General features: G+C 41.8%; 4 protein-coding genes and 1 long non-coding RNA gene across 6 annotated transcripts in view; 2 read left to right on the top strand and 3 right to left on the bottom strand.

Moving 5' to 3' along the window:
* The window catches only part of ube2o (ubiquitin-conjugating enzyme E2O), a 30,247-nt gene extending 27,400 nt beyond the window's left edge, over positions 1 to 2,847 (top strand). Inside the window, exon 23 of the mRNA XM_084006014.1 lies at positions 335 to 2,847. Within this exon, the coding sequence (XP_083862140.1) occupies positions 335 to 362 (28 nt within the window). The 3' untranslated portion in view covers positions 363 to 2,847. The remainder of the gene's footprint in view (positions 1 to 334) is intronic.
* A 608-nt stretch (positions 2,848 to 3,455) lies between these two features.
* LOC311011599 (sphingosine kinase 1-like) lies at positions 3,456 to 36,194 on the bottom strand. Of its 2 annotated transcripts, XR_014596908.1 has the most exons (6): positions 35,693 to 36,194; positions 22,068 to 22,217; positions 14,624 to 14,718; positions 13,418 to 13,533; positions 6,122 to 7,626; positions 3,456 to 6,061 (listed from the first exon to the last, which is right to left on the bottom strand). XR_014596908.1 is itself a non-coding variant. In XM_084006636.1 (5 exons), the coding sequence occupies exons 1-5, from the start codon at positions 36,111 to 36,113 to the stop codon at positions 6,762 to 6,764; spliced, it is 1,647 nt and encodes a 548-aa protein (XP_083862762.1). In that variant the 5' UTR covers positions 36,114 to 36,194; the 3' UTR covers positions 3,456 to 6,761. The 2 variants fall into 2 exon arrangements, 1 of the variants encoding a protein (XP_083862762.1); XM_084006636.1 differs by having other exon boundaries at positions 3,456 to 7,626.
* Positions 36,195 to 47,042: 10,848 nt separating this feature from the next.
* On the bottom strand, positions 47,043 to 54,693 carry LOC311011232. Its single transcript, XR_014596877.1, has 4 exons — positions 54,501 to 54,693; positions 50,787 to 50,885; positions 47,763 to 47,813; positions 47,043 to 47,602 (listed from the first exon to the last, which is right to left on the bottom strand). It is a non-coding gene; the product is annotated as an uncharacterized lncRNA (long non-coding RNA).
* Positions 54,694 to 62,268: 7,575 nt separating this feature from the next.
* Positions 62,269 to 76,567, bottom strand: cygb2 (cytoglobin 2). The gene is made up of 3 exons (XM_084005294.1): positions 76,312 to 76,567; positions 66,301 to 66,532; positions 62,269 to 63,469 (listed from the first exon to the last, which is right to left on the bottom strand). Exons 1-3 carry the CDS (start codon positions 76,503 to 76,505, stop codon positions 63,305 to 63,307), a joined length of 591 nt encoding a protein of 196 aa, XP_083861420.1. The 5' UTR covers positions 76,506 to 76,567; the 3' UTR covers positions 62,269 to 63,304.
* An 8,507-nt stretch (positions 76,568 to 85,074) lies between these two features.
* On the top strand, positions 85,075 to 141,776 carry myh10 (myosin, heavy chain 10, non-muscle). The gene is made up of 46 exons (XM_084006049.1): positions 85,075 to 85,202; positions 88,056 to 88,431; positions 98,454 to 98,610; positions 109,591 to 109,618; positions 110,957 to 111,059; positions 111,421 to 111,450; positions 111,685 to 111,699; positions 112,129 to 112,146; positions 116,760 to 116,852; positions 117,554 to 117,617; positions 118,133 to 118,231; positions 118,364 to 118,507; positions 118,927 to 119,022; positions 119,855 to 119,973; positions 120,825 to 120,977; positions 121,112 to 121,285; positions 121,500 to 121,673; positions 123,374 to 123,488; positions 123,693 to 123,755; positions 125,877 to 126,070; positions 126,290 to 126,411; positions 126,499 to 126,568; positions 127,078 to 127,238; positions 127,663 to 127,771; positions 128,662 to 128,793; positions 128,984 to 129,190; positions 129,479 to 129,616; positions 129,782 to 129,905; positions 130,368 to 130,539; positions 132,385 to 132,597; positions 133,086 to 133,230; positions 133,358 to 133,564; positions 133,741 to 133,845; positions 133,976 to 134,128; positions 134,341 to 134,589; positions 135,059 to 135,271; positions 135,437 to 135,649; positions 135,849 to 136,010; positions 136,993 to 137,121; positions 137,285 to 137,373; positions 138,207 to 138,330; positions 138,514 to 138,603; positions 138,775 to 138,893; positions 139,711 to 139,819; positions 139,908 to 140,080; positions 140,258 to 141,776. The coding sequence occupies exons 2-46, from the start codon at positions 88,087 to 88,089 to the stop codon at positions 140,403 to 140,405; spliced, it is 6,060 nt and encodes a 2,019-aa protein (XP_083862175.1). The 5' UTR covers positions 85,075 to 85,202; positions 88,056 to 88,086; the 3' UTR covers positions 140,406 to 141,776.
* Positions 141,777 to 144,179: the final 2,403 nt, after the last annotated feature.

Below are 144,179 nucleotides of genomic sequence, written 5' to 3'. Positions count from 1 at the left end.
TGCCTCCTCGCCGTTTCCCGACGCACCTCTGCTCTGTTCCCTGCTCTTTCCTGCTTATCTTCTACCTTTCCATCCGCCTCAAGCTGTAGAGGAGGATCCATTACATGTTATCTCCAGGAGGGGGCTACGATTTTCAATCTTCTGTACCCCCTCTTCTTCTTCGTCTGTACTGCTCCTGCCGCCCCAAACTTCATGATGTTCTGCCGATCCCCCTCCCCCCCCCATAATCCCTCCAGATGAAACCACGACTGCAGGAGAACAGCACCTTTTGATCAGGGGAGTGAGGAGGTTCAGGTTTGAATTACAACTTGATAACGTCTTTGTTCTCCTTCAGTGTCTCTGCAGATGAGTGTGATGGATAAAGAGGGGGGCGGACCTCACATGCGCTCGCCCCCATTTGCACAAACCTACGGGAGCTAGCCCATCACACAGGAACCCTCATCTGCTCATGGACGCAGGTAAACACAGAGCTTTTACTGGACGCCGTCAAAGTCTCTCTTTTTGGCCTCTGACTTTGACTTCGGTGGAGGTGGTGTGGATGCAAAAAGGACTGAATGAGATGATAAATCAGTGCCATGAACCCTCTTCCACCCTCCTCATCCACCCGGCCTCCAGCAGCGTTCACCACACAGGTGGGGATCTGCGGGATAAAACCACTCTGCCGACTCAAACAGCCTGAGAAATGTCGAGCGGACTTGCGACCGTCGCTGCATTTTGAACGGCCAAAGATGGCTGATGAACTGCAACGCCCAGCTCTCCTGGCTGTTGGATCAGCTGCGGCAACCTGTAGCACTACTGATATTATCGCTGTACCATCCTGCACTACAATAAACGAATGGACAATTTGGTCTGGGAGAGGTGACGCCGTATTAATACGCCGACCAGGAGGATTCTTTTTAAATGGAAATCATTGGTTGTACGCTTTCTGCCAAATTCTCTCTGTCCACAAAACACACACAAAATATTCAAGTAGAACGTACTGAATGTTAGTAAAACTGCCAAACACAACAGCTTCACCACTTCCGCCACTATACTGTACTTGCTGGTATTTTCCTTCGCCAATCGCTCGCACTGAACCACTCCGCAAACACCGAGTGAAAAAGTTTACATACCAACCTCTGGAAGTCAGACTGCTTTAGCTGATCTGTGTGTAGAGGAGCCAGCCAGGTGCAGGACGACGCTAGGTGGCGCTATATGAAGGTGTGTGTGTGCGCTCCTTTCATAGCTTAACACAGCTGTCGCCTCTACATACAAAAGTTCCATTCACTTTCCGTAGTTTAGCGAAATTGTTCGATCACCAAAATGGAACTTGTGCTTTGGTGTTTTGATGCATTTGAAGTTGTTTTTCCTCACAAGAGGCTGAAGTGTCGGTTATTCAGAGTGGAGCTTTACCCACAATGCTCCACTTCTCGGTGACGGAGATGTGCTCACATTACATGCAAGCGACGCAGTTTAAAGATGAAATGGGGAAAGAAAACCATACAGCATCCATTCCGTCATCTCATGTCAACATGTTGCCTTACTTGAATTGTTCTTAATGATCTCAGACCATCGTGTTCAGAGCTGCTTGTGTCACGTGTTCGACATTAACCTCCACAGGCATAGACACACTAGAAACCACTAAAACCCCTTTTCCAGTGTTTTCCTCTAATAGTGCAAATCTCTCCTTGCATCAACACTGCAGCCGTGTTCTGATTTTTTTTTTTTTTTCTCCCCTAATTGCACGTGCAGAGTTTAATACCCGGAATAGGAACGACCGTATGTGATGCTGAAAGTTTGTTGATAAGATTATTTTAGCTTGATTATTATTTTCGGTTATTCCCTGCCTTGAGCGTGTTATCCTATGAAGGCGACTGCTGAACCCACTGACGAGGAAAAAAAAATCACACACATTACAGCACACAGACGAAACGTAACCGGGCATCACTTGCCTGTGATCTACTTTTTTTATATTTAATCTGGATGAATGAAATCCGTGCTTTCTTCACCAAGTTCCCATGAAGCTCTTATTAGCTGCAGTTAACCGACAGAAAGTGAAACTCAACTTTGGGTCCAATCGTGCTTCCTGGGAAAATCAGAGCAGTCTTTGTTTACATCGTTTTAAATAACTGCATCCCACCTTTAACATAATGCTCTTCTTTGTGCTTGCTATAATCTGTGAAATAAGCTGGAGAGCGCTGGCTGTCTGGTGTTTTACTTGAACTAAGAGCCTTGATGCTGAAGAGTGTTTGTGAGTGAGAGAGCATGTTGTGAACCTACGAGTGATGCGAGAGGACAAAACCACGAGCCAAGAGTTGCTGTGCTTTAATGAGACTTGAGAAAATAAAGGTCATGAATGAGGGTATTTTTTGTTTTTGCTTCGTCTTCCACTAAGCCCCGCCCACCGACCCCCCCCCCCCCCCACGCCACAACTATCGCTGCTTTGTAAAATGTCACCTCTGCACCTCTATGTGGAAGTCTGGTCTGCGAGCGTGGACCAGGGTCTCCAGGTTGAGAGGTGACATTACGGCTCCATCTCGTTCGTTCCTCATCGGTCGCAGAAACAGAAAATGGGAAGCTGTCTCGGTAGATATCGAAGCAACAATCTGGCAGGATATCAAGCACATGATGTACAATTTTCTGTGTATGTGTGTGTGTATATTATTCAAATTAAACCATTGTTATTATTATTGCTATAATTATTATTCTTGCGAGAAGTTTGTTTTACAGCCAAAGCATGTAACATGTTGCTTTAAGCCTTTTGAACGGGCTACACAAGACTTGACTGTACGATGTCTACATTTCCACAGTGGCCTGTTATTGATATACTTAAAAAATGAACTAATAAAGTTATGATTTGTAGCCTGATTCCCTCTGTACAGATGTCATGACTATATTGAAATATATAAATACATACAGTATATATTTAACACAAACCTAAGTTCTGACAAGTCACATGAATGCTTGGGGCATATGTACAAAATGCTGAATATTGTACTTATGATTTCATTTTTTAATGGTTTACTTTTGTTGCGTTAAGACGACTGTATAGTGATGTATTAAAATTTGCAAGCAGTACCATAGTAACATTGTGGCTTATATTTATTTGGATCCCCGTTAGCTGTTGTATTGACATTGATAATCCTAATTCTTAATAAGACAAAACGTAGAAACCAACAATGCATTGATCCTGTTAACGAGTAGTTCCTACGCAGCCACCAACAGGTTATTTTGAGTCATTACCACATTGGTCCTGCCGGTACAAAATACTCATTAGTGCACCGAATGTGTATTAATCCACAGCTGAAAATAGTCCCCAATAAATACACTATTTCCTCCTGTTTGAGTAACATTGAGTAACGTTGAGGTGAAGTGTCAAATACACACATGGCCATCAACTGTTCTACCAACTGAAAATAAACAAGATTCACAAAATCAGATGCAGTCAGTGTTTCACAAACCAAACCACAGGCAGGTTGATGTTTATCATTTATTTGTATCCACTCCCCCTTCAATCAAATACACTCCAGCAGAATGTTTGATTCAATAATAGAAAAATTACAGACATTTGTCTCATGGAAAAATAGAGCTCTCTGTGAATCAAGAATTACTCATTCAATCTTCAGTGTGCCAGAAAAAAAAAGACCATTTTCCCTTCACCATAAACAATAAAACACACAACGGTTAAGAAGCAGCAGGTAAAGACGTAAACGGCAAATAAACAGTCAGGCGAAGTGAGTTTCTTTGTCTTTAAATAGCTGTGAAACGAACATCTTCATTTAAATCATTTTAATTTTTCACACAGACCTACAGAGAGATTCAGGCTGAATGCAGGCGTTCACTTCATTTTCTTCTTCTCAGTGAAAAGCTGAAGATTTCAGGGATTCCCAGGGAGTAATTGATGAAGGCGGCACCATGGCAACAATATTAACAGTCACGATGACACTAATAGCAGATGTTTTTCTGTCTTCACTTTGTCCAATGTGTCTCTTCTCCCAAACATAGCAGTTTGTTTTTCTTAATAATGGTGAAGAGAAATCAAAGAGTTGATTTTCAGATGAGAAATTGGTGAATGCACCACCATGTCCAAACCACCAGGAGGCAGCACAGTCAAGGCACATCAAACAGTTAAAAGGACCACCGCATCACTCATAAGAAACCTGACTTTGCATAGAAAATAAAATGTATGAAATTGGTCTGGGGTCAGTAGCACTGTGGTGTATAAAAAGATCAATGTTCATTTAGTAGATCTGTGGTTCCCAACCAAGAAAAAAATAGATTTATTTTACATTTTGTTTTGTATCATTATTTACTGGATATTTGTATATCTTAAGGCCCCTTAAATTTTCAAATTAAATAATTCCTTTTAGTTGACCATGAAGTAAACATACTAGCTTAGTTTTTCGGGATCAGGTTGGGAACCACTGTGTTTTAACAGTCAGGATCCTGACCCCGGGTCTGGTGGAAGTGGAACAACGCTCGTCTTCAAGTTCTGTTTCCATCGGATGATGATGTGCTCGTAGCGCGTCAGTTGAGTGAGTGAACAGAACTTAAAACGACTAAATGACAGAAAATCGACCCCAATGTGCCACGAAGGCTTCAGAACCGCGTTAGCATTAATGTGCAAAAACATGAGAAAATAATATATTTCTAGAATAAATACAGTTTGCTCTTTCACCAGTCATCTCCTCACAGTGTCGAACGTAGATGTGACACGCTGATACAACAAACATGAAACTCATATTCATGTTTACAATGACAACAGCGGTCAAATGGTTTGATTTCTGTCATTGTGTGTGTGTGTGTGTGTGTGTGTGTGTGTGTTCACTGCCATCCTCCTCTCTTTCTCTCAGCGCCAGGACAGTTTGCTAATGTTCCCCGATGATTTCTCGTGGTGAGGAGGAAGAATAAGGGCGCTCTGTCAGGAACACAACGCCGCCTGCCTCATGCAGCATTTAACGAGTCGATATCTCCCCCTCGCTCCTCCTCCTCCTCTCCTCCTCCTCTCCTCCTCTCCTCCCTACTCTCACCAATGTGCCGTTTTAACCAGCTTAAACCCTGAAGCTTTATCAGAGTCATTTCACTTTGACTCGGACAAAGACATTTCTTTGCTTATACATCAGATTTTGGTCAAATGAGTGAAACGTCCATCTGAAGAGATTTGGATCACAATTAAATACACATCAAAACAATCTGAGCTCATCATTCACTCTGTGTGACTTAAAGCTAAGTGGTAAGGACACATCGGTGATGATGATGAATAAATCTCCCACAGGAACTGTGTGTGTGTGTGTGTGTGAAGAGGAGTATGATGGGATGGAGGAAGCACACAGCAGCACTCATCACCCGTCCTCCACACTCATTTAGCCAGCTGTTCACATGAACGGGAGAAATTAGCACCAAACATATCGTACTGTAGGTGAATTAAAGAGTCACTTCACTCACACTGTAAAACAAAACATGGAAATATCATCATCATCATTATTATTATTCCCTCTGCAACGAGGGTCATTCTATCGGTCGTGTGTGTGTGTGTGTGTGTGTGCTCTCACGTGTGCGTCTGTGAGTGATTGTGCACCTCTGTGTCTGTCCACGGCTAGTTTTGCATTCTGCTGCAGCAAACTGCATCATATTTTGGGAGCCCAGTTAAGGCTGCAAGCTCAAGGACCTCTCGTGGTTGCAGTGACCACCTTTAATTACCCGGTTTATACTGGCTGCCTTCTGACCCCTCACTAAACACTGTGATCCGGCCCCTGGCTAGTAGGGCCGCTGACAGTGGGGGAAACGGTTCACGGTAACTACCGGTATCCAAATGGATGAGTTGAATTTTGTTTTTGGCAAAAATATATGAAGTGTATTATCGACTTTGAACCGATTGGCTGCTTTGAACTGGATTAGCCAACTGTGGACTTGATTCATTCAATCACATAAACAGGAGTGTTGCTGAGGACACGCCTGATCTCCACTCTGCTGAGTTCACCTTTCTAGCTGACTTTTGTTACTGTTATCATTTAATAATGGGAATCTACTCTCTCTTCAAATTAATATATTCATATGTGGCCTTAATTGAGTGTTTGTGGCCCTCTGTTTCAACACATGTTGAAACAGCAGCACTGACAGCACCATGACGACATCCCCTCACATGTGCTGCATCACAAACACGTGTGGTCTCCAACGTACTGCAGAGGAGCCATGAAGGCATAAATCAAACCGTTTGCTGTTGCAGAAGATGCTGTAATTCAGGGTTGAGAATAAATCCTGCCCATGCAGCGATAAACAAGAGGAGATACTGGAGGCTACAGATGGTGATGGATGGTTTGTGTTTGACCTGTGAAGGGATGCTGACATGACGACAGTAAACCCAACCGTGGCTACGGAGTCCCAAAGTGTTCAATACTGAATAAACAGAGGCAAGAATACGTGTATGACACTCATATGTGATCGACTGTCCCCTTAAACAGACATGCAGCAACAAACATGGGAAACATTTTTAAAAAATCTTATCATTTCCTGTTTATATTGTTGATCTTATCTGCATTTATTTATATGAGCATTCATTTCAGAATGTCTTACCAATTAATATTGAACACTTTGGGCTTCCATACTCGACCCTTGTTTGCCGTAATGTTGCATACTTGTTTTCTTTGTACCGATGAGAGGCTAACATTGCAGATGAGTCCATCATCCCCTGCTTTGCTCGTGTACCTGGGTATTTCTGATTCAAAATGCCAGCATGTGTTTACTGAGCCTTTAACAGCAGAGATGGAAGCTGGTGGTGATGTTCATCCCGTGATTAGTCTCCCCAGGCTTCTGTGCACCTCCGCTTGCACCGGCCCGTATTCCACCACTTCTCCATCTACTGTTATTATCCCTTTGGGTGAATATGGCTCCAGCCTGAGCGCTCGCACCTTCGCGTGCACCAAATGCTGACAGTTAGTCGCCATATGTGCGCCCTTCTCCATAGCTAGGAACAGCTTTAGCAACGCAGCGCGTGATATCCCCGCCCTGACGTAGAAAAGATGGATGACGCCGTCATCCGAGGTGGCGTCCGGTGCTGCCAGCAGGTCCTCCGCCAGGTGGGACTGATACATGGCAAGCATGAGGACAAAGTCTTCCTCCTGCACCACCACCCAGTCGCTGGGCAGCGGCTGGTCCAGAGGCGGCAGCAGGGAGTCGGGCGGGCCGGCGAGGGCTTTGGAGGAGCTTCGAGGAGGCGTGTTCTCCGTCCTCCTCACTTTGAGGGAGTTGTTGGAATGGCAGGAGTTGTGGAAGGTGTTCTGGCAGGGAGAGTCTTTGGATGGTCGAGAGGCCGGAGCCAGGGAGGGAGCTTGTTTCATGTCATTGCCTAAACCCTCTTCCTTGCTGTAGTCCTCGGTGGCGGGCAGGTAAGCCAGCTTGCCCTTGTAGACACGGAGAGAAGCCAGCCTCACCAGCGTGCCAAGAGTGAACCGGGCGGCTCCCACGTGGCGGTACTTCTCACTCTCGATGTCAACGTCGGCCACGAAGCCCCAAGCCAGCGAGAGGAAGGAGAAGAGACGAGGGCCGTTGGAGAGGTGGATGGAAACCAGGTCCATGCGGGCCACGAGTCCTTGACAGAGCAGGAAAGCACAGCTGACCAGGAGCTCCTCACTGAACGCCGGCGAGGCTCTGTGGGAGACAACAGTTCATCACAACAGACTTCCTGGAATCATCCCCCTGGATTTACCCACAGTTCATAGCCACAAGACGGCAAAGCCCAAAGGAAAAAGGTAAACAAAGAGGACGGCGCATGTGTGGAATATTACATTTACACAGAAACTTTTAAAGATAAACCACTTGAAATTATAGGAATGTCATCATAGGCTACACACCTGGTTTATTCATCAACCATTTATTTGAATTAAGCTTATTGAAGCCTTTTGAACTAAAACAAGTAAATAAATGAGATGATGATAATATCCTGGAAGACGTTCAGAGGAGGCTGTAAAACACTTTTAGATAACATATGTTGTGTCATCAAAGTAAAGTGACATGCGACTGCTGTCCCATTTCTATTGACCATTTCAGACCCTCACAGCCTCTCACACTCAGCCATGCACCAGGCCAGTTAAATCACTGAGGGTTCAGGGTTTAGACTTTAGGGGGGACATTGGGATTGAGCCCAAATCTATGCAACGGACCCGCGGCGCGCATGCGCAAGCACGAGACGGAAGTGGCGGTTTTAATTAGTCAGATTTGGGCGAAAATGCACGTGTTTGGGAAGTAGCGAGCAAAGGACTGGATGAAGGAGACTTTCATTATTACTGCAGGAGCCGTGAGAGTTTCTACACAGCTTTGCTGTTGTTAAACCTCCGTTTACTCCGGATCACCAAGGATTCACAAGGCCAGCCTGGAAACTGACCCGCGGTGAGTCGTTTATATGAAATGCTGATTTTGTTTGTGAAGTATTCCTTGTAAGACACGGGAGGGCGCAAACGACATGTCTGTCCCTTCAGTCAGGCTGTTCAATCATGAGAGCTGTTCTGCTTTCATAACGCGTTTCCCTCAGACTAGTGGGAAATATTTAATATTGTATCTGCGTCTGTAGAGTTCTCCTGAAGTCACCAAAAGTTAGTGTTAAATAATGCCTCATTTGCATATTTAATTGCAACATTTCAGAGAACTTTTAGTTTGTTTTTATACCCAATCTACCTGTAGTTATACTCTATAAAATGGCATTCTGGAGGTTTGTTCACATCATCCATTGCCTCGTAGATAGAACATTTAATCCTAAGAACATGTACAATGTTGTTATATAGTGTTATGGCTGTAAATACTGTGAAAACACTTGTTCCAGTGTTCAACAAAGTTTCATGGCAATATCTATTAGTTATTTTATTTATTTTTTTACCCTCATCTCATCTCGGCCCTCGGCTAAACTGTAAAAGGCATTGTTTATTCCTGGTCCGGACCCGTTGAACCTACAGGTGTAAACGCAACCTGTCTGCAGCAACAGTGACCTGTGTGTCTGTTAGCAGAGCAGCTGCAGCAACAACACTTAATGTGCACGTGTTTCGGGTCGACTGTATTTTTACGAGTGCACGGTTTCCCTGCCCTGGACGTATAGAAAGAACCGCCCCAATACGAAGACTAAAGAAGACGTTTAACAAACCTGCGTGACTGGATGGTTCAGCTCTGCAGTTTTTTTTAAGCTAATTGTTTTCACCCAACAAAACTCTCACGATTATCTTCACTCCTAGTTGAGCGAAGCATTTGGAGACTTCTGAGCCTAGTATATCATAAAATAGTAAATAGTATAGTAAAAAAAAAAAAAAACGTTAAGAATGTCATATAAAATGTCATTAAGGCTCTACCCATTTAGTGGGTAGAGATCCATCACCAGAGTGAAGCTTCAATCAGTGATCATTTGAGCTTTCAGTTCATGAAAATGTCATAAAATAGTGATAAATGGTCATCATTACTCCCCATAGCCAAAGGTCACGTGTTTAGATAACTCATTTTGTAACCCGTTTACTTCACAAGGACACACAACAGACAAAAGCAGTGAATTCTCACAGTTTTGAGGATTGTTTGCCCTTAATAAACATGGATGTCAAATCCAGCAGTCCTCTAGAAGGACACAGTTACAAATCTAGCTTCAAAAATAAGATGCAGATGCCAAAAATACAAAAATAAAAAAGTGGAAAGTGCACTTAATATTTTGGGGTTGGTGAGTTGGTCTCAGGGAGTGAGCTATATCAGGAGTGTTATTCAATAGTGGAGTAACTGTGACCTCATCGTGTAATCGTAAAAACAGAGAGGAGGATGAGGAGGGTGGACGCCCATGGAGATATGAAGGGAGTGGGGTGAGGGGGGGGGAGTCAGGGGGGGGGGGGGGGCCTCAGCGACAAATCTCAGAGGTGGGACAGAATCAGCTTATGGGCCTTCAGACATGACAGGCCAGTCAGACAACAAAGACAACCCCATCTGGGAGGATGGAGACGGGGTGGAAGGCCATGATAACACCCCTAACACACACACACGCACACGCACACGCACACACACACACACACACACACACACACACACACACACACACACACACACACACACACGCCTGCTGTTACCCCCCATAGCCAATTACAGTGCAGACTGGATGTCTCGGTGGAGTTCCCTGGCAGCGGCCCTGCAGATATCTCCATATTCAGCTTCCTGAATCCATGCACCCGTCTGACTATCCAAACGGTCTCATCTACATTTCCACCGCTCCGTTTGCTCTCGGCGTTGTCTGGTTAAAAAGGTCAAGAAATAACAAGGTTTACGACTCGCCTGCTGCACTTGAGACTCAGTGGCGGAAAGTAACCATGTACAGTTTCTCGAGTACTAGATGTTGAGGTACTTGTACACTAGCGTTTCCATTTTGCGCTAATTCGCTGTTTGACAGCTGTAGATGTTACCTTTCAGATCAAGACTGACATTAACATTGTGATGCTGAGCAGAGGGCTGTTTCACAAAATGTAGCCTCGACTCAGTTTCATGAAAGCAGTGGCATGTTAGTTAGGATGGAGATTTATTCTGTGCAGTTAGCCTGGTCTGGAGCAGGCTAACAGCCAGGCTTGATTAGTCCTGGTCTATCTGTTCAGTCAGCAGTCGTGTTTTTTACAGCTATTCCATGTTCTAATCGATGTATTTTGCCTTATTTTTAATGGAACTGCATTCAAACACCACAGTTAGGCTACATATGATATGAATGGTACAATAATGACAGTTTCAGTTAAGATCCATGGTTAGTAAATGTAGATTTTTAGTAGTCGGTCCGCGATAATTTCCTGCCTTGTTCTTTTTTCCAGCCGTATTTCCTTTTTTGCATATTATATGCTTTATTTCCTTTTACATTTCCTTCAGAAGCTGCAGCTGATTTGGTGAAAAGTATGCGGCTGCTCGCATCTTTTCTTTTCCATCCTCTTACAAAAAACTCAGTAAAGCTAAACTAAACCTAAAGCAAGTCTAGTTGCCTCAGATGAAGCTTTCAAAGACTGATGTCTAGTTCCTCCAAAGAGTTATTTCCCTTTTTATCTTCTTAGATCACAACAATACAAATCTGTGTATCCTGATTTATTTCTTTGGTTCTCATTAGTACCCCATCAATCCTCTCACGACCCCTCAGATTTATCTCGTGACCTGAGCCTTAGGTTGGGAACCACTGCACTAAATGGATTGTGAATAAAGTATAAAATGGTAATTGTGTCTTACAAACAATATATTAGTCACAGGAGCCTCTTTTGACATGACCTTTTTACTTTTTACATTAAGATCATGAAGGTTGGATTTACTGCAGGACCGTTGTGTTATACTGCATTTGTTTCAGCCGCTTAAGGTGGCAACTGAGTTTAAATAATCGTATATTTCCAGACCCCATCCTTGTATTTAAGCGGTTGGTGAAGTGTCGGCGACCCACCAGAGGAGGGAGACTCTCCCATATCAAAGTGTCACATTTGCCTCTTCAGAAAGCGCCAGCGTTCAGACCAGGTTCCACCTCGTGCTCGCTGTGTTTGTTTACAGGAACACATTAAACTCACTCAGCGAACCCGTTCACTGAATTGCATAATACCAGATACGTTCTAGCTGTCACAGGTTTGATCCTCGTAGCCTCTGTGAACCCTACATTCAGCGGGGAATAATACCGAATACTCTCTGGCCAGGGCCGCTGCAGGACAGCCAGCGGCGGCCAGACAGACCCAGAGAGAGAGAGAGAGAGATTCTGGATGCCCCGGGAGTGTGAGAGGAGGGTAAACAATACAGAGTCTGGTCCCTTCCTCCCATTGTTGCTGCCGCTCTGGCTGGAAGACCATTGTTTGATGAGAAGCTGATTGGCAGATGAGGGGATGAATGAATGTGGCTCTTTTAGGTGAAGACAGACCCATCCGAGTACGGCGTTCTGTTTAATCACATTTTATTGTAACTTTTGGTTAATTTTCCCTTTTTATTTAGCCAGGAATCCCAATGAGGATAAAAGCACAAAACTGCAGCACAAAGCCTTACATAAAGGTTGCTACCTAGCAGCAACAACAAGATACACGGAGATACAAAATGACAACAGTAAAAGGGCAAGAAGAAGCCCAATGTGACCTACAAACAGTTGGCGCAGCTGAAAGTGCCTCAAAGCATTTAATGAGGTTTTTAAATTCTGCATGTGAGGTGACTTCAGAGGAGAACAGGGCAGAGTATTTAAAACAAGCAACAGAAGAACATTTATGTTGCAGCAGGACAAGAAGCAATGTCTCCATGATTACACCAACTATACAATAAGCCATGATGCACTGCAGACTCGGCACAGAACAAATCCTGCACCACAAACTGAAATAAAGTTTTTTTGTCTTGCAAAAATAATTCTTATTGTAGTGGCGTCTCTTTAAAGATGATGCTTCTCACTTGATTTATTACCTCAGACACTTTAGCGGTTAGTTGCGTTTATGTAGCACCTTTCTAGTCCTGCAACCACTGGAAGTGCTTTACACTACATGCCAACAATCACTTAGATATGTCATATGTGTGTCCCGTCAGGATACGTATTTACTGCTCACTGCAGACTAAACTAGTCAATAAGGGAACAAAGACGTGAAGTTTCTCCTCCTCTGAATCTGATCTGGTACTCTTTGCTTCATTCTCTCTGTCCTTCAGCTTCTCCTATATGTTCTTTGTTCTGGCTGAATGAACTCCAAGCAATCACTCCAATGAGTAAAGTATTAATAATTAATAAATGAGATGAGTGCTTTTTACACTGAAGAGCAGCAGGAGGCCTACAGTGTGTCTGAAGCTGAAGGATATAGTGGGATTCATACAGTAGTATGTATGTCTGGACAAAAAAATACCTGTCATTTTATATATATATATATATATATATATATATAAAATGACATATATATGAATGATATATAAATGACTCCAGGGGATTATGGCCATTATAACAGCATGAGAGCGACACAAGACAAGACGTATTGTTTGTTCTGAAACTTGTATAATCAGATTAAAACCTGATTTCTCTTCATGTAGTAACGCCTGCTATGCTTATGCATGCAAATGAAACTCGGCACCACGCCTGGAATGATTCTGCCCGCATGTTACTGTACTGGTTAGACTGGTTTCTGTGGAGCTCTTATTTGTGGGGGAAGTCATAATAGAGTCAGAATAAGTTTACAACAATGTGGCAACTTCCCAAAAGCTTTTAATGTTCTTATCCACAGTGTAGAGCTGCAGCTGGTTATTGTTTTCTTTATTGATTAATCTACCATTTATTTTCTTGATTTATTGATGAATCATGTAGTCTATAAAATGTCAAATATTTATCTTTAATCAAACAGTCCAGAATATTCAGGTTTACTACCATATATGACAGAAATAATCCCACATTTCAGGAAGCTCAAATGTTTGGCATATCTGCTTAAAAATGACTTAATAATAATAATAATAAAATGCTCACCCCGAGTAGTGATGTATGGATGCAGCCAAGGCGTTTCCTGATCCACATGGAAGGATACCCAGCGGGGTCCGGATGGCCTCCTCCCAGTCTGGTCTCTCCAGCAGAGCATTTATCACCTGACAGACACAGAAAATACATCTCTGATCAGGTGGATCAAGTTTCACTTCTGAAAGATAAGTATTGAGATGAAGTAGTATTAAAATTCAAATAATAACAACAGGGATGTATTCCAGAAAAGCAGGCTCAACCAACTCTGAACCTAACCCTGAACTCTGAGTCGACCGACTCGGAGATGAACTCTTTTTTCCCGTTCCAGAACAGCTGTTCTGAGTTAGTTCAGTCAACTCTGAGGATGTAAACTGAGTTACGCGCGTGCCTGCCGACTCTATAAAGCCATCATCAATGGAACTCATATAGTAATAGTCAATTTTATATAGGTGTAATCCCACAGGCACAAAAAGAACATAGAGGCAAATAGGTTTAATCATATTTCACATTTAAACAGAATAAATATGAGTGGCTATTTCAACACAGAGGAGGTTCACAGACCTAAAGGTTAAGTTCACTCTTTCTGGAACGGAAAACTCAAGAGTATCCCAGAGTTTTAGCAAAACCCGCTTTCTGGAATACAGCCCAGGTATATCAGGGCACTCGTTTTGAATTTACTGGGTGGGGGACGACCTGTAAGCTAACTAAGTATTACTAACACTTGAGGTTTTACACATCGGTCTGTAACTTTAATCACTGATACTGCATTAACAAAAGGCTAGTTAATACATGTAAAATATATAAATCATTTTTCATTCATGTTAAATTGGGAAGAGTCACAGTTAAAAATCCCCAAAGTACGAACCAACAGACTTACTTCAGGTCTTAATGTAATATTTTCACTTCAACACAGATGGTCGCTATGCAACACTGCAAAAAGCCACTTAAACAGCTGCTTAAAAACCCGGTGAGAAATAAACCAGCAGCATAAAACGTTTTAACCGTACGGTATGCTGTACATACTCTTTAGTGTAGTATTGCATATTTTGAGCATTTCAGACTGCTTGAGGTCAGTGATGAGACACCTACTCATTCTATTGATCTCTGATGCATTTCTATGTGGAAACATTTTCTAATTGATCATTTACAACTTGACACACAACAGGAGGTTTATAACGATGACAGACTTTTAGTGTCCCATGAATATAGCGAGCATACCTCAAACAGAAGTCCATCTCCGGACATGATGACCAGAGCGTCCCACTGCGACAGGTCGGCTTCCTTCACCAGCTCTCGGGCGTGATTCTGACGCTCTGCGAACATATAAACACACGCAGAAATGTAAAGGGCTCGCCTTTCCTGTGTAAGAAATCTCAAACGTAAAAGAGAAATGTGTCCCGTCAGCTTCCTCCCTCCACAGAGAGGTCAGAGGTCAGCTCGAACAAACAGTAGGTGTGGAGACATTTGGTGTCTTGCTCGAGGACACACAGTGGCTCGACTTACAGATGATGCAAAAACGTGGGTCTTATTTAAATAATAACATCAATCATTGAGCAAGCACAGTTGAACCTCAAACGGTGCTTTGTATTAAAAGACTAAGCGCATATTTACAAGGATTCAATGTGGCACAGATGTGATAAAAGTTTTAGATCACAGTTGACAGAAGACTCCTAGTCCTAATTGCCAAATTCAAGTATCAGTGTGGGAGGGAAAGCTGATATATGGTGTTAAATGAAGCGCGTATCACGCTGCCAATTAGATTGGAACAACTGAATTACCCAGGAGCACTCTGTCAAATTAATCCTGGGCTCCGGGATGTGATGAAGTGGGGTTTAGCTACGGGGCTTCCTCTTAAGGTGGACGACACAAGAGGGACTTTTGGACAGATTGTCTGTCGTTCCACCAGTGTAACTAACGAACTCGAACATTTCCTCCACATTAATCTGGGAGTCATTACAGCAATGCTTCACTCTACGGATCTGTAATTTCCAAGAAGTTTCCTGGAAAGAACATTTTAATTTAGTATTCATTATAGAGATGATCTTTAATTAGTTCACTTGCAATTAATTAATTGCTTGTGTAACCTAGAGAGAGTCCTATATTTGGTGCTTAAAAAAACTCTCTACAGGCTTGCAATTCAGCAAACATGAGGAATGAAGAATCTAATGATCAGTGAAAGAATATTTTTCTTGGGTTTCGAGGAAAATATCACAAGCAACATGAAAAAGCTTTCTAGCTAGACAGGATTCAAAAATACATTTGATATTTATCCTTTATTTATGCATCAGAACTGATGATCATCCTATTTTAGATTATTTGATTATGTCAAATATCAATCAATATATGTGTTTCTTCACAAGATGCATAGTGATACCAGTATGTTTAAGCCACATTTTAAGCATACTTTGATGATTATTGGGATAATGTGAATGTATTTGGTCAGGATTAATGGTGATATGAGATTTCATATCATCCCATCATGCCGAGTGGAGGGATGCATCTCCCTCTCAGTCTCCCCGTCCTCCGTCTGCAGGTGAAAGGGCACAACGAGTGCTGCGAGACGTGAAGCAAAGTCAGTCAAGCTCACCGGACCGTCCCAAGAGTCACGGCCCTCTCCTCCGTTTCACCTGCTTTTTCCTTCTGTCTCTCTACTCTTTCACACCAGGCCTCTTCTTCATTTTCTTTCACTTTTAAAAACAGCCATCATCCTCAAATATGATGGGAACACGACATCCACAGAGCCTCTATGAGAATGAGAGACCACAAAGTGATTGATTGTTGTCTGTAACGCTGCTGCAAGTTGAATGTATTAATATTCCCAGAATAATAGTGACTTATCGCAGCAAAGAATACTTGTTTTGCTCGTTGTGGTAAGCAGAGCAGAAAACAGCCAGCAGAGGTGTTTTTCATGCAGTACGTATGACTTATTGGTACTCGAATCACAATCTGTTGACTGGATATTTCTGCTGCTGATATTTTTTGACTAGACTGAGGTAGAACATCAGCTTTCATACAAAGAATTTGTCAGTTTGAGCCACAAAAACTTGTAGTCAAACAGTTGTTGTGGACATTTGAGATATAGCAACACTTAATAATGTAGACCTATAAAGAAAGATGCGGTAGACCTGCCCTAAGGAAGCTATTAGCTACTAATCAATACATAGTGTAGATTAGCCATATTGGTACGATAAAATAGTCAACATGGAGACACACTGAACTGCATCCTGATGGTCTAGACGGGTCTGGAAAAATAAATGTCTCGTAGTCAAGTATAAGGTATTGTATTACTTGGTTTATTTATATGAATTACTTTTGGAAGATTCTACACTTTTAGAGGTCCACAAATCACCACGTTTTCTTCTCCAGACTGAAAATATTCGTCCTCATTTGTCTCTTTTATTTAGTGTTCTTCCCTTTAATGCTGCCCTTGTGTTGGTGTCCCAATAAAAGAACACACACACACACACACACACACACACACACACACACACACACACACACACACACACACACACACACACACACACACACACACACACACACACAGAGTCCTCTGGAGAGGGATCTGATTTCTCTGCCTCGCTGTCTCCCTTCCCTTCCCTAAATCTGCAGAATAAAAGAATCAATTCCTCCTTATCAGTCCAGTCACATCACAATTCTTTATCTTTGTAGAGGCTGTGAACTAAAAGGGATTGGAGAGCCCTCATCGGCAGCAACGCTGTACAGCAGGGACACTGCAGTGTGGAGAGCTGAGAGACGTTTTAGTATGCAACACCCCTCATCAGACAGATTGATAATGGCAAAACGACGCAGTGAGGAAAACAAATATTGAGGACGGAGATGAGCCACGCCGTGCTTGGGATGATATATGCTTCTGTTGCGGAAGTAAAAAGAGGAGAGGAGTTCCTCTCTGTGGGTGGAGGCAGTGGATTGTGACTAACTCATTACATGCAGATCTCTACTGGCCTCTGGACTAGCCTGGACACAGACTGTGGTGCACGTCTGCAAAACGTCCTCAGACAGATGCAAAGATGAGCAACCTCCTGTGGGGCTCAGTAAAAGTGCAGATCAGTGTTTTGGGCAATGGGACTTCTTTCCAACGTGTGTGAATATACAAGCATTTGCGAGCAGCGTTGTATTGTTGTACCTGGAGGATTAACCACTAGGGGGCATCCTCTCTCTCTGACCAACTTCTGAAAACTGAAACGTCTTCTGATTTTACATGAGGCAGGCTAAACTTTTTTATAAGTGGACTTAGTAACCGTGACCTCACTGTGGTCGTTGTTTTGAAGCATCGAGTTCAGCATTTTGGCTGTCGCCATTTTGGTTTTTGGCTTTAGGTCAAAGGTATGCACACCCTAAAGCATACTGTCTATTTTTACTTTAAATGGGACCATAACCTCATAAATCTGCATCATGCTGCATTGAAAAAGACTCTACACTAGTGATTTAGACTATAAATTCATGTTTACCCAGAAAATAATGTGGCAGCACAAGGTTTATGATACTGAAATATGTGTCCAGCAAGATCATCTGCACAACTAAACACCTGTTATATGATTTATTAATTAATGACGTCATTTATATATCGCAGAACATCTTGTTAACCAAAGAACTTATTTGAGACATCCAACCAAAATCCCATTAAAAAAACCCATTGACTACGAGGCAAGGGAACCGGAAGTGCTAAAATGCTGACTCATTTCCAGGTTTTAGGACTCATTCCTGCACCACGGTATATGCAGAGGAGTCGCCCCCTGCTGACTATAAGAAAGAATGCACGTTTAAGGCACTAAGAGATCTGAGTTTAAAGAACGTAACTTTGGAGGATACTAACTTAATTTCCCCCCTTTAAGGCCAAAACACACCACCACGGCATCTCAAAACAGCCGCCCTGATTGTTTTCTAGGTACAACCCGACACCTGCGGTAGCTAGACAACTCGCACCACTGTCCTCTATTTCCAGCCTCGCTGCCCCTGAGATAATGCTTTCCCCACTCCCTCCCTGCTTGTACATGCCAGCTCCCATTGTAGCTCTTCTTCTCAGCTCCATTGGCAGCTTGACTTCCCATCAAGCCCACAGGAAGAGCACCAGGCTTTGAAGCAAACTGAAGCAAAGAAACATTAGGCCCCAAAATACTTTAACCATTAGACTTATGTTGGGAAAGAGGCGTAACTGAGTGGATCATTTGAATAGTATTTAAATAATTAGGTCCTAAAAGTTGTAAAACGCACTTTTAGTTATTTTCCTTCCACCGTTGATGTGAATGTGGCTGGACTGAGGGCTGGCAGGCGGGGGTTAAATGCTAATACACTGTCACTTGATAAGTTGATCATGATGGTTTGAGTGCATGTTCGGTAATGAGAAGCTCTGTCCTCGTGCTAACCTTGTATCACCTCGCCGAGGGCAGCTCCAGGTGGTGACAGTTAAACACCAATCAGCTGTGCAAATGTTTACACTGACATATGTAATGACTTTTTCTGTGTGATGTATTCTCTGTTTGGCACCCAGATTTCCCCCGACAAGACAAGCCAAGTTTGGGAACATGTTTCCACAGCCTCGTTCCCACAACTCACAAAAGCAGCCTGTTCACTGTAACAACCCCTTCTTAAATCTCATTAAATGCACGCCACCAAATATCACCACCAAAATATATGATGTGATGAAAATATGTGATGAAATGTACATTTCTTTCCCCCCACTGTGAATTTAAACAGACATTAATAGAAACCCGCCACATCACAGATCCAGAGATGGCTACAGGCGCTGATGGACACTTCCTCAGCCCCGCCTGAACCATGATCAGCTAACAAGAGTGTAACATGGGACCACTGTGGTCTGCCAGCGGGAAAAAGTACCTAAACCGAGCGACAATCAAGATAAAGTTCAACTTTAGAAAGTGTATTTACACCAAGCAGCCGCAAGCAACCACATTAAACGAGTAAAATCCTGGAAATTATTGCGTTGGGGTCACAGAGTCGCGGTGGAACGACTCGTCTACAAAATCCACATCCACATTTACTAAAATTGGACACTGGAGCCGGGTTTTAATGTGTCCTCAGTATGAGCAAAGCACCCTACATTTCCCATGATGCAATCGGAGCATCTTTCCAGAGACCCTCCGCCTTGTGAATGCCCACAGCTTTCAACTTCCGCAGACTCGCTCTTTCCAGAGTCCACTGTGTTGTGGATTCATGGGAATTCTCACATTTCTCAAAAAGTTATGACTACCGGTTTGAGCCACCTTGGTAGTTTGTCAAGTTATATTAAATTTCTATTTTTAAGCTGCTTCTCCTTGTTTTGTAGGATCTTTTTCAAAGGTCACATCCTCCTTGTCCGTGCTGTAGTTGTGTTCACATCCTCACATGGGCCCCGCCACAGAACAGAGCTGCAGCACGCTCGGCGTTGTTAAATGGGCCGTGATATTCCTAAACAGAGCACGTGGATCGTCATCATAAAAGAGGGAAATAAAGATAGAGGAGAAAGAAAAGGAGCAGCACAGGGGAGGTTGTTCGAGGCGATATCTGTTCGTAATTTGAATCGAGCAGATGAGTTGCAGCACAAGGGGAAGATGAGCCTGTTGCTCCCTTTTAATTAATGCTGTGCGACAGACAGCTTAGGAAGCCTGAGAGGAATCCGTGTGTCGTCTTTGCTGCCACATAGTTGCATACAGATATGCAGTGGCAAGCCCACACCCCACCCACCCCCCCCCCCCCCCCCCCTCTCTCTGCATCAGATCCCCACAGCAGTGCAGTCATCCTTCATCTGCCCTCCACCCCTGGCAGTGCCCACAGCTGCTGCACAGTCAAGGATCCAGTAATGAGTCCGTCCCATTTACTCAACATCTACGAGTGACCTCCAGCCTTATAGGCAAATGATACACAAGAACAGATAGACACACTGCTTAGCAAGTGTTATGGACAAGTATGTTAGCATAAAACACGTTTTCCCCCCATTGGTTGAACTGGTTGTGTCCCAGTTATTAGCTAAAGACTTCACCCAAACAACTTGTCAAATGATAGCCTAGCAAATGAGTTACATAAGGTCCTAGTCAGACGGACTCTTTTTAACGCATTCAAAAATGAACGGCACAAAAGTGAAAATGTGAGGGGATGGGTTAAACGGTGCGTCTGTGTGCTCTAAAGTTAGCTGCTAATGTTAGCATTGCTGGCTAACTGTCTGGCTACGAGGGAAGAGAATGTGGAACTGCTGCTACACGAGCAACAACACTGAGAGGGGTCATGTGTCATATTAGGGTTGTTGAGGAATTTTTAAACTGCATGTAAAAAAAATAAAATCTTAATACTCTTCTGCTGAAGCATAATTCTGGGTCATTTAGGTGAGGTTGGAGTACGCTTTATTTTCGAAAGTCTATCCGTCAAAGAGATTGTCTATCTGTGGTCTCTAGAGTTCACTTCCAGTAGTCGTGCTTTTCCATGTAGATGTAGATTTGTGGATTAAACACGATGTATTCTCCGGGATTAACTTGTCAAAAAGTAGATCTCGGAAATCATAAAAAAAAAAGCTCAGTTTTTGTGTTTCCCCACAGCACAGTGGCAGTAAGACGATTTTTCATGCGTCTCTGTCTGTCTGCCCCCTTTTCTCTATCTGTGCACCTCCCACTGTGATGAAAGACACGACTGTCTGTCTGTTATCTGACACTGCCCTGAATTATGAACAAACCCAGACAGCGAGTGAAACTTCTGTCCCAAAACTCCAGCGAATAACTGAAACCATCGGGCCGAGAGCGTGATACATAATGGGACGTGTGAGTATGTCTAACACTGCATCATTACCACCCGTTGAGATTACAGTGGCGATTATGAATGCATCGGGATCATATGAAATCATGGCAAAAGGGGGATTTAGTGTGAATGTGTGTGTTTATGTTCATGTATTTGTCCATATGTGTGTCTGAATGTGCTTACACATATCTCTTATTACATAATAGATCTGCACGCATATGGGTCAGAGGCAGCTGATCAGCATCACGGTGGCGACGGCATGAAAACACGAAGAGGATTTAGACCGGAGGAGGGCTGCAGAGAGGCTTGGAGGGAGGTGTTGTTGTTGTTGTTGTTGTGTGGTCTTTGCTGAGCTCTGTGTACGATGGTGTGAGGGTTTGAAGATGCTGTGAGAGCTGATCGTGCGCGAGGCGGTGTTCAACAATGTGATTTGACAAGGTTTTTACCAATTATGGAGGTGATAGAATGATATGAGATTACAGTTACTCTGCTTCTTGACACAAGTGGGTGTGATGAAGTAAAAATTATTAATGTGAATTATGTTTGCCAGTCACTTAAATACTGTACACCACAAGTACAAACTGCAGGAAGATACCGCCTGCTTTGATATGATTTACATTACCAGGGTTTGTTTCGACCCCGTGCAGCGAGTCGGGATTAAATATCTTGCTTGAGGACGCTTGTGCATGCATGGCCTCTTCGGTTGGATTGACTAATCACAAGTTCATCTTGCTGCCCACTCACCCAACAAATGTAACTTAAGTTTTTGGCTCTTTTGCCAACATGTGTATAAAATAGTGTTAACAAGGTACCAAATACAAATTATTCTCTTTAAATTATTTGCATAAAACTAAATAGTTTTGGCTCCACAGTCCTGTGTATACGCTCACTCTGTTTGTTTGTGCCTCCGACTCACCGGTGATGACCAGGGTGTGTGTGACTCCCGCCTCCACGAGCATTCGTTGGATGTGGCTGTTGTAGAGAGTGAGCGCCTGTCCTTTCCCGCTCTGTGGGTTCACCAGCAGCATCACCCGTCTCGGCCGTGACAGCTCGCTCATCAACACGCCTACAGAGGACAGAGAAGGCAAGGTCACCTCTTCACAACACAATATGTTCAAATCAAGGCATGGCTTATTATATGACATTATATGAGAAGAACAGCCTCCTGTTCTACTTTGGAAACATTAACCTAAAACTTTTTTTAGGCGTTCTTTTGGATTAATATGTTAAAAAGTATGAGTAATTATGTATTTCCCTTTCATCTTGCTTCACTGCAGTGGAAGCCGTACTACTACTCTCTGTTTTTCGTTTTTCGTCTTTGTCACGCACATGAACTGTTGTAGAAACCCTTAAGGACAAAAAAAAATCAAGTTTCTCAAAGAACTGACTATATTGTTAACCTGATTCTTTTTATTATCTCATGTCTATTACAGAAACTAGCATTTCATTTACATGATATGATACAAGACACTAACCAGGAGCATTTGTTAGGTAAGTAACATGTATGTACATTTCCACAGTGAAATGCAGCAGAGGCTCATGGGAATTTGTGTACTGCGATATTTTGGAGATGAACGCACAGAAATTGCTCCCCTGTCTCAGACAGTGTTAGTTTGAGGTAGACAATGATTGTTGGTGCTGAAATGCTGAATATATTTAATAAAAGGAACCACCACAGTGTGTGACTGTCGAAGGGGAGAAGAGGTAATGATAGTAATAGGCCAATTTCCTCTTCTTTGGGGGGTTGATTTTTGCTGGCTTTTTGGGGGGGTTGATGTCATTTGTTGCACAGATTTGGTGCTAAATTTTACAAAATGTTACTCCTCAAGAATTGATTTCAAATGATTAAAAAATCCTCCAAAATCCCACATTAAGATACCAAGACCCTGACGAATATCATAGAAAAACTCATGCGGTGGTTTGGTGTCTGAAACCTTTGACATTTGGAGATTTCTGCAACAATTGCCTTTTTGGATGGTGAGGACCCATAGAACCCATTTCATTCACATAACTTGAGGTGAGAGGTCAAAGTCTTGCCAAGCTAGTATGACATTGTTGGTACTAATGCATGATTATCTAGTTTCACATGTTCCCAAAATTATCAACCAAGCTTTAAAACTACAGCGCTAGCACCTCTTTAAGCCGATAATGTCGGCATGCAATTCTGTGTTATTATCATCTACAGTATATCATTTTTGATAGTCTGTTCAACATATTTACTGATGCAATAACCCAGGTGCTGTTTCACACTGCTTTCATCTGGACGAGTAAAAGTACAACAAAACCTCTTTGGTGCACTTTTAACTGCAGGGTTGCACACGCAGATCCTAGATCTGTTCAACACACTGAAGAGTGCACAGCATGGGGCTGAAGAAGGGAGCAACTGGAAGGAAGCTGGTTTGCTTTTCTTCTTCACCCCCCGAGGATTAATTAAAGTACGGGAATACTTTATTATTATTAGATATCTAAGACGAGATGAGGAGAACTAAATAGAAAATGCTGAAGTTGGGGAGCTTGTTGTTCTGAGGGAGGTGATAAGGATCAAATGGATGTGGAAGTTTCCTTTATCTCCCTTTAAATCTGAAGTAAACTATTTTTCAACAACCCCCCCTTCCTTAAAATATGTGTTTGCTCATGTCTCAGGTGGGAGAGAAGGCAAATAAGAGGAGAGAGTCATGCTATGGTATAAATGTAGAGGTAGGTACACAGAGCCCTCTCTGTTGTAGAAACGGCACACTCCACTAAGACTGTTTTCTATGTCACGCCTTGTCAACACGCACACGACCCGAACCGCTTCAGTCAAGCAGCCTGATGAGCAGAAACCTTGCAGTGAGACTCAACTCACTTTGTTTTAAAAGATCAAAACCTTTGTAAGCGTGGAGGGAGGCGATCCATCCAAACAAGTCTGACAGCTGATAAATGAGTAACGACGGGCGGGAGCGACTCTCGTCCAAGGAAGAACACGTCTAACTGTTTCCAAGCCTAGTTGGCAGGTTTTGGTTGCATGGAAATCGTACTTCTTGTTGGCCCAGCAGAGTGATCCGACTGGAATGCTGTGAAACCAGTCACAAGAACATTCACACGTGAACACACCTTAATCGGAGTTTGGCCTGAGCTAAACTCATCAGACTTCCGGCAGGGTAGGAATATGTTACGTTTACTTTTTTTTAAAATGCAAACAACAAATTCTCTTTTCCTGCTCATGAAGGTGCAGCCACTTTCTTTGTAGGATGCATGTTTCTATGGAGTCATCCCCAAAGTCATCACGACTGGACTCCTGAGGGAAAGCCAACGGAGAGCCTTCATGAATCAGCATGAATCAGCCGGTGTATCAGCTGGCACCCACCCCCCCGACACCCACACAGACCTTGTTGGCTAAATCTAACCCCATGCCACTTCCTGTCTGCCACCCCTCCTTTCTCCAAACATTCCAGAAGGAATCTATCTGCTCATCTCTGGCCGTCCACACGGGTTTCCTCCTCTGTCATTAGCTCGGCTGCAGCAACGTTATGGCATGGGCGTGTGACGTACATACACACGTACGTGGTGAGGTGGACTCAATTCAACAGAAATATGTTTTACAACCCCATCTATATCACAATCTATACAAACTTTATCCAGCACGCTGCCCATCCTGCAGTAGACTCTAATGCTCATTATTCTTTACTGAGGATTGGTGGTTTATGACGGCAGATAATGTGCCTGGTTTGTTTATATAGAAAGTGATGATGTACGTTGCTGCTGATGAACTTAGATGGTCAGAGCCACAATTTTGTCCAATTTTGTGGTCTGGTTAGCTACGCGACCTCGACAAAACAGTTGTGGGGAGAAAAAAAAAGTAAATTGCCATCTTGGATGAAGTGATAAAGTGGATGACGCTACTGCAACCTGACTGACTCATCATCCACACAATGGGCAAACGAGACGGAAAAGATGAAAAAAAACTACAGCAACATTCTCTGCTCTGCATCTCAACTACGTTTACTTGATCTGTGATTACAGACGTCTCAAGCATGGGAACTGTCCCAGATCTTAATGGTGTAATCACTACTGAGGTATTCGCCACAGGAAACGACGGCTTAAATGAAAAGGGGAAAACCCAGGAGCCGGAAAAAACACATTTTCCGGCGAGGTTCCCCATAATAGCTATCTGGGTGCATATAGAGTCTGAGAATAGACGTCTAGCTTTCCCTGATAACTCTCATTCAGTATACATGCAGCAGGATGTCGGCTATGAAGCAGACACACAGATGAAGGTTTAACTAGATAATCGTTCACTTTTCCTCAAAGTGTTGCAAAAAAGACTCATTCTCAGCAAATACAAAATCAACATACAAAATGTTCAACTTTTATCATTAATAACGTCCAGACATCGCAAACATGTTACAATCTGGTTATGTACTGTGAATTAATGAACTCCTCCATTTGAATGCGTCATCATTGCTTGATGACCCGCGTATTGGTCAGTCAGTCAGTACCGGTGTCTCGCCTAACTTCCCTAAAATCGGCTCCCCATCAGCAGTGAAACATGACTAAGCATGAAGCGTTCTTAAGGAATGAAGTAGCAAAGTGGCTTTCATCACACTTAGCTGAGCTCACAAAACCAGCTCAGCAAGCATAAATTTGCAACTCAGATGGGACCAGTTCCCCTGCCTAGATTTAGTGTCACGGGAGATTTAAAGGGAGAGAGGAGCCTTTTTGTTTTGGAAACGCATTTCATTTGCAGGAAAAGACGATGCTCTTACAATATTCACGTCAAATTGCTCACACCATAATACGAGAACCGTTCACGTCACTCTCAAGAATGTTTGACAGCTACAGAAAGTGACCATCACTGACAATTACACCTGAATAAATCCAATCGTAATGCTAATACAATTAATATGAATATGAAAATGCCATGGAATGCAGAAAAGGCAGCAGAAAAAGCAGCTAAGGAAGGGAATGCAAGCAATGATCTTTGAGTCTATTGAAATAGTGTGATGACACTTGCATAATCTTGGAATAAAGCATGAGCACTCCCGAGTCAGAATAATTGGGTGTATTCGTACTCCTCCCATCTAAGCGGATGTTTGAAAGCAGCATCAGGACGGGACCTGCTTCATACTCACTATAAATGTAAATAATAAAAGCAGGACAAGGACATTAGATAGAAAATTAAGAGATAAAGACAATGTTCAGTTTTAAATTTCAGACCTGAAGCATGGGGACAGAGGACCCCCATCCATTGGCACCTTCACACCAACAGGTTTGTGTCCCACTGCTCGTACATTTCTGTTTCTAAACCTCATCTAAGGCTTTACAAACACCCATTAGGAGGGAATCCAGTTTCCACATTAAAGGGATTAATGGATTAACATGTATTTGACCTGGTACTGGACTTATACCCTCCCTGCCCACTGTAAAACGACAGATATGTCCAATCGCAATCTACTAAATGTTAGCTTTTGTCCCAGGCTAGCTGAGGGACATGAGCACAGAAATAATACATGTTAGCTGCCAGTCAGTGGTTAAAGCTGACTTAAACTGACAACACACAACTTAACAGAAGAAGATGGTTTTCTGTTTGCGTCCATGTTATCTTTTAACCCTGAGCAGCTGAAACCAGACAGCTGAATTTCTGAAAAACATTTTTTGCAGATATGACATTGTCATCTGATATAGCATTGCAGCGTTCAGCCTCTAAACCGAGCTCCATACTGCAGTTCTCTACATACCAACTGTAACCTCCAATTGCAATTTAGAGATACAAAACAATGCCTGGGATGTATCCATCATGGTTAGAGGTTCAGTTCGACTATGAGACGTCTCAAATATCATTCATGCTTTAAGGGAAGCCCAAAGTTTTGAATGAACTGCGAGTCCCTGTGGACTGGACCAGTGTTGCTGGTGTGATTTAATATGCCCATATTCTTATTAGTGCACGACTGTGATCAACAGAATGTGTGTAGTTTTGTATCGGTTTGTGTTTATTTATATGGCGCTATGCTATACACAGACATTTATAGGTTAAATGTCTCAGGATGCAAAATCACTTTTATTTACATCAGTGTCAGTTTTTATGGTGTTTTCCAGATCTCTGATATTGTGTGAATTTCATTTGTGGACCTTTATTAAAAAGAAGTATTGCAGTTATCATTCACAATAGTATTTCCATTTTATGCTGATTTGAACTTCTACACCACAACATTTCAGAGGAAATATTTAGCATTTCTACAAAGCTATGTAAATTATACATTTGACATTTGCTATTTACTATGCCGATTTTACATACAAAATGTATGATCACTATGACTCTTTGTTACAGATTAGACTACCCAACAAAATATAAAGTATGGTAACTGAATATGTTTCGTGCACTGTAAGCACTTTTATATCTGTTGATAACTAATACTTTTACTTTACGTATCTTTTTGAATAAAGAACTTTGGATTGTAATGGAGTACTTTTACACTGATGTATTGCTACTTTTACTAAAGTAAAATTCATCTTCCACCACTGTATATATTTTACTATAGTTGTACAGCAGCAGAAAATAAAAAGGTAACGTGATACAAAAACTACTAAGTGAGACTCCGTTCATCTCTTAGTTTCTCTTATAATGATTAATATAACTTCTTGTTCAATTTGGGATACAGTCAGTTATCGTCTATTTGATGGTGAGACTATCCTTCGTTTCATGACTGAATCAGAGACTGGACCTTTAAACCTTGTTTACCTATAACCAGCTTCACTGAAGCAACATTTAGGTGCAGTGAGGTGGCGACTCTTGTCCAAAATGCTGTCTGTAAATCAAAGAGTGCAAGCTGCCGGAGCACACAGCGGATTTTTGCCGAGCCAGAACCACAAAGGGTGTGGAAGGAGGCGGAGGAGGTGGTGGCAGTGGTTAGCTTGCTGTAGAGCTATATTAGGAAAGGCAGAGTTTACGACATTGAGGTTTTTATTAAAATCATCTTGCACTGTGACAACCACTTGTCCTATACTGTATCCTCTGTATTGTTATAATAAAGAGCTGCATGTGAGCCCCGTATGACTCTCCATTATGGGTACTTTAGGCTACAGGGTTACTGAGAGGTTAGGTTGCTGCATGAAAGCAAACTTTCCATGTTTAGTTTAAGTTTTCTTTTAATGGGAACTGGAGCTTAAATTTGTTAGTTAACATCAGCTCAGTTGGCACTATGTCCGACTGCATGTTGGCTTTCTGCAACTATTAGTTTGAAATAAAAACACAAGACATGAGAGCTAAACATGATAATACTGCAAACTAAAAAGGAAAAACAGCTAAATGCATATATGAAGTGTCTGTGCGCCAGCGTATGGAGGAAATGGACTTCCCACCATAAAAAAACCCACAACCACATGTTCTTTTACCAGGCAAAGGCAGACTTTCTCTGAGGTAAACCAGCTGCTCTGTAGGCTGAATGGTCAATTAGTGGTTGTTGTTGTTGTCGGTGTATCACAGAATGACTCGAGAGGCTGTTTCTGAGAATAGCAGACTGGGTGAGCAACGAATGCTTTTTTACACTGGTGGTATTATGGTATAGTTTGAGATGTAAATATTCTGCACCAACGGCAGGAAGAAAGTTTTGACGGAGGTTTAAGCTGCAGTGCATTCTGCAAAATTTCACCAGTATACTCCATCATTTAAATTTGCCCGTGGTAAGAGATAGAGGGCAGGACACTGTCATTACAGAGACACGGAGCTGCCCGGAGCCGGAGAAAGCTCCAGAGATGCTGAGTCAGGGGTCTCGACAGCATGTCAAGCTCCATCGTAGCATACATCCAATGAGGAGGAGTCCTCAGGAGGACTGCTGAGAAAAACACACATGGGACTGTGCTGATGTACTTATTGTGGCCAAAATGATATCAAGTCTTTTCCCTTCATTACTGCAGCAAGAGGAACAACTTATGAATGAAATGTGGTTTCTGTTGTAAGAAAATCAGGAAGTTTCATCACTCTTGTCTGTTCACGACTGATTAATCACAGGGGTGTGATTCTGCTGGTTTATCAGTTTCACACTGTGGATCCTATCCAAAGTGGATCCTATTTTCAATTTTGTCATTGACATGACCAGCACCTTATTTGGTGCTTCCTCACCGGAAAACTCAGGCTTATCACCTCCATGTACCCACAAAGACACGCGACCTCAAGCATCCATCACATACTATTTGTGAAAATATTCAATAGTGAGCATGTTCACACTCGATGTGTCTAAATGCTATAGAGAAATCAGTTCACAGTACCTCAGTATTTTCATTACAGTGTCTGTAGTATAATTTACAAGTCAGTTATTTTTATTTCCCTCTGATGTAACTACTTCTTTGTATAAATCATAGACTGTATATAAGAAAAAATAAACAGCAGGATGTATCTTTTCAGATGCGCTGAGCAGTAATTACCACATCCTGATAGCCTCCTTACCGGTTGGAGATGTGTATCCATGGTAACCCATGCCAATCTCATGAGACCAAATGATGATTCGTGACCTGAACTAATTAAAAATATATATATTAAGTCTAGCAAAGTTGAAGTTGAAGCTCCTGAGAGGGACACAATGGCAGCAGAGCCCTCATTGGAAAGCTACAGCTGTGACCGAGCGGAGGCCACCCAAGGTGAGGGTCTTGACTGCAGCGTTCATGAAATACTCGACAAAGTGCAACGTTAATCCGAGTATCATCAAACTTAAGACAAAGAATCACTGAAACTCAAAACAAGACCGCAAAAGAGTATAAGATCTTTCTAAATCTTGAATTTCTCAAAAGTCACCCTTTGCAATAAAAGTTGCATCACAACCATATGGGAGATACATTCAACTATTGAAAGAGTTAACAACAGCCCAACGTGCATAGACATAAAACAGGCGTGTCCTACCCCTGGGTTGAGTAGTTACCTTGCTGTAAATTCTGAAATTGCTGAAATTGAAAGAGGCTCATGTTGTCGTTGTTGTCATCATGTTTCTACCAATGTCTGTTATTCCAGGCAATGAACAAACCTGCGACAGCATCAACTGTGCCTGTCTAGAATCAACCAAATAATAAAAAGAACAATAATAAAAAAAGATTCTGGTTGATTCCTCCAAGAAATCATGAGGAGAATTCCACAATTTTGCATTTAAGATTTATCATCTATGTAGTAACCCTAGATTCAGTGTTGTGGCCTACAGGGAGGCAATTACAATCGGACACCTACCGAAATATGTTAACGGCATTAATCGAGCAACTTCCGGTTAAGCGGCGTAGGGTTTGTTTGTTTTGTATGATGATGATGCCGATGGGAGGTTTTATTTGATAAAGTTGCCTTAGTTTGGACATGATAACGTAATCAGCAGAGCTCCTGGTGTGCTCCTCCTAACGGCATCGTCTCCAGGTAACATTATGGGCTTTAACTTCAAGATGATGATGCGGATAAATCGCGGGAATTTTGCAAACTTGCGAGCTTGACTGGACTCTACGACCGGATGGCTCCACCTGATCAAGACGTGCATTAATGCATTGAAAACGTGAGGTAAAATGACCGTTGATTGTTATGTATGACTGGTTGCGGGATCCATTTGTGTCTGTGATATTGTTAAATGGTTTTCGGAGAGAGTGCGAGCGCTTCTCCTGCCGTTAACGTGTATGTTTAGCTAGTTGATTAGCATCGAATTAGCGGTAAGCTTGCAGGCGTCAGGCTAATATTAATATATGTTACGGCGTTACTAAACGCTACCTTTCAGCCGCCTTCGTGCCACTAACATTAAAAACAATGTTTGCTGGTTATAACGTACCTGTTAAGCTGACAGATCGATGCTAACGATAGCTAGCAATTGCAGTAATTTGTGCTGCCTTCACGTGGTATCGGAATTATGGTAAATACGAATTGCCGACTCAAATCGTGATTACGAGCGGGGAAACTGAGATAAGTTTGGGTGGCCAGAACCTTTCAACATGGCAGATTCAGTAATGGGTGTTATGTAAGACCAGACCATTAGTTTGTTAAAATTATGACGTGTTTCATTTCTTGTTGAAGAATGATGGGCTGCCCAACCAGCCATAAATGTAATGGAAAAGCATAATGGTCAGACCTGTAAAACAACTTAAGACCACAAACCACCTTCTTCTTTTTGCCATAAATCTACACAAGTTATGAGCCCGATTGAATATTTTGTAGCTCAGGAAAAATGGATCTTAAAATATCATAAATCATGCATGCATTTACAACAGGACGTCACATTTGTAATTTTGGGTTATGCAGACTCCCTTTTCAGGACAGATAGGCATCATGATCACATGATGTATCATGAACCTCTTCTTTCTGCTTGCATATGTGACTTTGTGTATAGAGCATACAAACTATTGTCCCAGCTTCAACTCCGTCTCGGCAGGAGGTAATGTATTAATAAAAGCGTTGATGCCTGAGCGAGGCCTGGATTATGCTGCTAAAAGGAGCAACAGCGTTCCATCCCCTGAGATTGTCGAATAGGGTGCTTCTGACTTCTGTCATCACTGCTGTTTCCATGGTTTCACACTTTCACTAACAGCCTAATTATGTTATAATGCATTAGCACAAGTCATGATCCCTGTGATGATAAAGTCCCCCCAGGTGCAATAAGTGCTGTTCTTCTTTTACTTAAACTCACAATCTCACTGTTAGCTAGCTATAGAATAATTTAAAAGTAATGTTAATGCTCATCATACGGCTACTGAATGAATTTGCGTATTAAACAACATTTGAAAAACACATCGGCATGGTAATGTATCTGATGTGGTAATGTCACGAGTGCCACACATTGAAAATGTTAGTGTTTGACACATACAAAACAAAGAAAAAGGTTGCTGGGGAGCCTGTATGTGCTGGGTGATTGACCCGACGTATTCTAGGTAACCCCCATGTGTTGTAATTCACTGTCACTGGACTGTGGCAGCAGTGCTTAAGCACAGATGACAACAGAGTGATTGATTTAGTCAATACTAGTAACCCCTCTGCCTGCTGCCATCACCGGACTCATTATAATGATAATGCTGTCGACAGCTGAATTTAATCAATTTATTGACAACATGGGGTTTATACTATTTAGTGGACATTCAGCAATGCATCTTAACTGCCGGTTGTGATTGTAAGGGCAGGGATGAATAACAAAGACAGATGCGTGTCACCTCGTGTCACCTCGCTTCTGTTAATTGTTGCTCACCACAAAGACGAGTGCCCACAGCTCGCTGACCGTGACAGTGCAGTATATTCTGCACTTCCTCCTTCTGTGGGGAAATAACCAGTATGTCATCCAGTAGACCGATATCATTGTAGAAAGACAAAGAGAACAAACTAGAAATCACCATATTCACGGTGATTTATCAGTTCGCTCATGATACAGATTGGCATCACTGCTGTGACATCTTCCTCTGCTTTGCACTTGAATCATCTGTGGTCTGTGACCCGTCAAAGGTGGAACAACAGATGCTTGGGGAAATGTCCTTTGTCATGCAAACTAGTATTGATGTCGTGATCACGAATCCCTTTTCCATGCCATTTGACGCTATCACCTTTTAGCGCAGAGAAGCAACACTGTGCAACCTGAGCATGAGCAAACGTAGCCCACACACAAGAATATTCATGAAAAAAAAATAGTAAAACACAAAATCTACCTGTCAGAGGTAAATTCATCTGGAGAAAATGCTCTCTTGATTATTCTGTGAGGACACCGAAAGCCAAGCTAAAGACATTTGCACCAATATTGATGGCAAGAGGCAGCACTGACCTCATTTAGACTAATGGTTTGGATGCAGAGCTCCAGAACATGATTTAGTGTGGTTCACAGGGCTGTTGGCGTAATAAGTAACTCACTATCGTCTGCTTTGAGACAGGAATCCTGTCCTACATTCCAGAGATACCAAAGACCCCTGCGGCCTGAATGAGGTTGAAAATGAATGCTACTGACCATGGAAATGCTCAGAAAAGTGACAGGTTGGCAGGTCCTGAAAAATTGCTTGGTTGTCATACTAACCAACACCAGTGATGTTGATACTATAGTTTAAGACAGAGCAGCACATCTTCACATATGAGGGTGCGGAACCAGCTAATGTTTGCTTGTTTTTTCCAGGAAAAATAGTCTCGTGCATTATCGATTGTCAGAGTTGTTATCGATTAATTTCCTCCCAAAGTTTTGTGATACCGGTTGTTATTACCGTAAATCCTCTAATATAGGCCCGGGCCTTTATTTACTGAAGCGCATCGCGGCCCAGGCCTTTATTGGAAGGACGCCAGACAGGCCTATATTTCTATTTGAGCGAAACAGACTACCAGTAGAATGAATAAAAACGAGATTTTGTGTCTATTTGAACCTATAAAATACTAGGTTCATTTATTGAAAAAGTCTCCTCTTTGGCTCCGCAGCTGCCATATTACCGTAAACGTTTACCGCTTGCCAGTATTGCACGCTTGGTGGGCTGCTACTAGGAGGATGATTGACAGGTGCTCTCCTTCATTCAATCACGCACACACTTCATGGCTGCACCTTTAGCCAAAATCTCACGCTGAACTAAGTTAAAAACTTGAGAGCCCTGCCGTAGCTATGGCTTGGATTCATTAGCAAACATTGCGCCCCTGTGGTACTTGCATGTTACTATCATAGTCATAACGTTGAGGCCTGCCCAGAAAAACGCTAGTTCTAATAAAAGCCCCAGCCTCTATTAGAGACCGGCCTATATTTACCTCCGCCGACAGCGAGACCGGCCAATGTTAGAGACCAGCATAGAATACAGGCCTATATTAGAGGATTTACAGTAATTGTGCAGCTGGCTTTGTTAGCCAAACCTATTGTTGAGCCTTCATCCTCCAAGCCATTTCTCTTGAATTAATATGCAGAAGTATAACGTATTGTTCAACAACGTGAGTCAACTAGAAACGTTAAAAAGTCAGCGACAGTTTTCAAAGAACTCATGAAGCTGATGCATCTCAGCTAGCCAGATACAGCCGATAGAATGTATGAGCGACTGTCGTCAATTTCAGCTGACAGACAAAATGAATGAGCCACACTGTAACAGTTACTGTTGTAAAGTACAAGTCATTTTGACTAACAAATCTTTGTGTCAAGAACGCAAAGATTGATCGGCGTAGCAACTGTAACTAAGCAACGGTCAGTTGTTTCCATGTTCACAGAGTAAACTAGGTTCTTACCGACAGGAAGTGGCTCTGAGATATTTGTGTTTGGTTCTCTGTCCCGGGTAGAAAACGTGTCTCAGGTTCAGCTCCAGACAGTGGACTGACGATATGTTTCAAGGAAAATAAAAAGCATCTTCTCAGTTGCTAAAACTCTGCTCTTTCCTCTTCTGGTAGAATTGCAGCAAATTTTGTCTCGTTAAAAATACATTTGTGCAATTGGGGGGATGCTATCTGGGTCACAGAGTGCCAGTGATAGCATGGTTGTGTGAGGGAAAAGTTTCATGTTTTTATTCTTCGTGGAGCTGGGACAGCTTGGTGAGGAGGACAAATAATGAGATAACTTATCTTTAGAAATCTCCAATTAGAGAATGTTTCCCACCGGAGTAATTAAACCTCTTGGCATTATATGAACTCAATAGTGGCATCAGTGACTCCCGTTTCTCAGGTGTCTTTTATGTTGGAATGTTCTGTTTGCAGTCTGGAGTTACTGTAACACGACTCTCTATACTACACGGGGCCTATTGTTTTATTCATATAAGGAGTAGGTTAAAGGTAATGATAGCCTGTGAAGGGTGAGAGTGAAGAATAGTTCTGTACAGGATATCATTGACAAGGTGTACAAACTCAGCAGCAGTATTGTCATGTTTTTCAGGTGTCTTTTGTTTGAATTCTGAAATTACACTCTGTACCAAAACCAGACAGGAAAACAGTTCTGTACAGAACATAAGCAAAGAATACTATTAGCTATATAGATAGCTGATATGTGATTTGATATGGTCAGAGTGTCTTATATTTTAATGAAATGTAACATAAAGTTAAGCTGAGTAAATATTGTAATGACATTGTAATTGACAGATGTCATAGAGATGTTATTTGTGCAATGCAATATCACTCCTATTAATATAATCACATTTACAGAGTAGCATCTGGGGCTGGGAGTCATTTAAATAATTACAATGCCAGTATTAATAACATTACCATGAAAATGCTACCGATACCATTCATTCGATGCCTGGTAATCACAGAGCCCGACCAGCGTTCACACCTGTTAATTGTTTGTTAGGATGAGCTGCTTCTCTTTGTCATTTTGTAAATTATCAGCAAATGAAACAATAATAAAAATAATAGTTATAATTCATTTTGGACTAACATCCCCTCAGCCTATATATATTGTGCTTGTATGATGCTTTAATAATGCCGTAACCACTAACTACTCACTAATCAATACAACGTACAGCGAGTTGGAGGAAAAGGGGGTCAAAGTGTAAGGCGACCACAGCTGATTGAACCAATGTTCCTTTTGCATGTCACTTCATGAACACACATCAATTACTAAGTCATGTATCATCTACCATCATCATCCGTAGATCCGTAGAGAGCGGCGTCCTCCACAGTAAACTCACCTTCTCTTAGTAGTTCCTGTTGTCGCGCAGAACGTTCTCGGACAGCGCGAGCCCACTTCTCCGCCTCCTCCAGGTTTGCGCGCGGGTCCTGGAGCGCCGCGAGCCGAAAGCACTGCTCCGCTCTCTGCCGCGACACCCCGGAACTCATCCAGCGCCGTTTGAGCGGGTAGAAGTAGGCTACCAAGTACGCTGCCGGGTCCGCGTTGTCGTCTTCCCGGTAAGCCCGACAACCGACGCAGTCCCTCAGGCTGAGCACCACCTTGTTCCGCCCGACAGGTGCCGAAGTGAGCCTCTGGACGACGAGGTCCCTCTCGGTCAAGCTCACGGCACACCTGACTTTTCTGTTACCGTTGAGCGTGAATTCCCCGTACAGCGAATTGATGCTGGAGTGGCGGTCCGGTTCAGCTCTCCTCTGATTCATCCTGAGCGGACGGCGGGGAGCGAGACGCCGGGGATGCGGGTAAAGCAGCGGTCACCCGTCTGGATGGTGCGAGCAAGTGGAGACTGCTGAATTGTGACTGACAGCCTGCTCCTCGGACCGGTGTCAACGTGAACACACCTCGAACCTACCACATCCGGTCACATTTCAAAATAAGATAGCAAGGGCTGTGTTTCACAAAGTTTTACTACAGCAAAGTCGTGTCCTCCTCAGTACTATTTTCCAAAGATTTGCGTTAATATGGTGAGTTAGAATGTGGCAATTACAACTCATAAACAATTGAATGGATAACAAATATCATATTCAAAAAAAGATAAAGCAGTCTTTTTGATGTCTTGCCACAGCCCTGATACCAAAGAAACATTATTTATGCAATCTTTATGTCAGATATTGTAATACGGTGGGGTATGTCCCCCAAAAATACAATTAAATTAGCACAAGCCAGTTGATGCACAGTAAGCCCATCTGCCTGTGTGCACCAGAGAGGTTGCCCACTTTGCCTGCTGGGTGTCATGGATAGGACTATAGGTACTTTGCATAGCAATGATGTTGTGTGTATTTTCCACTCTTAATTCCAATCAGCCTGTGATGTAGGCAACATTAGGTGAATATAGTGAATAATAATTAAGAAGGTGACAGAAAGCCAGTAGTAGCCTACTGTGAATCAGAATGCTGTAGATTGTAGCCACACGGATAATGACAACTATTTTCTTTGTATTACAAGAGAAGGTCATTTGAATTGAATTGTACATTTATAACCTGTAATTTTAACCATCACTTAGTAATAGTGAATCAATGGACTAACTGGCACTTTTATTTTGTAAGGGTCACAGCTGCCTGTTTTCTCTGAGATGTTGTGGGTGTCTGTGCGGGCTTGACTCATCTCTAACCAGCTCAACTTCGCTGTTCAGTAGATCTAACCGCAAAAGAGAGGCGGTCTGCTACCCTCTACTGGAATAATGAGGGAAATACCAGTTTACAAACGTCATATTTTAGTCTGAAATTAAAATACTTTGGTATTAATTAACTATGGTAACATAATATCAATATAAGATTGAGAAGATGCTAAGTAACTCCTAACGTGAGACGTGGAGCTGCAGTGGTCTCACTTACTCCGTTAATAACTCTCAATAAGTCACGACAGTGAGTCAGCAAGTACAAGTACCAGCACCCTGCAAACGAAGCAAATGTAATTCAGCTTTCATTCATTGTTTTATTGGCACCTGTGCACACTCTCACTCCAATGCATCAAATAATGCAGCTTGGTCAGAGCTCCAAAGCTTCAAACTAAAGCTCTATTACACGCCACTCTAGCACCACTAGAGTCGCATTGTGCTAATACACGCTCATTACATGCTTGTGAGTGATGTGTGCATTGACCGAGCTGCATTAGTTCACGCCTTTAATAATGGCAACAAATGGCCTGTGATGTTTAGAAACAGAGTGGAGCACTCTTAATTTAATTAGGTTTCCCACACACATACCAATGCATTTCAATTAGTGATTACTGAAACTGAAATTTAGTTTTGATGAGCAAATCAAAAAGGGTGATTATAAATGTACATGTCATTGTTTCCGTGTCCTTAAATACATCAGTGAATGTCTATGCACTTCCACATAAGGATGACTGCAAATGGAGGAAGTGACATTGATTAATTTGACAAATTAGGGACTCACATATCTAGTTATGGTTCAGATGATTTCAGAGATCAGTTCAACCGGTAAAGCTTTTTATGATGCCCGTGCATTATAAACATACATATAATGCATTTTAATCTGCTTATAGTGCTGTATAATCATAGTTATAATCACTCATCGGTATTCATAATGGTTCACAACAATAATCATAACACATTATAAAGCATTTTTTATTCAATAATATTCTTGAAATAATTATACCCTTTTTGTAATGCATTATAATTGGATACTCTGCTTAAAATACAAATTATTTTACAACATTGTGTGGCTTTTTTGTCTCTTAACTTAAAGCAAACCATTTAGAGCAAACATAATTAATCGTAACAGTGACTATAATGTATTACAAGATAAGATGATAATGTATTACAACTACAGGAATTAATACTTAAAGGTGAGTGGCTGCTTCGTCAACCAGTAGCTGGTGTTTGGCTCCTCTGGTGTTACTACCAACTCCTTTCTGGGACCTGCTCATGTATTGATCCATCAATGCCTGATTATGATTCCATGTTGTGCAGAGGTAGATTATTGGTCGGTGGTTGGAAGGAATATCTCCCTTCTGGAGTCCTTCATGATCAGGATTGTCCAGCCGTCGGTGAACCACTCTGGGTCGGTCCCATCCATCAGTAGCTGGTTCTTTTGTGCTGCCAGGTGGCAGTGCTCATAGCGTGCAGTTAGTTTCTTTAGCCAGTAGGTGTGGATCATATCAGGCCCTGGTGCTGTCCAGCTCTTCATACATCATGTCTGTCATGGTGATGGATACTGGGTCCTGTTCTTGGAGCTGCTCTCAGATCCACTAGCTACTGGTGTTGTGTGTGTTGCCTCCTTCTCCCATAGTTCTTCCAGTATTGTTTCAGGCTCAGCACTGGGTGGGTCTGTTCCTATGGAGGACACTGTGAATGGTTCTGTGGAGAACATCCTGTTTGTTCTCTTTACTTCTACTTCTCCCTCTTCAGGTCGGTAGCCTTCTTAGCACCGTTCTGTAGCTCTGACAGCTGACTAACTTCTCTCCGTGTCGCCTTGATCTCCACCACCAGCCTCCTTCTCCATGGGGGATGCTGCTCCGTATAGCTCATGCTGTTCATTATAGCCGAGCATCTCCAGGATCCCTGCTGCTGAACGGTATATCAGCTTGTTGGTCTCAGTTGGTAGCTGCAGTATCAAAAATCAGTTTTATTAAAATCAGTTTTATTATTCGAGTCAAAACATATTTTTCACTGCAGTGATTAAAACCATGTCTATAGGTAGTTATGTGTTCTATTTTGTTTTGTTGCGTTCTTGTTACGCCTTTTCTGCCCCCATGTACAGAATGAACTATCTAGTATGTACTGTTCAGTATGAACTAGTAACTAAGTGAACATTCACACATCCTGGACATCTGCAGGATGGCGTAGTGCCTTTGGTCAAACAACAGATGGCGGTGTTGGTTTAAAAGAGAGGCAACTGATAGTCACCATACCACAGAGAATTTAGTTTAGTTTAAATACAGTAAAAACTAAACAGAAGACTGCTCTAATGAAAAATATTTTTTATGGTATTTACACAAAGCAGAAAGTAATGAACACAATGAAGTAGTATGTTTTTAAGGCTGTTCACTTAATTACTTCTAATTAACTTCATCACATTTAAATGGGAAATATTGCACCTATCAACGCAACACATGCATGCTTTACACATAGTTGGTTTATGTACTGTATGATATAAAAATACACAAAACTGTTTTATTTAAAAAAAACAAAAATTATGAAAGCAAAATGTCATGGTTTGTTTAAAAAAGCAGCACACATTAGCTGTAGCCGATCGCCTCCAATGCCACACAGGCGCAGTGTCACATGACCCAAACACACAAATACAACTGGTGAACACTGAAGATTAATGTTGTGGTTTTAGATAATCGGGTAGATGCTGCTAGATCTTGTTCAACTCTAAAAGTCAAAACCTGACTGCATCAACTCTCTAAGCCACAGTCTGACTGTAGGGACCCCCATCTTCTTCCACTATAGAACTATATGTGGTCTGTTATTGTCTCTTAACTTTACATTATGTTTTACGATGGAAATCCTCCTCTAAGTGAAAGACTACTTTCCCAGAACTGGTATGATGGCACTGCAACCATACCTTCATGTTTTGTCATTAGTACTAATATGAAATCCATTACTGGCGACACACTCCATCTTCATCATTGCAACATTATGTATCTGAGGAGTAGATTGCTTTTGAGAAAACATAATAAAGAAGTTGTCTGACTTCTCCTTGGTCAAATGAAAGTCATTGTGGCATTCTTGTTGTGCCCCAGGCACCAGCACATCATCACCCTCCACAGAGAGGAAGGGGGGAGTGGGAGAAGTAGTAGTGGGAGGAGGAGGAGGAGGAGGAGGAGGTAAGCATATATGCAGATGGGAATTAGTGGTCCCAGTAAACACCTGGAGCCAGAGGGGAAACAACATCATCTTATTCACACGCAAGTCTCTTGCCGCACTGCTGCTAAAATGCAGTCCTTTAATCCACTGCGTACCAGGAGATAGGTAGGCATCACCTTAATTCCTGCCCCCCCACAGCCATTCAGGCTTTACTTTGAACATGAACATATTATGTAATTTGCTGCAACGAGGGAGAAAAGCGCTTCTGAAAAACGTGCGTTTCTTCAGTGTGAGATCATTATATGCTACACACTATGGGCTTCTCAACAAAAGAGTCCTTTCATATCAAACTGCAGGGTAGACGCTGATTTCCTAAGAGCTATTGATTGAAAATGGCACAGCTGAGGAGCAGTGGAGGAGCCATGAATGGAGACAGTAGATGCTCACTTCCACCGTTCTCCAGCTGTGAGCTCTATTGCTGCCTGGCCTTGAAGGGGGGGAAGAGGACCGCCCCTGCATACATGTATGGTGGGTGTTTTTTATTTTATTTAGTGAGATTTAAGACACAGTGCTGTCACTATCCCATATGTGCTTGTATCGTTTCAAGAAGGTTTCATCTCAAAAGGGCTATGAACACAACCGTGTTTTCACTTCTGCACACATGTATGCCCCAGTTGGCACTAATTGCCATCAACTGGCATTCCTCACCATCTGGTTGCATCTCCCGAACATGAAACCATTGACACAAGCTTAATAACCGATAAGCATCCATTATCTGTTGGTAGGGCCGCGCAGCGCGGATGTCAACTCGGTGCATATCAATACAGTAAATACATTAACTTAATTGTTGCTTATATAACATACATGGAGTCTGCCTCTGCCCTATCACCGGCCCACACCCTTCTCACACAGACACACACACACACACACACTGACAGATAACTGAGTGGGAGGAAAGAATGTCATATACCTCAGCATTTAGTTAGCATTGGCATCCAACATGACAGATTCCCCGTCCGGGTCGCTTAGCACTGATGGCTTGCAGAAAGGGTTGGCCTGTCTGCCTGGCTCTCCTTCACTTGCCCCTTAATTCTGCTCTGTTTCTTCAGATGCCCGCCCCTATTGTCAAGGCGCTGCCATAATTATACAAGAGTTATGCAAACCTGTCTTCGCTGGCAAACAATGAAACATTTCAAGCTCTGGAAAGACGCCGATTAAATATTCCGGGTACTTATTGTGAAATTTATCATTTAAAGCTAATCGAGTTGTGGCGGTCTGTGTGGTGGTGAATCATCATGTTTTTCATCTCATGCAAAATCATTCTCAATCCTCTAGATTAGCAACTGTCAAAACAGAACATATGACAAACTACCGTTTGTTTTACAAACACTTGCGGCGAAGTCAGGCTGAAGTCAAAAAATTCTCTAAAGCAGTCATTCCCAAAGACTGGGTCATGTGACACACAGGTGGGTGGCAGAACATTTTATTAGGGCTGCCAAATAATTTGGCTGAATTTCTTCCGTTGTTGTTTCTATCTGTGGTACACCTTTAGGCCACATGAGGGAGCCTGATGTTTGTATTGTTCTGATAATTGTAGCCTACTAATAACATTGAATCTGATATGAGACCTTCTGTTTGTAAAACTGATGGGAGAAAATTAAAAGAATGAGATAGCCTCTTAACTCCGCTGAAATGCCCTATTCGTCTCATTTATTAAGTATTTAACATATTTTTCAATGGGAGATGCATGAAGTTGTGATAGTGATTGATAAGGGAAATGGCAGTAAAAATAGTCAGGAACATTATGTCCATTATGAGTTGGGTCGCGGTGGTTTGTCGAATAAAGATCCGGAAATGCATAAAGGTTATTTTGTTTAGAATGTTTCTGTGTTTTACAACAAGCTGAAGATGTGAGATACTGTCAGCCAGTGTGTTAATTTAAAGGGGGTTAACCGTTAAAGTAAATCAGATTCTATATGGGCATTCTTCAGCTTTGTGCCTTTTCCCACGAGACTCAATAACTCACTCATTCTCGGTGTTTCGTTAAGTTGCTGCCAACATTTTCCTTGTTTATCAAGTCAGATCAGTCGATTTTAATATCACTTTCGTGTTTGTATGGTAAATTTAAAACTGGGGTCAGCAGCTGCTTAGCTTAGCTTAGCATAAAGACCGGAGGAATCGGCTGGCTCTGCCCAGTGGTAACAAAGGCTGCCTTGTAGCACCTTTAAAGCTCAGTAATTAACATGTTATATATCTCATTTGTTTGTTCAAAACCAAAATGTTTTTTACACAGAGACATTTGCATTAAATGCTTAAGGTCTCTGGTGGTTGCCTGGCAACTTCACAGTGATGTCAGGACTCTGGGAAGTTACTACCATTTTCAATTTACAAGGCATTATTGGCATGGCATTTTAAATGTGTTGCCAAAGCACAATTACAACATACAATGCATTCAACTGACACAAAAAAATACTACCGTATATCTCCGTTAAATCACCTGATGAGTTTCCTTTCTCAATAAAAAACATTTAATAAAAATTAAGATAAAAATCATCAAAATCATGAAAAAGGCCTTTATAATTTCCCAGATGCAATGCTGACACATCTTTATTGTGGTTTTGCCTGACCAACAGTAGGCTACAGAAACAAAATCAATTCAATTTACTTTAACTTTGTCTAAGAAAACATGCAAATATTCACATTCTTGGTGCTGGAACCAGTGAGTGAACGTTTGGTTCTTTGGCTTAAAAATGACTTGAATGATTTGGAGGGCTCACAAGGCCATCTTTAATTCATCTCCGCTGCCACCCGGCAGCCATGGGACATCCAAAGGGCTGAGTCACTCGCTGAACTGAAGATATGCCAAGGAGAACAGACGGGGGGAAAGCCCGGGTCTCTCCCTCTGCAGCGGGGAATCACTCCTCATTATATGTGGACGTGGTTTATTGGGTCACCTCCATCCTCGTGGCCTGCTTGTTGGAGCATGTTTGTGGGGGAGGCGGCTGGATTAGCCTGATGGTATGAGCACACTGTGTCACGCGGGCTGATGTACAGGTTTTCAAAATGACTGAACCAACTTGCCTTCCTCGATTAGAGCGAGTCCGTGTTACTCTTGAATGCGGCGTTGTTTTAGAAATGCGTTGGATATCGTGGCCAGTGGGCTTTACTGACCGATGTCCTGTGGGTGCATTCATCGAGACGCAGCCACCGTGTGCTGTACATGACGTAATCTGTTGGCAAGCAGCAGTCGAACCCCTGCATGGAACAAATCTTGTATTTATCGGCGGGATGTCATTAATCTCCAGTTAAAAATAAACACTGACAGCGTGAGCGCCCGCTGGGTCTCGTCCCTTTTGAACATCAGTTATGTATGGCGGCGACCGTGGCTCTCCATCATCTCATTTCCTCCATCACAGTGTCGAACCAGAGTCGGCGCCCATGATGCTCATACGTGACCCGACCTATCGGAAGAAGCTCCTCTGTGTGTCACCGCTGATTTCCTGAAGTGGCACCCAGATGGCGCTGAGCGAGGAGAACAAACATACCGGAGAGAGTGTAGGCGTTTTCAGCCGTGTGTGTGTGTGTGTGTGTGTGTGTGTGTGTGTGTGTGTGTGTGTGTGTGTGTGTGAGGTTAAGAGTTTGTTGAGCATTGCTGCTTTTTCCTTTTCATTAGTTTGCGAGCCTTTCTGGCAGGCCACAAATGAGAGGGAGAGATGTTGCTTGGACAGGAAAATGATATATTTTTATATTCTACAAAGTTCAACATCACACTAAAAGCACAGCATTAAAAGCATACACAGTGACAGTTTACAACAGTGGGGGGGCAGCTCTGGCTTGTTTGTATTTCTGTCAAACTCATTTTAGTTAATGGGCCAGATACAGCCCAATTTGCTATCAAGTGGGCTGGACTAGTAAAACCATTGCATAATGACCTCCTGTATGTATAACAACACCTCCACATTTTCCCTTTCTGTTACAGAATAACGGGTACATTCTGAAACACTAAATTAACAGTTTTTTTACCACGAGTCTGATAGCAGTGCAGTTATATTATATTCCTTGAGCACTGAATGGAGCTGTGAGCACATCAAGCACGCCGGCTTCCCATTTATCTAAAATAAATAAATATCAGAATTTGTCCATTTTTGTTGGAAAACGCGACATTCTGTCACCACTTCTCTCCTATTTGACAGACATTCTCCACCGGCAGCTCTAACATGAACAGAAGCAAGCAACCTTCGGGTATGATAGTGAAGCAAATGGGGAAATGCCTTAAACCTGCATTCTTTTAAATTGAGGGCGACTCCTCTGGTATACAGAAGTTTGTTTGTATAGAAGTGTATGAGAAAGAGACCCTATTGTCTCAAGTTTATCTTCTCAATCGCTAGTTATAAATCTTATGCAATACAGCAGTTTGGTAAATTATGGACTCATTTAGAATCAACTAGAAGATAAAGCAGGGTATGCTTTAAGGCGTGGCTACCTCGTGATTGACAGGTCGGACTCGCTACATTATCAGTTCATGGAAGTTAATCATAACATTTTGAACTTAGCTCCACCCTTTGGTGTGTCACGTCTAGTTCCAGGAATCCAGGATTATGTCCACTTCTCATGTGCAGGCTATGACACCCACAGTCATCCAGGGAGTCGGACTAAGTAACGCATATCTAATGCATAATTCATGTGGAATTAATTCATTCATTAATGCGGGATGTATCATTAATTTCTGGTGCTGACTATAAATCAGTGATTAAGTAACTGTGTGATTAGTTAACCCTTGGATGGATCATCGATCAGTTATGTCATACATAATTCAGATTAAATTACAGGTAACGATAGAAATATGCTGATTTTATTCATGCTAATGTCATGGTTCTAGGGATGGTAATGTCCACCTGTCAGTCACAAAGTTTTGCATGGACATTCGTGGTTCCCAGATGACGAATCCTACTGACTTGTATGGTGTGTTGGCTTTTCCTCCAGCGCCACCTTTGACATTGACATTTGTGGTTTTGTGTCAAATATATCTATACTATTTAATGAATTGCTATGCAATTTGGGCCAGATGTTCCACACAATGAATTAAGTAATAATTATGGAGACTGACTGAATTTTCTGTACGCCCGAAACCAAATACCTGGTAAAACTACAAATATCAACAACAGCTGCTCTTTGTTTTTAGCATGCTAACATGTTAAACTACGTGATGAACATGGTACAACAGTACACTTGCAGAGCATCGGCATGTTAGCATTTTCAATGTGAGCATGTTAGCATGCTGGCGTTAGCATTGAGCTGCTGCACTACAGCCTCACAGAGCTGCTAGCATGGCTGTTTAGCCTGTAGCCCTTATTCTTATTTCTACGTCAGCAACAATAACAACTCTAATCTCATATAAACATAACAATGTAGCAGGCCACAATTGATGTCAATTACATGAATTCATTCTCTACTCAACTCAACTCAAACTTTATTTACAAAGCACGTTTATACAACCAACGGTTGGCAAAAGTGCTGTACAGGACAATAAATTAAATAGTAACATAATACAATAAGATAAGAAAGATCACATAGAAATTCAGTAAAATAACATACGTTGTTCATTATCTGTATTAACTTAAGTCACTGCATTCACTTGCTAATGGGTAAACTGACACCTGCCCTCGGATACAAAACGACAAACCCTTTTAAAAATAATTGTTTTTATTCCTATACGTAAAAGAAACCAACATTTAGGTACACGTTTCCATGGTGCCTTCTTTATGAATAATGTTTGGCCCTGTGGTTGATCCTTATTTCTGACCCCTGCTCCCTATGGTATAGTTACATGTATACATGCATTAAACAAAGCCTGTAGGCTACTGTGACTCATGACAGATGTCTTCAAACAGGTCACAATAATGACTTGATGTCTGAATGCCCTGCATCCTTTTACTGCCAACAGTCCACAACACAACTATAATCAGTTCCTCAAGAGCCAATAAGTTCACTTCTGCTCCTTTGATTCCCCCCGGTCGACGCTCAGGGCTTCTTTGATATTGAATCTCAAAGTCTAGTGGAGATATGATTAAGTCAGCAGTACAAGCGTGCTGCCCCAGTAATTGGGGGGGAGAGGACTCTGTATTGGTGCAACGGTCCCGACCTCCATGTTTCTCTCTCTCTCTTTCTCTCTGAGGCCATTAGGAATCATGGCTGTCTCCCCCATCATTAGATTAACTCCTATGGTCTGCCAGAGTGTGCAGGAAGACCACGCTCATTACCCAAGCTGCTCCGCTTTACCAAGCGCACAAAAGCCCCGCTTTCACCTTGTAATTTGAGACAGACAGGCTCATCAGGGCAGGAGGTAATGGCGAGATATGGAAGTGCCGCCGCCACTATCGGCAGATAGTCGCGTCTTGATTACACAGGCGGATTCAGAGTGCACGCTTGGCAGAGTGGCGATGTTCATGGCGACGTAGGCACATTAGTTTCCCCCCATAGTGTACCACAGGGGATTTGGTACATAGTTGTCACAATGGCAAACAGAGTTCTTGATAGATTAGATGCATAGCGCTCTGCCATAACTCTGTCACAGTGGTGCTTTTGGAACATAAATTGAATGCACACTGGTACCCAGAGGACAACGAACAGGAAAAACAACCTTAATATCAACAAGGATTCAGTCATTTATGTAATCAGAGAGGAAATAACAAGATCTCATCTGTTGGCAAAGGAAATGGTCCAGCTCATAAAAAGATGAAAAAAAGATCCTGTAGATATGTAGGGTAAAATCATTATTTTAAATGAAATAAGAATAATGCTGGTAGCTTGTTTTTGCCCTGCTGACAGTGTGGGTGCGGATTTCCCTTTCAAATAAAGACACAACAGGAAGTGCACTTCACAGAAAACCTTTGTTTATTTCTGGTCTGGTCAGTAATAGTGACACAAAGTTAGCCGTCTTTCCAGGAGAACCTGGAGTTGGACACTAGTTTACACCACTAATGTGACAGTTGAGTAACGATACACTCGGATGTGAAATGACTTTCCTCTCCTGAATGTCAAACACCAGTTTAAGACAGGAGATCATTGCATGAGTGATTGAAGTGAGGTTTGCCGTGAAAACTGGGTTCAAATAAATACATTTTCTCGCTGGTGACACAAAGACACGGCGCTGTAGGCAGCCAATCTTTGGTGACATCCCTATTTTGCTGTAATAAAAGAAAAGTTCTGTAAAAGTTTAACACAATCAATAGGATTGGTTTCAAGCCTGTCTGAAATGTGGGATTTGTTCTGCCTTCATATAGTAAAGAAAATCTAACGCCGCCTCTATGGATCAGCTGGTTGACTGCAGAGAGACCTGATGTGGTTCAAAGAAGATAGACGACACTCTGGGGGGTTTCCACTTTTACAATGGGGATATTTCTCCAGAGAAGCATCCTGGGAAAAGGTAAGTTAGTTCGACACCTTGTTGGCCACAATGAGCTGTAAACAACCACATTCAGAAACACCAGTATCATTTAAAATAATCATATTTAGTATGTAGATAATTGACGTATCTGCTGCACTCAGTGCTCTTTTTAAAATGACAAAGACTCACCAGCTGTCTTGCCATGGACCTGAGGACGCCTTCCACATTGGCAACCCACAACTGTGTGGAAACGAGAGAGAGAGAGTTGGTGAAGTATTTTGAGATGATGCAAATGTCGCAAAATGAAATTGGATCAAGCGCCTTTTGATCACAGCAGACTCGCCTCCGAGCAAACCGAGTAGTTTCATATCTATTGAGCAAGCTATAGGAAGTGTTCAGCCTTACTGCACTTCTAGCAGGCAGGTTGGTGATGTGTAGTTGCCACGGACAGTCATTGAACTCTGTAGACGGAAGATGCATTTTCTTTCTTTTTGGATGGATGTTTGGAGGAACCCTTAAATATAATGAATGGAAAAGCCCTAAAACCTGTTTTCTCTGCTTCTTACCATAAGTGATGATTTTCAGCAAAAGAAGAAAAGTTTTGGTTTCTTTATGATTTCTGCATTTGTTTTAGTCTTTCTCGTGTTTTTTAAGTGGCTGGGGCAATGTTGGAAATAAGTGATGTCACGCTTTTCTTGGGACCAATTTCCATATCAGATAACACACATTTCTGTTTCTGTTTCTGTTTCTTTCATCTTTTTTGGTCACATTTCTTAGAATAAATATGAAATTACACGGGGAAAAAAACCTTGGTCTTAAAAACATCTTGGTTAACAATCACGTACATTGATTCCATTTGTATTTCTATTAAACCTCTTGAGACCATCTGAAAAGCTGTCATTTGAAACTGGGGCAGGCGCTTTCAAAAAATGCTTGGCAGTTGATTGGATGAACCATCTGTTTATCAAATTCTTGCCAAAACCAGTCCGGAGTAGAGCGAAAACCTGTTAACCATTGAGAAAAGCCTTCAGTGACGTTTTGCTCGCTGATTGGTCCGTGCTCTAGCTTGCCTGACACAAACGCATTACCAGTACCATCCGTGCCATCTTATGGTTGTCAGGAAGCTAAAAATCATGTCACTGTAGGTCGTGATTTCATCTAAATACTTAACTGTTTTGGCTTTGTTAACACACATTCCCATTCAAAGAAAATCATAACTAATTGGTCAATTTTACCAGCTAATGCCCGTATTTAAGGACAGTGCCTTTAGGGTGAGTGCAGTACCACAATTCATCCACCAGATGGAAATGGATCATATTTTCCCATGGGAGGACTTCAAACGTGACCATGCCATGCAAATGACGGCAGGAATCGAAAGTTCGATTAGTCGTTTTTTATGGTTTTGTGTAATTCTTTGTGGATAAACAATTACGTAAACAAACTGATTAACTGACAATCATATAACTGGTAGTCGACTATTCATTTCTTTGGTCGAGAATCGCTAAGTACGTGCAGTAATTTGCAGTTGGCAGGGTTGTGGTTCAAGCCCCCAGAAGTCGTTTGTTTGTCATTGAGTGCTGTCAGTCAGGCATTAGGGTGGAAATGTGTAAGTTTATTTTGGTTATTTATTTTCCAGATGAATGAAAAACTCACACACAGCTCAAAGCTGGTCTGGGCCGAAAGGCAGATTTGCCCTTCTTTCTGTTATATTTACTGTGAGCACAGCATGGTGTACGGGTGCTTCGTAATGACCGTTATGTAGCGTGTCTGAGTTAATGACTTCATTAAAAAGCTAATTAATACTTTAATTAGTACAGACTCTTATGTCAGTTTAACAACAAAACTTAACTGTATCATCAAGCATCATGGAGATGCAGTGACTGATCTTGTGTTTGTACGAAGGACTCACAAGTCACAAATGATTTTTTGTCAAACATACACACACCTACAGTAAAAGAGCTACTACAGAAGAGCTGCAGCACAGTTTAGAGATAATTACAGGTGCACTGAGTTCAGTCGGCTCACAATTAAATGTACAAGAGCTGTAAGAAACTAGAACACAAGAGAGTGGAATTGGTTGAGCAGACGATGGTCTTACTCTGTGGCTTTGTCTCTTCTCTATGCTCCAGTTGTGCACGTCCCCCCACTGCTCTGGCAAACATGCGTCCGTCGCCCGACCGTTTCCCCTCCGAGCCGTCATTTCCCCTCCAAACGCCGTGTCACAGACTGGAGCGCCGGGTCAGTGACACGGTTCCCACACAGTGTCCTACAATGTAACTTGAGTCCAGAAACGGATCCCCTCCACACTATACCTTACCGCAAGTGAGGTATAGGGTGTCAGACTAGATGGTGTTTCCACAATATGGCCCCATTATCGGTCAAATAAACGCTGATAAACACACACATATCTAAATGCTAGATCTCCTTTCACTGCACTGTTTCTGATGAATGGAAAATGTGTCAGCTGGCATTTTGTTATAGACATTAGAGAATACCGGTGTGAAGGGCACAGGCTTTGGATATGTGTGGCAGTCAGAATATGTTGAAAGTGCACCTATTGAGTGTGATCTCCCTGCTGGAGGCTGCCTAATTAACTGTGGTGAGACAAAACGCAGTCATGTTTTCGACTTAATGTGGTTTTCAGTGTTACATAAGATGGATGTTCCTCAATTACGCTGTTGTTATCAGTGTGTGGACTGGTATTTTATAAAAACGGAAACACTTTACAATGCTGTCCGAGCCCAATCCTAGTCCTTTTATTGACTAAAGAAAAACTCAATAGCAGTTGATTTACATAATAGACTGGTAGTGTAAAGACATTTTATCCACCCGTTGTGTAATATTATCGTTTTAACTGTATAGAATAATCACATCATATGGCCCAGTGTGAAATATCCAATGAAATAATAATAAGAATGACAATAGACCTTTATACAATCTAAGTTTCTGTCACTAGAAGACAAAGACGGAAGACAGCTTCCCATATTTTACATTCTTACACATACAAACTCCTTGGAAAAGAGGGAAAACCCAAATGTTAAGATGTTGAATTTAGTTTAATTCATATGCAGTAATTCAGACTGCTTGTAGTGTCAGGAAATTAATCCTGCTCACAAAGACTAAAAATTAGCCCCGGGCCGACTGTGAATCGCGGCTTGACACAAAAACAATAATTTGCTGACACAAGAAAACAGCGTATTTATCATTGTTTACCTGAGGCGGATTGCCTGGTGACACACTGAGCGTCACTTCTCCGAGTCTTTGCCGCCCCCCACACAGGGCGCCTCATTCTCCCCCGAGTCTTTTGGAAAGCTGAGAGGAGGAAGAGATGGAGGTCAGAGTGGGCCGAACCGTGTGTTTCATCCATCGACTAAGATTACAATGAATGACATGCAGGAGAGAATGATGAGCATCACAGGGACGATGGCGGGGTAACTGTAACCACTGCATGTCAGGGACAGATAGAGAGTTGTATTATACCTCACACCGTTGCAGGCAAAGAGACAGAACAGACAACTGACCAAACACTTCTGAGTCTCATTTTTATTTATCTCTTCAACAAAGCCTTTTCATGACTTGAATAGAAATGCGGTGGGAAAGTGTTCCTGTTTCGAGGCACTGTATTCTGCACCATCACTCTCTCCGGGTCACAGTCATGTTATTCCTGCAGTTTGTAAAGCGGTGCGGCGCGTTGGCACAATTACTCAGTGAGCACACACAAAACCAATTGGATTCCCTGATGTGTTTCCACCCCATTAAGAAGAGAAAACAAAAGTTATTTTTCAGTAAACATTTTCCAAATAGCGTTGCTATAATTAATGTTTTTTATATATATGTTTTTTTCTACTTCCTAAGCAACCTGTTGCAAATAAATTACTTGCAATAATATGACACTTAAAGGAATACTTCATTTTTTAATAGTCATGCATCATTCCCTAATTTCCCCCAGAGACGGGAGATCTCCTTATTTGTATTCTGAAAATGAGCCTCCGATGATGCAAAATGATATTTGTGTCATCAGAGGCTGCTTTGGTTAGAGGGGGTGAGACTACAACACTTCTTCCTCATGTTTTCAACCCGCCTATAGGGGGCAAGACCCACTGAGACTACAGACCTATTACAGATCAGTGGTGGGACTTACTTGCAGAAACTAAAAGTAACATACGCCCTCTTGCTTGGAAGCTTGCACCTGCGGAGCTGTGCATTGTGGGAGTTGTTGTCTTCCATCCACATGTGCCAAAAAGTCACTGTCACTGTCTGGCCTTTCTCGGTCAAGAAAGCACCAAATTCAAAATTTATTTCGAATCATTTCGACTACATATATGACCCACTTTCAATACATATTCATGTTTCTACCGGTGAAGTATTCCTTTAACAAAGTTAACATCTGATTTTATTTCTAATCAATGTTACATTATTGGTTAGTAATTAGATCCTGGCTGATAACTTTTAATTTGTGTTAGTCGATATGTGACAAAATTGCAGCAAAAAATATCGAAAAAATGTTGTAGGAATAGCCATAAAAATGTCATGCTCCCAAGAGGATGTATCCTCAGGACTTTGATGACTGAGGAGATTCCCATCATCCTCAGTTGTTCTTGGTGCTAATTAGCAAATTTTAGCATGCTTAAACACTAAGATAGTCAACATGATAAACATTATACCTGCTAAAGATCACATCGTGTTGCATTGTCATTACGAGCATGTTAGCACTCAAAAGTTAGCATTTAGTGCACAGCACCACCCTATGTCATAGAGGAGCTAGCATGGCTGTAGAATAAAAAGTAAGTAAAGTATGTGAAAAGATGTGATACAGTATGTCTAGATGGCATATTTCTGAGCATATATTGAGTTGTAAATAAATGTTATTGTTAGAAGAAGGTATTGTTAGTTGAGTGCTTTAATAATTAATTTAAAGACAACAGATAATTCACAACAATCATTAATACATATTTGTGATAAAAACGTTTAAAAAGTCTTCAACAAATATCAGTCTTTGCCTTTTATTAGTTCCGTAATGCTGCATTAATGATTCAACCTTTCAGCAACTGAAAATATCTATAATTATTTTTTATCTTTTCACTGATTATTATTGAATGTACCGGTGTAATTAAGTAAATAATATATGATAATTGGATCTGTGGCATTTCACAAGGAAACCTGTGTTCCTGAGGAAAGAACATGCAGTTTGTTCAATCACCTAGCTATTTTAAGTTATCAAAGTCTTGTGTTAAAGATCTCCTGGAAGGTCATATTTAATATTTAAGGCGTAGGTTGGCTCATTATTCGATCTTGGCATTTTCAATCAGTACCAGTTTCTAGTTGGCTCAGAATAGCATCCAGTTCCCGGAGATTCCCTTCAGTAACAAAACAGCCAATCTGAGGCTGACTACCGAAAACAAAAGCATTTCACGGTATTCAGCTCGTTTCCCAGCACACGGTTACCTTGAAATCCATTTAAGCCCAAAACCATGGTGTTATTCACACCCCATAATTGCTTTGTTCGTCAGAAGATGTTGAATGTCGTAATGCGCTAGAGCAGATCCGAGGGTAGACCCTGCCTGGGGGGGTTGAGCACCTGAAGGCAAGAAGGGCTCTTGGAAAATGACTCATGTAGTGATCTCTACTTCTTACATTAGACATGGACCTCCAACTGAGGCGCCGCACCTCATTACACGTAATTGTGTGGAGAGATCAATATCTGGCAACCTGATGATGACATCTAAAACAATTTATTCTCCAACATTAATACGATCCCAGCATGCCCAGAGCACTGGAGGAAAGCTAAACACTGCTTGCTGTATTTAAAGAGAAAGGAGACATATAGCTTACAACTTGAACCTCCAGTTACTGAGTGCACATGACTGTAGAAGCACAGAGAGGCTGTATGTGAAATAGGTTTGTTTTATATACTTCGTTGGGCCTGGTTTCCAAGAATTTAGTCACACCTGAAATTTTGATGGTACAGGATTAAACGAGATTAATTCCAACCACGTATTATGTTCAACCCAATTATCATATGCACACAGCACTGGCCTGAGGGTGCTCATTAATGCTGTAATGGATCATAAAATGGCCAAAACATGAAGATAATTGTGTGTGTTTTGGATGAAACCAGCTATTCTTGATGCATTTCCATATTTTTTGTTTATATATATATATATATATATATATATATATATATATATATATATATTTATAAATAAAATGACAAATGCTCTGTTGCAAATGTTTACTACAAAAAAAAGAAAGAAAAGAAAAAAGAATAAGTGTTCATACTTGAGGTGACTAGATGGGCTGAGAAGTGGACAACAGACCAACAAAAGGTGGTGATAATAACCAGGGACATATAATAATGTTATATTTTTCTGACTAAATTAGACTGGAAAATAAGTATATAAATTCAATTAATTTTCCTCCACAATTGCATACATTGCAAGACAACACAATGTAGTACGATGGAACATACAGAAAATACATTGAACATTTAGATGAATAAAGATGAGATATTCTGTGATTTATTTTAAAATACTCAATATTTTTCCGTTTGGTTAGTGTAGTTCTGCTCGGGGAATTTGGGCTTGTATTTCTAAAATTCTGGCCCGGCTAGTTCCTGTCTTCAATAGCAATCATGGATTTTCATCATAATAAAGTAGAAGCATTAATTACTGCATCTGCAAGTTTCCACTGTGAATATTTCCACCGTTGGTGGAGGCACCCATAGAAAAATACGAAAGTTACGCTTTTATTGGTTTAATGTGTTTAAAACGGCTTTTGAAGAATGTCCTGTATTTTCTGTTATAGTGTTAACTTAGACACTGACTACTGATTATGACACCGAATTAACTTTCATTATGGAATTGCCAAAAAATGGGCCAAGACCCTTCTTTGCTCAGATAAATCTTTTCAAAAACAGAAACAACTTACGTCTTCTTGTCACGGCTGATGAAATGCTGGCGCAGTACCAGAGCCAGAGTGGAGAGAAACATGATGGTGGTGCACATGGTCCCTAGAGCCCGCTGCCCTGCCGCCAAAAAGACAGCAGGGTCAACATGAACCATCCATAGTGAATCCACTCACCACGGACGAGCAGACCTTTTTGTCTCTCCCTCTCACTGCCTGGATCAGGAACGAAGGGGGATTAGTCAGTCCCAGATTAGAAAAGATGACTTGGCACATTATTGAAGCACTGCTGCACATCAAAGCTCTGTTGTGATGTGTGTGCACTTATTGTGTAACTGCAAAATCTCCAAGGAAAGGCTACTTGATACGTTTGCCTCTTTTTCTGCCTTTTCCAACATTTTCCTGGTGTAACATTTCCTGTCATACCTGGCATTCCCTCACCGGCCAGCAGTCACCTGATCATCACCTGTCCTACATCCCCTGAATCACACATCTAGTGTTATATAAACCAGTCCAACTGCAGCTCCTATTTACTACTCAGCCTTATCTTCATGTCCATATTAGTAGTTATAACAATTACCAGTCCAGCGTTTGAGTAGTAAACATCCAAGTCTAAATATAAGTGTGATTTATATTGGAAAATTGTGTTTGTTGTTTAACAACTCTTTAACTGCACCAAAGCTAGGTGCTCTTTGAGGCTGTGCTTTGAGCTAAATGCTAACGTCAGCATGCTACCATGCTCACAATGACAATGCTAACAGGACGATGTTGAGCAGGTGTAATGTTCATCATGTTCACAAGTTTAGTTTAGTATGTTAGCATGCTAACATTTGCAAATCGGCACCAAACACAAAGTACAGCTGAGGCTGATGGAAACGTGGTCAGTTTTGTAGGTATTTGGTCACAAACTAAAGTGCTGGACAAATTGTGATTTTGACCTGATGGTGGCGCTAGTTGACTCTCGAGAACACCAACGTGACCATAGTTGATCCAGAGGGGGTTTTTCATCGTTTGCTTCACAATGTGTGCTTCATTTGGTAGCAATCTATCCAACGGTTGCTTCGACATTTCATTCTAAACCACATGCTTACCTCAAGGTGGCGCTACAGGGCGTATCTCAAGATTACCAGGTCTTAGGATTCATTGTCGGGGGACCATGAATGTCTCTACTCATCTGTCTTGTTGAAATATTTCACCAAATAAGTGAAAACCATGACCTCATGGTTGCGGTGAGAAAATGTCATTTGTTTTTACGATCTGCTCGCTGACGTAGTGTTCCTGTGTTGCAAATCTGTGAATAATTGAGGATGACCTGCATTTTTCGCCACATTGAAACCTGTCTCCCGCTCGTATACGAGTGAATGATGACCACTGTTAAGGGGCGCAACAACAACCTGGCAACGTAATGAGGATGGCTCCGAGACACAGAATGGCTCTACAAAATGGACACAAATCAAATCCTGAGCCTCCCCATTTTCTGTCTCATTAAGCTGATGTTATATTTCTTGCAGACAGCAAGATGTGGATATTCTCAAGCCGGCGATGAAATTCCCAGCAGCGGCGTCTGTGACTCCGCTGTCACCGCTCTGTCATAAAACCTCTGGTGCAGGGATGGCAGACAGATGGAAGTTCACACAAGTGGCTGACAGGAATGTCAAGTTGCAGCGTTGTGGCTGTGCATCTCATCTGCAGCTTCGAGACGAGCCCATGCTGCCTAATTGGAAAATTCTCCAGGCCTCCTCTCAAGCTTTGTGTTGATGGAGAGCTGCACAGCCTCAGCAAAGCTTAAAGGTCAGGGGGATTAAGTGTCACAGAGCTGTTATTTGTGTTGAACTGCATGTGCTGGTTGGCTTAGCCATGCTCTGGGCTTGTTTGACTGAAAGAATTAGAGGATTTATTAGGGCAAATTTACAAATATTTACAATGATTAGCTACCGGGTCTCTACATTTCAGGAATTGTAATCAAATTGTTCAACATATGGATACTAGTGAACTGCTTTTAAATGATGTCGACTTTGTAGTTCCATTGGATGGGTTGACTTGAATGTTGGAAACAGACATTCATGTTCCCCTCAGGGTCGGCTCTAACATCTATGGTGATCCTCTTGAGTTTTCATCCAGCACCATTATCAGATAAAAGTTACAATTTGTCCAAAACTTTTGGATTATGATTTGATAACTGCAAAATTTGTATCACAGTTGTACTTTGTGTTGAGGACTAATTCGTAAATGTATGTAAGATGCTGAACATGGTTAACATTATACCTGCTGAGCATTAGCATTGGCACTGTTAGCAGACTGATGTTGGTGTTTAGCTCAAAGCAACCCTGTGCCTATATACACTCCCACAGTACCACAGTACAGCTGTGGACTAGACTGGTGTCAAGCCCCTAATGCTTTTATTTGTACACCCATACATATAATCTAAATTACATTTATTAATGGGACTTTATGGTGAATCATAATGCTAGTTAACAGTGACCCTGTGTAGGTGAACACTGGTGTACAAGGCCTAAACCAGACCAGCATTTGCTGCCATGCTGCTTTATGTTTTTGAAGATGTTTCTTCTCATCCAAGAGGCTTCTTCAGTTCTAACCTCCTCACCTGAGGAAGTGACCCCCTCCCCACTAGTCCAGATATATCTCCCTGACATTTTTAGCTTCTGAGGAATGGTTCCTGGTGTGCTTCTCAAACTTCATCCATTATTAGCCTTTGTGTGTTCTCAAAGTAGCGTTTGTCCAGGTGTGTTGATGAGCCCATGTTGCCAGCACTCTCAGGAAATGACAGTATCTGGCAGTGGGAAAATGTGTCGCCATGGTGACAAGTCGGTGTCCTGTCGACCACGCTTCTGCACTCTTTGGAGAATGACTCTATTTTCAGACTCTCCTGGTGTTTACCAGCATTACCTATTCCTGTTCACGCCAGGCAGCAAGGCACGGTAAAAGTGATTATCTGAATATTATAACGACACCCAACAATTACACAGTAACACAGTAAAAAAGTTGTGTAAATAAAATTACTCCGAAATACATCATGTATAAATTCAGAAAAAAAACGCTTCATATATATACAGTATATAGTTTAGGTAGAACAAAGTTGTCTTTGACGGTAAGATGTGTGCTTTGCATAAATTACTGAATGGAATTGAAAAATGACTATCTTCCTCCCTGCATGAACCTCCCGCTGGAGATAGTCTCGCCTGGAGCGTCAAGCAGCAAACGGGAAACCATTAATCATTGATTAGGAACATTTACATATCATTCCTTTTAATTATCTCTTGTTCCTGAAACAGTGGGACTGCCAAGCAGAGTATCTGCACTGACTTCCTGCAGGCAGGAGATAGGAGCTATGTTGGCTGATCTGGGTCAAGTTCATCTTCACATTTAAAAACCAGGATTAGATTCCAAAGACAGAAAATAACACATGCCGATTCGTCCTCAAAGAGCAAAATCATTTTAACAAATATAATGCATAGAAAAATAATCCATTCTCCTTAGTTTTGGCTGCCAGAGTCCTCAGTAACACAGCAAAGTGGAACGAGTCCCACCGGTTCTCAGATCTTTGCTCTGCCTTCGTGTGTCAAACAACTGCCTTTTAAAATACCGCTGGTTTACAAAGCTCTGAATGGACCGAATTACATTGTCGAAGCGCTGCTACGTTATGAACCATCCAGACCTCCCAAGGAGAAGCAGCATACCTTTTTAGAGCACCACAGATCTGCAACATTCTCACTTCTTTTTAGTACAACAGTGTTGTTCAGTGGCTCATGCTGTGTCCCATAATAATAGAATATGTACCCAATGTTTAAAAAAGCCTACAGTATAAATTATTTGTATGTTGTTCCCAGATTATTACCAACATATTTCCTAATTTCACACCTTGTTCAGTTGAACCTCCATGTACGGGCATCAGTACAGACCGTTGACAAAATTACATTTTAAATTGGGAAGAAAAAATGACTGTATATTGCAGGCCATGATCCAAAGCGTCATCTAAACCTTTCTGTTTGTCTTCTTTGAATGAAAACTTTTTCTTACAGTCAAAACAAACAAACAGTATCAAGTCAACAAAACGTTGGACTTTTACTCGGGAGTCTGCTGTTCATCTTAACCATGAACCTGATCATGGTCCCCAGACGCCTAACACTTTGACGCTGTTTCCACAAATATGCCCAAAATTAGTTTAATCCTTGTTTTGAAAAATTGAAGAGTAAGATTAGACAGAAACAGATACAATACTTGAATTGTTGAGTACCTGATTTTAGCCTGGTCTCTGTTGGTGATGGAAGAGGTGACTTTAAGCCTACTAAGCCTCGCTGCAAGATGAACATGTGAGTGAAATGTAGAAATTAAAAATATTTTATTCCAGGTGATGTAACCTGCATGTAACATTTCATGGTGAGAGTGGTGGACTAGCAGCCAACTGCCTTTGAATAGACTTATTTATGTAACTTGTGTTCTGATCATTTCACCAGTGATGTTTCTGATTCATTTTAGCCCGAACGTTGACATAATGTCACTTGTAAGCAGTGAAAACTTCACGTAACAAGACGCTTCAGTTGGACCTTCTATCTGTAAATCAAATTATCATGGATTCTGAAAAAAAAATGTCAGACACAAATGTACAAGTATATTTTTTTTTATTGATGGTCATGATTCATTTTCACCAGGTCAGCGAAGGTACGAGTCTGTGGCAGGCTGTGCAAACATGCTCAAAACACTACAAAGCCACTGCACTCGCTCCCACCCACGACGCAGTACACAATGACATATTCATATAGAGTATTCAAATACATAGAATGCTTCTCATCGATATATATTTAGAAAAATATAAAGTCCTAACTTTTCAACTGACAGAAAACGTTTCACAACAAAAACCACACAGCTCCACATATGCAGTGATGCCCTTGTTTGAGAATGAATGGGTGAAAAGAATTAATTAATTTAGTTTAGTTTTCATCTTATAATAATAAAATATATATGTTGGATTATGTGCTGTTGTAGTGCGTTTGGCATGAGGGGACATGTCCAACTCACCAATTAAATGCAAGACCGTGTGTGTGTGTGTGTATGTGTCTGTCTGTGTATGTGTGTGTGTGTGTGTGTGTCGGTGTGGTGATGGAGAAGGCGAATGAGCGTAATTGGGATGTGTCCACACATAATTGTACGTGTGTGTTTATGGTGTGAGGAGAAACGTGCTGCATATAGACGAAGATGGTCACGAAACCTGCAGCTGAGCAAGAGCACATTTCCATCACGCGTGTGTTTGCAGACAAGTTTCACACCACTCAGTGTTGAATAAACACGACGTCGGGGAAACTCTGCTTAACTTAAATACTCCTGAACCTCAAGCTGCTTGAGGTGCGACCTCAGAGAGACGCTGACGTCAGAAGTGGGGCAAAGAATAGGGCTGGCGTGTATTTTGAAACGGATGGTTTATGACCGACAACAGCTTTACTGCCTCCAGAGCTAATTTGAGTCAAAGTGGAAATAGTTTACGTTGAGGTTTGTTTGACTCCTGTGTGTATTCTTTGCCCATTTATTGGCTTACGAACCTCCAGTTCAACTCGAAAAGAAACTTGTTTTATGGGAGCTCTGAGTAAACTGGCTGGTTTCCACAGAGACCGAAGCCAAGAGTGTCTGAGGATGCAATTATTGTTTTAATCCTGTTGTCATGATCCCAAATTAAATGAACCTGTTTAGCCCGGGTTAATTATCTCCTTATCTTAAGGAAACAAAACTGTTAACATCAAGATAACATGTCAACTTGAGATAATGTGTTCATGACTTCCATACACACATGTGGATTTAACTAAAATGGCATTTCAGGAGAGATACGGGAGCTCAAACTGGAACTGCTTCTCCAATTTTCACCCAAATGGTGCCTAAAAACAAAGGTAAATGTGCATATTTTGGGCCTCCTATAAAATACAACTCCCATACAACTAAACTGTACTCTCAATAATCTTTCCTTACCTCACTAACCTCAAATCTGCTTCGTAGTGCAGAACCCAAGCTTGATGTGTCAAGTTTATTTGCAAGCCTGTTTCCACTGCACTCACATTTCCTTTGTATTAATAGACCCACTTTTCCATCTCAGCCAAGTGTAAAAATCTTTATTTTTAATTTTGAAAGTTCTTTTATCTGCAAACTGAAATTGGGCATAAAAGCAGGTGGATAGAAATCTATTGTGAAAAGAGTAAAAATAATGACACTTCAATACAATTCGACTTGCTTCTTTATAATAAAAAAAAGAAGAATTTTCATTCATTTTTCCCAGCTTCCACAGGGCAGCATGATGGGAAAAGTTTGGAAAGTACTGGCCGAATGCAAGACATAATATGTAACTAATACCTTCAGGAAGTCACTTAAAACGTTGTGTAAATATTTGAAGTGAATGAAAGGCATTTCTATAAAGCACCGTTGTGAACGGCTGACATGGTGTTGTCGGTTAAAAACCATCTGTCCGCTTATAATTGTTTTTGTTCGCAGTGACGCAGTCCTTACAGAGGTAATAGGAAGTTCCACTAGATGAATGTCCAAATGAGGAGTAGAGGAGACTCATTACTTCCTCATTAATGCCAGACACCGATGCCATGGTGGCGGAGGGGGTCATATGGGAGATACAGGACGTCACTAGCGCAGATGCAAACTGAATATTGGATCAAATGTCCATCCTAAACAGATTTGCCATGTATGTTTGGGAATTGACCAGAGAGAGAGAGAGAGACTCGCAGATGTGGACAGCGAGGAGGAGTGCAGTCCAGACACTCTGATCACTGAGGTTATGTCAGGTAAAGAAAGTTAGTTTGACATGTTTGAGGAGGGGCGGATGACCGAGTACGACGTCCGCATATGAGCATAGAGACAAAGTGTGAGGCTTCATTCCCATGGTCAAATATGAAGAAAGCATCCATTGTGTTAGAGCAAAGGCAGTACAATTGTGCACAATGCGTTTCATGCATTTGAAAATAATGTAATGTATTCGATGGGTCGGACTGATGGCACTTCTTAAGCGGACCTGTTTTCCGTAGACCTCCGGAGTGACTTTCCAAAGCTCTTAATGGAGCCTTTAATGCAGCGCGTCTCTCTGATGGGGTTTTGAAGATGTAAACTAACCGACGGTCCTGTAAATATTAGCACCGGGGAGGTCTCGAACGTGACTGAGCATGTGTATGTGCGTGTGTGTGTGTGTGCGTGTTTATGTGCGGTTGCTGATCGTGTCCACCTGCTGATGTTTTCCGTTTCTTGATGATTGCATTGTTTGTGGAATGAGAGTGACGGGCAAGTAGAAACTAGTCCAAGACTTTGAGCAAAGAAAAGAACAGCCCTCTTTAACGCGCCAACAGGCCGACGTGTCGACGAGTTGTAAACAAAGGCAGAAGAGTGTGCTCACTTGCCCACCGTACACTTATACAAACAACACCTCGGTAAAGTTAAACAGGACATTAAGAGAGAGAGAGAGAGAGAGAGAGAGAGGTCCCTTAAACATGAGGATATACTGTAGCAGGACACAAAGAGAATCTATTAACAGTCAGCAGCTCCATGGTCCCATAGCCGGGGCTTCAACAGCTTACTGCCCCCCCTCTCAGAGCATAAAAATCACTTCCTGTCCAAACATTTCTTCATCTCTTCTTTCAAAATATCATGAGGTGTATTCTTATGCACAGAAGATGCTTCTCTCGCCGCAGGTTTCCACAGAAAACAACTCTGTAAAGTAGTTTTCCGCAACATTTTCGTCTAAGTAAATGTCTGTTTTTTGCGATCCCCAGCTGACCGTCCACTAAGATTTGTCCAACAGTTAGCTTATCTATAACTACACACAGCAGACCTGTCGAGCTTTGGGTTTCTCCACATGCTAAAGCAGGGCGCATGAAGCTGTAGTGAAAGCAATAAACAGTATGATATTCAAGAGTTTAGAGTGTTATTTTTTTTCTCTCAATGAAAAACACAACACCAAAAGAGTGCAGTAGATTTAATTGTTAAGCTGCAAATGTTAGCATGTCTGGCTAACTAGATCATTACATATAACCTACCACAGCACTTTTTCATTTTTTCCCTTATAAAGTTGTACTAACACAGTCCTTTTCTTTTTTCACATTTTCCTTGATCGTATTGTACCATAATAATAGAACTACTGTATATATACTCCTCCTTTGTTACCATGTGTTGTACATGTTTCATGGTGAAAATGCTATGTTTTTACGTGTGATGTAGCGTTAACCTTTAAGCATAATATGATGTTGCTACTACGTATTAAGTTACGTGTTAAAAAGAGTTGGTAGGAACCAGCATTACCGAATAAATGACTTACTTAGCTAACATGTATTAGCTAGCTAGCGAGAGTTGACCAAGAATTGTGAGAGATTGAAAATCTGACACTGATGCCATTGTAAACTGTATCTGTCACTACATCGAAACGCCTAGCAACAGTAACCAGGGGGCAGACATAGCGAAGGTTAATGATGTGATATGCTTTTGCCAGCATCAATAGTTTGTTTGGGATAAACAATAGAAGAACTAGATGGTTAGCATCATCAGCGATAGCTTCCATGGCTGAAATCACAGACCACAGTCCCACTTCACAGTGGCTAAAATGTAATTAGAAGAGGAGTTAAATATTATCTGGCTACGTTGTTGGCGTCCGAGTTATCTCTTGGAAGTGCGATGTAGAAACGCCACAGCAATGAAGGCTTAGCACCCAAAATGTCACCAAAATAAAGTACAGAGTTGCACGGATTACCACGTAAATCTCATCCATGTTTGTGAAACCATCCTCACATAACTGCCAGTTGAACCTATTTTATCAACTCGTTACAAACTCATCTTCACACAGCTGAGCTGGAGACCTGGAGCCAGCCCACCTCGGTGTAGGCCCCCGTCACATGCCAGTACACCGCCCCCATCAGTTTGGCCCACACCATCTGCACCTCTGCCGTGAAGAATTCTGGGAAATCTTCAGCAAACACCTCCAGCATCACGCCACTCAGGATCTTGGAGAAGTAGGGTGAGAAAGAAACTTGATTAACATGGGGGGGTAAACCTATCAAAAATAATGGCAGGTGGAAAGATGAAGAAAGTAATGTAAAGTGAGAGTCGAGCCGTGGAAATAAAGAATCCAATTCAGTCGTACAGAAAAGTGGGCGAGGCAGGTGAGAATTGAAAATGATAACACTAAAGCATGAAAGCAGTGGGTGGACAGGGAATACAAAGGGAGAGAAGATGACGAAGCAGGGAGAAAGGAAATGTGGATGTAAATGTGGCAGATGAGCAGCGGCGTAGAGGCAGAACTGGGCACACGTGGTCCCCCTCAATGATGTAACTTTGGGACAAACCGAGAGAGTCAACACAATCATTTACTGACACGTGACCTTCCTTAGTGGGCGGAGTTGATCAGTTGTCATGGAGATGGTTTAGTTTATCATGTGACCTAAATATGGGATTTCTGGGGGGTGTAACCCCTTTATACCATCTGTTTTCATGTCAACAAGCATAGGTCATGTAATAAAAACTAACCGTTGAACCATCTCCATGGCAACTGAGCCCATAGGATGTGGTTAAAAGCTTCTGAAAAAATAGTTGTATTGATAATAATTTTTCGCAGACTATTATATCAAAGGAATAAATCTTTAAGCAGAAGCTGGTGCTAAGGGTGCCATTCATTATTTTCATTATTTATCAACCAGTTTATTTTTTTGGTCTATAAACTCCAGCAGATATATTCGATTTTCAAAATGATAGACAAGAAACAAAAGTTTTAGGAGTTTAAACATGCAAAATGTTCGGCATATTGTGTGATTAACCACTAGAAATAATTAATGAATAAGAAAATAATAATTCCTTGATGATGATCATGTTTTGTTTCACCCAACACATTCACCAACCTCATTATCAGCTTATTAAATGATGATCTAAGAGGTGCATTATGAGGTACATATGAGGTTAAGACTACAGGGAATACACCGTGGGACTAATCAATGGAATGATTTATTCACAAAGGGATCAATTAAATCTTAAAACCCATTCTAAAGCCAACCGGAAGCCAGTGGAGGGAAGCTTAAAAGGCAGTTATGTGTCCTTCACAGCTGCATTTATGAACCAACTGCAGTCGACATTCAAAAGACTGGAAGGGAGGAAGCATATTCCCCTCTTCAATCAAATGAAGAGGGAATCGTGTTTAATAATCGCAGAGTTTCACAGTGAAAAATATGCAACCATATGGTCTAAATTAAACACTTGGTTTTAAACATTTTTGATGATATTCTGATTCCGTCTTTTCTGGCCTTCACAGGTAATCAGCATGGTTAGCCCTGGTAATAAACTGACTTAAACATTTATTAATTTTGATAATTTTATTGACTGCTTTAATATTTCAAGTGGCTGCTATACTGGATTTTTTTCTTTCATTGTCATATGTCATGCCTTAAATTCATGATCATTGCACATCATAGTTCAGGATTTGCTACTAACCTTTCTTAAACCTTAAGAAACACTATCTTAAACCACTTAAATTAGAGTGTATATGTAGGTTGTTTTAACATGAGGAAACCCCACTTAAACAGGCAGTAAACTACTTTCCCACCGCTAAATATTCCTTCCTGATTTTTCTTTTCTGGTGTGACATAATTCTGATAATCCCCGAGGATTTTATGTATTGCGTATTCATTCACTTAAACACGCGTCATATAGCATCACACCAGGAAAGGCACGGGTGTCATGTTTCCATCACTGTTGATGGGAGCTGGAGCCGGTAAATACCCATGTTGAGTTGTTTGTCCCAGGAATGAATGTTTGTATACCACTGTATTGTTCTTTGTAGATCCTCCATGAATTAGCATTGATAAAATATGTTAAACTTGCGTATGTTTTTTTTAATACACAGTTTTAATTAATATTTCTGAACTTTTATTTACATACTTATCGAGTAACTTGCGTTAAAATCTTGTGTTTGCTGACCTCCAGTGGTTTGACTTCTCATGCTACTGCAGTGATGTAGAAGTGTACTCCAGAGTGAGTCAGTACACTGTGACATCACTTCTGCAGTGGTTACAGATGTAACAGAGGACACTTCTTACCACACCCGACCACCAACCAGCATCGTTGATGAAGTGCAAAAGAATTAACGCCCAGAAAGGGCAGCCAAACACTGCTTTTCACTTACTGTATAATTACTGTAAGTTCAATTAGGCAATTCTGAATTGTTTCTTGAATTGTCATCATGGAAACATCTGTGATAAATTTGTCCCATGAAACTCGGTATACACTTTTTGTCATGTCTGAATAAAGTATATTTCCTAGAATTGGTAAAAGCAAGACTTGTAGCTTCATAACAATTCAATGTATTTTTGCAGACTGTTGCAAACAGGTAATGGCTACATTTGAAAAATAAAAAACAAAAAGAGCAAAACAGGAACATGATTTTTTAGGGGGCCTGAGCAGAATAATCCCCTGTTGTATTAGATTGGTAATGAGAACATTTCTTTGGGGTTCTAATGGGTTGCTTTGATAATTCAAGGGGCTGCTGAAGCAAGAAAATACTTCCACAGAGCCATTAAACCAGACAATCACATTTGAGGACACACTATTCTGTTTCATGGGCACACTAATCAAGTGGCTAAAACTGTAAAGCAACACGTCTCCTAGCAGGGAAACAATACCCCTGTGGCAATTTCCCTCACAGGATTGTTCAAAGCAATTCTAGGAAATATAGAAAATGCACAATCAAAGTAAAGTAGAATGTGGCAGGCTGACACCAATGATTTCACAAAGTAATAATGTCCAGAGGTCTAACGGCATCAAACAATGAATGAATCCTTGAAGTCACCTTGAAGTACATGGGTTCCACCTTGTGTTTGATAGCGTGGGCCTTTCCCACCAGGGCCAGCACTGACGACACCTTGTCTGGGTCATGGAGGTTCTCCACCACAGTGTTGATGGCATTCATCACCCTGCGGGCATGGTGCCGAAGCTGGCTACTTCGCTCCATCTCCTCTGGATCCTCCATGTCCTGGAACTGGCTGAAGTACTGCTTGGCCGATGGGAAGTTGACAAAGAACCTGAGGAGGCAAACACACTTCAGATTGGAGAAAATAATATTTGCTTTTGTATACACGGAAGCAGTTTCTACGCAATTAATCACACCAGAGATGTTTTCATAGGTTTCTTGAAGACAAGTCATTCAGCGGCGCCAATTTTGACAAAAATCAAATGTATTGATGTCAATTTGTAGAGACATTGCTTTTTCCCAGAGGTTCCTTTTTGTCTTCTTTTGCTTTTTTCATTGCTGGTTTTTCAGTGAAGAAAGGCAGAGAAAAATTAGAGAAGGAATTTGAGATGAGCGGAGGGGAAATGCTCCTGCTCTGTCTCATTTTTCTGCTTTAGGATTGCATTTTTGAATTTTACAATTTAATAATAAAGACAACATATACAATCCTGAATACAGACTGGCGAGGGAGAGAAGCATTAAGACTGCAAGCACATTTCACAAACAAGGTAGTTGCTTAAAGTTGTTGTTGCTACTCGATACACAACAAGATAGCTATGAAATCTATTTGGCTAAACTGTGACAAATCCCATTTGAAGCACACAATAAAGCCAGTGGAAATATATGATAGTGTGTGCTATGCATGAGGGGACTTAGTTTGGCTGGCAACCGCAAGATTGCCGGTTCGATCCCCGGCTCCTCCTAGCTGAGTGCCTGGTGTCCCTGAGCAAGACACCTCACCCTAATTGCTCCTGACGAGCTGGCTGTCGCCCTGCGTGGTTGACTCCGCCGTCGGTGTGTGAATGTGTGTGTGAATGAGTGAATGTCAGTCATTAATGTAAAGCGCTTTGGAGAAAAGCGCTATATAAATGAGGCCATTTTGCCATTTTCATGCTTGAAAAATAATTATTTACTAAAGCGACAAATGACCTGAGCCTGCAAAATCACCGTCTTTCCCATTTCAAAACATGACCCTCAGTCAGTGATTGAACGATTTCAGGCCTTTAAATGCACAGCTGCCATAAACTCTCATCAATTTCTTGTGATGTTCTTCATTAGTAAGTAAATTTTTAGCTAAAGTGTCATTTTCTCTCTCTCTATCTCACACACACACACACACACACTTTTACATGCCTCTAAAGTGTGTAAACCACCTCTGCACCATCAGTGTGACAGGAAGTTTCTGGCAGAATCCTTTACAGAGCGGTAGCACTGATGAGCTCCTGATAGTTAAGATTGAGTGTAATTGGATGCAGGTGTGCTCAAGAGTGGTGTTTAATTTTCGAGCATGCCTGCTGTTGTTTATGCCAGTGGATCAAGCTTTAATCAAATCAAGCTTTAAATCAGTGATCTCTGTTGAGAGCAGCAGACGTATAAAACCCTGTTACTGCACCTTTTACCTTAATCTGATGGCATTCAATTCAGAATTACACCATGGTGGAAGTCTTGGAACTGAAATGAAATGAAGTCCGACCTAGTAAGTATGCCGCACTCATGTTTTCGTAAAACTGAATGAGGTGCTTATCTCAGACAGGCGGCAACCTCGGGTTCTAAGAAGTGAAGCCGACGCTGAAGCGCCTTAAACTTGCATTCTCTCTGCTGGCCATCAGGGGGCAACTCCTCTGATTGCCAAATGAAGTCGGAATGCATGGAAGTCTATGAGAAAATACACTTTTATTATCTCAGTAAACATTAGTAGTATACATGAGTTTATGGTCTCACTCGACCAAGTCTTCTCCAATACAACATGTTTATTTATTAAATTTATAGCATTGTTGAATCTTGTCTGTGAGTACTGCAAACTGTGGTGCAGTGTTTTCATTTCTGATAAGCATTAAATACTGTTACTCCAACTCAACTTCACGAATCATATTTCATAGTCTGACTATGAACGCAACCCCCTTTGTTGTTTAAACACTGGGCTCTTCTTGGTCTTAATCCCTGCTAACCCAACCCAGCAGCTCGGCTTTACTTAGGCACAGCAGTGCTTTCAGCTAAATGCTAACATCAGCATGCTAACATGCTTATGGTGACAATGCTAACATACTGATGTTTCGCAGGTATAATGTTTACCATGTTCACTGTTTTAATTCAGCGTGTTAGCATGCTTACATTTGCTAATTGGCAAACAAATCAAACGTAGTACAGCTCAGATGATGGGAACGTCGCCAGTTTTGCAGGTCACAAACAAAATTATTGAACAAATTTTGACATGGCGTTGGTGCTTATTTAACTCAGAGGATCACTAAAATCATTAGGATTCTTCCTCTTGGGGCCATGAATATCTGTACCACATTTTACTGCGACGATCCAATAGTTGTCGAGACATTTCAGTCTGGCCCAGAGCGGGGAACGAACCGACCAACAGGCTGAGATTGCCATCCCTACAGCTGCCCTACCAGTGTGGCTTAAAGTGAACCCTAGCACAGTATATAGTATAGATTGGTTATGAGAAAATAGGTGAAATCAAATGAAAATTGTATATTTAACCTGTCCTGACATCCTCTCACAAACCTGAGAGCTGAATGTTAACTGGTCCGTGCTAAGCTTTCCCTCAGAGCCTTTCAAAACGCAGGAAGGAATAGTGAGAGAAAATGACACTGGTCTCCGACGTGTCTGGATTGTGTTTGATGTCTGCCCAGTGTGTACAATGAGAGCTATTTTCGGTGCAGATGTAGTAAATTCCATTCTTAAACCCACCCTGGTAGATGCAAGAGGAGAGATAAACAAAGAACATGTAAATTGTCGTGTGGGATTGTCGTCGAGGAATTTGTTTTGATTCAGCGGTTTTGACAGTTTTCATCGCAGCCGGCTGTGAACTCATCACAGCAGCTATGAGAGGGAGGGAAGACCGAATGCCAAAGCATTAAGAAAGTTTCCACTAGCTTAGCTGAAGGCGTATGCGAGAAAGTTGCCGGATTAAGCAGTGTCAGTTTTCACTGACAACAATGCAGTATAATTGTAACACAGACTTTTACAGACACACAAACACTGGCTGAAAAACAGATGGATTTACATGTGAACACGCACATACACACACTTCTGCTCTGACCCACTTTAAATCTTGTCAGCGCTCCAGCCGAATAGAATTGCTCATACAGTTACTTCCCATTTGGAGTTTGGCCCTCGGCAGCCTCACTACAGTACATCCACATCCCCCAGATCCTATGTCATGCTAGACCTACAAAGGCTCAGCTTGCCTGTAGCACTCCTAGCTTGGCTCTTCCAGCTGTCACGATACGTACACAGTCTTTTCCTCGGTGAGAGGAAAATAATACTGGCTGTCTAGTAGCTCTTGTTCTGCTCACACACAGTTAACTGCAGTGCTTTAAGAAAAAGGAGCGCTGTTCTGACATGAAAAAGTAGTTCCTCCTTTCGTGCCCTTTTTCTTGAGAATGATGAATGAATGCCATGGCATGTTTTACAGTAGAAGTAAGTATATACGCAACAGGCACAGCAAACCTTTTTTTCCCTGTCCCTGCAGTCCTTTACAGTGGGCGGCTTCGGTTCAGAGCAGGCCGCCCTCTAAAGGGAAGATCAGGGGTTAGTTCCCCAGTAAGCAGGACAAAGTTTCCATGGGGAATAACCCCACATTGCCGCCTCAAGGCTGTGTCATCGCTGTGTGTATGTGCTTTAGATTAGATCCTGATGGGCAGGCAGCACCTTGCATGGTAGCCTCGGCCATCAGTGTATGAAGGAGTGGGTGAATTTTGACATGTAGTGTTAAGCGCTTTAAGTGGTCGAAATACGAGTAAGACGCAATATAAATGCAGATGAATTTATCATCATTTACCATTCCATACCCCACAGAATTAAAGATTGTAATGGTTTTAGGTTTAAAATAATATTGTGGGAAGGATGCTCGCTTAAAAGAAGATTAAAAGGATTACACTGACTCATTTGGGGTTGGCTCCTGGAATATCATGTGCCTTATTTACAACTAGTGGAGCCTTTCAGTGCCAACAGAGGAAGCAGCGTAGCCTTTAAGAAGTGAGGAGGTTGGAGCGATGGGTTTATGGATGGGTGTGTACATCAGACTTTCATGCAGGAGACCAGAAACCAAAACATCAAAGTTCCCATTTAGACCGACTCTACATTTGAAATAAATTAAAAAATCAGCCAGACCAATATTACCTTATTAGAGATGTATCTGTATCTATATGTCAGCCTGTAAGTGAAAATGAATTGCAGGAGAATGCCAAACTAAGTTTGAGCTCAGTTTGAAACAGTAACATCATTACATAGTTTGTCCACCAGAGAGCACTGACAAGTCCGTTTTTACTGCAAAATCTCCCACTTAGGTATTCTAGTAGCCCTGTGATAGACTGGTGTCCTGTCCAGGGTGTACCCTGCCTTCACCCAATGACATCTGGGATCGGCTCCAGCCCCCCCGCGACCCTGAATACAGGATAAGCGGTATGGATGGATGGATGGATGTGTTCTGGTCACAGAAAATAAAATTAAAAAAGAACAAATCTAATGATATCAACATGTTTGTTTATGTTATGATTAAAAAAAATGTATATAATTATATAACTTCCAAATATCAACACTAGTACAAGTACCTCAAAATCCAGGATTAATGGGACTATAGTTTTGTATTAACCATAACCATAACCACCTTCTTGTTTTTGTTACCTAACGCTCTGTTAAACTGACAATCTAAACTACTTTTTTCCATAGGAGGCCTTCTCACAATGTATTAATAAATCATATTAAATAATATGGTTGTTGATCTTAAAGATAAAACTAAAGTTTGGTGAGAAAAGAGAGCATACAATAATAATAATATAATAATATATATAATATTTTACCATTTAACCCTGGCCTGCCATGCCTAATTCACTAAGTCTTTATCTGTGGAGACGCTGTAAGTTCGCAGCTCATTTTTTAACTATTGACAATACCTTAATACAGCATGAAGATGCTGTATGGTTACATCAGCATGGTTACAGCTGTTAGACACAATAATAATCTCTTCTAGAAACATACTTTAACCAGAGATATAACCATATATCCTGATTTTATTGGAGTTGCCTGCTTATGTTATTGTTGTTTTAACTTATTGTTTATTATTTGAATCTTGCAGTTCATGTATTTTATCATTGACCTCAGTATTTAATTTTCTCTCTTTCACTTTTCTTGCTAAGTGCTCTATAAATGGCTTTTGTTATTAATAGTTTTGATGTGAATGCAATCATCACTTGCTGAGTACCAAAGGGCCAGGCTCCCTGCAATGGCAGGATGGGTGGTGTGCAATGTATTTTCTTAATGGAGGGAAACATGATGTGGAAAATTGGGGTGCCATCGTGACTACCTGATCTTCAACATGTCTCCGAACTGTAAAACTCCAGAGGCTTGGTGAGACACATTCAGGTCCCTGTGGGAGAGCAGTGCTGCTGTTTAGTACTTTGGAGAGCGCTGAATACATTCGTGCACCTGTCTCTGCATTTAAATGAAGCCATCGAAGCCAACGCAGAAACATTACTGGGTCTTGTTAATCACACTTTGATTGGACTGGAAGGGTTTTTAGAATTCTTTGGAGTACCATGAACAACCTTGAGCATCACTGCCGGAGCTTCAAGGACTTTTTCAGGGGTGACTCTCTGACTCCATACTGCCGGCTTAATTATTGATTAATTAACTGAAATGTCTCAATAACTAGAAGTTAGATTGCACATTCGTGTTCCTCAGACAATAATCAGACAATCTTAATATATCCTAAACTAAATCCTAATGACTTTATTCCTCTGACTTTACCACCGAGAGCTTGACATTTGTCGTTTGCGTGACATATCTTGACAAAAAGTGGATTATTGTAATTAAATTTGGTTTCGGATTTTCACGGTCCTCAGAGGATGACTTGTGATGCATGCCTTTATAGAGGGACTTTTAAATAGTCTTAAATAGATTGCTTGAATAGTATATTCAGTCATTTTTCTTCACAGATGTTGCCATATTTTAAAGCAGCTAACAATGCTAGATTGGAATGAATGTAGAATACACAAATGGGAATTTTATAACCTGGTACCTCCATCCACATTTTCTGTCACGCTTGATTCTGGGGGAGGAGGGGTTACACAAGTCCTGGTAGCATTGCAAACTATAGCTGTATACTATAACACAGGGAATTCATCAAAATTCCATATTTGCATGGAGATTTGCACCATCACAATTTCAGTGCAGTTGAGGTAGAAGTTCAATGTGGATGACCTCTTCTTGGCCTCTCAACCTGGTGGAACTAATAGCCTTGCATGTATTTTCTGTGACTGTATCACCAAGGATGAACAGATACCACAAAGCCTTTACAGAAAACCAATCCTGCTGCAGTGTTCTGTTATAAATGCCGCATTGAGTACGTCATTAATTAAGTGCGTTTATCTCCAAATTCTGTTTGATTTGACAATTAATTATCTTCTGCTCAGTGAGAATGTGCTCGCATCCCTCCATCAGTCAGAGTCGAAGTACACAGCGTCTGATTGTCTCCTCCACTAAGCTGCCATATGCACAGCTCTGCCGAAGCCTGGGGTGCTCTCCCTCTTGATGCAATTGCATTTGTACGCATTGGTGAGATCAACCGAGGCTATTGTCACCGTCTATTCTCTCCGTGCATCTCGGCACGTGGATCGACATGAGAATGCAAATCCGAGATCACACATCGTGCACTAATGTCAAGAATAAGATGTCGACCGTGCGAGACTTTGACTGGGCGTCAGCCTCGGGTCATGTTGGGTAACTGACGAACTGCCAGCCAACTGTTCAGCCAACTAATCGCAGTCTTTGTGCATCAGTGGGATCGTTTAGAAGATCGGCAGAAAAATTATTCCACAACAATTTTGTTTGAAGCATTTGAGTCTTTTACGAGGCAAAAACTTGTGCAATCTGAAGGTGTCCTTGGACTCTGACAATGATTGTTTAATTATGTTGACGTGAATTAAAAATAGCATAGCAACATACAAACATCAATGAAGAATTTCTTGAAGGAATAATAACACAAACAGAGTTTGATGAGAAGCTCGTGTCTGTTAATATGAATCTACAACCAGCAGCCTGTTAGCTTAGCACAAAGACTTTTATTCTGAGCTAAGCTAACCAGCTGCTGGCTGTGGCTTCATGTTTACTGTATAGATATGATAGTGGTATAAATGTGGCCATCTCATTGTCAGCAAGAAAGCGATTTAGCACATTTCTTTAAAATGTGACAATTTCTTTTAGGACCAATTTTTGTTTACAAAATGACCGATTCATCAAAAATTGTTTGAAATGGAGGCCGAAGCTGATGACTCTTCCCGGTATTAGTGAATGGTACATAATGAAAATGAAAATAGTCATTGGTAGTAGCTCTAGTTGTGCATATTTAGACACTGTTAACACATTGTGTGTTGCTCCGACAAGAAGCTCTAAGTTGTCAATATGTGTCAGCACCGGAGTCAGCAAAATAAATTCCTGGATATGTAACGTACTTGGCAGCTTTGACATAATCAATATTAATGCTCATCACACCCAACTGGGCTTTGACAGGAAGAAGAATGTCATCCTTTCATCAAGGGAGGAGAAAATATGGCAGAATAGGTTGGAAAAGATATATAAGACGGAGCGACAGAGGAAAAGACAGAGTGTCATGGAGACATTTAAGTGCCAAAGCTTGTTGCTGTCTTCCACAGATAAGTGCCCAAGACACACACACACACACACACACACACACACACACACACACACAGAAACAAAAGATGCTCTCTGCCTCTTCCACTCTTTCCTTTGGGATTTTCATCACTTCAAACCCAAAATCAGTTTGTTTCACTCAGGTCGGTCTCCTTGGCTGAGACTCGCTGTCCATTTTAACAAGCCCTTAAGGGCTCACATAGTGTAACACTGAGACAGCTGGAGACATTCAAACCAATCAAGTCTGTTTGCTTTGATATATTACTAAAGAAAAACATGAAAAGAAGCAGAAAAGCACAGTCAAGCGGTGTTGTAGTTGGTCTGCAACAGTGAAGCTTCACAGAGAATTACTGCCTGTTAAAGATGAGGTTGGAAAGAAAAGCTTGATTTTGTGTTTTGACAACTTAAGAAGAGGTAGCGATGGTTGAGCCAGAGCCCTGTGAGTGTTAGAGGTGCTTGTGGTGTTTCCCAAAGATGGAGATTTATGAGGCACAAACTGTCTTCTGTTTGCGACATGGAGATAAAAGTACATGAACAAGGCACAAATGTTACATCTCAAACTTGAATTGTGATACTAAGGAGAAGTGAACTCGGGAGTATTACTTCAGCATCTTAATGAGAGAGGAAAGCCATGACCATGAACGTCTCACTCTTTCTTGTGTGTGTGCCTCTATCTGCTTAATTATTGTATATTCTTCCTATCATTAAACAACATCTAAACATGTGGTAGCATGTGACAAGTTGAACAACTATAGGTCAGCAACAACAACAACAAAAAAACAGAGCTAGGGAAGGTCGTCCCCTCACCTTTTCAACGATCAAATCACATTCCTCCCAACGTTACATCCAGCCTGCCGATCCTGTTTCACTCAGAATACATCACGGTACCGACTTGAAACCCTTTCAACTCGACTTTAAGCAAGGCATGTCTTAAAGCGAATCATGGTAAGATACCATTTTCTAAGATACCACCTCATTCATTCCAATGAAAGCTGCTCATATCCTAAATTTTTTTTCTTTTCAGGTTTCAACAGGCTTCCAGGTTTTGAGCATATAGAGTATACACATTAGAGTCCAGAGCCAGTTGACTTCCTGCTTTTGGGATGTGCATGATACCCGTGTGTGAAGGTATCCTCTGTGCTCTAGTGTTGACAAGCCTGTCACAATCACACCCACACGACCATAAAACTCTCCGGCTGTAACCTGTGAAGCAGGCGAAGACGTCGGTGCATTCAGAAGCTACTGAACCGAAGAATTAAGAAACTCCATAAACCCACCAGACCGGTAACCTTAAGTCAAATTTGTCCTGCTGATTTCATTTCAGATTATATATCACACGCCAGATTTCAGCAGATGCCCTTCACACACAAAAAAAGATGATATAATTCTGTGACAAAATGTCAGCTGTAGTGGTTACAAGGATAAAACATGACAGACAGATCACATTTCTGTTGGTATTTGTTATTACATGAGATTTTTTCCCCATGCAACATGATTAAATGTCTCCCCTGAAATGCATTCATGAGGTTATCAAAATGTATAAATGTTCATGTAGGTGAAAGACAATCTGTAGAGGGAAGTTTAATAAAATGTACGCAATTCCATTTTTTGTTTAGTTTCTATCAATGCTCCAACTGCTGCCTTTGATGCACTATTGGCCTTTTTCCCACCACATCTGTGATCTCTGCATCCATCGAATACTAAGCAACAAAAGGCGGAGGATGTTGAGAAAGACTTTGCAGGATTTAGTCATTCTCATTTACAGAGATGTCAGACACCCAATCAAGTGAGCCTTTAATGTTACAGCTAAAGAAAAAAGATCAAGCAAAAAAAAAAAAAGCTTTGTTCTCACTGGTTACAAGATTAGTTTGATTATAGTGAAACCTCTTTCTCTTCATTATGTGTTTAACTCTACAGCAAAAGCATCGCCAACAACAGAGGACACATTTAGAGAGAGGTGAGGTCCAACACGTTACTTTCCAGCCACTAATTATGAAGGATGCATGAGACGGCGGCGCTATTTCAGGAGCGACTGTTAGAATAAAGCATCTCCATCCAAACAGAGCAGAGACGCGGCTCCACCGACGCAGCCCTGAACGTCTCAAAAGGATTTGGAAAGTTTACGCACGTTGAGTCGGATCCGGGAGACTTTTAAACAGCGACAATAAACCGCTTCCTGACAGGACTCACCTTATGAGCACGGACACCCCCACGTCCTCGCAGTTCTCGAAGACGCGCCCCCACGTGTCCTGGATCACCTCCCGCTCGGCGTCGGACAGCGGCTCGGCGCGCTCCGGACGGTCGTCGCGCTCCACCTCTCCTCTCCGCAGCCCCAGCAGCTGCGGCGGCGGCGAGGGCGGCGGCGGCGACTCCCTGCGAGACATCCTCCTGCGGCGCAGCAGCCCGGAGGCTCCCAGCAGCGCCCGGGGGAGGTAGGGAGCGAGGGAGGGGGGGAGGGAGATGGAGAGCTGAGACCCCACGGCGGGAGCTGGGAGAGGGGATTCGATGGGAGAAGAGGAGCGGAGAGGAGGAAGAATAGGAGGAGGGGGAGAAGGAGATGAGAGGTGGCAGGCGGCGATCACAGCCGAGAAAAGAAAAAGGGAAAATGAAGCTCCAATCCCCCCACTGCCACCCACCAAGCTCTCCCTCGCCTGTCCTCCCTCCAACTGAAAACTTATTTCTCTCACTGATATGCTCTCTCTCTCTCTCTCGCTCTCTTTTCTTTCCCCACTCTTTCCACTTGTCCTCTCCCCACCTCCTCCGTTCTCCCTCCCTTCTTCCACAGTGAGGGAGATGCTTCTCCTCTCCCTCTCTGGTCCTTTGGGCTCTGGAGGAGGAGATGAGGCGCTCGGACGCTGTGGTGAGTGTGAGGACCTGATGGAATGACAGCAGGGTGGGGAGGGAAACCGAGACAGAGAGGGGAGGAGACACCTAGAGATGGAGAGGGGAAGAGAGAGAGCATCAAGGGTCTCAACTACACATATTTTCTCTTTGCACATGTCTCACATCCAGTGTTTGTAGAGACACATATCAACATCAAAATAGATTTATAAAAAGTGAGGAACGTCTGATGAAAATAAAACATGTTTCCAAAGTCATTGTTAAAGAGGTAATGGTGCATCTATGTCCATCTGCCATTGGGCACTGAGCAGGTAAAGTGGGTTTAAGTGAGAGTGAACATAAACAGTGAAGTTGGGGGCCAGAAATGAAAAACGATCAACTGAAAATGGTACTCTGCTGGTTTGTCACTATCTCACACACACACAAAACCACACGCACACACACACACACACACACAAAACCACACGCACACACTCATTTGATTATGAAAATATTGATTCCACCCCCTGAGCTTTATTCGGTGGTGTTCTGCTGCCCAAGGTTGGCCAAAAATCAATGAATGCAGGTTTAATGCACTGCCCTTATTAACATTGAATTAGTACGTAATAATAAAGTGCTACTAAATCCATGCTATCCTTGGAAATATAAATTACAATAATATGCATTTCTCCATTTCTGAAAGTCACAGAATCTGAATATCTTGGCATTTGGTTTGATAAAAAAAAAATGTAGTGTGGAAAAACGTGTTGCTAAATGCCTGATTGATTGTACAGGAACAGAAGCAGCTTATGTTTATAATGTTTATAATGTATATGGTTGTCTTTGTCTTTGTACGCTTGATCTTTTATTTTCCTTCTTCTCTTTTCTTTCTTTTTTTAATTTATTATTATTATTTAGTTTTTTTCTGTCATTTTTCTGTTATTTGTAGTGAATACGAGATGATACATCTCAAGGGGTTTATCCTCAATAAACACATTTCAAACGAGCTATAAAAGTAAGACTGCCTATCTGAGGCCCGAAGATTTAATTTACCCCTCTGCCCTTGGGTTCATAACTGGTGATAATAATTCTCACTGCTTTTTATATGTTGAAGTTGGTCGCCCCCCTGTCGAGAGATGTAATAACCACAGGTACTAATACACATGGTCAGAAAATTGCCATCTTATGTGTCATCTTTGGTGCTCTGGCACTCCGTTTTTAACATGCTCCAGTGGTTTAATGTACCAGGAGCCCTGAACCAGAACTGGAGACCAGACTGCCTTTCATGCAGCGCTCTAGTGGAAAAAAATCAAAATCAAACTCCTATCTTGCTGTAACTTCAAGATCAAACTCGATCTGCCTGATTGCTTTCACTGAGCCAGCACCATCCGATTCCTGTTTCACTAATCAACTCTGTCTGTTCTATCTGAGTCTGAATTACAGAAGATACCCAAGATACATAAGAATCTTTTTTAATGATATCTTAACCGATCATTTTTCCCTCTAATGCAGTTTCATATTAGAATCCTCCTTGCATTCTTTCCCCACTGTTCCTCCCCATATGCATGGGTGGCATAAATCTATTTACATGCCAAAAAAAGGAAATTATAGCTACTCGTGCTGAAGAGGTGCAGCTGCAATGGTCAGAGGGCTCGCTCAGAAACTAAAGATCTGTGTGTGTGTGTGTGTGTGTGTGTGTGTGTGTGTGTGTGTGTGTGTGTGTGAGAGAGATGGTTCTGCTTCTCCACAAACTCTGTCTGAACATTGCAGCGGACAGCTTGCCACATAAAGAGGAAGTTGATGGTGACCTAGGAAATAGATGAGAATGTAATTTTAAATCAGAGGCTGTATCCTTTTAGAAATAATGACATCACGACTCCTATTAAACCCCCAAACAACCCATGAAACTGGTGTCACACAGCTATATGTTTACATTGTGTGGCTTTCTCGTGCTTTGTTTATTCAGGTTACTGTTCAATTATTTCTCTCCGACCTTTATCTTACATGAGACAACATTATGGTTTAAATGCTGAATCAACCCTGTCAAGAATATAAGAGTCTACAAACTGGAATCAGCCCATAAAATAACCAGTATGTGTAATGTAAACTGACTGAAAGACTGGTAGACATGACCTCAGTGGCCTCAATGCTAGCTGTGACCATGTGTGTCTAGTGAGTCCTTAAAGGTCTGAAAAAAATCTCAAAATGGGTTCAGATGGTTCCATTTGGTTCCAATAGACATTAGCTTGCTTTGAGAATGAAAAAGACTGTACGAAAAGGACTGAAATCAAGAGGAATGACACCTCAAGTGAGATGATTTGTTATGGGAGATGGGAGAAATCATTTCACCCCCACTGAAGCAAATACCAATTTTTAGGCCTAGATGATAGACAAAATGACTTATACAGAAAACTAGACGGTGCCAAAGGAGGTCAAACATTTATCTCAATCCAATCTGGCATTGTGGTATTGAAAACGCCACATTTGACATTCCTAATCTGTGCTTGCAAAAAAAAAGGAAGAGAAAAAGATGGAGATGTTTGATGAACTGCTGTCCAGACAATAGCTGAAGAGGGATGGTGGAGGACGATGCTGATGACAGGTCTATTATGCCACAGAGGCGACAGGAGAAGCCAACAATTGAGAGACGGCGCTGTCGCAGCATTTTTGCAAAATGCACCACACCAAAGGGTGTCACTCTTCGAGGCAAGATGAAATAACTCACTCAGACATCTTGCATCTGTCGCTCAAGCTATGCCAGTGCTCAGTATGTGACATAAGATTTAGAAAGAAATACATTCAGTCTACTTTTTAATGATAATTTGAGTGACCATAGAGGAAGAGGACAAATGGACAAACATCTGTGTCTTTTACAGACATTGACTGTTACATACAGTGTGTTTGTCATACAATATGTCTGAACAAGTGATTATTGTCTATGACACTTGTCCTGGAACCTCAACTGGATCTCTATCAAGCTGGAGGTCTGCAAAACTTTACCTTTACTGCCCTCTAGTGTCTGCTGTTCTACTGTTCCAATAACATGAGGTCTTTTGTTTTCAAATAATTTCATGTTATGGACATTTAAGGTTAAATGATGACTGCTTTTTCTTTTCTTTTTGTAAAGGTGCGCCATTTTCAATACATACTGTATATATTTCAATAAAAGGTGAAGGTGAATGGTTGTTTGTCTCTACATGTCAGCCCTGTGATAGACTGACGTCCTGTATGACAGCAGCCCCCAGGCCCCCCCCCCCCCCCCCCCCCCGCGACCCTAAATACAGGATAAGCGGTAGACAATGGATGGATGGATATCTCATTCAACAGACAACAGATGTACTGCAATTTACTGACTCTGAAAAAGTGGATTTAGTGTAAAGTTGTACTTTCGATTTAGGAGGGAAAATGTTATTATTGTTTTTTAAAGAAATGAACAACCTTGACATGCCCAATTTTTATATGTGCAGGTTTCAGTATTTATTGGAAACCGAGTCCATAGAGTGAAGTCCTAAAACCCAGAAATTAATCAATTTCCCTCATCTCAAAATCAATATTTTACAATATGTCTTAAGAAAAGGTGTAATATGTGTATTATTGTGGGATCATAAGGTGCAGTGAAAAATGTTTGGTGCAGATAAATCATGTGGTGTGCACCTAAATTAAAAAGTTAGGCGCACAAGTGCGATCAATGTAAGATGTCTGGAGCCCTGCACTCTATAACAAGTTGCCAGAAAATGTTTTTTTATGACCATAAAAAGATTTGTTCAACCTCACTTATGGAAAATATGTTACACAAGCAACTGCCTCGCGAAGCCAGACCAGATCTATCTCGACCAGGGTGCTGGTTAAGCGCTAAAGAAAGACATCGAACATGAGCATCCTGGAGTCTTTTTTTTCCACACATCTGCTCTCTGGAAATCAAGCTTTCCTCTCTCATGTTTTGTTTAGTTAAGTTGGACTTCTACTGATTCAACACCTTATTGCTGTTTTACAACTCTTCGTTATCTATCTATTCCACATGAATGCACTCATGATATTGTGAGAATCCAGGTGCCGTGCAAGCAGGCCAGCATTAGTAATGTCTGTCTTTATGCAACAGATGGCACTATTACAGCACCTTATATGTTTTGCCATTTAAAAGAGAAACCATTTAAAAATGTACCTGAAGTTGACTGAGCTTTTGCAGTTAAAGCCTCCAGACTTTTGAACACTCTTGCCAATATCAACATGTTTAACAATGTAGCATTTGTATAATACCTAATATGATTCCCGTGATGATTCTTTACCTTTCCATGCTGTGCAGTCTTCTCTTCTTTTAATTTCAGTTGTATCCTCCTGTGTCTGATCTCATGGTGTGTTGTTATATATAGTCCATAGTCCTATTTATTAGGGCCCGAGCGCCGACAAAGTCGGGCTGCGAAGCCCTATTGTTATTCGAATGTTTATTATTATTATTATTATTATTATTATTCTTACACATGTTCGAGCTGCGTTTTGGGGGTGTTCGCCTGAAAGGAAACGAACGCAAATTGGAGTGTGTATAGGGTCTGGCGAAAAATTTGAGAATTTGGCGTCTTCGCATTCACCCACGAAAAAGTTGCTCGCTAGCGCCACCTAGAGTGGAGAATCGCCAGCCCCGCCGCACCGTAACTCCGATTGACATGAAACTTTGCACACATGTGCAAACCACTGTCCTCTACAAAAAATCCTCTTGGAGTACCAAAGTCCGCCTACCGAAATTTTCCGCCATCTTGGATTTTATGAAAAACAGGACGTTGCGCAGTTCTCGGACACCGTTGGTCCGATTTGGACGAAATTCGGTACGCATACTCTTTAGACCTACCTATGGATATGGTATGAAAAGGTTTTGAAAATATGCATATAATCAGGAGATATCGGCCAATGAACATTAGAGGGTGTGGCTACCAAAATGAAATTAGCATAACTCTATAACCTTTGCCCCTAAAATTACGAAACTCCAAACCTATGTTGCCATCGCTTGAAAGAACATGCATGTCAAGTTTCATCTAAATCGAGTCATATTTGCCACTTCCAGAAAATCCCAATTATTGCAGTGTTTGGTTGATTTTGGCTGTTTTTGGCCATTCACAGGGGTCACACAAAATCAAAAAATCATTATACCGTTGATCTGATAGATACCAAAATTTGATATGTGGTTGGAAAGGCCTAAAGGAGAAAACGCAAGTTAAAGATGCTCCGAAAGTATTGGGGCGTGGACACGCCGACGTCATGACTGCGCTACTATTTTCATCCCTCGCCATTGGCATTAAAGCTGTTATAACTTCACCGTTTCTTCTCCGATCTGCTCCAAAATATTCATGCTTGTTAACAATCACGTCCTGAACACAACTGCACTGCAATTTTAACTGACAGGTAGAGCGCCACCTAATGGCAAAATGAAATGTGACCGATTTTATGCCCATCTTCTCAGCAACAGCCCCCCCTCTAGGTAAGGCGTACACGCATGAAATATTTTTTCCTAGATAGCCCCAGTGCAGCTGTACAAAAAAGCCTCTTGGACCCACCGCCTCAAGTCATGATAAAGTAGGTAAAAAAAATGTTTTAAGCCAAGTGTGTAAATCAGCCAGGTTTTCACTCAATCTTCACTCGGGGAGCATAGAGGGGAGAGACACAGGCGCACAGCGACCACCAGATGGAGTCAGAGATCTATCAGTGACACATGGAGATCTGTGAATCTCACATGCAGCTCAATCTGCCTCACACCAGATCAACAGCCATGCCACTTTTAATTCCTTTTTTTAAATTCCTCTCAGTACAGCCTGGGCACAAAGGGAGGAGGAGAGATGGCACACGTCTCCACATGCACCACACACAGCTGTCACTTGAACTCTGCCATAAACATAATAACTTCAGTGTTTCTTCTCTGATCTGCTCCAAACTTTGCACACTTGATTAGAGTTCCTTCCTGAACACATCTGCACTTTGATATTCACTCACAGTCAGAGCGCCACCTACTGGCCACAGGAAATGTCATTGATTTTGTGCATTTTTCCAAGTTAAAGCCACACCTGATTTTTTTTATAACTAATTCCTCTCATTTCAGCCTGAAAGGAGGAGACAGGGGGAGGAGGAGAGGTCACACTAGGTGGAGGAGGAGAGATGTCAGGAAGGCATGAACATGTGTGTGAGCTCAGTGACTGAAATGTAGTTTCACTTTGGATCACACCAGATCAACAGTCATGCCACTTTTAATTACTTTTTTAAAATTCCTCTCATTTCAGCCTGGACACAGAGAGGAGGAGAGATGACACACTTTACATGCATCTCACACTGCTGTCAGCTGAACTTCAGTGTTTCTTCTCTGATCTGCTCCAAACTTTGCACACTTGATTAGAGTTCCTTCCTGAACACATCTGCACTTTCACATTCACTCTGTCAGAGCGCCACCTACTGGTGACAGGAAATGTCATTGATTTAGTCACTTTTTCCAAGTTAAAGCCACACCTGATTTTTTTTATAACTAATTCCTCTCATTTCAGCCTGGACACAGAGAGGAGGAGAGATGCACATTTTACATGCATCTCATACAGCTGTCAGCTGAACTCTGTCATTAACATCCAAAACTATTATAACTTAAGTGTTTCTTCTCTGATCTGCTCCAAACTTTCCACACCTGATAAGAGTTCCTTCCTGAACACATCTTCACTCTGTCAGAGCGCCACCTACTGGTGACAGGAAATGTCATTGATTTAGTCACTTTTTCCAAGTTAAAGCCACACCTGATTTTTTTTATAACTAATTCCTCTCATTTCAGCTTGCAAGGAGGACACAGGGGGAGGAGGAGAGGTCACACTAGGTGGAGGAGGAGAGATGTCAGGAAGGCATGAACATGTGTGTGAGCTCTGTGACTGAAATGTAGTTTCACTTTGGATCACACCAGATCAACAGTCATGCCACTTTTAATTCCTTTTTTTAAATTCCTCTCATTTCAGCCTGGACACAGAGAGGAGGAGAGATGCACACTTTACATGCATCTCATACAGCTGTCAGCTGAACTCTGTCATTAACATCCAAATTATTATAGCTTCAGTGTTTGTTCTCTGATCTGCTCCAAACTTTGCACACTTGATTAGAGTTCCTTCCTGAACACATCTGCACTTTGATATTCACTCACAGTCAGAGCGCCACCTACTGGCCACAGGAAATGTCATTGATTTAGTCACTTTTTCCAAGTTAAAGCCACACCTGATTTTTTTTACAACTAATTCCTCTCATCTCACCTTGCAAGGAGGACACAGGGAGAGGAGGAGGAGAGGTCACACTAGGGGGAGGAGGAGAGATGTCAGGAAGGCATGAACATGTGTGTATGTGACAGACAGATGGCTTTAAATGTCAATCACTTGTGTCTAAACTCACGCCACGAGGAGGTGGCTGCTGCACAGGTAGGAGGCTGCCACGCGTGTGAATGCAGGCACTCCACGACCGCACGTGACAGACGGATGCCTTTCGGTGTCCATCGCTTGTGTCTCGACTTGCGCCAGGAGAGGCGGCCGCGCCAAGGGCAGCGTCCACGACACTGCCCTGTGACCGCAGGCACTCCACGACCGCATAAGAGCTCGGGCCCGTCACGATACTGCTCGCAGTTTTAATTTAATTTGCTCTGGCATTTATTTACATGTTCCCCTTTTCCCTGTAAACATTTTGCAACCTTGTTAGAAAAGTGCTATACAAATATTAATAATACAAAAGATACATATAAGAATATAATGTTATTTAAAATAAGAAAAAATAGATCAGATAAAAGTGACAAATATGAAATTAGCTATGATAATACGTTATTGATTCCCATGGGATAAACTGGATGTGGCTGCATGAGAAACACAAAGATACAATAAAGATGACTGTGACGATTTGAAAGTCATACAACCATGTAAATCCGCAGCAGCAGCATCCACAACACTGCAGGTGTTGATATGTTGGGCGGCAGTCGTCAACTATCAAAGTTTGAGGATGGAATTTATTTTGGGCCAATCGCGGTAAGGCATCGGGACTCTGAGAGCCAATCACATTCCAGGTTTGATTGTGGGTGTGTCCCCGGCGGTGCGGCGCAACCTCCCTAGCCGGCGAGAGTTCGGTTGAGAGGGTGCTGGATGGTGGGGGAGTACCACTGATGAGAGAGCGGGCGAACGGAGTATATTAGCACGCATTGGAGGACGATTGCATTCATCTGCTGGATACTGCGAAGCACCCGGGCAGGGTTTCCTCATCCGTTGTGTGCGGTAAGTTCAGCAGGAAAGCCGGGGCCGCTCACTGTGGTGGGGATGTAAGTGGTTAGCAGCGGTAACCGTTAACGTTAGCTAGCGGATTATTGTGCCGTGACTTTTCAATGATGGAGGACCATCAGTTTTTGCTAATGTTAGCCGGCGCCGCAGTGCAAACGTGCTGTTCGTGTGAGCCTGGTGCAACTTAAATTAACATTTGCGACGCAGGTATCAGTTTTAGTAGTGTACTATTTCGGGGCTACGCTGAAACGGTGCGGTCATTGTCCGCTTGCTTTTATCCCCACCCAGACAGACGTCTTTATGAGACACCCACACCCATGATGGGATTTTGGCTTATTCTTAAAAACTCTAATTTGCATAGAAATTAGAGTCTTTGGGATTCATGTTCGCCTCCTAATTGCTTCGAGTCGTAAAAGCGGCAGCGTGGACCTCCGGCTGTGTTTCGTCGGTCAGTCAGAGGCGCAGGCATCATTTGGAGCGGGTGGGATCTGAAGCGCAGCACGCCAACTTTGAGCTAATGCTAGCAAGCTAGCCTAGCCGATGCAGAGGTTTGGCCCACCCGGCGCATGTCAGTCCACAACCGGCTATTTTCACAGCCGAATGCAGCTTGTCGGCCCTCCTATGTTGAAATACCGTGATGCCCCGTGTATTCACATGGTGTGGGGCTGAATGGAGGATGGAAGTAGCGGTTTTCCAACTCTTGAGTGAAGGGCTGCAGTGACATGGCACTCAGCAGCCACACTGATCCCCCGTCCCTTGACCTGACCCACATTCGTGTCTAATCAGCGCCTGATTTAAGCATGGGACTTGATCGTAGGTTAAATATCTCTGAGCATTCATCAGCTGATGTTGTCTCAGATTATTAAGAAGCAGGCGGAGTGCTTTCAGTGACGGCCAACAATCAGACTCTTTCGTCTATCAGCTGTTGGGGGCATCAAGTGCCAGGTTTCACTTAGTTACTCCCTTCTGTCTGTTTTCAGCTAATTTTTTTGGAGGTGTAATTGGATCTCCTATTGGATGATAGAATAAGCATTACACCACTCACCAGTCTTGTTTCTATTACATGTAGGACTAATGTTATTTCCATTTGAGTGTTAAGACATAGACTCATTTGCTCTGTCAGAAACTGTGAAAAATGTCCTCACTGTTTCCTTAAGCCCAAGAAGATATCTTCAAATATCTTGAATAATTGTCAGAAAATCTTTTTTTTCAATACACCCATCGTATTTACAGTGCATTTTTATTGCACAACATAGTCCGGTTTTCTTTTGCAGAGGCTCAAATGATGGTGCTGCTGTACATGTGGGTTGGTTATGCACAGGGATGGAGGTGTAAAGGCTTGAGCGTACATGAGTGGGCCAGACAAGACCTTCTGGAAGAATTGCAAAGCCCTAAAGTAAAGAAAAGACAGTAAATTAATTCAACTAAAATAAAAAAACATGACAGCTGGTCCCTCTCATGCTCATGTTTATAAGAGGTGATGATTCAGAAGGCTCTTCTGTAAATGTTGAGGGAGACACATGTTTCTATGTATTTGATCCATCACATTTCTTTTCTTCACGTGAGAAACGTGGTGTTAAAAACACAGAGACAAACATAGCATTATCAATTTAAAGCCTAACTCGTTATTTGAGTTGTTTAATATACAACCCAAGTTTTCTTGGAGTCAGAATTTGGCAGCCATTAAGCTGCATCATCCTTAAAGCACTTAAACATCAGCATTAAGCTGTATTGATTGCAGCTTGGATGAACTGATGTCTTACCTGAAATGGTCAAAATATTAGTCAAGTCACTACCGTGGTATGACAGTAACAAAATAAATATCAACTGTCAGCGATTTAGCTACCTATTATACCATAATATTGTATTTGGCTATGGGGGGTGCCGGTCAGTGTGGGTAATCCCATCTGGTTATTAACAATTACTCTATAGTGTTCCAAGAAAATGTATTATATTGTGATAAGTATTGATAGTGTGATATAGAATGACATATAATTTAACTGGTATTTAATCATCAATGATTAAAATCAAAAGTGTAAAAGCCCTCTAGTCAAGTCTTATTTCGTGCCACACTATGTCAGTTGCTGCACGAGCCGCAGTGTGGTTGTTCACACCAAAAGTGCATTGCTCCGCTCTGGTCAACAAGCAATTCTGCTCCTCTGCTAATCTCTCTCTCTGTCTGCTTGTTGGATTCTCTGTTTGGATACAGATGACAAATAATGTGGAATAAGTATGTAAGGTAAACAGCACAATCAGAAACAGCATGTATTAGGGCTGTCCCTAATAGTCGACCAAATGTTAGTCGACGAGAAGAGTCTTAAGTCGACCAAGTTTTCATTGGTCGGTTAGTCTCAGAAGAAAAAAAAAAGAAAAAATTCCTCAGCGGAGGACATAGTCTCAGTGCTGAAGCCTAAGATCACTCTCACCAAGCTGCTCTTGCAGGATGTCAATGCATCTCTGTCTGTCACACTGCCGATGCTAATTAATGTGAAGAGACGCCACTTGCTGCTGATTATGATGCAGGTAGAAATACTAAAATAAATGATGGCTGAATTCCATTTAGCTGTTCCATTTTCAGGGTCCTGGTATTGTGCATGCTGGCTGACAGTCATGACTTACCACGACGCATTAATAAGGCTTTTACTAAAACGTGTGGTTTCCTCCTCTGACAAGTCAAAGTATCTACAGTGAAAAGGCCTATACAAAGAATATGTTACACAACAGTCTCAGTATTGATCTCCTCTGTGCTACATAAAGTGAACAGTGTGATGGTAGGCAGCTGCATGGATTTTAATTTGTAGCATTGTTTTGTTGGTTAGACGAACATTATACTTTCTCTCCCTCCTACAGGTGGCATAGTGTGTTCTGGTTTCCAGCAGAAATGTCACAGAGGAGTGGGCAGGAGGACCCGGAGCGCTACCTCTTCGTGGACCGCGCCGTGGTCTACAACCCGGCCTCACAGGCCGACTGGACGGCCAAGAGGCTAGTATGGATCCCATCAGAACGCAATGGCTTCGAGGCTGCCAGTATTCGCGAGGAACGTGGAGATGAGGTGGTGCTGGAGCTGGCAGAGAATGGGAAGAAGGCGGTGGTCAACAAGGACGACATCCAAAAGATGAACCCGCCAAAGTTCAGCAAAGTAGAGGACATGGCCGAGCTCACCTGCCTGAACGAAGCCTCGGTGCTTCACAACCTCAAAGACCGTTACTACTCTGGCCTCATCTATGTAAGTACTTGTCAGACACTCATAACAACTACTTGTAACAACTGGTACTCATCTTCTTCCACATTGAAGAAACTAAATTAAATTCTATAGTTTAAACACACACACACACACACACCTCCCCTCTGTGCTCCTTAATCCCCCCTCTGAGCTTGTATCATTCTCCCCTCGGAGCCTCCCACCTCCCTCTTATTTTACGAAAATAGTTCACCAAAATGTGTTTCCAAAAAACATTTTATGCGAGAAATAAGCTATGCAGTTGCTGAATCTGTGAACGGTCAGTTTAAAAGATTTTCGAGAGCTTGCAGGCGGCGGCGCCCCGTCTCTCGAAACTCGCCGCGGTGCGACGGCATTGCACGGCTTCTTACATAGACAATGAATGGGAACATTCCCCTCCGGGTAAAGGTATGAACTCAGGACGCCGTTTAGTTTCCCAGTATGTCCGGGACTTCCACAACATGTACAAAGCAGTAATAGTGTTTATTACGGCCATGAATGATGACACAGCATCGGTGTAAATGCAGCGGGTGCCGGTCGGATTTCTCTCTCACCCCGACTGCAGTACGTCCCCGATCCCAAACTGCTCAGCAATCGCTCGCCACAATCCTTCCCCCTCCTCCCCGCTGACGCTGCAGCCTCAGCAAAAATCTCACTCTGAACTCAGTTAAACACTTGAGAGCCCTGCTCCATACCTGAACTGCGGACCGCATGGCTACTATTGGATGAATTTTGGCTCAATTGACTTTCAAATCGTAGACCAGAGCTTTAATTGCAGTGATCTATGTTTTATCAGGCTTGATGTACATCTAGTAAGCCCAGTGTAACAACTTCCAAGTCAGTAGAAAGTGGGTTGTAATGTAGTCTACCTGTGTCGACCTGGCTTTATACATATCTTATCCATAGCATTTCATACCCAGAGTCTGTGGATTCAAGAGTCTAAGAAGGGCATTTTCTTCGATTCTTTCTAACGATCTAGCCATTATGTCCTACATAAGCTGCCGATTTCCCCTGTGATTATGACCCACTTAGTGACATGCATTCCTGGAATAGCCCAGGCACGGAGCTTGTGGGCCACCTGAGACCCGGGGAGGAGGCCGGGGTCTGAGAGGTTCACACTGCGAGACGGTCACAAAGACAGAAATGAGCTTGGCTAAATTTGAATATTTACTCGGGGCAGGTTGTAAAAAGGATGGTTTGTTTCCAAAACCTAGTATCTCGTCATATTGCTTGATTACTAAGTAGATCATTTGGATGGAGACAGTAGGATATCTCTGCAATCAGTAAGAGATTTACATTAGATATTATCTTGCCTTAATTACATGTACATAATTAAAAATATATATTTTTCTTTAGGTCAAGGGATTATTTCTCACATGCTCTGGTTACATTTGTTTTTAAGTTAAATTAGCTGCAAATTGAAAGTGCTTTTGTGGTTTTCTGCCCTTGGCCATTAAAATGGAGCTTTGGAAGCTTTATAGATGGAGTCACAACATTTTAAATGTTAATGAAGACACTATGTATTTTTTATGTTGATGAGGCATAATTACATCACTGTCATCGTCCAGTAGATCACCTGCCAGCATTATGGCATTATGTTCTTCAGTGGAATAACTGCAGGAAAGAATCCATTCACAGGTATTTTTAACTCTGTTGATTGATTCAAAAGGTCTGTGATATTCAGTTTATGGACATAACTAATTACACCATGAGTCTATTACAGATGGTGTCTTTTGTGAGCAATATCAGCCAAATGACGTGACAAATTATTTGTATAATGTATTTGTAGTTTCACAATGCACAAATATGATTTGAATCCTCCAACATGACAGTATCAAAACTCAAATATGATGCTCTCCTTTGCTGTTTTTAGATACTTGTTTCTGATGTTCTGCTGTATTGTAGCGAGGCCTAAATATACCATTTAACCACTATATAATTAATGTGGTGGAGGGATGGATGTAGGGACCAGGCAAGGTGCAGCAGTGTGAGCTCTGCTATGTAGTGTCTACTGATGGCTCCTTGCCAAGAGACTGCTTGGTCTGTTTGTATCTCCTGAGAGCAGATGTTGTTTGCCACCATGTTTGAAAATTCTTGTAAGGTCATAGTCAGAACAAGGTCATCATTGCTCTTAGGTTATTTAGTAACATAAATCATAGTTAATCTCCTTATGTGTTGATAATTGGTTGCAGATTCTTGTTCCTCTTCCTGAGCTGTAACAATACTCTATCTTCTTCCTACATGAGCTGCAGCAGTGTAGTCACCAAGTTTACTTTTTATATATCCAGTTGAAAACTCAGCCTTAGTATAAAGAACATCTTTGTATTTGTCAGTGTTTTCCTAGGGCTTAAAATGGAAAACAAAGTGACCCCAGCCCCATCTCTTAGCTCAGGGAGGTCTGTGCTGAGTCACACTGTACCCAAACTGCCTTGACAGAGTTCTTTGTGTTCACTGATAAGCAACAGCTGTCTGCTCAAATAACTGAATTTTCAGAAAAACTGATGCTTAATTAACAGCCAACCCAAGCCAGCTTTTCAGTGTTTTGCTGTCCTACAGGGTTACAGACACATCTTTCCTTTGATTAAGTTAACATGCTTAGTGGATTTTTGAACTGCAACATTTTTTAATTTCTCTTCAAAGCCAAAGTGTGAAGTGAATGAACACGGAGTTTTAAGAGATTTGATTCCGTCTCTGTTGGTCATTTGCTTTGGCATCCCTGACTTGTTTTCCTGTCCTGCCTTTATGGACTGTGGGCTTTTTAAATCAGGCTAGCATAGCACAGTGCTGACATAACCTCTTCGATTACTTCATTCCCCACAGCAGGCAGTGCACGTAAAGGTGATAATCTTGCTTAAAACTTCTTGATACTAGAACATAAAAGAAAAGAAAAAGAAGGACTTTATGGATACAAGAAATGGACGGCTATACAATCAAAACATGTTTCAGTGATTGAAATTTTGATATACAATGTCATGCCTGGCTTTGCTGATTAGCATGGTTGCACAAATAAATTCAACTTAAAAATATGGTTCATCCCAGTGACTCAGGAGAAGAGAGGACTGGCTTTAGTAATGATGTCACTGTGATGTATTATTGAAGGCAACTATATGCTCGTTCTTTGTTGCATTGCTGGTGCAGAGTGCACATCCTGACGAGGATGGTTGGCAGCTCCAGGCTGAGAGCTTTATGTAGATACTTTATCGGCAGGCCATTTCTCTGTTCATTAAGCCTGGAGACACTATCTTATTTCTCCTGAACGTCTTTAATTTAGGTAAATAAACAACAGGCCCATCCAAGATTTTTATTTTTTGTCCACATACTGACATGTTATGAGTCGTTATCTTCACATGGTTGCTTCTCTGGTCTCCGTCCAAGGTTCAGTTTATCGCCATTGTACGGTGAAGGGTGGAGGATGAATTGTGGAGTCTTACAGTCTGAGGAAAGAAGCTTCTCTGAAGTCTGGTGGTATGGCAGCTGATACTCCTGTATCTTTTGCCAGATACTGACGTCGGTGTGTAGCAAAAGAGGTCAGTGTGGTTGCAGTCAGTCTCCTCGAGTCTTTGAAGAGCTCTTGCCCGATTAGAACAGGCGGTTCTCATTGACACAGTCATGATCTCTTTCATGTTTAGCATTTTTGCATAAAGTGCTTGTTGGTGTAATAGTTAAAGAAGTCAGGAAGTGATTCCTCCTCCTTGCAATTGGCAATGAATCCATCACAACGGCCCACTCTCGCAGACGCACCGTCAGTGGTGATTGACACCAACTTACACATTGGGAGCTGGTTTTGTCAACGAAGGCCTCTTTTAACATTTGTCCATCTTGGAAGGACTGTATGACTGAACTGGAATGATGCTTCGGTGGCTGCCTTTGCTTTTGAATTCGGTTGTGTGAAAAGTGACTGCTGTCCAAGCGATGCTGGTTCGACAGATCAGGTGAATGCACTTCCTCCCATTCCGCATGGAAGTGGTACATTTTCGGTTTCTTATTTGGTCCCACTCCTGCACGCATTGTTGTATCTTTTCTTTTAAAGGAGACATATTATGCTCATTTCTGCTTGTTGACATGGGTCTTTGATGTCTAAATGGAATGATAGTAACATGCTTTGGTCGAAAAAACCCAAGGATTGAGCACAGCAGGGTTCTCAACATACCAGTTTCACAGCCCTGCTTTCAGCGGCCGGATTCAGTGACTTTCCCTCTAAATGCTAATGAGCTACTGCGTGCGCCGCCCAAACGGTCTTGGCACCGCCCACCTCTTCCTGCCGGGCGTAAGACGTGAGGACGCCATTTTGTAACCATAACAACGGTTGATTCGGGGGAGAAATGGCTGCCGGACTCGCCACCGAGAATCCTGCCCGTATACAGGCAATCGAACCGGGCCGGAATGTCGGGACCCGTGCCCTCAGACCCGGGCGAAAAGCCCTTGCAGCTCAGTCACGCTCCGGCCGGTCCAGGTCCGCGCCAAGCCACAATTACGCACCGCGAAGCCGGACTTCTGCTCCGCCGCAGACCCGTAGACCCTCGGACGCGTTGCGGGGAATCCAGACGTTAAATAGAGACCTCAACCACGCCGAACTGTCGGGACTCTCACCGTCAGAGCTTGCTGAAAAGCCCTCGGACATCGGTCAAACACCGGCCCGCCCAGCCCCACGCGAGTCCACACAGGCGGACTCTCCGTCGAACGCGAAACGCCAAGACGCGCCGCACGCAAACCAGCCGGGAGACAGACAGCTGAACACGGCCGAACTCGGGCCACTTGTGCCCACAAGGCTGTGTGAAAAGCCCATGCACCTCACCCAAGCACCGGCCGGTCCAGCTCCGCGCCGCGCCACAATGACGCACCTCGAAGCCGGACTTCTGCTCCGTCCGTAGACCCGTAAAACACTCGGACGCGTCGCGGGGATTCCCGCAGGTAAATAGACACAAGAACCCAGCCGAACTCTCGGCCCTGATGCCCCCAGACCATGGTGAAAAGCCCGCGGTCCTCACTAACACACAGGCCCGCCCAGGTCCACAAGAGTCCACACAGGCGGACTCTCCGTCGAACGCGAAACGCCAAGACGCGCCGCACGCAAACCAGCCGGGAAACAGACAGCTGAACACGGCCGAACTCGGGCCACTTGTGCCCCCAAGGCTGTGTGAAAAGCCCGTGCAGCTCACTTAAGCACCGGCCGGTCCAGCTCCGCGCCACGACACAATTACGCACAGCGAAGCCGGACTTCGGCTCCGTCCATAGACCCGTAAACCCTCGGACGCGTTGCGGGGATTCCCGCAGGTTAATAGACGCAAAAACCCAGCCGAACTCTCGGCCCTGATGCCCCCAGACCATGGTGAAAAGCCCGTGGTCCTCACTAAAACACCGGCCCGCCCAGGGCCACAAGAGTCCGCACCGGAGAACCGGGAACTCTGCCGGTAACCCCCCCGATTATAGCCTCAAAACCCCGGCCGAACTCTCGGGCCTGACGGACTCATGGCGAGCTCCAGACGACCCCGGCACCAGGCGGCCCCGTGGACCCATATGAGGACCCGTGCATCCGATGACAGAGCAGCAGTGCTTGGCTTTCGGCTTGTACATGGTGGCGGTTAGGCTGTCGAGTACAAGTGAAGCGAGTAAGAAAAAATGGCGGATCCTTGTTCAGGTAGCCGGCGTAATGTGGGCGGGGATATGCCATGAAAATGCAATGACTATGCAAGAATATGCAAAAGACCGGATTGTGACGTCACAATACGGTCAAAATCCAAACGGCTCGTTTAGAGACTAAATTCCTGACTCTGCCAGTTACTAAATATTGACTTAGTTGTCAAAACTCATGTTTAAGGGGTCGGGAGACACCCCGGATACGCAAATATACAAACTAAAGCAAGGAAAAAGTCAGTTTTGCATAATATGTCCCCTTTAATACATATTGCATTGATAATGTTAGGTTGATATTGTTGCTGGAGTTTTAAATTTTGTATTTTTGTATTTTTTTTTTAATGTTGCACGATCTGCCAGCATAGACTTTGCTATCATGTTGGGCACTATTGATCTTGACCATGCTGCTGCACAGCCATAGCATTAGAAATCACCTTTAATGGAAATTACATCCAACCCTTGCATAAATTGAGACTCATTTACCACTTGGCTCAGCTTTCTCTATCTCGTGTAGAGGTGGACTCCAACTTAATATGTCAAACTGTAATTCCTTTAGATTATTTGCTTTTGCATCTTTTTTGACTCTTACTTACTTTAGGTAAAGCCCAGTTTGCCCAATTACGTCAGAATTGAGGGAACTCCATTCTGGGGGCAATAGCAGAAGAACCCCAGAAAATGTTTCCCTTTTCCCATTGAGAGAGGCTGAGGCCCTGTTGCTAAGCACTGCTTGGTTCACAGACATTTATTTGGACATTTCCGGAGGGCTGGGAACCCTTTCAACTGTGTCAGAGTTCTCCACTGTTCACCATAGTTTCTCTGGTGATGTGTTGACCTGCTCAGACTCAACCGATGAGCTCAAAGTAACCTGCATTATGTTCTCAAAGATGCATATGTAGTGCAGCTATCAGCAGATATTGTTGATAGTAGTAGTAACTTTCCGGTGTGTAGTGGAAATTTGTGCAAACTCTACATTTTGAAAATAAAAGGTATGAACCACAGCACGCTGTCTGGCTGGTGTCTTGTTATGCCTGGCTGTGTAAGAAGGTGTCCAACCCCTTGCCCCCAGAGCCCAACTAATCCCTCAAAAAACCCCTGGGGTCCACCGTGAAGGACAGCCAGCTGAGTCATCCCTCTCCTGCACTGTGGCCCATGCTGGGTCAGAAGCGCTGATCTGTCTGCCTGGCACTGTGCCCATTATAGGCGGCTTGGGGGGGGGGGTTATTATGGCAAGGCCCCTACAGTACATCCTGAGCTGCATGATGTTTATTTTTACAGGCAATTCCAGTTAGCAAGGTGTGAGTGTTGGCCTCAGTAATCAGTAATGTGGAGCTGTTGCTGATGGTGATTCCAGAGTAACCAATCTGTGGCCAGGTTGCTGTACAGCGCTGTGTCCAAAGCATCTGTGCAGATGGAAGAGGTGGGAAGGGGGCTTTGATGGCCATCTGGTGACATTACCTCCCTCCACCCTCAATACACAGGCATGTGATCCTACAGCAACACATGACCAACACCAGGGGAACCAGTCTGTTACTCTTAGAGATACATATCTGAGAGTGTTTCAATCTGAGCCCCATTTTAGCACATTTGGGCTCCATTTCTGAGCTAGCAGCATTTGAAATGTATTTTTTTATTACTTTACTTTATTTGAAAGTCAATATAGAATCATTTAATATCATCATAACCTATTATGTTGGTATTCAGCTATATACAATACACTATAGCATTCAAGCTTTTGGGTTTTACCAGAGTATTTTTGTGTGTTTTACGATTACAAAATCCTACATTTTCTGTACATGTATCTTTACACCCACATATGTAATTATTGCCCAGCACTGACTTAGTGTTGCACTGACATGGCAATGCAATTTTAGGCTCCACTGTATCAGACTACAGATATGTGTTATGCATGTGTGACTGCAGCATAATGGAGTAAGAAGCACAAGGAAGTTGGTACAACTAATAAAAGTAAGCTGTTCATCTTAAAGTGTAAGTTTGGCGGAAATTGAAAATAAAGCTATTTTCTGAATGAAAATACATCAACTAAGCCGTGGAGGAAGTCATTTTCGCTCATCACGCAGTTCAGAGCTAGCACGGGTCGGAGCTAGAGTCCAAAATCGCAAACAGTGGGTTAGCATGGGGCCTACAGCCACACGCTTTCAAAATCGCATTTTTAAACCACTAACATTGCTCAAAACAGCGCCAAACCTCGTCAGCAGCTTGCTCTGGGTGTCTACACATAAAACGAAGCACCAACAACTCAGTTCATGAACCCGAAGTTTATAACAGAAGACAGTTAAGAACACTCACCAATTCTACCCCTGCCAGCTCCTCGCGAAGGATAGTCCGTAAGTGTCGATTACCGAACGCAGCTCTCGTGTTCCCGTGTGAGATCTCGCGTGACATGTATGTGCTTCAGATAAGGCTGCTGTCTTGAACTGATTGGAAGTGTATACAAACTATCCCGACGTTTTTACCCACCGTTATTAACTTATATTTGGCCAAACTGCCACTAATTTAAAAGTATACTCGTTTTATTCTGGGCGAAATCTTCAGTGGTCTCCCTCGTTTTGCATTGCGTTCGGTAATCGACACTTACGGACTATCCTTCGCGAGGAGCTGGCAGGGGTAGAATTGGTGAGTGTTCTTAACTGTCTTCTGTTATAAACTTCGGGTTCATGAACTGAGTTGTTGGTGCTTCGTTTTATGTGTAGACACCCAGAGCAAGCTGCTGACGAGGTTTGGCGCTGTTTTGAGCAATGTTAGTGGTTTAAAAATGCGATTTTGAAAGCGTGTGGCTGTTGGCCCCATGCTAACCCACTGTTTGCGATTTTGGACTCTAGCTCCCACCCGTGCTCGCTCTGAACTGCGTGATGAGCGAAAATGACTTCCTCCACGGCTTAGTTGATGTATTTTCATTCAGAAAATAGCTTTATTTTCAATTTCCGCCAAACTTACACTTTAATTCATGATCCTGAAGATGGTTGGCTGCAATTTATCCACCAAAAAATGATCACGGTCATTGATGTGTGATTTAAGCCATAATCTAGCATTACTGTAAAATGTGAACCTTGTGCAATTTTAAATGAATGGAGTGCTCCAACAGCAGACATGTCAGGAATTAACCCTGTCCAGCCTGACTGCATATCTCCTGCATTACACAGCTGAGAGACATATATACTGTTGTGGATTAAAATCATCACCCCTTACATCTGATTTCTGCATTCAGTCAAATAACGTAAAATTGCCATCAGTTTAATGCGGAGAAAAGGGAGACGGAGAATCCCAGATAATTAGTGAGTTGAACAAGAATTTTGAATGCTGTAGGATACGTGGCAGTGTGCCAGCAAGTTTTCTGGCATGATCTATGAATTAATATTCTGCACAACATAAGGGGCCTCATGGAAAGTAACACTGGTACCGATTTGTTTATTAAGTGGCATGTAGATTGTCTTAAGCTTTTGTACTGAGATTTCCCCAGTAGATTGGATATTTGAGCTTTGTACTGTTACAAGAAGGATTTAAATTGAATACTTCACATTTGATTGGACTGCTAGAAAGTGGGCGGGCGTATGCTTTGTTCACACTACAAGCACCACAGCAACAGGCTGCAAGTCATATTTTAAATGGAAGCCGCTGACATGCAGCGACAGAATGGTGCCCGACACTTGGTGTTGCTGTGTGACCGATGTGACACGCTACAAATCAAAGTTGAGCTGGTCTCAAATGTTCAGCACTCCATTGATGCCTTTAGTCAGTGCTATTTAACTACATAACTGCGTCAACAAGCAACAGGCAATGCTTGGCCGTTTTTGTTGCTTTTGTGGCTCGTAGTGCAAACACAGCATTAGAGATTACAGGATGAAAAGATGATTAGATAATAATGATTAATAATGTGAAGAAATGTAATTTAGTTTTTGCATATATTGTCAAAAAGTTGAACACTATAACCATGGGTTTGTCTAAATCATTGTTTCATTCACCAATGTTCCTGTACTCAGAATTTTCTCTGCAGTACGAACACAATTCACAAATAATCCAGACTTGTCGTTCAAGACATGTACAGTTCGTCTGCCTTCCTCCACAGGGCAAAAAAACCCACAACTTTGACCTGAATCATATTGCCTTAATCTGAAAATTGGAGTTTGAATAGGGTACCAAACTAAACTAAAATTAACTGAAGCAGACTTAATGCAAATGTAATATTCTGCTTACTGTATCATCATGGCTTGCCAATTTACTGAGGTCAATTTACAGTTCAGTAGTTTTAGGAACATTCTCTCACACCAGAAGCTGTAGGCTAATAGAGTGCTTAATGTGAATATTAACTGTGACCTAATGGTGATGAAAGGGCTGCTGTGTTATGAATTAACAGTCTTATGTTTTCTTTTTTATAGACATACTCTGGTCTCTTCTGTGTGGTCATAAATCCCTACAAAAATCTGCCCATCTATGCAGAGAACATCATTGAGATGTACAGGGGCAAAAAGAGGCACGATATGCCCCCTCACATCTACGCCATCTCAGAGTCTGCCTACAGATGCATGCTACAAGGTAAGTCTGAGTGTTACTGCTGTATATGGTTGCCTCATCTACCTCACTTCTCCACATACAGGAAGCACCACTCCAACTTAAATTCTATTGAATATCACTGTATGAGCCACAACGGTTTGTGTTAGATTATCAGGAAACATAATAGCAACAAAACAAAAACAGTAGTGTTTTCCTGCAGTGCCTTTTTTAAATTTACAACAGAAGGAATGTAAACAGCAGCTACACAATTTCTCCGTGCAAAATTCTCTGGGCAAATGACATGGTCAGCATCACAACATTTTCTCAAAACACGTTTGAGCACCAAGCATCATTGATGTAAACACAGAGGACCCCTCCTCTGGTCCCACCTGAGTTCTGCTCTCTTTCTTTCTCTCTCTGTCGCTGTCATCTGTGGCATCTAGTCTGCCTCATTGTTGCATTCATTAAATTTTATTTATTCAAGCAAGATACAATCTTGAAAATGAAGGCAGTCCACTCAGATTGATGTCTTCAAAGATCCTTGCCTGGTAGTTGGCGGGTTTCCAGGCTCTACGAGCAGTGACTGACTGGGATCAGACCAGCGAGAACAGAGAGGGTGACCCCATTGTGCGAAACAATAGGTCTTTTGTGTGATTGCGAAGGCCGACCAGTGGGGGTGGTGACAAACTGGACAGTCCCATCAGTCGTTTTAGGCTTTGCATTCTCCATGTTGCTCCAGAAGGAAGTTTCAGTAATGTCAACAAGTAACTTTGATGATAGCTTTGCCCTTTTTAAACAGAAACTACTGTCATAATAAATGACAATTGCATTTTTCCCTTTTTTACCACAAATGTTTCCCTTTCACACACTTTTCTTGTAGTTGTACTTTCTAAGCTATAGTTGTTGTGATGTTGATTGAGTGATATAATCTCTTCACAGCTGACAATGTACATGCACAGGAACATAGTTTCAGCAGCAGCCCTTCTGTAGCTGTTGTTGAATTCTGCCAGCTTGTCCTGTAGTCCAGATAGTTTCTTGTCATTACCTCCTCTTTTCTTCACACCCTCTATTCTCACTTTCTTGCATGTTTCTACATGGATGGACATAAATAGATGGGGGCAGGGCTGGGAGACTTGTTAATTAGTAATGCGTTGAACATATTTGTTGTCTTATTTCTTGAAGCAATGACCTTGGGCTTTTCACACCGCTGTATGTATTTACTGTATGTCTCGGAGTACACAAGCCTGAGTTGTAATTTTTAATGCACTGCTACTCCAACCCATTTTCAGTTGTGGTCGTATCAGAATTAACAGTGTCGTGGTTCAAAAGGAGGTTTGTAGGTTGGAGATTAGTGGAGACCAGCTGCTGTTCAGCTGTAGCCCTGAGCATTTCACAAACCTGGTTAATATAACAATATCCAGCTGTATAGATTAGTACTGGTTGTTTGGGGTTTTCTCTTTTCTCATCATTGCATTTCTTAGATATGGATGAAAATCTTTATCAGGGTATATGTAATTTTATATTGCTGTAATGATATACAATGTGATGTCGTACAGATTCAACAAAATCAACAGTTTATAGATAAAACAACGATTTTGCCTCATTCAGCAAATTAAATACCTTTCAGATCAAGACACCTTATTAATGTCATGCAATAATCATACCAGTAATGCCATAAAACCATCCTGCAACATTGCTTACAATGAACCAGTATGATGCTGAAAGAAAACTCTTTAGACACAACAAAACAAGTAATTTGATGATGTCTTATTTATTTAAATTACAATGACCATTTTTCACACTCATTTTTTAAAGGATAAACAATGAATTTACAGATTTGTAAAAGGTAAGCCTACCAGGGTATAAAGGGTCTAGAAATTTCTTTACACAACTGGCATCATCTCCTATTACAAGTGACCATATTGCCCATCACATAGTACCTGTTATCTCTGAATGTATCATTACATTTCAGAGTCTAAAGTCACACCTTTCCGGCATCTTGTTTAGACTTTGCAGAGTCAGTTGCCATCTGAACACGAAAAAACCCTTGAGACAAATAAATTGTTGCCTCTAATTTATGACCTTTGGAGCTGAACCGATTGGCAAATCATACTTACGGCTGAAGGGTTTCTAAACCTTGCAGGGATCTGCTAATTACCTCAGCATTGCTGTGAAGTTTAAATGGTGTGTTTCCTAACAAAGATGGGGTGTGTAAGCAGACCTCTAGAACTTACTGCACATCTGTCATTGATTAGCGGGCCAGAGAGTTTACATAATTGCTCTCACTGCTCAGCCAAGTTGAACTCTCTGACGTACGAGAGACTAATTTTATCATATTTGTTGTAAGGAAATGCTGAAGCTTGCTTGATGAAAACACGAGTTGAAAGGCCAGTTATGTCAGCAGCTGCAATGGCTTCCAAGAGTGGACATGCATCAACAGCAATGAAAAGTGTCCCTAGGTGTGATTTTGAAACATGCAGCCTTTGTTTCAGTTGAAATGGTGAAAGGCCCCCCTTCTCGAGGCCCTCCCTGGTGTCTAATCAGGGCGTTGGGTTGAGTCCAGTAAGATCCATCTTAGCTTTGTGAAGATTTTCCCCAAAGCAGAGGGGTTCATAGAGGTTCACTTTAACAACAATGAACAAAGCCCCTTGTCATAATACGTGTCTGCAGCATACCGATATTGATTAAAGATGAATTCATGAATTGTGTGAAGACTGCAAAGCATGTTCCATGAAGTTTTAACTGATATGCACAGTTTAATCTATACAGTCAGAAATGTGTGATAAAACAAGCTCAGGAGTGTTTATAATGGCACAGCATGCAGTCTCAGCAAACACTGGCACCTGGCACCAATGAGGGATATAGCAAACGGTAATGGCTTTGGTGACCTTTTGAACCGAGGCGTAATGCCAGTCTCTTTCAACCTCCTGCTTGGCACACTAGAGCATGGGAAGGACACAGTCAAATGTTTGCTTATCTTTTGATAAAAGTGATCCGTCACATGTCAAAAAGATGCAGCAAGTAGCTGTGGGTGGGACAACTATTGTCCTTTTCCATGATAAATACAACTGGAACTGATGCGGCTGTGGACAGTGAAGCAGCACAGTCCCTCGGTAACTGAAGGAGTGCTCTTGTTTTCTTTGTAACAGATGCGCTCACAGTTGTATTATAAATATTACGAGGACAGCTGGAACTATAGCTGTTATTCTTTTAACTATTACTTAAAAAAATGAAACAAATACCTCCTTGGTGTTGTTTCCCAGTGTGAAATTATTTCTAGCAGACTTATTTTATGAGTCTTGCTCATAAAGCTCACCTGGTGGCCGTTTTCTTTACATCAGCTACTGGAAGGGAGACGGCATATAAGACCATATTTCATAATACAATATTACATGCCAAAATACATTTATTTCTACCTGCGATCTCATGTTCCTCCTGTCTATATTCAAAATATAACCTTCACTATGTCTTAATTTCCCTTCACAATCAATGATTTTCTAGCTTCTGGGCTCCAGTCACCGCTGTTTGGCTGCCATGCAACCCGTCACTACTGATTTATTTTGCACACAGCGTAGGCATTAACCACAGATTTTGTTTCCTAGCCTCAGTTTGCATGAATACCTTGAATAAAAATCCTGTTGTCAGTGTCACTCAAACACAAGAAATCTCCCTATTAGATTTCTTTACAGACTTTCCTTCTCAGAAATGCTCCACATAGGAAACCGAATACTTTGCATTTGTTTCCATCTGTATATCCTTGGCTGAAGCATCAGCCCCAGTTCTGCTCGCACCATTCCCATTATAACCCTAAAATGGATGGTTTAAAATGATTGACTGCTTTGACTTTTAAAACCATATTGACAGATACCTCTGTGTCACCAGGTCACCTCCCTTTGGACCAATAGTACATGGTTTTCTTATAGTTGGAAGGTGCAGAAAGATGAGATGGGTATTGGTCCTTGCCATTCCAAACATGACCATAGCCTCCTTTTTAACAGGCTGTATAAGCCCCTTTGGCACCCTCTCATCAGTTTAATTGCTCCGAGGTGTTTAACTGATATCCAATCACAAGCCTCCTCTATGTTATGAGACAGTTTTTCACAGCCAGGACAACTAGAGACACTCAGCATTCTTCAAAATCAGAAATGCTTAAGATTTCTGTTCTTTTGCTTTCGTGCCAGCACTCCTGCTCCATCCAAGTGTGCTTAGAGGCAAATCCCATAATTGCCACTAACCCACTACTTTATTTTAGATGGAAAATCAAATATATGTGGTAGTATGCATAGTCATTATGCAGTTTTGTACAGCCTTCAACCAACGTTGTGTCATAAGATTTGCAGGACTGCATACATTTTTAGATTATCATTTAAAAATGTATGGTATTGAAAGATCATGACAGTAGTTGTAATAGTATCTGTCTAGAGAATGTAACCACAACGGCTGGTGGCTGCCGTCCAGATTAACAAAAGTCAGTATTTTTAGAAAATAATGTCATTTTTTTTTTATCATAAGTCGAGTGGCAGTTTGAAACCCCCAACTCCACAATTATGTTGCATGATTAGACCTCTGGGCTGCACAGTGGTGTAGTGGGTGGCACTGTCACCTCACAGCAGGAGGGTCCCGGGTCGGGCCCGGGTTCCTTCTGTGTGGAGTTTGCATGTTCTCCCCGTGTGAGCGTGGGTTCTCTCCGGGTTCTCCGGCTTCCTCCCACAGTCCAAAGACATGCAGGATGGGGATAGGTTCATTGATGACTCTAATGTCCCGTAGGTGTGAATGTGAGAGTGAATGGTTGTTTGTCTCTACATGTCAGCCCTGTGATAGACTGGCGACCTGTCCAGGGTGTACCCTGCCTTCACCCAATGATTGCTGGGATCGGCTCCAGCCCCCCCGCGACCCTGAATACAGGATAAACAGTAGACAATGGATGGATTAGACCTCTTCTCAGGAAGTCATGGGCGTGTACAAACGGCGCTTGATTGACATGTCTCTCACCCTTTGGTGTAAATATTTGCTGGTGGTGTAACCATAGATGGTGTAGAAGAAGTGGATGTAGACACTGTGATGTCACCCATTGGTTTGTGGACTGGCGTTTTGAAGTCTCCAGTTTGACATTTTGGTCTTCTCCATCATGGTTGTTTGCAGCCAGAAGAGACACAGGAGAGTGGAGCTAAATGGGCAACCAACATGTTACAGTAAACTTTCATGAACTGAATACACACTGTGAAAAGATTAAAGTTCTTGGACAAAAACAGTGCCAACTCCAAGACCAAACAACGCCTTTGTAGCGACCTCTCAGTCACAACGTAGCCACACGCTAAATAATACTCTGCTTTATCATCTATTTTACTCTAAATTGGACCATAATTTAGAAAATGAACAACATGCTCTGAAACTAGCAAATGAGATCGTAAGCTCATGTTTACAATAGGGTCATTTTCTCATAGGCTTCTATAAATCAGACTTATTTTGGCAGCCAGAGGAGTCACCCCCCGCTGCTAGGAATGCACGTTTAAGGTACTTTTACATTGGCTTCTCAGATTGTATTATCTTCATCATTTGAATTGTGTCATGAACATAACCACTATAGATGACTATAAGAAAGTAAAAGGATAACATCCAGAATTGTCATGGTTTACACTGACTTCAACAAAATGATCAAAAATGACAAAATGACAAAAATGATCTTTATCTACCTATTTGGAAGGCTCACTGATGATTTACAGTCAGTATATCTGGCAAAAAATAAATCAATTTAGTCTTTGATTTACTTTTATGTAAATAATTGTAATTTTTTTTTAGAGCTGCCAGTTGATGACTTGTTAATGGCTTAATAAACCGTCTGTAGCGAAGAAAACTTCACTATTAACATTATAGCTTCCTTTCTCTTCACAGACGGCACAGAGACGAAGCTCTATTTCCTCATGTTAATGAGACAGCATTTAAATGCTCATTGATTTGTCGTCATTATCATGAACATTCAGCTGATGTATTCTACTATTTTTATTGTGGAGTTTTTTGTCCCACCGTGACATTTTTGTAGCAACTATATCAGAGTGCAGGACTAGATTCTAAGGTGAGTGTTTGCACTTCAAATACAGCCATTCGCCATCAGTGGCAGACATTGGCTCAGGCCCAGCATGCTACAGTCTCACAATGAGCTCACTGTCGTGAGCTGAGATCAGCTCCCCCTCTTTTCCCCACCCTCCTCTTCTCTCTTTACTGAGAGAAACACCACATGCAGAGCTGCTATGTTTATGTCAAAGCTGCAAAACATCCTCAAATTGGTCACTGTCGCCAGATTGACCATTCATGTTAGCGAGGCACCAATACTGTTATCTAATCCTGGGGTAAATGGGCCAATTTGGTATTGGATACCATTATTTTAATAAATAATTCACCACATTTATATTTATGTATTAATTTGTTACATTTACAAAGTTAGGAAAGTGATGTTTAAGTCTAGCCTAATGTTCCCTTGCACATAAAAGAATGATCATAGTCCACACAGTGAGGTACACAGCTTATGAATTGAACACTGGTATCAAAGCAGTACTGTGTATCAGCTGATACCCAAAGCTCAGGTATCGGCAACATAACTTAAAAAAAAGTCTGATTAGTGCATCCCTAATTGATGTGGATCTTTTTTTATCTGGGAAATACTTTTATCGACATCTGTGTAGCTTGTAACATGTCTGATTGTCCATGTTTTTGCCTTTAAAAAGGTCTGGATACAATAAAACTTCTTAGCTTTCGCTTTTACTCAAATGTTCTATATCCAGGGGAGGAATCTTCACTGACTACCCAACATAATTGAGTCATGTGAAGCTGGCAAGAACATTACCAATCATGCGAAACCCACAAAACAGTCCTTGTGACCATTAAGTAATGTTACGGAAATAACAGAGCCTGTTTGGGTAGTTTTCATTTGCGCACACACACACACACACACACACACACACACACACACACACTCCTCTGCCACTCAGAGCTTTAATGTTGGTGAAAATTGGTGAATGGAAGTGAGAGGTGTCACAATGACTGGATCACAGTGTCTGCAAACAGGCTGATAAAGGAGACACTGGCTTTCTGAGTGGTGTTGTGTCATGTTTGATCCAGATAGGGATGTGAATGTAAGGCAAGATGAGAAAGAGGTTGGTGAGTGTTTGCATGTGTGCTGTCATGCATGAAGCAGCAGTAGACGTCACAGCTTGCGAGATCCTGAAGGATCGAAGTAGCTTTAGCGTGTGTATGCACTTGGGTTGGGTATTGTTTCGGTTTTGTCCGATACCGGTGCCTACTCGATACTTTTTAAACGGTTCCGGCGCTAAAATGGTTCTCGAACCAGTACTTAAATTTTATTTGTCAAAAAACAATACCCTTGGCCAAATTAAACACAATATTACCTTAAATATTTAAACAATATAAATTCAAGTAATATATGGTAATAATAAATAAAGCAATATAAACTAAGACTAATTCACATTTAGGTCATATCAAAACAAAATTGTATCAAATATAAATACTGGAGATTAATAGAGATTACTACCAGGGTAATCTTATCTCCATTTTCTCCTCCTAATGACCTGAACTGAACAGTGCAACACCTTAAATATTAAAAAAGATACATATATAAAAAACAAGTATAGAACAAGGCATTGCACAACAGTATTGCACAACAAGCTTTTGTGACTGGTAATGACGTAAACTGAACAGTGCAATACCTTAAATATTAAAATAGATACATAGGTTTTATGAAACACAAATATTGCAGTATTGCACATTTACAGAAGCTGCTGAAGTGCTTGGCCTTGCGTCACGTAAGCTATTGAACAAGATGCATTGTTCGGCTTTTAAATAAATACCGTGAGTCGTCAGATGTTTACTTAAATTTGATGTGGTACCTCCTTTGCACGTTATACTTTTATTGTATCTCTTGCATGTCGCAGAGTCTGAATCCTTGGATGTGAAATGTAGGAAAGTCTTGGATCGTTTTGCCTTCGGCATCTTCATTGATCCTCTCACTATCAGTTCTGATGATCTCATCAACCAGTGTGCAGCGTAGCGGCACTGACGTCACGCAAGTTGACGCTGCAACACCATGGGGCAGGGGCCGTTAAAAAAGTCAGGCATCGAATTGAGGCACCGAAATGTGCGTTCTTATTCAATCTCGGTACTACCGTTCACGTGGGAACCAGTGCCCTACTGGAACCGAGTTTCGGTGCTCAACCCTAGTATGCACTTGCATGCATGTGTGAGGCCGGTTCCCCTTGTTACAGTACTTAAGTGCAGGACGTGCCTGGTCAGAGCCAGGAAACCCAGGTTGTCCCTGATGAGCCATTCAGCTGTGTCCTCAGTGAGATAACTTTCCGTCATTTTCCCCCGAAGGAGTGCACTCAGCACTTCAGTCTAGGAAACATTAACCTCTGGCAGAACGGTCCAGCCTGGGACTCAGCATGTACAAAATTACTTGACATAGACATAGCATGTCTTAGAGCCTTGTGACCCCATTAAAATTAAGCAATGTGTACTTGTGGCCTTGAATCACGTTATGGCCTTTTGTGCCAACATGAAATGTGTGCAGTTCGGAGGTGGGTGTGACTTTTATTTCTTGGATTGTGTTATTTTTTTTTATTTGGAGACCTGATTTGGTGAAATGATCCAGTATTTCACAGCAAAACACAAAATAAGACATGAATAAAGACCTTCGTCCCTGAAAACCTTTTTCTGTTTTCTCTGCCTATGTCCTTATGGTGAAGTCATCAGCTCACTCTTCCATCCACCTCTACTTCTGGGATATTAATCATGTATCTTTTGTTAGCTTGTTGCTGGAATGGCAGAGAAATGGATCGTATTTGTATGCTGCTGTAATACATCACTTGCATTTTCCACCTGTTCCTGATCCAAAGTTAATTAATTTGGCATACTCTTGTTGCCTTGCAACCACCTTGAAAATACTTTTTTCAAGGCCGTTGTTGAGCTACTGTATTAATTTTAAAAAACTAAAATGATGTCTTTGGAAACATGTGACCATAAAGTCTAGAATTGGCATGTTGAGTCACACGGCTTTACCGAACGTCAGTAAAGATGCATCTTTATTGTTATTGATTACTTACTTCTCCTAAGTCAATCTACTAATGCAGCAGCTTGTCAATCCCCAATCACCAGGAACTTTCTCAATTAGCAAACATGTTGACTTTGCAATACATTTACAGTATTAATGGCCTCTGAGATCAGGTCCCCTGATGAACAGTCTCTTACTCATCAAATACAGGAAGCTGTTAGCTAGAATGAAATGAGATGGGTGCCCAATCTTTAACTGTCAAACCAATCACAGGTGATTGGTTTGAGCCCACTGTGATGAAATGCTTTTTGCTGCCCAAAACATATTTAAGGCTACAGAGCCAACCTGCAAGTTTAATTTGTGTTTGTGTATAAATCAATATTATTTTATTTAATTTTGTGGTGACATCATGACAGTTTAGATGACTATTAAAAGCAAAACCCAAACATTTCATTCAAATAATTCAACTAAATGTCACATTGAAGGCAGTCTATTTAAAATGTTCAAGTGTAATACAGCTGTTTCCAAAGATGAATGGATAAAGTTGATAACAGTTGCAATACCAGGGCCAATGTTTTAGCTCTGCATGAACAGCACAAGTCAATGGAGTGAAGAGAGTCTGATGACTTTTATCTAATCTTTGGAGTTCTTGCTGCTCAGCCAGCCATGTGACTTGACAGGGGGCCCTAGCCCAGTGGGGCTTTGACAGGCAGACAAAGTACTGTTTTCTCATGACATCATCACCATTATATCACCCTATTGGGCTTTGAGATGACACCAATCTGCCTCACCGAGAACTCACAAGACATTCCAACTGGAATACCCCGGAGGTTAATGGAAGTACATTAGATGCTTTATTTTATTGCCACATGACCACAGTGAAAATTGCCCTCGGCACAGCACACATTAACATTTCTCCACAAGAAAAGAATTGGACCACTCTTTGTGTCACCATACTGTAAGTGTTTGAGACTATGTTCAGTTAAACTTGTGAACATTTCATTTTACGCATCACGCTGACATTTTTTATATCCTTCAATATAATAGTAATTTTACGTATATAGCCACCAAAACGCATTACAAAAGCACTGTCTAGGCAAAGTCCCAATCAGAAGATTGGTGGTTCAAATCCCGGCTCCTCTAGTCTGCATGCCGAAGTATCCTTGGGCAAGATACTGAACCCCCTACTGCCCCTGATGCTGAGCCATCTGTGTATGAATGTGTGTGTGAAAGGGTAAAAGTGACAGTATGTGAAGCGCCTTGAGTAGCTAGCTAGCTAGAAAAGCGCTATATAAATGCAGGTCCAATTGCAATTCATCTGATCACTCTCCATAATATTCTGGGGTATATGCAAATTGCCTAAACCTTTGGCCACTACTGTATACTCCAATTATGAGTTAATGGATACTTTAAAGAGTAGGAGTAAAGTTCCTCCACAGGATTTCTGAAGTGATCTGTACGTATAAAATCATCCATTAACGGCCCTCGTCCAGGTCTCCAAATGCTACTCGAGTAAATCAGCACCCTTTTACCGACATAACGCTGACATTACAGTTGCCTTATCTCTCTTGTGCAGTGACATGACAGTGCCACATCTCTGCATTTCTTACATTGCATTCCAGGAAATACCTGTGGTGAAATGCTTTGAAGCCTAAGCCTACTGAAAATACACCCCAACAAAAGTAATTTCATTTTTCTGATAAAAAGACATTTAAAAAACAGGCACATGCTGTGAAAAACATTTAAAGCATCTGTTGGCAAGCTCACATGCATGCACTAAGCTAGGCTTTGACCTTCACATCCACAATCTGCTGATGCAAATTTACCTTTGACATGGTGTTTTGGTGATGAGGTTGTCAATCAAACCTTGTGGAAGCACAGTGGAGATTGAACCAAAGACTGCTTAGGTTTGACTTTTTCTCTCTCTTCCTCCCCCTTTCCCCCCTTCTCGTCTCCAACAGATCGAGAGGATCAATCCATTCTTTGCACGTGAGTATACAGGCTCAGTCCACCACTGCATGGATTTTCTGTTACATTCATATTTTCTGTGCTTTTTGTGTGTTTTTCAGCATCTTTAAGTTATTGTTGATAAAACAAATCCAAATTATCTACCCAGGGCCCTTTATTTGTATGTCTCTGCATCTTTAATATTGCTGTGACAAACGAAGCACTCTATCCCAAATGAATAGTTTACAGTTTATGGTTCATTCATTACCTTCATCCGTGTCTCTTTTCCCCTGTATATTCTCATTCTTATAACATCACAATGACAATATATTTCCTTGAGGCATTGTTTGCCTGAATGAAATGAAATTGAAAGTGACACCAATGCATTGCACTGGTAATTAAACAAGTCAGAGCAGAGCAAGTGAACCTGCTATCCAGGGGCCTTCACGGTCACTTAAAATCCTGTATCTCAGTTACACTGACCAGACTGTCACTACTTGAGAGGATCATGTGTGATGTGGCTCTGAGAACTGCCTGACATTTCTGCTACACAGCCCTCTGGCGTCTTTTTCAGTGACAAGTGTCTGCAGATGACAGGAATGTCAGCAAAGGAAATTCCAGAGAGGATATCATGACATAAACCTTGCAGCAGCTCTTTTACTCTACACAAACTGATTGCAAATAGTATGAAACACTAAATAGTGATACGAGTCAGCAGCACTGCCTCAAGAACTGCTCAAGAAGGGGACCTATTGAATCTTACGCCCAGCAGTCCAACAACAGAGACATTGACATAATCCCTCCATGATTACTCTCTGCTCACAGTAGCCAGCAAGATGTGACAGCTACACACCGCTCTCCCAGTCTTTACTCTCAGGCCCATCATCTGAAAGCAAAACTATATTTTCTGCATACTTGGTGTATGCAAATTTGCACTTAGTGTAAAACCTCAAGTATGCTCTGAAACCAAACTGCTCCCTCACAGTTTTCGCCTGACTTGGAGATTTCCTCCCCTTTTTTCAATGCCATGGTCACTGTTTGACAGAGCAGTGAAAAGCAGGCTGCAGATCCACACGCCAGCAACCACAGCCATAAACTTGACTGACATACTGAAAAATACTGCAGAAGAAGACACATCAGATACACAACTGAATTTAGTTCCAGTCTTAAGACTATATTTGTGCATTTCTTTTTTGTGGAAAGTTGAAGGGGGTGATGTTCTGTCCTCAGCCGCAATCGCCCACAAATCTGTAAAGCTAATGGATGACAGTGCATCTTAGCTGTATTTATCAAGTTTTTTAAGTAGCTAAGATGTAGAATTAAAGGGTTCAAACTATTCTGAGGATTTCTGTTTTGTGTGCATTGTCTTTTGTTCCACAGAGGTGAGTCAGGAGCTGGCAAGACGGAAAACACAAAAAAGGTCATTCAATACCTGGCACATGTTGCCTCCTCCCACAAAGGACGAAAAGACCACAACAATCCTGTGAGTATCGTTCTTTCTCCTTTCATTTTAATTTCATCGTATTTAGGTTAGCAATGCCTGCTCAAAGCCTTAAACTGAACTGACTGAGGCCATAAAAATGTGTTGAAATAATAACGGAAATGTTGGATTTGTAAACAAAATGAATGACTACCACTATGGCCTGTTATATCTTCAACCCCTTTAGACCAGGTTGTAAATTTGACCTTATATAATGCAGTTATTAGAGTAAAGAGCTTTAGAAATAAAGCAGTTTGACGAAGTTGAGATTGTTGTGGTAAAACAAGACAATAGGCAACAGGAACTTTGTGCAATGTGTACACAATCTAACAACTTTTTGTAATTGTTTCTCTGTAACAAACAGCCAGAATCACCCAAACCAGTGAAACAACAGGCAAGTTTTTCTACTTTCTTATACACTACGTTCATGTGCATGCGACACAATCATCTCCTGAAACAATCCTGCTTTGTCTAAAATAGACTCATAGAATATCTGTTGGACATTAAAAGGCTCATGAAATGTTGTAAATAAGTTAAGACACCAGTGACAGTTGACACCGCTGTGCTGTATTTAGTTGAAATGCCTGAAAACTGTATATTTAGCTTTAACATTGTCTTTCTCTGTCAGGCACAACATGCAGTCGTAAGTACATTTTAAAACTATTCAGACTCTCTTTATTGCATTTTCTGTGAATGACTTGCTTTGTTCAGACGTGCCTCACTGTAAATTTGCCTGCCATTATTGTGATTCGGTTCACACAGTCACATGCATGTTGTGTGTGTTTATTTGTTGTGTTAGCCACATGTTGAGCCTTGGCTGTAATCTTGTGGCGTGTGAACCGTAGCAAAAATAATTCTAAAATAATAAGAACGCTAATTGTACTGTATGATAGCATGGCATATGTCTTATTTGTATGATCAGTCCTGGTCATCAGGACCTAGAGCCACCTGTTAGTGAAGTACAGCATACCTCAGATGCTCAGTATAAACCGACCTGTCAACCTGGAACACCAGTTTAATTTGTTCATTATATATTTTCAATACTAACAATTGAATCTTTCCATTCCTACAGAGTGGACCCCTGTTTTATGTAAGTAGTATGTCCTTTCTCACTTATCTCACCTCTCAATTCAAAAGGGGTTCTTTACCCACTATGTTTTCACCTCCTCTTTACCCTTAAAAAACAACTATTTAATGTTGCCTAACATTGGGCGGTATATGTTTTCTTTTATTGTATGTTATCAACATACAATCAACTTGTATCTATTTCATTCTTCCTGATGGCCAGATGGCAGTGCTTTAGCACAGAATATCTTCATATCGCATATGCACAGGTCGATTCGTTATACTAGCAAAGTCACTTTTGTTGGTATAATGACCATGTGATGAGGTAGGCTGCATGCTCAAGCATAAAACCCCAAGATCTTCGATTCCTTCTGTCTTCTTGCCAGTGAGGAAACTGATAGCAGGCCAGCTTGGCTCGTCACTTGTAGCTTTGTAACTTGAGGGTCAGTGCTTCGTTTTTTTCTCCACCAGTGGCTGCGGCAAGCTTATTATCTGTTTTCATGATCTGTTTTCTTTCTGACGGACAGTTGTGATCGTGCCATCACAGTTCGTCCTCTTTATTGGGTGCAGTCTTGCAGTGCAGGGCTATCAAGGGCTGATGGATGATGCAGCAGAGGTTAGCGCACATGAATGTGCTTGAATTCAGAGTGATATATCTAGCACTGCAACATTTTCTCTCAGCAATGGACCAGCATGTTTTCATCCAGACAGACAGCCCCTCTGCAGTATATGCACAACAGCTCCTTACTACCTCTCACCACTTCCTGAGCCTCATGGCCATACATCTCCCAAGGATGCAGAACGGTGAATCGGATGTTGGATAGAGTCGAACAGTGAGGCCACAAACCTACTGCTAGTACCCTCTAAATGTCCTTGCCCTGTTTTCCATTGCTTCTGAAACTGCTCAGTGGGACAGCCATTGCACCTCCCAAGGAAATGATCCTTTCTCTCTCAGCTGGAGGGATGCATGTGTCATCCACATATGTATCGTCTTCAGTTGTGTGTCTGGCCGTTGGAAACCAGGGCCCATTCCTGGCATCCTGTGTGAGCAGTCAGTGATCCACATTGTGTTAATTTCAAGGGCTACCAGTGTGTTGCTGGTTTGGTGGCCATCATTCTGCATTTCCTACAGTCATTGTTGGATGAAAGCAGAAGTGCATCTGCACTTTGTAATTTGAAGTGAGTTGGAGTGTGTCCATGCAGTGTTTCAGCAGCGGGGGCAGGCCAACACAACCCCTCCCCTAATGTTATTACATTAGCTTCACATTTAATTTAAGGCCCACTGAGATTGCTAACTTTGAAGGTAGGTTATCTGGACCTTACTTTCACGTCATAATTATTTTGTACATAGCAGACACCCTGCCATGTCCTGGGTATCTCTCTGGGAGACATCTGTGCTGCTTGGACCTGGGAATCTTCATCTACCTTAGCTCACTATTACGTTTCAGTGTGGCAAACGCCATCCTGTCAATGACTTCCCTTCCTTAGTGCAGTAGGCATTCCTTGTGACCTTGCTGGTATAAGACATCCATTGCTGAAGCACCAATGCCTGGCGATCCTTCAGAATTCATGGAACCGTAGTCACATTCATAACTCGCTTTGCTTTAACTTTTGCATGTCATGACATCTATTTCCTGTCCTCACTGAGTTAAGAGGATCTTCTTCTTTCAGACATTTAACATTTGCATGAATTACAGTGTGAGACACCTAAACCAAAACTGTTAACACTAAGGTTTCTAGTTTGGTTCATGGTGGTTTTGAAAGAGATCACGTCTCAGCTTGTCATTTGGGAAGAAATGTGAATGATGTATGTTTTCTCCCATGGTTTACCAGTCAATCAGTGGATTGTCAATTTCTTATAATTCTTAATCTAGTGATTTCAAACTATACCCATGGATTTTTATTTTATGTATTGAGTTTTTGAATGCCTGGAGCTTTATTATAGGTTTTTCAATGAAGCTTCAAATGTCTGCTGTCATTTATGATGATCATAATTAAGTAATTGATCATTTAAATGTCAAATTTATGAATTAAGCTTTGAAGCTTCAAACTTTTGGGTACAGGCCTAATAAACACTAATGTGATATTGACCACAGGTCTGTTGAAAAGTGGGCAGCTGTATGTAGCTCTGCTTTCAGCTTGCTTCGGTGTTGTTGGTAGTTTGTTGTTGCGTTCATCATGACGCTCCAACACTTGTTTTTCCTGTGATGTGCAGTTCTTTGAGCAAATGCTTCTTCAAGCGATGTCTGACACTTGGCTTCATTAATACACTGTAACTTCTGAGTTGACATTCTCAAATCTCTATATTTAATATATGTTGTTGACGTGACAGAGGACATTGCAAAAAAAGCTACAACAGCTCCTCTCTTAGGCACAATTCTTCTGGTGGATCACAGGTCTCTTCGTCCTCCAGCTCTCTTTTCTGTACTTGAATGTCTTGTATTGACGGGGACCCAACGGCTATGCACCGTTGTACTGGTACTCCACAACTGGGATTTCATTACAAAAATGATTAATTGTTGACCCCTACTTTTAGCCCATATGTACATTGTGTAGCTAGCCTTAGCTAGCTGTTAACTTCACAGTAACCCTTCCATTTTATGGATTTTATGGATCTTTAGAGTTTCTGCATGTACAGTGTGTAAGAAGCTTGACACTAGTTACATCACAACAAATGTAGCAGACATTTAAGCTAAGTATGATTACCGTGGTTTACTGGTTCATCTTAATCCCTTGATCTGGACCTAGTGGCTGATGTAGAACCTCTTTTGACCTTTAAGTTAGATTCAGCCTAAAAGCTCTGTTTCTCCGGCTCGTTCCTTCCCAGATTGAAATACTTTGTGCCATTTCCCGGGGACTGTTCTCCTTTTTCTTGCTAGTGAAAAAAGGGACTTGTAATATTTGTCTGGCCTCGTGGCCTCCGGAGCAGATGTTGAGCAGAGACATACACATCCACAATTTGCCTCTGCCTCATAAGATTTAGTGGAACAGTTTTGACTGATCCTCTTTGACTCTGGTCAATCTGCCCTAAAATACGGCTGTGTGGCCTACACCTAAAGCAGAGACACTCGTAGCGATGACCTGTGAATGTTTTCTATCAAGGCAGAAAAATGACTTTACTTCTTTCTTCTAGGAGCTTGAAAGTAACCGGGTGTATTGCAGTGATTAATAATGTGTCTCTCTGTAGTTTGCAGACTTCACAGCTTGTTTAAATTGTATTATAGCAATTAGCTTGCTCGATTGGCTGTCAGATGCCTGACATGCTCACTTTGCAACAGGAATGTGGGTCAACTTCTAATGCTGCTAAATTGGACCCCCACCGGCGTTTGTAATCTGCTCTTGGTTTTTATGTGTGTACAACAGACCACACAGATGGGTAGAGGCTGCCAATGAAGAATTTCAGCTACCAAGTTGCACCACAGGCCTGTGTTTATATAGAAACAAAGGCTTTTGGTTTGAATCCCGCTCTCTGTGGGCTCTGCCAGCGCTCTGATAGCTGGAAAAGGACCAGGTTTATCCAGTTCAGCCCTGCTTCGTTCCAGCTGCTTAAAAACTCAATTAAAAGCAGCCCATCAGGCTCTCCAGCCAAAGATCACGTTACATGTCTCACATCCTGAGTGCTGTGCTGATTTCTCATCCCACAGAATTCCGTTTTGTGGAAAATGGTCTCCACAAACTTTTAGTGTGTGCAGCTATTTTTGACGTAATGGGGAAATATTCCACTCAGCCACAAGAAGAGAATAAATGATTTTCTCTCAGCCATCTTGGAGCCACAATGTGGCTTAGCTCGAAATGCAGTGTACCACCTGTCCAAACATCTGCATAAGTCACTTATTTATTTCTTCAGCCTCTTAAAGTGTCCAGGCTGATGAAAATAAGCCAAAGTCTTTCTGTTATGTCTTGTGGAAACATTTGTCCTGACCCAGTGGAGGGTTTTACTTACGAAGAAGCCCCAAATTACTCCGAAACTCCTGCATATTGGATTAACCACGTTGTGAGAGTGTTATCATCACCATGTTGGCGGGATTATATTTGATGTGCTTGAAAAAATACAAAGTCCACTGCCAAAAACGCATGGTTTAATGCATTAAGTTTTTATTAATTTGTTTATTAATAGTTTAGTCGATAAAATGTCAGAAAACAAGTCTTTAATTGCTGGTTTTATCTTGAACCCAAATATATATATATATATAATTATATATGTTTAATTTATCAATGTACAATCTGATAAAAGCAGAAAAACGTCACATTTTATAAGCTGGAAAGGAAGAATGTTTGTCATTTTTGCTTGATAAACTGTTGGCGATTTAATATTTTGTCAAATTTTAGTTCAGAATGTTTGGTCTACAAACAAGGATTCTGTCTGAAACATTCTGAATAGTTTTGATGATTGAAAAATGATGTTACAGTATTGTTATTATACGCTTCAATATCTGTACACATGGCATAGTTTTTTACAGGTACAATACAGTTTTTTAGGAGTATTACTGTCACACTGGCTGTCATCATCTTCTCTGGTTTTGTTTGCTCAGTTGACCTACACAGGGAGAATGTATGTGAGGGCCATCTTTATAAAACACATGACACGTCTTCCGATTACTGCTGTCTGCCTGCTGTAACGTCCCTCTCTTTGTTCAGGGTGAATTGGAACGTCAGCTTTTACAAGCCAACCCCATCCTTGAATCTTTTGGGAATGCTAAGACGGTGAAAAATGACAACTCGTCACGTTTTGTAAGTACAGACATTTTTTAAAGTAATTAAATGGTCCAACTTAATGGAGAGCAATAAGACAGCTCATATAGCTGGACCCAGACGCCTACTAGTCATTAATGATAACCTCTGGTGTGCTGTGTCCTTTCAGACTGAAGGCAATTACACTCAGCAGACTTCATTATGTACAAGTTCTTGGCTTAAACATTATTGTAGTTAATTAATATATAAAATGTAATGAGGATTATTATCTAGTTAGTAACTGTGTCATAAGGACCCTAGTAATACCTTCTCTGCGTGAGCCTTGGCCAGCTTAAATAGTACAGATTGCCACACAGTACTAAATGACTGAGCCCCTGTGTCCAAAAAATGTTCAGTAAACTTTACTGGTGCTGATGTAACGGTGTGTTAAAATGAAGTTGTGTTTTAAACATAAAAGGCATCATTTTGTTAATTTTTAAAATGTTATTACATTATTTTTAAATATTGCATTGTACTGTATAGAATGTTGTAATTTATTCTTTAGGTGGTTTGTGTCGGTGTTCGTGTTGATGGAGAATTAATGCTGACTCTTAGCACATTATTCTATAAAGATCAATCTTATCATACTCATCACCAGGAAGTCTCAGCGTGTGTTATAGCAGTCATTATGTTGGTGATTGATTTCTGTAGATCTTGTCTTGTGTACTTCCTGAGCATTTATTTCGTGTTCACCTCTGCAGGGAAAATTCATCCGCATCAACTTCGATGTCACCGGATACATCGTTGGAGCCAATATTGAAACCTGTATCCTGTTTTGAAAAGATTGACGAGAACTGACAAGCTTTCTGCATGTTAATAGTCACTGTAGGTTAGATATTTACAAAGAGGGACTGTAGTCAACAAAAGAAACGTAGTCGTCTGAAATTCTACCCATCAATTGGTCAATTCAGATTAGATTAACTAAATGGCTACAGTGCAATATGCACTCTACCTGATTGCCACAGTGAATGATTACTATAAAGCTATTTACAGCATATTTAATTACTTTTATTCTAATAATATTATATATTATATTATACTTAATGATAACAATGGAGTCAAAGACGACCTGTCCATATTCATATAATTTATGAAAGGCTGTCAAAGCACTTACAGTAATATTTTAAACGAAATGATCTGCCAATTCTGTTCACTCTAGCCAAAAGATATAAATAACAATAATTTTTATCCTGTGAATTCTCAACCAGTTTGACCTGTAGGGAAGTGTCCCTTCAAATTGACCCACCAAATAGATTTTTTCTTTGACCATTTTGTGTCAGACTTGCTGGAAAAATCCAGAGCTATTCGTCAAGCCAAAGATGAGCGCACCTTCCACATTTTCTACCAGCTGCTGGCTGGAGCCGGAGAGCACCTCAAATGTAAGTAAGCTTATTTGCTCTGTCTGTCATTACTCAAGAACATTTCTTGTCAAAAGATAACTTATGTTAGGAAACAGTGTGATTTATAACCTTACACCCAGAATTGCTCCTAAATGTTCTAACTCTCAACAGCGGACCTGCTTTTGGAAGGATTCAACAGTTACCGTTTCCTGTCTAACGGTAACATCCCAATCCCAGGTCAGCAGGACAAAGACAACTTCCAGGAGACCATGGAGGCCATGCACATCATGAGCTTCGGCCATGAGGAGATTCTGGGTGCGTTCACCATGACACCAGCATACAACACACACTTGTTCAATTTTAGATCACTTTAGAATGAGATAGTAGTAGTAGGTATAGGTTCAGGGTTCAAATATCTTAATATTTTACAATAAGATAAAAGAGAGTGGTGTTGATGTAATTAGAATCAATAGATTTTTGCTACATATTTTGCATGCACCAAAAGCTATTAAAACGAGGAACAATGGGACACAGGATTAGTACCTCGAGAATGTATTTTTTATTTCCCTGGGTGTGAAACATATGTTGTTTTTAATTGATCATGTCCAGTGAGATCAAAATGTAATCATGGACCTTTCTTAAGACCTCCATCAGCATGAAAAAAACAACCAGTTTGTATTGATAAAGTGATGTCTTAAAATATGAATGTTGTTTTTGTCTTCTTGTATCTGTAGCCATGTTAAAGGTGGTGTCTTCAGTGCTTCAGTTTGGTAACATTAACTTTAAGAAGGAGAGAAACTCTGACCAAGCCTCAATGCCTGATAATACTGGTAGGTACACACACACACACACACACACACACACACACACACACACACACACACACACACACACACACACACACACACCTCAAATCCTTCAACATCTGCTTCATAACCTCGTAGCTTGGAGTTCACAGGTCAAGCTGTCATTCTCCTCCGTTTCCTCTTCCCATACTTCACCTGCTCTTGTCCACTTTTCCTGCCTCCCTCAAACTGTGTCCTCATCCACAGAACAGAGGAGCTTGTGATTTATGTCGTTTCGCTCCCCAAGCCTTGTCAACCAGCCATTAGGCCACATTATTACGAGGATTTACTCCTGAAGGAAATGGGGCACAGTCTTCCAGTTCCTCCACATGCGGCACTGCATATTTGGCAGTTACTTGAGGGAGACAGAGAAAGAGAGAATGAGCCTAATGCCAGGGATACAGCTAAGATATTCCCAAATGCGACAAGCGGAATCCAGGACTGAAGCAGATGTTTTTCTTAGTAGTCAGACTTGGCTGATCTAGACTGGACACTGTTTTTTCTACTTTTCCACAAGTTCCAGCCATTATACTTCATGAGAAAACATCTTTGAAAGATTTGTGCTAAATCTTCATATTAATCAGTAAAGGGCAAATAGGCGAGTTTAGTTTCTATTGAATGTTGATTAAATTATCCAAGTGTCAAAAAATACTAGGAAAGATCTTCATCTCTAACAAATCACTCTGTGTTGATTCCAAATGACCTACTCAACCGATTTAATAGATTGTACTGACAAGAAAATGAATCATACAGCTTTAGGTCAAATGTACTAAAGCTTTTTCCCCTCTTGTGTTCGTTTTCCATCTTTGTTTCCCAGCCGCTCAGAAGCTGTGTCATCTGCTTGGTTTGAATGTAATGGAGTTTACTAGAGCGATCCTGTCCCCAAGGATCAAAGTGGGAAGAGACTACGTCCAGAAAGCACAAACTAAAGAGCAGGTCAGTTAGCTAACATATGTTCTCCTATGTTTCTAGCTAATATCATAACACTAATGGTGACCTCTTGTATAGCTATGCAACTGCAGAAGTCTTTTTCAGTGCAAGTTAATTACATTACGGAGTAACAGAGTTGCTTGAGTTATATTTCTAATATCTAGGTTTCCAGGAGTAAAGGTCGGTTTCATTTTCAGTTTTGGTGGGCATAAACTCTCCTATTTAAATCATTAGTATACAGTTTAGCAACTGCTGTAGAAAAAACCTCATGTATTGATTATAAAGAAGAGTTTAAGATAAATGCATGAGGAGAGTCCCAAGCTGCATTTTGATAAGAAACATCCAATCCCCTCTGACTGGCTTCTTCATAAGTTATCTGATAGCCATCAGTACATTCATACTCTAAAGTTGAAATAATTCAAAAGTTAATGGCCGTAACAGTGGAGGCTTGCTGTCAAACACCGATACCTTGCCTTGTTTCATATGGTGCTGGGCACAGAGGAAGGTTAGATTCACCTTCAAAAGTAAAAGTATGTCTCTGTTGTATGAATCATTCATTTAAAGTGCAGTACTCTTACAGACTTGTGATCTTTATGGCTACAGCTCAATGGATACAACATATTTAGATATTAATACAAGTCTGACTCAGAAATCATGTGGAACATTAACGGTATAAGTTGTTGCCAAGATGTATGAATGCATTTGTCCAATCGAGGATCCGGAAGCGCGTCTGAGATATACTGACTGAAGCCCTGACCTACCTGTGCTTGCTCTCCATGTCAACTCTATATCCCCTTATGTTCTTATGATCTCCCCATTCTTTACCCACTCCTCCCCTCCTCCCTCTGTCCCTCCAGGCGGACTTTGCTGTGGAGGCCTTGGGTAAAGCAACATATGAGCGTCTGTTCCGCTGGCTGGTCCATCGCATCAACAAAGCTCTGGATAGAACCAAACGGCAGGGTGCCTCCTTCATCGGCATCCTGGACATTGCGGGTTTTGAGATTTTCCAGGTCTGTATTAAAACATGTTCAATGTAATCATCTTTAAAGTCGTTGTTGTCTTACAAGCATCTGCATTTGAGGTGTGACGAGTTCTTGTCATCCCCACACATTTCCAGTAAAAGTACTATTTTCTCCCCCTACAGTTGAACTCATTTGAGCAGATGTGCATCAACTACACCAACGAGAAGCTGCAGCAGCTCTTCAACCACACCATGTTCATCCTGGAGCAGGAGGAGTACCAGAGGGAGGGCATCGAGTGGAGCTTCATCGACTTTGGCCTCGACCTGCAGCCCTGCATCGACCTCATTGAGAGACCTGTCAGTGTGAATGATTAGCTAGTATCAATACATGAATTTAAACTTTCTCTTTAACCACATACTACTTTTTTTATTATTATTTTTACCTAAACTGGAAAGGAAAAGTTAATTATGCCTTTACTTACATCTGCATTGACAAGGCAAGGCATTGTTGCCTTGCTGGTGTAGTGACAGGCTCTCTGAAGTCTTTATTCCTGTGTTAATGTTCCTTAAGGCAAACCCTCCAGGAGTGTTGGCTCTGCTGGATGAAGAGTGCTGGTTCCCCAAGGCCACAGACAAGACCTTTATAGACAAGCTAATCCAGGAGCAGGGCACACACACCAAGTTCCAGAAGCCCCGCCAGCTCAAAGACAAGGCCGACTTCTGCATTATCCACTACGCCGGAAAGGTAATCTATGAGTTAATTTTCTTTTTTTACCCCATTCCCTCGTGGTGTCTGCCCTTAAATACACTGTTGATCTGTGTTTTCTTTTCACTCTGGAATGTCCACTCCTGGCGGGTTTTCAAAAGGAAAAATAAATTGGGGCTTTCCCTGGAAATAACGGTTTACTAAAGGATAAAACTTTCGTTTTATAGAGCTTGTTTTGAGAGCATAACTCAGGCTCTCCATTAAGAGAGCACTCACCAAGACAGACACATAAGCAGACATGAGAAATGAAATTGATAGTCATAGCTGTTACCACTGATACAACTGATACTATCATACTGTTCTACTGTACGCACATTCAGTAACTGTAGTTTACCCTAACTTTCTATTGTAATTCAACACATTATTTAAGGCAGATCCCTGGAATGAATGTTCTGTTCTGCCTCCATGTTTGTGTGATATGTATAACTACTTTGCTTCTTATTGTATTCCTTTGTGGGACCAGCTCTTTTATTACTGTCTGCATTTTTCCAATACATCTGATTTTCTTTTGTAAGCGCTCAACAGCAAGTGAAAGGTTGCTGCTGGTCAGCACACAGATAAAACAAAGAAGGTTCTCCTGTGGTGGGATATACTGATTCCTGGTTTGATTTATATGACTGTGTAGAGGCGTGGTTATGAACGTTGTGAGTGGTGTTATGCAATAGCAGTCAGTCTTGCAGGGAGACCTGCTGAGTTGCACATCTGCTCTTCATTATGTGTCATTTTACACCACAATCAGTCAAAAACGTAGAGATTTAAACCGTAAGAATGTCTGCTGTGGAGCAAATTTTGCCGCACCAAGAAGTGTTGTCACCATGGGCATGCACAAAATACTGTCTCACATACAGACTGAATCACGACAGTATAATGTGGCCTGTACAGTATATTAAGTCAACATTAGAATTAGGTTACCATGTCTGAGGTACAAATATATATTGAGACAACATTTATTGAATATATACAGTATTTTAGTATCTAGGCCACGATATGCAAGCTCGTTAAACACAGGTCTATTACGTCGTTAGAGCTCAACTTATACAGCTGATACCATAATGCTCATACTATCTTCTTCGACCCCTGCCAATTCTGAATTTTTAAGGCTGACATCTGGGAGTTTAAAACAGTCAAATGTCCCTTTATATTGGCCAATATTCTTTTTTTACACAAATATACAATATAAACACATTTTTTCTTAAAATCACTTATACTGTAGTTTAAGCCTTCACGTGTTCACGACATGATTATCGTGGCCAAAATAATTCTGGATAAGAATATAGATTGTTGATTATTGATTGAGAGGAGAAAGAAAGTTAAGTCAGTCTTTTTTAACTTTGTATTTTGCTATTTTTGTCTTTTTTTTTTAAAACAAATGATTTACTCAAAATACAAGTGTGAGGGCTTTCTAACCATAACTGTATAGATTAAATGATATCAATGCATATTTACACAATATATTAATATGTACATTATTGTCATGATCAATATGTCATTTTTAAAATATTGTTGATACCGGTGTTGACACCAGAAAAAATATACAGGATTTTTCTCAAAAACGTTTGTGTATGTAAAAAAAGAAAAATGCTGTACTGTTATCTGACTATTCAGAATTGGATTGTATTTGGCTTCAAGAACTATAAATGTTGTCCTTAAGTCTAAGTTGTACCACTTGATTGTTGCAGGTGGACTATAAGGCAGACGAGTGGCTAATGAAGAACATGGACCCTCTAAACGACAATGTGGCCACACTTCTGCATCAGTCGACTGACAGATTTATAGGTGAACTTTGGAAAGATGGTAAGCTGCCATTGCTCATCTCTAGAGATTTTAAATGGAACCAGAAGTTTGGTAACTCATCCTTAAAGATTCATTATGTATGCACCTGTTTGCTTGTTCAGTTAATGAGCACGTCAGTATTTCTCTCACTCAAGCCTACTAACAACAGCTGTCTGCCTGGTTGACACGGGCCGATACATTTATCTCTCTTTCTCTGTGTTGTAGAGATTCAGACCATTCAAAGGGCTTCATTCTATGACAATGTCACTAGTCTGGATGACCCGGCAGGTGAATGACTGGGTCGTGCTGTTGCAGACCTGGGCCAAAATCATATTAGCTGAAAATGCATAGTTTTGGGTTGTGAAACCAAGCTGCTCAAGGTGCTTGGTAGGCTAAATATGAGTAACTTCTTAAAAGCGCACTGGTATATTTTTGCCCAGATCTGGCTGTATGTTTCATGCTTCAGCCGGTGATGTGTCTGTCATAGCTACAGTGGCTCCCATTTGCTTCCAGGCTGCATGGCTCCCTTGTCTCAGCCAAAAGCACTAGTGCCCGATTCCTAAATAAGTTCAAGTAGAATATAGTCAATTGCTCCCTCTAGTTGAACTAGTGTGCTTTAGTCTGTGCTAGCAATTGTGTAGGCTGTTGACTTTGTTTAGCACTGAAGCAAGCATTTACGATCTATTGCAGCCGTTTGTCGTCATCATAGGTCGTCTGTGATGTGATACATCCACAAGCAAATCAAGTATTTGAAGCTTGACTGAATAAAATGTAGTGACATTCATGTCCCGCCTTCCTCCTTCCTGGATTGGATCACAGTAGCTGAGAATTGAAAGCAGATGTTGGTATTTGTTTTGGTTCTGAGCTCAGACGTTAGTCAGGAGGTTCCAGACAGCAGACCATATATCACCTCAGTTTAAACTCCAGCAGTCACTTTTTGGGGGTTTTTTTTTTGGTAAATTTAGTCAGTTTCATATTAATAAGTGTGTGTTTAATTGATATTATAAACACATTTATTAGTTGTTGAATAATTCTGGGGGTATTCTTTACTTTGTTAATTAATCATTTACATGAAAAGACCAAAACCAACAACAAATTGAACAATAATTGCCTGATTGATCTTATTCCTTGGTGCCAGAGAGCTTAATTGCCTAAAAACTATTAAAACACATCAACAAGACACACTGTTACTCTAACTGAGATGTTCCTTGTTGTTTATTTTCCATCCGATATACACTGTCCTGCTGCTGTTAATACACACAATAGCATCAAATAAGTGGCTAAAATATCTAAATATTCCACAAAAATACACAATGTATTCCTGTTTGAGTGACATAGCAAAACAAACACTAAAGAGTACATTTCCTGGCTGTTTTAGGAAATTGTCTACTGGTGTCCTGTTTTTCAAAGGTTTTTATCTTTAGTACGAACACATGGATATGGAGCTGATAGCTTCAGACCTGCAGTGTCAGAATGTACTTAGAGATGGACACATTGCTCATTTTGGCCTTTTCATAAGATTTGTTAACAATAACAAAAATACAAAATAATGTCCTTTTTAAATGGCTACTCCAGCAATTTAGTATTGCTCTTTCTTTAAAGACAGATTAGAAAAGGAATGGTCAGAATAGATGCAGCAGTAGCTGAGATATCCTGACTTTTAGTTTAGTCAAACTCTAAAAGCTTGATCCTACATTTCCAGTAATGTTGGCGTATTCCCACGCGTAACTTGACGTCCCCAGTTTGCAATGCATTAACTCTTTTTTTAACGGATGAATGATGCAAATGATGTCACCTGATTTGAGTTTCTCACACTCTACAAAGCTTCCTGCAGAGCCACAGAAGACATTATTTTTTATTGTTCACTTTTCATCTACTGATTATATTCTCGAGAAAATCTTATCAGTTGTTCAACTTATCAATTTAATCAAATAATCGTCGCAGCTTTAGACATTATATAGCTGTTTTCACAGACTAATCAACTTCTCGTCATGGGTGTCATAAGCAGTAAAATGTTGGAGAGATTTCATGTAGCTGCCATCAAGCATTGTCTTCCACTTGGAGCAGAGCCGAGCACTTAAATTCTTGCAATTAAAAATTGTTAGTGTAGAGTGATTAAATCACATTAAAATTGTAACAGATAACAGGTAACAGAGCATTTAGTGCCCTGTACAGGCCATTAGGATAGATATGCTACACTTTCCATTCCCATGCAGAAGCTAGTGGTAGTTCTAGACTTTCAGTGCTATTGTGTTAGACTATCGTTGTTTAACCGTAGTGTGTAATGTCTTTTTCATCCATCTGCATTTCATGTAGCTACATGATGTCACTGTGTTGCTGCTGCTGTTTGTTTCTCTGCTCTCCATGAAGTCTTCTTGCTCTAACCAGTTCTCCCCATGTTCCCACCAGTCGACCGCATCGTCGGCCTGGACCAGGTGGCAGGGATGAACGAGACAGCCTTTGGCGCCACCTACAAAACAAAAAAGGGCATGTTTCGTACAGTGGGACAGCTCTACAAGGAGTCTCTCACCAAGCTCATGGCCACGCTGAGGAACACCAACCCCAACTTTGTCCGCTGCATCATCCCCAACCACGAAAAAAGAGTAAATAAAGAATAGATATGTTTGTTAGAAGCTGCGTATCAAGCAGTGGAAAGTTAGGGACCTGTCATTCTTATTTATTGTATTGTGATTATAATATAATGCTTTCCTGTGAGCCAAAATCAATGAATAAAACATCCCAGATTGTGAGTTTTGCATTGCAGAAATTGTATGAAGAAATACTAGATTCTGGTCATAGTGGTGTGTTTGTTCCTTCTTCAGGCTGGTAAACTGGAGCCTCACCTGGTTCTGGACCAGCTGAGGTGTAATGGAGTCCTAGAGGGGATTCGCATCTGCAGACAGGGCTTCCCCAACCGCATCGTCTTCCAGGAGTTCAGGCAGAGGTGACGAACAACAAGAACGGTTTTGAACTTTGTGACTCCATTTTACAAGGAGGAAAAATTATAATTAATGCATTCTTTTTTTCAAAGATATGAGATCCTGACACCTAATGCTATCCCCAAGGGCTTCATGGATGGGAAACAAGCCTGTGAGAGAATGGTAGTGCTCTTTTGTTGTTGCTCTATTTCCCTTTTAAAATCCTGGAAACAATAACATACCACCTATTCTGCTGAATACTGAATTTTATCAATTTACTATTCATCTTTTTCTGAACTAAAAATGTTAGCAAATAATCTAAATTACACTATCGTTTAGAATTGAGTTGTTCTGATAAGAGTATCAGAAATGCCTCCAATACAGCCTCCGACCTGATGATTCTATGCACCAATCCAATATCGGTTTATTTATAGTGACTCATTCATATACTTTATCATTTATGTTACACAGGAACAACAACAACAACACATGTCACATGCATAGAAAGTGGAAACTCCAGAGCACCTGTCCCCTCAGTGATCTGCTGAGTTCTTGACCATAACTCATAAAAATCATAATATTTCATTTAATGCATCCATTCACAGACTTTGTTCTTTCTACCACAACTCCTTCTCTCTCTACACTCAAACTCTCCAGAGGTAAATTAAGAAATCTTCATGTGCCTTTGACAGATCCGAGCCCTGGAGCTGGACCCCAACCTGTTCCGTATTGGTCAGAGTAAGATCTTCTTCAGAACTGGTGTTCTGGCTCACCTGGAAGAGGAGAGAGATCTGAAGATCACTGACATCATCATCTACTTCCAGTCTGTGTGCCGTGGATACTTGGCTCGCAGGTGACAGCCAGATCTTTGGATTTTTATACAGATTTCTTACACTTGAACATATATCTGCATTTGGATATCCTAAGATTCGTTTAAGGACAGTGATTTAATTGCTTAACCCCCCAGAGGTGGTCTGAGACACAAAGCATCCAGATGCAAATGCATCTATCACGTCACGTCAAGTCACAAATGTCTGCTTAAAGCTCCTCCAAATAATTCCCATAAAGAAGAAGAAAAAAGTACTGAAGTGCCTGTTCTGATTATCATTTATATCAGAGCATAAAGCAGCACGATGAGGGAAAAGACCTTTAGATTGTACGTTTGTAAGATTTATAGCTCATTTATACTCGAAACGCAGCCCAACCTAGTTCTTTAAAAACACTGCTATTGCCAGACATTGATTTGTCACCTGTTATCGTACCATTTCTTCCATTAGGGCCTTTGCTAAGAAGCAGCAGCAGCTGAGTGCCCTGAAGGTCCTCCAGAGGAACTGTGCTGCTTACTTGAAGCTGCGACACTGGCAGTGGTGGAGGCTCTTCACCAAGGTGAGAACTCTGACAGCTAACTGCTCCTCCTGAAACAAAGTAGTTCATATGTGACACACAGATGGTAAATACCAGACAATCTGGGCAGTTTTTGAAATTAGTGATTGGATACCTTTAGTTAAATAAGGACTAAACAGACAATAAATAATACTGGAATCTCAAATTCAAAACAAAATAGCACTAATGACGTTAGCTGTTTTTAAAATGTTTCAGCTCCAGGCATTCCTGTGAAAATGCGAGGTGCTCAGCCACGCAAAAGCAGGGCGCAAAACGCTTCAATCTCATTGAATACTATTATAAAAAGCTGCCCCAGGCTACTAAAAACCGCTCTGTCTGATCAGGGCCTAAGTGGACCTTGAGACTGTTTCGCCGTTCAAGCTCTTTTTGTTTCACTGGAATCTATAGAGCTGGGTATTTGCAGGTCTTGAAAAGTCTTAACACAGATTTTCAAAAGTCTTAAATATATTTTCTTGCCTGACGTAGAGAGTTACATTAGGTATGTGTATTTTTTAAGTGCTGGCGGCTGTTGGTAGATTATACCTATAATCCACAAGCGAGCCTGAGAAGGACAGTGCCAGTGACACACTCCTGCCAACATAAGTTAGGGTAGCGAAGAAGCTCATGTTATCATGATTGGCAAGTGTCAATTTGAGCAAAAAAATTCAATAATTTAAAATGAATAATCTTTAAATTGCATAATCTAGGTCCAAATCAAGTTAATTGATGAATTACACGTGAAAGACTAATTAATCTATAGGCTAAAAGTGTGATATAGAAGTCAGTAAATTCATGTACTTAATAAATAATTGTTGACCTACTGGTTTTCTATCAAAAGGTATTAAATTGCATTACATACATACAGACTTTGATTTTTTCTCTCTGTCTCTCAGGTGAAGCCTCTGCTGCAGGTCACCAGACAGGAGGAGGAGATGCAAGCCAAAGATGAGGAGCTGGTAAAGGTGAAGGAGAGACAGCTCAAAGTGGAGAACGAGATCGTAGAGATGGAGAGGAAACACCAACAGGTAGAAACACCCTCTGTTATGGAAAGTAAATATTGTCATACATACGAGTGGATATAATTGGATTACTTCAGAGGAACTTTATGATTTAAAAACTGTGATACGTTGAGATTACTGTATTTACTCTGTTAAAGGAATCAATATTGTGGCCAACAACTGGTTGAATATTTTTCACACTGTTCCCTCTCTCCAGCTCATAGAGGAGAAGAATATTCTAGCAGAACAACTCCATGCAGAGACAGAGCTCTTTGCTGAGGCAGAAGAGATGAGAGTCCGTCTGCTTTCTAGGAAGCAAGAGTTGGAGGAGATCCTTCATGACCTGGAGTCTCGGGTGGAGGAGGAGGAGGAGAGGAACCAGAGCCTGCAGAATGAGAAGAAGAAGATGCAGTCACATATTCAGGTTCATATCTTCACTTATTTAAGAACATTATAAACTATCATAATTGTCCTAATTTGATCATTTAAAGAGCCTTTCTGTTAATCTTATAGAGGTTGATGATTTTTGATCAAACTACCCTAAAGATGCAGATTAGCTGAGTTTTCAAGTCAAACCTTTTAGATGCTTTTTCTTCTTTTTTTTTTTACTTTGATTATTGACAATAGTCATAAATGTTATGTTTATTAATGTCAATGTTCAGAATAGATTGATTATGAATCTTTATCTATGAGTGTGTTTTTCTCTAAACAGGACCTGGAGGAGCAGCTCGATGAGGAGGAAGCTGCGAGACAGAAGTTGCAGCTGGATAAAGTGACGGCCGAGGCGAAGATCAAGAAAATGGAGGAGGACATTCTCTTGCTGGAGGACCAAAACTCCAAGTTCCTCAAGGTGAGAGGATTAGAAAGCAGGTAAAAAAAAAAAATTAAAAAAAGGCAATAGACGAGGGGGATGGGAAAGATATTAGCGATAAAATGAGTTGTGTATTTTGACCTGTTCGACTCCATATTGTAGTTATATTTCCAGTCTAACCCACGCTTTGTTTTTACCCAACAGGAGAAAAAGCTGCTGGAGGACAGGATCGGTGAGATTACCTCCCATCTGACAGAGGAGGAGGAGAAAGCGAAGAACCTTAGCAAGGTCAAGAACAAGCAGGAGCTGATGATGGTTGACCTGGAGGGTAAGCTACTGTTACTGCCTCCATTTTGGATCAACAAACAGATGGATGACAAGAACTAAATTACTCTTGGTGGCATATATAATGGCATATATTTTTGTTTCATTGAAAGTAATACATTCTGAAAAGCAATATATGGCTAAAGCCATGATAAGACGGAGCGCCTTTTAGCAGCTCGGGGTAGATCTCTGTCATTTTTTGAACTACTATTAGCTAGCATGCAGTCCGTGGGTATGTGGGAATGTTTGAAAAAACATTTAAGAAAAGCAGACTGGTACTTTGTTTGTGGTTCGTCACTGACGCCTCTGTAACTTGTTACTTCGCCCATTTTCCCCTTGAGGTCAACTGAGGCCAAACATTTTGTTTGTTGTTGTTTTTATTATGAGCTGTGACCGTTGGCCCTCTACTTTAGATTTTTATTTCTTAATCTTGTTTGTGAGACATGTGACTGCGCCTCCCTTTTAGAGCGTTTAAAGAAGGAGGAGAAAACACGGCAGGAGCTGGAAAAGGCCAAGCGCAAACTGGATGCTGAGACCACTGACCTGCAGGACCAGATTGCTGAGCTTCAGGCCCAGATAGAGGAGCTGAAGATTCAGCTGAGTAAGAAAGAGGAGGAGCTGCAGACTGCTCTGGCCAGGTCAGTGATAGAACAAAAAAAATCAAAGTACACGCAAGTGGCAAAACTCACAGCCTTGGACATCTTTTTCAAAATATAAAACATTGAAACATGTTCCTTTCAGCTATTGACAAGATACATAATCATATTAAAAAAAGGAAGTTAATATATTAAAGACAGAAAATTCAGAAGAATTGAATAAAGAAAAGAATTTGATCATAGGACCCCGGGGCAATAAATAAAGACTCTGAGAGGGGCTCATGAATTCCAGTTAAACAAGCAAATGCTATTATTTTTGACTGAATTGACTGGAAGGCTAAAAATAGATTCACAATGAAACAGATTGTCTCAGCTTAAAAGCTGTTCATCTGACTTCTAAGAATGCACATGAATTGTTTTGTGGGAATTCAAAGTCCGTGTGCCGTTGGACCAAAAGCAGTCTGTTAAGCTTCATACTGCAGCCGCTGAGGAATGATGACTTAACATGTTTTTGCATCGGTTTATTGTCGCAGGTGGGTGGCTCATTAGGCTCAATTATGAGAGGTTAACGTCACCTTGACTTAGTGGTATCATGTGCAGTTGTATGAGTACAAATATGAGTACAAATATGAGTACAAATATGAGTACAGAATCAAATCCCAAAGCGGTGTGATTAATATCACTGTTAGTGGTATTGCTCATTTTCAGTGTGTAATGTAGAACATTCATCCTCTCACTCGTGCAATACATCCTATTTCCATGACAACTACACTCCAAATCAATAGGAAGACCTAAAATAGACACTTCAACGCACAAATGAACACAGAGTCAACTCTGGACTTAAAGCAGCTAACATCCTCTCCAGCTGTTTCAGCACACGTACACACTTTTCCTCTATCTTTCACTCACCTCGGTCCCAGTCTACGCTGCCTTCAGTGACGCTGGCTGAGCCCTTTCATGTTGGAGGCAGCCGTGTCTGATTACAAGCAAATTGATGCTGATTGATGCTCTCTGTCCTTGGCTTTGCAGTAGTTTTCCACATGAAGCAATGAAGGAGAGCTGGGCCCAGTCATTTCACAGTGGAGGAGAAACTATTAACAAACCTGCTTTTTATCATCAGAAGGCTTTTTGTCTTCAATGTCCTGATTGTGAAAAATGTTTATCCTGATTTTCCACACAGTGGGAAATATATTTGGTGGAACACGTTTGGTATCATATTAAATCATTTTCCCACTTAGCCATCGCAAGACTGCATGCAGGTGACGTGGGTTGCTGCTCTGAAGCTCAGCTCAGATTATTTTAATGTCGACTTCTTAGCAGTTTCCTCCTCACAGCAGGCCAGCAGTCCAGACTGCAGGGGTCGTTGGTTAATGTCTGTCTGACTCATTTCACACGTAGGAATCAGGAGTTTAGTCACAGTCCCAGCTCATTAAGCTTTCATTTAACTTGATGTGCCCCAATTTGAATTCGGCAGCTATTCTGAGAACAGTTGTGTTGTGCATTGTGTTAATTATGAAACTGAATCATCATTACAGTCAGTGTGTTTAATCAGTGGGTTTGTACCTAAGTGAGGAATGCAGCCAGCATGAATGTGACGTGGCCTCGCTGCCAGCAGCAAACGGATCAATGTGTCCATCTCCACAAACAGCACGTACACATTTGATGTGCACAGCTTCAGCAGTGAACGGTTGACCACACTGCCACCGTGTGTACACTGGTGGCCTCATCACTGACTTTCCTTTCATTTAATGTACATAAAATTACTTAAGACAGTAAGATCCAAAGCTAAGGAGATGTTTTCCCAGTCTTTACTACGAGGGAGATTAACTCTTGTGATAAGTGTCTACTCTGAAAAACTGATTTGTGTTCTTCTGTGTTTCCAACCAGGAGTGATGAGGAGACCCTCCAGAAGAACAACGCCTTGAAGCAGGTTCGAGAGCTGCAGGCCCACCTCGCTGAGCTTCAGGAGGACCTGGAGTCAGAGAAGATGTGTCGAAGTAAAGCTGAAAAGCTTAAGAGGGACCTGAGTGAGGAGCTTGAAGCCCTGAAGACGGAGCTGGAGGACACGCTGGATACTACCGCTGCCCAGCAGGAGCTCCGGTGCTTATTTAAAGCTGGTTTACCAATAATAATAAAGGGGAACTCGCTGCGCTATTAGCTATTATGCTATTAGCATAACACACCTCCCAGCTCTCTGACCAAACTGTTGCGTTCTTGTAGCATTCTAGGTAATGTAGGCACCAGCTCTGGAAAGGTTTGCCCTGGTAGTTTTTTTACTGGAGTTGTTTCGAGAACTATAGACTTTGACAAAATCATAACTTTAATTTGTGAATATATCATTCATTTATACATTATTTTCCTCGACACTAAGCAGTGTTAGATATTTGCCAGTAATATGCTACAAACATGAGAAACATTTTAGTATCTTTTTTCCTGCTTTCAGACATCAAAGTCTCTCTTGCAATATGAAATGCTAATTTCTTAGTGGTCAGTTAATTTGGATTTAATTTAGGCAAAAGCAGCAAGAAACCTTGTATGTTTTTGTGCGTCATCTCCTCATAACCATCTGCCTTGTATCCAAACTCTAGGTCCAAGCGAGAGCAAGAGGTGGCAGAGCTGAAGAAGGCCATCGATGACGAGAGCAAAAACCACGAGGCTCAGATCCAGGATGTGAGACAGAGGCACGCCACAGTGCTGGAGGAACTGTCCGAACAGCTGGAGCAGGCCAAGAGGGTGAGTGGGGTCAGGGGTACACATCAGTCTTAACAGTAATCAACATACAGGGTCACAGCAACAACTGTCAGTTCAGATACTTATTATGAATTTAAAGTCATAATAATCTTTTTTTTTCTCTGCACAGTTCAAAGCCAACCTGGAAAAGAACAAGCAGAGTCTGGAAGGTGAGAACAAAGAGCTGGCCTGTGATGTGAAGAATCTCCAGCAAACAAAGACAGAGTCGGAACATAAGAGGAAGAAACTGGAGGCCCAGCTGCAGGAGTTCATGTCCAGGGCCACTGAGGTAGAGAGAGCCAAGGGGGAGCTGGCTGAACGCTCACACAAACTCCAGGTAAATAACGCCACGTACAGACATAGAAAAGCAACCATTTGGAGCTGTTTTACTATGAAATGAGGGATTGCCTCAGATTAGTCTAAAAACCCAACACATTTTTAAAGGGAATATTCATGACATGCTTTGGATTTGTTTATTGTGCTGTCCTCATAAACTCATTTGTCTTTTGTTAGACGGAGCTGGACAGTGCATACGGTTTGCTGGAGGATGCAGAGAAGAAGGGCGTTAAACTGACCAAGGAAGTTGACAAACTGAACAGCAAACTGCAAGACTCAGAGGTACGAAAGACATCATCAGACAATTTTAAAGCTACAGGGAACTTGATCTGGGAGCACTGTAAGAGTTGTGTGTGTCTTACTCTGTGATCACACCTCAGTAAGGTATTTTGTGGTGTTATCTGGTGTGTAGGAGTTACGGCAGGAGGAGACACGTCAGAAGCTGAACCTCAGTGGCCAAATCCGCCAGCTGGAGGTGGAAAAGAACACCTTGCTTGAGCAGCAGGAGGAGGATGAGGAGGCACGCCGCAACCTGGAGAAACAGCTGCAGATGGTGCACTCTCAGGTACAGTCATTCATAAATATGTACACCACATAGAGACACATATACGTAGATATTGGTACACATCTGAAGGTCTTAGTAGGGAGCTGAAATGTCACAGTTAAAATTCTGCTGAGATTGCTAGTGGAAGGACAACTCACACAGCTCGTTACTTCTATTTTGCACCACAATGGGTTCAGTCTTTGCAAGATGATCACTTGTGTTCCTTCCTGCAGCTGTTTGAGACAAAGAAGAAGCTAGAGGAGGATGTGGGATCGATGGAGAGCCTGGAGGAGGTGAAGAGAAAGCTCCAGAAAGATGTGGAGCTGACGAGCCAGCGTCTGGAGGAGAAGACCATGTCCATGGACAAGATGGAGAAGACCAAGAACCGACTGCAGCAGGAGCTGGATGACCTGATGGTGGACCTGGACCACCAGAGACAGATCGTTTCAAACCTTGAAAAAAAGCAGAAGAAGTTCGACCAGGTACGTTGGACCACCTTATTGTTTCAGAAATAATTAGGGTTGTTAGTAATTGATGGTTAAATGACAATTACAATTTTGAATCTTTATTGTTTTCCATTAAACACATTTTAAAGCTGAGGTTAATTTGCTGGAGGAGCTTGTTAAACTAGTTGATGCGGTGGAGAATTACTGGGCGTCTCAACCACAGCACCCTGCATGCAAGGCACTAATCTTGTTTGTTAATGGTAATGACTTTGAAGACGGCTCAGGGCCCACTTACCCCCACCAAAGTGGACTTAAGTTTTACTTGAGGGCTGGGTGGGTCCAAGAGTCACATGCCTCTCACAGTGTTAACAGTTAATGATCGGTTTACAAGGGTCAGCTATCGGCCACCAAAAGAAAATCTAAATTAGCACCCCTAAAAATGATAGATTGAGGTCAGATGTGCATATTTAAGGCGGTTGTGTCTGTGTGTCTGTGTGTACACTAGATGCTGGCTGAAGAGAAGAGCGTCTCAGCTCGTTACGCTGAGGAGCGTGACCGTGCGGAGGCTGAGGCCAGAGAGAAGGACACCAAGGCTCTTTCCATGGCTAGAGCTCTGGAGGAGGCCTTGGAGGCCAAAGAGGAACTGGAGAGGTTTAACAAACAGCTCCGTGCTGAAATGGAGGACCTGATGAGCTCCAAGGATGATGTGGGGAAGAATGTGAGTGACCTTTGACACAGCTGATTGCTATGGAAGTTTTCGGATTAAAAATGATTTAAGAATGCTTCTTTCTGGAAATCCACACAGGGTTTCCTGAGGATCTTTGATGCGACTTAGTCCGGCCTGTTTAGCTGACGTTATTGTTTCTCCTGATGCTGCGTACAGGTCCACGAACTGGAGAAGTCCAAGCGAACGCTGGAGCAACAGGTGGAGGAGATGAGAACTCAGCTGGAGGAGCTGGAGGATGAGCTTCAGGCCACGGAGGATGCCAAACTGCGTCTGGAGGTCAACATGCAGGCCATGAAGGCCCAGTTTGACCGAGACCTGCAGGCCAGAGACGAGCAGGGAGAGGAGAAGAAGAGGTCGCTTGTCAAACAGGTACACAGGCAAACAGATGAAGACCATCAGGAAGTGGCTCAATATGTCTTCTATGTTTAAACATTCTGCTCGTGCAATACACTCACTTTTCTCTCACATTTTTGTCATTTTAAATAAATGCTCAAAGTTGCAAAGTTTGCATCGCAGAGTGCTGAAACATTTGGTTTAACCGACGTGCCGTGTTTTCTTACTCCTCCAGGTGCGGGAGATGGAGGCAGAGTTGGAGGACGAGAGGAAGCAGAGAACTTTGGCTGTTGCCTCCAAGAAGAAGCTGGAGATGGACCTGAACGAGCTGGAGGGACAGATTGAAGCCGCTACCAAAGGCAGGGAGGAGGCTATTAAACAACTCAAAAAACTGCAGGTACACACACACACACACACACACACACACACACACACACACAGCTCTTCAGTGCACAGCCACAAAAGCCTTTGTAAAAGGTTTATAGGTTTTAAACACGCATCGGCGTTCGATGGGTCTCTCAGCCTCTGTACTGTTAACAAAATATTGATGGTGCAGCACAAAAAAATACCATTAATAGATTCATTTCATTTCACTTCTGTTTGAGGGGTAGTCATGCTACTAGTTTAAGTGTTTTAACTACAGCTCACAGAATGATTTAGCCGATGTAAACAGGAAGTATGTGGTTGCCATGGAGTCAGTGAGTTAGTTGCAGCCACATTTTTAGACTATCCTTGTTTACATGTGGGCCAGTTGGAACATTGGATAGGATGCCGTATTAGCTATTGGTATTTTTTGTTTACGATGAGGTCATGAATATACAGACTGTAATACTGAAGAAAATAGGCAAGTTCTTCTTTTCCATGAGTTATATGATAAGTGGATTTAAGGCCATTTATTCTCATACATCAGAGATATCTGGGGACATGCCCGAAATAAATAAATAAATAAATATCATGTGAAATTTTTTAATAACTAATAAAAAACATGTGGATCATTTCTGTATGCTTAGATTTTAGTTTTGATGCTGATTTGGGATGGGTTAGGATTTTATCTCTTATCAATTCTCCTTTGGTTTTTAATCATTACTGTCATTGGTTCTTTTTTATTATTAAATCATTGCTTAATTATAATTAAGCTATAATTTTAGCACTGGTGCCCATTTCATACCAGGTTTAGCAACTCATCCCGAGCACTAAGGGTTTTAAGGGAACTCAATGTTGATTAGCCTGCAAATCAATGGCCCAGACTAACTAACTTCCTGTTATTTTTACACTGGCACGCCCCTGTGCACCTCACAATTTGAAACCCCCCTGGCTGGAGTGCTCACTTTTCTGCTGTGTCAGCCTTTGACTTGGTCTGCATTGTCTCGTTTCTAAAGGCTCAGATGAAGGACTATCAGAGGGAGCTGGAGGAGGCCAGAGCCTCCAGGGATGAGATCTTCACCCAGTCCAAAGAGAACGAGAAGAAACTCAAAGGCCTTGAAGCTGAAATCCTACAGCTACAGGAGGTAAAATATACAGATTTTATTTTAAATTAAAAATTAGAATTAGAGCCAACAGTTTGACTTATGTGAGTTATTGCATGAATATTAACTTTTTTATCAGACTTGTTCCAGTCCAGTATTTCTGTAAGTGCAGCTCACGCTGAATGTGTTGTCTGTGTTTTTGTAGGACCATGCAGCGTCCGAGAGGGCTCGGCGACATGCTGAACAGGAGCGGGATGAGCTGGCTGATGAGATAGCCAACAGTGTTTCTGGAAAGTTAGTGTCACAGCAATTGTTCTGATATTTCAAAAAATAGTTGCCTACATTAATATTTGACCAACAAGTGCTGGTCACAAACAGGCCAGATATACAAAACTCTGTCAGACATAAACTATACATATTTCTGTACACAGACTTTTTTATGACTATTTTATACTATGACTTTCAGAACTAAATATTTAAACATTTTTTGAGACATATACCAGTGGTTCCAAACCTTTTCACGTTCCAAACCTTTTCACGTCAAGAACCCCTACCACCCTCACGGACCTCTGGGGGTCCCCAGATCCCACATAGAAAACAACCGTATTATAGTAGTTTCTTATGACATAGAGGTTCTCAAAGTGTTGGTTACTGATTGCCAGTTTAAGGAGCCAGCATGTGATTGAGGACCTCGCAGGAAAAGCACACACAAAATAAAATCTCTTTTCCATCTCAATTCCACATGAAACCTCAATCGTCATTATGAAATGATGCGAAGATTTATGGCGCTCATATTGAAGCAGACTTTATAAATTGCTTCAGGATCAAATCCAAAGCTCATTAATGGGGAAATAATGGCACAATGTCATTAAAAAGAGTGATAAATGATTCATCACTCATAAATAATGAGTGATAATCAAAATGCACCTTTGATTTAAATTTCCCAGAAGACTCTCTAGACAGATTACGGACAAAATGACAGATAATAGATAGATTGGTTCTTCTTGTGGAGTACTGATACAACTCTAATGAATGGAAATCGACGTGACCTAAAAATGTCTTGAAAGGTATTAAACGTGACTCAAGGATTCCTCCATTTACCCTGAATACAAATGTTTGTGCGTCAGGTCGTCGCTGCTGGAAGAGAAGCGAAGGCTGGAGGCTCGTATCACCCAGCTGGAGGAGGAGCTGGAGGAGGAGCAGGGCAACATGGAGCTGCTCAACGACCGTTTCAGGAAGACCAACATCCAGGTAAACTGATGCACATGAGATCATAGGAATCAGCATCGTCATAACCTGAACACGAAACAATCATGTTAACTGGGGTCAATCGACACTCTGCAAACTTTTATCGACAGTAAACTGTTAAAATACTCGATACACAGTCCATTAAGCAGGTCAGTTTATCTCATCACCTCTTTCTCTCTTCCTCAGGTCGACAACCTGAACACCGAGTTGGCCGGAGAACGCAGCACTGCACAGAAGAGTGAGAACGCTCGGCAACAGATGGAACGGCAGAACAAGGTCCCGTATCGTTTGTCAAATACAGAAGCTGCTTGTTTACATACAGTCGACCTTGTGAAAGTGGTCAAATCCACAGTCAGGACCTTTTGGTCCCCTCTTGTAATAATAATTCTGTTTATATAACTTATCATATTTAATGCTCATGATCCTAACAACGTATTATGAATGCAGGATTTGAAAGCCAAGCTAGCTGAGCTGGAGGGGACGATCAAGTCAAAGTTCAAGGCATCCATCACTGCCCTGGAGGCCAAGATCCTGCAGCTGGAGGAGCAGCTGGAGCAGGAAGCAAAGTAAGTGAGCAAACTCACCAGGGCTGGGTAGCGCTACCGATTTCCAGATTCACAAGCAATTCATTTAGAGATATTTATAAAGGCACTCATGCTGCAAATTGTACAACCTGATGTATTATTACCAATATTCATGTATACATTAAATTGACCCCAAAGCAGCACTAATGCACTTTTTATTTAACATGTCCTACACACTGCAGTCAACAGTCGTAGCTGATAATTCAAGTACTGCAATGTGAACATTTCAGCTGTGAAAGCATACAACAAAATGAACAGCGGCTGAACGAGGTAGAGAGAGAGAGCAACCCTCAATGATGAACCAGGTCACATGATTAAGTCCTAGTCAGGTACCAATCTGTTGCTCGTTAAGGTGACTCTGCTGTCTTAAGTGAAGGCCATGTTTCTCCCGTGCGTTAGAGATCGTCACGTCACATGTTAGTGAGTAGCGTGGTTCCAGTATATTGACATCATCTCACACGCCTCGTAACCAGGATATGAACGTCACTACAGCCTCAGTTATATTTTGGGCACGTGCAGAATTTGACGGTGACTTGACTACAAACGGAAGATATTTTGCATCCATTTGGGGATTCTCAAGTGATTGGAAAGGCTTCCTGGTCAGATAGTGTGATACACGTAAAGGTTAATTGTCAGTGATTTCAACAACAATAAATCACCATGACATTGATTTGAAATTTGAAAAACATTTGTGGTGGCAGATGATCTGTGTAAAAGATTTAGCTATAAAGTTGTACTGAAGAGTGAATGATAATGATAAAGAGCTCTTGTCTTACATGTTTCTGTTTTGAATTTGCAGGGAGAGAGCAGCAGCCAATAAGATTGTCCGTCGTACGGAGAAGAAACTGAAGGAGGTGATGATGCAGGTGGAGGACGAGCGCCGTCATGCTGACCAGTACAAGGAGCAGGTATTGACACACACGAGAAGCAAGAAAGATTCCCTTTTCCTTCCAGCCAATCACTCACAACCTCTCCTTGTGTCCGTCCTCCCCTCAGATGGAGAAAGCCAACTCTCGCATGAAGCAGCTGAAGCGTCAGCTGGAGGAGGCAGAGGAGGAGGCCACCAGGGCCAACGCCACCCGCAGGAAGCTGCAGAGGGAGCTGGACGATGCCACCGAGGCCAGCGAGGGTCTCACACGGGAGGTCAACTCCCTCAAGAACCGCCTCAGGTACGAGGAGGAGTCTCCTCCCTGTATTAGATGTGACCTCAAATGAGCCGTGTCGTCAAAGTGCATGTGTCTTTGTGCTAAGCTAAGCTAATCAACTCCTTGATGTGAACTTCTCAAACTGTTGAACTTGTTAAAGCGGCGAGGGTTGACGTTGTTTTGCTGATTCCTTCTGACCAGGCGCGGTGGTCCGGTCAGCAGCTTCTCATCCAGTCGTTCAGGCCGCCGCAACCTCAACCTGGACGGTGCCTCCGTCGACATGTCAGACGACGATGCCGACAGCCGCGCTGGCGACTTCAACGAGACGCAAACTACCAACGCAGAGTGAACAACCCGGCCCTTCATTCCTTTCTTCCTCCCTCGTCACTTCCGACATCACCCGCCCCTCACCTACCTGTGACCTGCCCTCCGTCACCCCCCCTCCCCCAAAAAAAGATCCCCTGCCCCACCATCGTCTTTATTCATTTCACACCACTGACTGGACAGAAGATTGGAGTGATGTTTTTGGTCACGCTGGACGGCGTGTGCCTGGCAGCCCTTTTTGTATCAGTTAACACTGCAGGGAAAATCCACCGGCCCCTGAAGTCACGTCTCCAGCCCAAGAGAGTCACAGGGCCAAACGGACAATTCTGCCTTACTCTGTTCTCCTCCAGCAAGCTGCTAGTCCTGGCTCATCCGTCGGTCACGTGTCATCTCAGCGTCGTGATGTAACACCCCCCCCCTCCCTTCAGGCGTCAAGTTATCTGCTCAGCTTATTGAGTAAGTACGCGTAGGTGCAAAGTGCTTTTTATACGTATGAAACTGTAGGTGGAGGCTGTGAAATGTACAAACACAAAAGTCTGTAACGTATGTGAACGCACCCCATACTGGAAATGCAGGACTACAGGGAAACACGTTACACTTTGGTGTTGTTAGTGTTCTGCTCACTAGTTGTGTAAAAGCCATCTCATACCCGACCCCACTGCTTTCAAAACCAAGGTCAATGTGACCTTCGGACCGTCACGCCGGCTGCTTTTGTCGCATGAGTCTCCCTCCGATGTACAGACTGTTGGTCAGCTTCTACTCGACACACTAGAGGAACGACTGACATCTCGGGACATGCAATAGAAGAACACTGACTGGGAATTGAAGTGTATTACTGTGAAGAAAAAAAGGTTCATTATTTTCTGTGTTTCATCTCAACGTTTGAAGGAATGTCTCGCTGGGTTTTAACAGGAAAAAGCTCACGCGGTCGACGTGTCTCGTATCGTTGACCACTCGTCCTCTTGTTGCGGGTCGGTGTGAGCTACGAATGATGCAAAGATGCTGGAAAATGCACAGGAAGATATTTGAACTTTTAACTGGAAACCAACAGGAGGAAACAAGCTCTTATTGGAAGCACTAAAGTCAGTCCACATTTTCAGTGTGACATTAAAGGGATACTTCACCTTCATTTGCATTAAGCTTTGGATCGTTAGAAACCCCGTAGTAGTTTTGTGCATCATTGCCTCGTTTTCCCAGAGATGGGAGATCTCAGTATTTCTATTCTGAAAAAGAGCCTCCGATGACACAAATATCATCATTTTGTATCATCGGAGGCTGCTTTGGTTAGACGGGGTAAGACTACAACACTAGTACCTCATGTTTTCAACCCGCCTATAGGGGGCAACACCCACTGAGACTACAGACCTGTTACAGACCAGTGGTGGGACCCACTGAGACTACAGACCTGTTACAGACCAGTGGTGGGACCCACTGAGACTACAGACCTATTACAGACCAGTGGTGGGACCACTGAGACTACAAACCTGTTACAGACCAGTGGTGGGACCACTGAGACTACAGACCTGTTACAGACCAGTGGTGGGACCCACTGAGACTACAGACCTGTTACAGACCAGTGGTGGGACCACTGAGACTACAAACCTGTTACAGACCAGTGGTGGGACCACTGAGACTACAGACCTGTTACAGACCAGTGGTGGGACCACTGAGACTACAGACCTGTTACAGACCAGTGGTGGGACCCACTGAGACTACAGACCTGTTACAGACCAGTGGTGGGACCCACTGAGACTACAGACCTGTTACAGACCAGTGGTGGGACCCACTGAGGCTACAGACCTGTTACAGACCAGTGGTGGGACCCACTGAGGCTACAGACCTATTACAGACCAGTGGTGGGATCCACTGAGACTACAGACCTGGTACAGACCAGTGGTGGGACCCACTGAGGCTACAGACCTGTTACAGACCAGTGGTGGGACCCACTGAGAATACAGACCTATTACAGACCAGTGGTGGGACCCACTGATACTACAGACCTATTACAGACCAGTGGTGGGACCACTGAGACTACAAACCTGTTACAGACCAGTGGTGGGACCACTGAGACTACAGACCTGTTACAGACCATTGGTGGGACCCACTGAGACTACAGACCTGTTACAGACCAGTGGTGGGACCACTGAGACTACAAACCTGTTACAGACCAGTGGTGGGACCACTGAGACTACAGACCTGTTACAGACCAGTGGTGGGACCACTGAGACTACATACGTGTTACAGACCAGTGGTGGGACCCACTGAGACTACAGACCTGTTACAGACCAGTGGTGGGACCATTGAGACTACAGACCTGTTACAGACCAGTGGTGGGACCCACTGAGACTACAGACCTGTTACAGACCAGTGGTGGGACCCACTGAGACTACAGACCTGTTACAGACCAGTGGTGGGACCCACTGAGACTACAAACCTGTTACAGACCAGTGGTGGGACCCACTGAGACTACAGACCTGTTACAGACCAGTGGTGGGACCCACTGAGACTACAGACCTGTTACAGACCAGTGGTGGGACCTCACTTGCAGAAACTAAAAGCAACAACTTGGAAGCTTGGGCCTGCGGAGCTGTGCATTGTGGGAGTTGTTGTCTTCCATCCACATGCTCCAAAAAGTCACTGTCTGCCTTTTCTCGGTCAAGAAGGCACCAAACTAGAAATGTATTTTACATTTGGACTTCATATATGACCCACTTTCAGTACAGATTCATGTTTCCACCGGTGAAGTATCCGTTTAAATGGTTCCACATTGAAAATAGTCGTCTTCTCACTACATTTCAGTGTTTGTGCCCCAGTTTGTGTTATCATTTAAATATTAAAATAATTACCTGATGCACTTTGGAAACACAAGGTAATTTAACAAAGTACAGTTAATACTGTTCTGAAGGCATTTCAGACTCTCCTAACCATCTGGATGAAAAAAAAAGAAGATTTTTAACATTTTAACCAGCATGGAGGAGAAGTCCTTTAAGTGCTCATAAAAATATAAAAATAAAAAAACAATTCAATGACAACTGGTTTTTAACCTGTTTTACCAATTCATAATGGTTGGAAACATAAAACAAAATATGAATTTGTGGTATTTAACTTCTACTCATGTCACTTAATGCATTTTAATCATGTTGTCATGGAGACTTCTTTTCTGGCTCTTACAATGTTACAGGATTTAGCGTTTCTTTTAAGGACTTCTAATCAACACTATCTTGTAAATTAAGAAAGAAGAAGGAAAGAAAACCTGTAACAGGCAGAGTATTTCTTTTGCATCCAGGCGGTTAGAAGTGTTTTTGTGATATTAGAAATACCTTCAGTAAGTGTTGAACCATTTCTCTGAGACTCAAATGTAACAAACTGGGGTGGTTGGTGCCGTGGTATTTATGAGTTAGAGACTAGCCCTGATAAAGCACTTAGTATTCACAAGTGACTGGTTGTCTGAAAAACAAGGCTTTCTTCTTTCCTTGCAATTTTAGCCCAGGTTCCTTTTTAATAGCGGTTTTTAGTAAACGTGAAGTCAGTCTCAACTACATGCCGTTATCCATCAACCGTTACTTTTCCTTCATCGTGGACCTGCAGATTAGAATGGTTGCCTACAGCCGACTTCTTTGCCCTTCTCCGAAATATTAACAATGTTTCTTTAAAAGTGCCTTAGACACTAAATAAGAACATGAGCGGGCAATGATTTCATTACAGATGTGAACAAGAGATCAAAGCGGTACACCGAGGAGATATTCAACACTTTTTTTTTTCTGTCTTGTATTTTTGCTGTGCTTCATATCATATCCGC

This window comes from Eutrigla gurnardus, assembly GCF_963514095.1.
Source record: "Eutrigla gurnardus genome assembly, chromosome: 3".
Classification (NCBI taxonomy): domain Eukaryota; kingdom Metazoa; phylum Chordata; class Actinopteri; order Perciformes; family Triglidae; genus Eutrigla; species Eutrigla gurnardus.
The sequence above is the reverse complement of the archived record's forward strand: the minus strand, read 5'-3'. Positions and strand labels throughout refer to the sequence as shown.

Coding starts and splice junctions, on each gene's coding strand:
- cygb2 (XM_084005294.1), bottom strand. CDS start 76,505: ATGTCTCGCAGGGAGTCGCCGCCGCCGCCCTCGCCGCCGCCGCAGCTG. Junction 66,533..76,311: donor GGGGTGTCCGTGCTCATAAG/GTGAGTCCTGTC, acceptor TTGCCTCCTCAG/GTTCTTTGTCAACTTCCCAT. Junction 63,470..66,300: donor TGGAACCCATGTACTTCAAG/GTGACTTCAAGG, acceptor TACTTCTCCAAG/ATCCTGAGTGGCGTGATGCT.
- LOC311011599 (XM_084006636.1), bottom strand. CDS start 36,113: ATGAATCAGAGGAGAGCTGAACCGGACCGCCACTCCAGCATCAATTCG. Junction 22,218..35,692: donor ACAGGAACTACTAAGAGAAG/GTGAGTTTACTG, acceptor TGTCCTCTGTAG/GCGTGTTGATGAGCGAGCTG. Junction 14,719..22,067: donor ACACACCCTGGTCATCACCG/GTGAGTCGGAGG, acceptor ATATGTTCGCAG/AGCGTCAGAATCACGCCCGA.
- myh10 (XM_084006049.1), top strand. CDS start 88,087: ATGTCACAGAGGAGTGGGCAGGAGGACCCGGAGCGCTACCTCTTCGTG. Junction 129,617..129,781: donor AAAACTCCAAGTTCCTCAAG/GTGAGAGGATTA, acceptor TTTACCCAACAG/GAGAAAAAGCTGCTGGAGGA. Junction 136,011..136,992: donor AACAACTCAAAAAACTGCAG/GTACACACACAC, acceptor TCGTTTCTAAAG/GCTCAGATGAAGGACTATCA.